The following is a 144179-nucleotide window of genomic DNA, read 5'->3' as shown; positions in this document are numbered from 1 at the left end:
GTTCCAAGCCCACAGGAGCCTATGGACTTCCTCTGTCAGCCATGGCTTCTGATTGGCCCGAATGGAGATGGTTCTGGTGACTGTAACGTCGTCCATGCACTTCCTCATGTAGGCAGTGACGGTCTCCGTGTACTCCTGGAGATCTGTGATGTTGCTGTAGGTGGCCGCCTGTCTGAACATGCTCCAGTCAGTGGTGGAAAAACAGTCCTGGAGTGCTCTGAGGACCCCTCTAGCCACACATGTATCTGTTTTGTAGCTGGTTTGGTGACTTTAACCAGCGGCCTATATGCTGGTATTAGTATAACAGTGGAGTGAGCTGAGGCCCCAAGGTGGGGGAGGAGTAGGGCTTTGTAGGCGTCTTTATGCATGGTGTAAACATTGTCCAGAGTATTGTTTCCACGTGTGGGAAAGTTGATTTGTCCATAGAGTTTTGGAAACACGCTTTTGGGGTTTGCATTATTGAAATCCCCAGCCAGGATGAGGAAAGCATCTGGGTGGGCTGTCTGCTGCTCACTGATGTGGTGATAGAGTTCATTCAGTGCTTCACTCCTGTTGTTATTGGAGCCAGAAGGGATGTATAATGCTACCAGCAATGTGGCTGTAAATTCCCTCGGCAGGTAGAATGGCCGGCACTTAATAATCATAAACTCCACCAGAGGTGAGCAGTGTTTGCAGACCACAACAGCATCATGGCACCAGGCATCACTGATGTAAACACAGAGTCCTCCACTGCGAGTCTTCCCCCCCCTCGACTAGCGCTCTGTCTGACCGGTAGCATGTTAGCCAGGCTAGCTGAATGGCACAGTCTGGGATGCTGTCGTTAAGCCATGTTTCCACAAACACAAGGACACAGCACTCACTCACAGACTTAATAGATGAGCGGAGCAGGCGGACATAATCCAGCTTGTTGTCCACCGAGCGTACGTTGGCCAGAGTGATGGTAGGGATAGCCGGCCGGTGAGGGCTAGCCGCTAGCCTAGCTTGGATACCTCTACGCTTGCCTCTCTTCTGCTTCCGCATGTTCCATTTTATGCATATGTATTGGTCTAAAAGCCTTGTTGGTGATCTTAAATTTAATGTTTTTTTTGTTTGTTTTTTACATTTATAGAATAAAGTCTAAACATATCAACTTGGAGTTTTTTTCCTTTTCAGCCAACTTAATATTTTAATTGTTTGGTCAATATTTTAATTATATTTACCAAACTAAAATAACACTAAGTTTTCTATAAAAACTACCTAAACCATATTACTAGGATGTTAAGGAGCAGTATATTACTTTTGGGAAAAGCAAATAATTGAGATGGAAAAATTGGAAACTTTAAGTTGACTTGCCTTAAAATTAAGTTGCATTAATACAAACTGCTGATTTGAAATAAATTAGATTATTAAGTACATCTGACTCCAAGCAACTGTATTAATCAAACTTGTTAACTTGACTTGAAAAAACTTAAATTATGTGTTACCAACAGAAGTAATTTTTTAAAGTTGGTCCAACAATTCTCTTTTTTCATTGTGAATTGTTTTGATAAATTTGGGTACTTTGTTTGTGAATGTGTCTATATAATAAAAAGAAAATCACATGTTGGCTTGAAGATATGAAGTTTATCTTCTCGTGTTGGAAAACTCGCATTTTTCATCCAAAATACATTGTGGATCTGAGTGACGTATTTAAATAATATTGGCTGACTTTGAGTGGTCTATCAGATATATTCCATTCAGCTAGCATGATACTGAACGTGTAACGCGGCTGTGATAAACCAGACGCTCGCGGATTAAGAATAAATTGAAGGTTTTAATAGACACAGTGAGAGAAGACAATGTACAATAACCAGGCCAGGTCAATACTGGGAAAAAATTACTTCTGTTGGTAACACATAATTTAAGTTTTTTAAACAATGTAATGAGGGCTAGACAAATCGTGGTCATGAAACAGGCAATAGTCCAAGAACTGGGAATCAGGAAAACACAGGCAGAATAATCACAGGGGATAGGCAAATCGGAGTCGAGAAACAGGCAAAGATCGAGAAACTGGGAAACAAGAGAAATGAGCAAATAAACACAAAGGGCTAGGCAAAACGGGAAGAAACCGGAAGACAAAAAGGGTCATACACGGAACCACAATCAGAAATATAAACGCTCAGTAGGCTCATGGAAATGTGGAGGCAATACTGTGCAATGAACAAAACAAACAGGGGTATAAATACAGACATATACAAAAAGGTACAGGTGATGACAATTAGAACTCAGGGGAGCCACTCCTAGGAAGTAGCTCTGGGTTGGCTGAGGGAGTGCACATCGTAGCTCATCCAAAGAAGCACAGAACTGCTTCTCTAGATGACGCTGATGGAACTCCTCAACCAACCCCGGATCCAGGATAAATCATGCGGGAACCTGGCTACGCTCCTCGGACCCATAGCCCTCCCAGTCCACAAGGTACTGCAGAGTCCCTCCTCTCCTTCTGGAGTCCAGCAACCAGTGGACAGCATACACCGGGGTACCTTCTACCGCAACCGGAGGTGGGGGTGTGGCATCATGTGTGGCCTCATCCAATGGACCTGGGACAACAGGTTTCAAGAGAAATGAATGAAGAGTTAGAAACATGGTAATTCACAGGCAGATCCAATTTGTATGTAAATTCATTGATTCGCTGGAGAATTTTGAATGGTCCTATGTATTTGGGTAATAACTTTCTACCTCCCTCAGGAATGAATTGAACACAGCTTTGAATTCTTTAATGAAATTGTCATAAGTGTCGAACTGCACAATGGGCCAAATTGCGGTAGCCCAATCTAAGGCCTTGCCCGTAAGGCCTGAAATCACAAAAGAAAGTCCAAGCATCTGTCCTTGACTGCTAAGCACCACCTGTAGCTCTGTGTAATCTGTCGTCTGCATGTCGGCACAGTATTCTGTAACGTGGCTGTGACAAACCAGACGCTCGCGGATTAAGAATAAACTCAAGGTTTTAATAGACACAGTGAGAGAAGACAGTACAATAACCAGGCCAGGTCAATACTGGGAAATCCAACAAAGTAATGAGGGCTAGACAAATTGTGGTCATGAAACGGGCAATAGTCCAAGAACCGGGAATCAGGAAAACACAGGCAGAATAAACACAAGGGCTAGGCAAATCGGAGTCGAGAAACAGGCAAAGATCGAGAAACTGGGAAGCGAGAGAAACAAGCAGATTAAAAACAAGGGCTTTGCAAAACCAGAAGAAACCAGAAGGTAAAAAGGGTCATACATGGAAACACAATCAGAAATATAAACACTCAGTAGGCTCACAGAAATGTAGAGGCAATACTGTGCAATGAACAAAACAAACAGAGGGGTATAAATACAGACATAAACAAAAAGGTACAGGTGATGACAATTAGAACTCAGGGGAGCCACTCCTAGGAAGTGGCTCCGGGTTGGCTGAGGGAGTGCACGTGGTAGTGTCAGGTGTGTGAGTGGGATTGTGGGAAGTGGAGTCCAGAGTGTTAGGCGAGCCAGGGAGCATGACAGAATGAGTCATAGACAAGTTAAATATCATGCTAGCTGAATGGAATATATCTGATAGACCATGAAAAAAGCCAGCCAATATTATTATTATTATTATTATACATACACACTTTTCATATCAGCATTCTCAAAGGCCAATGCTACACTGTGACTCGCTACTGTTAGCGCGGCAGTCCAGCTACCTTCCAGCTGGCGTAGCGTTAGCAAAAGCCAGTGCTAGCGCAGTCAAGCCAAATATTATTATTATTTCCCTGTGTAATTTATTTAGTTACTTATAAAATCAACATCAAAAACTACACACAACGGAACGACCTGGCAGCCAAAATTCTCTCAAAATCTTCCACTTTTAATGAAGGAAACCTTGCAGCCATTTTCGTTTACAAATTGTCACAGTCACTTGCTAGCTTGGAAGTTTTACATCTCCGATGTGTCTCTTTTCCAGTTTTTTGATGTCCATTGGTATGTTTTTCCCTTGTAAATATGCATGAAGAATACATAATGAAGTTTTGGTAGCCTTTCGGGTGTTCAACTCATCTTCAGTTTCAGTTTATTTATTTCGTGCTTAATCCTAGCAGTAGCACTGGCTTAGCCTTGTCTTCTCTCTCTCCTGGAGGACAAAGAAATGATTCTGCGCATGCACAGCAGAAAAGTTTTGTCATTGGATATTTGCATGAGCTCTGACATGTGACGTCGTGTTGTCTTAACAATGTGCAATCTTGTAAAAATATTGCACACTCATTCTCCATTGGGGAGAGTGGCGTAATACATGTAGGATAATTGATATGATATCAGTATTGCATGCTATCAATAAATCCACTAGAAGGGAATAGAATACATGTTTTTATTCCATGGAAAAAGTGGCCTGTATATATAACAATTCCCGATATTTCATTCTGATGATGTCGCTCCAAGTGTTTTCCCACTGACTATATGCATGTTGTCAAAATGGGGAACCAGTTCAAAATTAAAATTCTTTTGATTAACTTGCAGGGTTTTTTTTATGGATGTGGAGATATAATATAAAGAATATTACATGGGAGTGTGAAGGTATGAAGTTTATCTTCGCATGTTGAAAAATATAATCACTTGTTCACTTCACTCACTTGTGAAATATACAGTACATTCACCACTTGAGAGAGAGAGAGAGAGATATTACATGGCGGCACAAAGATATGGGCAACCAATATGGCTCCCTGGGTGCAACGTCAAGTCGTTGATAGCCAGGTATCGGAAGTTAAGTGTAGCTGATGTAAACATATTTGTTACCCGGGATTTAGTCAGATGAAAAAGAATTATCTTCAGGTCAGCATAGACAGCAGAGAAACCAGAGATCTGTATGAACCTCGGAAAAAGAATTATCCGCATCTGGGAAATTATTTCAGCAGCGAATCATCAGATGATTCTAATGATGAAATCAGTGGTGCCTTGCAAACACAAAGTCGGGAAGGCAGGAAAAAGGGTTCGGCAACTACAACCCCGATTCCAAAAAAGTTGGGACAAAGTACAAATTGTAAATAAAAATGGAATGCAATGATGTGGAAGTTTCAAAATTCCATATTTTATTCAGAATAGAACATAGATGACATATCAAATGTTTAAACTGAGAAAATGTATCATTTAAAGAGAAAAATTAGGTAATTTTAAATTTCATGACAGCAACACATCTCAAAAAAGTTGGGACAAGGCCATGTTTACCATTGTGAGACATCCCCTTTTCTCTTTACAACAATCTGTAAACATCTGGGGACTGAGGAGACAAGTTGCTCAAGTTTAGGGATAGGAATGTTAACCCATTCTTGTCTAATGTAGGATTCTAGTTGCTCAACTGTCTTAGGTCTTTTTTGTCGTATCTTCCGTTTTATGATGCGCCAAATGTTTTCTATGGGTGAAAGATCTGGACTGCAGGCTGGCCAGTTCAGTACCTGGACCCTTCTTCTACGCAGCCATGATGCTGTAATTGATGCAGTATGTGGTTTGGCATTGTCATGTTGGAAAATGCATGGTCTTCCCTGAAAGAGACGTTGTCTGGATGGGAGCATATGTTGCTCTAGAACCTGGATATACCTTTCAGCATTGATGGTGTCTTTCCAGATGTGTAAGCTGCCCATGCCACATGCACTAATGCAACCCCATACCATCAGAGGTGCAGGCTTCTGAACTGAGCGCTGATAACAACTTGGGTCGTCCTTCTCCTCTTCAGTCCGAATGACACGGCGTCCCTGATTTCCATAAAGAACTTCAAATTTTGATTCGTCTGACCACAGAACAGTTTTCCACTTTGCCACAGTCCATTTTAAATGAGCTTTGGCCCAGAGAAGACGTCTGCGCTTCTGGATCATGTTTAGATACGACTTCTTCTTTGAACTATAGAGTTTTAGCTGGCAACGGTGGATGGCACGGTGAATTGTGTTCACAGATAATGCTCTCTGGAAATATTCCTGAGCCCATTTTGTGATTTCCAATACAGAAGCATGCCTGTATGTGATGCAGTGCCATCTAAGGGCCCGAAGATCACAGGCACCCAGTATGGTTTTCCGGCCTTGACCCTTACGCACAGAGATTCTTCCAGATTCTCTGAATCTTTTGATGATATTATGCACTGTAGATGATGATATGTTCAAACTCTTTGCAATTTTACACTCTCAAACTCCTTTCTGATATTGCTCCACTATTTGTTGGCGCAGAATTAGGGGGATTGGTGATCCTCTTCCCATCTTTACTTCTGAGAGCCGCTGCCACTCCAAGATGCTCTTTTTATACCCAGTCATGTTAATGACCTATTGCCAATTGACCTAATGAGTTGCAATTTGGTCCTCCAGCTGTTCCTTTTTTGTACCTTTAACTTTTCCAGCCTCTTATTGCCCCTGTCCCAACTTTTTTGAGATGTGTTGCTGTCACGAAATTTCAAATGAGCCAATATTTGGCATGAAATTTCAAAATGTCTCACTTTGGACATTTGATATGTTGTCTATGTTCTATTGTGAATACAATATCAGTTTTTGAGATTTGTAAATTATTGCATTCCGTTTTTATTTACAATTTGTACTTTGTCCCAACTTTTTTGGAATCGGGGTTGTATGTGGTGCTGATATGGAAAATGTGCAAAACAGAAAACGGACATTGAATATGTTTTTTATAAAGAGCACAGACTTTTAGGCGATATAATACAGGCAGGGTCATTAAATTGTTTCATGGATAAACCCAGTTTGGAAACATATGTTGCACACAAGCCTGCATTGGAAATGGACTATATACAGACCATGATAACCTGTATATAGCATGTAGTATGGTAACATGGTAGCCTGATGCGAGAGAACCAGCACCAGATGGAGAATTTGCAAATCGGTAAGCAACCTCAAGCCTCAACGCCAGGCATTGCACGAATACCCCATTTGCCTGACCAAGACGCTCGGGCAGAAATATTTTAGTGAGTTAGGCCTGTTCGGGCACACCTTTGGTCAGCTTCTTTAAGCACAAAATGATTTTCGAGCGAGTACATTACAAAAAACAAGACGTATTAACCAGCATCCTCGTCTCCCCTGTGACTACCATTTTGTTTTTTTCTTCCTGATTTGTAATGGCGATTCTGATTGGCTCACTTCAGGCGTGCGTGTACATTTGTGCTTTTCATCACTATGAGTGGTTGCTGGTGCTCTCTACGTTTTCCCAGGTTGACTTCAGGACGTCCACATATATGTGCAAAAAAGCTAGTGGTAAGTACATTCAGTGAATGGAAAGACATGCTTTTGTGTCTCAAATAGTAAACCACACCCTCTACAGTAAATATATATCATTTACATAGTGAATTATCCTATATGTCTCTTTTTTGCACATAGATAAATATATCTTACCCCATTTATCATCTGACATTGGCCCATCATGCATGTGAAGTGAAGATGATTTGGGGGGAATGGATGGAGGGAGGGGCGGCACAGTGGTGTAGTGGTTAGCACTGTCGCCTCACAGAAAGAAGGTCCTGGTTCGAACCCTGTGGCCAGCGAGGGCCTTTCGGTGCGGAGTTTGCATGTTCTCCCCATGTCCGCGTGGGTTTCCTCCGGGTGCCCCGGTTTCCCCCACAGTCCAAAGACATGCAGGTTAGGTTAACTGGTGACTCTAAATTGACCGTAGGTGTGAATGTGAGTGTGAATGGTTGTCTGTGTCTATGTGTCAGCCCTGTGACCTGGCGACTTGTCCAGGGTGTACCCTGCCTTTCGCCTGTAGTCAGCTGGGATAGGCTCCAGCTTGCCTGCGACCCTGTAGAACAGGATAAAGTGGCTAGAGATGATGAGAGAGCGAGGGGATGGAGGGAGGGATGATGCAGAGGCTGCACAGGAAGCTGATGTAGATGAGGAGGACAGGTTGTTTAATTTCCTCCTAAATGCAATGGCAAACTGAATGATAAGACAGTACTGCAGTACAGACTCATGTTTTAGAATGTTTTTAGTTTTATAATTCATCTTTGCAATACTGCTAGTCATTGTTATAGGCAAAACAGAGTGTGTTTTGTGTCCAAAACTCAATATAAAAAGACGTATTGTACTCATACTGTATGCAAGTCTTACGTATATGATATTGATTTATGTTTCATGTTTTCAGGCTTGTCTTGTTCTTCTGTTGCAGAAATAAATGTTGTTTTTAAAATAATTTACTTTTGTCTAAATAACTCAATTATACCCCGAGAATACCTATCGGGGCGGCATGGTGGTGTAGTGGTTAGCGATGTCATCTCACAGCAAGAAGGTCCGGGTTCGAGCCCCGTGGCTGGCGAGGGCCTTTCTGTGCAGAGTTTGCATTTTTCTCCCCGTGTCCGCGTGGGTTTCCTCCGGGTGTTCCGGTTTCCCCCACAGTCCAAAGACATGCAGGTTAGGTTAACAGTGGTTCCCAAAGTGGGGGGCGCGCCCCCCAGGGGGGGCGCAGAGCCATTGCGAGGGGGCGTGGAGCGCGGATGGAATGAATCAATCAATAAATTACACTGCTAGCATAACATGGAGAAGTTTTTGGCGGGGGGCGCGGGGCTCCCATGTAAACGCAAATCAGAGGATGAAGCATCGCCAAATGTGCTTCCAAAGCAAGTTCATTCCAAGGCAAAGACAAGAAAATATGATGACACATATCTTGTCTTTGGCTTCACCTGTACAACGGTGGGTAATGAGGAGAGACCACAGTGTGTTGTCTGTATTAAAGTGCTAGCTTGTGACAGCTTGAAGCTGAACAAGCTAAGACGCCACTTGGAGACAAAACATCCAGAGTGCAAAGGCAAGCCAGTTGAGTTTTTCAGACAAAAACTCGTAAACTGCCGTGCTCAACAGTCCCTATTTACTAAAGCTGCATCCGTGCCGGCAAATGCTCAACTCACCTCATATAAAGTTGCCTACCGAGTGGCACAGTGTAAAAAGCTGCACACAATAGCAGAGGAATTAGTACTTCCCTGTGCTATGGACATGGTATCAACTATGCTTGATGACACTGCAGCCAGCAAACTAATAGGCCGTGGGCCGACGTAGATTATTGTGGTAAAGTGCCTCATAAATAACGTGAAGAGTATATCTCTACATGATAAAAAAGATCAATGTTTTTTTGCTATAAAATGAAAATGTTCTACTAAAAATACACTTTTGCTAGTTAGTAAATTGAACTTGAAAGTGGTCGATTTCGTTTACGGTTGCCATAGCGATGAACACGCTTTAGCCAATCAAATTGCGCCTAAGCCATCAGCTCGGTACATCCAAGATGGCAGCACCCAACTCTGGGTGTGCGTGCCATGTTATCAACTTGGACAACGAGCCCATCATATCCTTTTTGGATACCTCATGGAAAAAATTATCCGAATGTATGGATACTTGGGCAGCTCTAGATGGCCCTGAAAAATTGTTAGCAGTCAGTTTCGACAGCCTTTCACGTACCAGTGCTGGCTATCATCGCCACTGTTACCAAAAGTTTACCGACAAGAGACGACTTGAACAAGCAATAAGAAGACGAGAAAAAGGCTGCTCGCGGACAACAATACAAGATCATGAAGCTCCCATGCCTTCTCCTCCGAAACTATTAAGATCGGTATTAAAATCATCAGCCGAGAGACGCTCAAAACACGTTCTACCACACGAATGCATAATCTGTTGTAAAAACAAAACTACTCTGGACAAAACAAGTCGAAAATGGAAGAAAGAAAAGTTGGTAACGTGTGAGACCGACGCTGCAAAACTTTTGCAGGCGGCCAAACTGAAGAAAGACAAAAGAATATTAATACAGGTAAATATTTTTTGTTATCATCGAGTCATTCCATGCCTATACGTATGCAATAAGTCTTTTAAAATGAGTTCAAATATCAGTTTTAATATTGGTAAATGTGAGGAAGTGAGTTAAGAACTGACTTTGTCATATTTATAAGTGTTAGTTATTTATCAATTTTATTTCATTCTTAGCATCTTGTTTATTTCAGGTTGGAGATTTGGACCCAGTATCCATTGAGGTCAGATACCATGCCTCCTGTTATAAACATTACACACAGTGTGTTTATGCAGTAGACTCTCAAAAAGATCAGCGTCCACTGTCAAAGTCCTTCACTCGGTTCTGTACAGATGTAATTGAGAAACGACTGATAGAAAATGATGAAATTTTGAAGATCTCTTTGCTAACTGAGATATTTGTGAAAATTGCTGCAGAAACAGAAGGTATTGATATCAGTGGTTATCGACATTGTCAGCTGAAGTCAAGGCTACAGACAAAGTATTCACAGCTTGAATTTATTCAACCCAACTCAAACAGTTGTGAGATAGTATTTTGCTGTGACAAGAATACAACAGTCATCCAACTCCCTTGTACAGAGGATGAGGATGATTCAGACAGTGACATGGAGACAATCATTACTTGGTGAAGGTTCCACTACATCCTTGCATGACAATTTTGCACAGCTGTATAGGTCAGCTCTCATCATCAGAGGTGCTATTTCTTCGAGCAAGGGTGTTGAAACATGGCCACAACATGGATTTGTCTGCTTCTCAGAAAGTCATCCCAGCTGAACTATTCAATTTCCTTCTTTGGTGCTGTAATATGTCTGATGAATTTTCTATGGACAAGATTGAGCTACAAGAACCTGAAAACACGAAAAAAATACTTTCCATTGCTCAAGACCTCATCACTGTTGCAACACAAGGCAGAAGACTGATGCCTAAACATTTGGCACTTGGCATGACAATTAGACACATAACAGTGTTAGGACTGGGACTGTTTTGGCCTCTAGAGGCCGCTGTTATTTCCTTTTCGTGTCATGTTTGTTTTGGCGTCTAGAGGCCGCCACTGTTCCTGTGTTTTGTGTTTGTGTTGATTGCCTGTTTGTCTTCATTGGTGTCACCTGTTTCCCATTTATTTTGTGTATATATACTCCCTCAGTTCAGTCCCTAGTCATGGAGTCTTTATGCCAGGGGTCTTCAATCCTATCCGCAAAGGGCCGGTGTAGCTGCAGGCTTTCATTACAGCCAAATTGGAGGCTCACTTGATTGTTGATTGGAGACGAGGGTGAAATGATTAAACAAGTGAAATCAGGTGTAGCTCCTGCTTGGTTGGAATGAAAGCCTGCAGCCACACTGGCCCTTTGTGGATAGGATTGAAGACCCCTGCTTTATGCTATGCTGTTAGTGCTAGTTCCCCTCTGTCCCATGTACCTTGCCTGTGGCTTAGTATTCTTGGTTTTTGTTACTTTCTTTTGGACTTTGTGGATTTTTGTTTTGACCTTTGGATCTTCTGAGCATTTGAGTTTTTGCCTCTTCTTTTCTGAGTTGGATTTTGGACATTGAACCTTTGGATATTTTTGTATATCTTCTGAGCTTTTGGATTATCCTTTTGTTTTTTCCTTTGGATTGTAAATATTGTAAATAAACTGGTTTTGATACTCTACTTTCGCCTCACGCCTCTGCACTTGAGTCATCCCCCTGGTGGCCTAGTGGGGGTTTGCTGGATTATCACACCAGTGACCCGGGTTTGAACCCTAACAAACAGTTATGTTACTAAGTTGATATGCAAATTTTCTATATCATTTACTGTAATCAAAGTTGACAATGTTTTATATGTGTATTTCTCATTCATCAAACTTCTAAGTTATAACATTAATGTATACAATGCTCATTAGGAATTCAATGCTGAAAAATTGTTTAAATTTTTTATCAAGGTTGTTGAGCCTAATAAGGTTTACTCATATATAGAAAATAAAGTTAACTGCCTATCATTGATTTTGATAATTTATTCATGTTTACACAGGATCATCAAAACCCCAGCAACTGATTTAATTCCTTTGGCCATTGCGTGTCACATTCAGTGACCCTGGAGCATGATACTGCACTAGCTGTGAAGCAACTGAAACGCCAGATTGACCATGCTGATATTCCACAAGAATTTCACACGGAAACATTTACAACCTTAGTCTGGGACAACAATGACTTTGGTGAAGAAACACTTTCTGGTAAATTTAACCTTGAATTTAATTTAATGCTTAACATGCCACACTAAGAAAAATATTGACAGTTTAAATATATGACCATTACTTTAAAACATTATACCCAAAAGGAATTACATTTAAAAAATCTTTATACATAATCAATGATAAAAAGTAACTGGTTACTGTAATTTGGCCACTCTTTTATTATGAAACTGTTTCTTTTCAAACAGGTATTCCAATATGGTAAGAGAGTAGTATATAGTGTATTTGTTGTCTGCACTGCTTTTTTTATGCTTACTTAACTTCTTTGTCTTGGTGTATGGGATCTGCACTAATGTAGCATTATTATTCTTTCTATAATATACTCAACTAGTCCAAGCAGAACACTCCTCTTTTCTTGTCACCTAACATTTTGTTTTGAAATGCCTTATGACAAATGATATCACTCTTATATGCTCTCACTTCCTCTCTCATTCAATCACCAACCCAGTGTGTTGTTCTTTTTCTAGTTTCTTATTATAGTACTCTTTGCTCACTCAGAAAATTTCAATCATCCATATGATTATGAATTGATTAGAATTAAATGTTTTCTTAAATGATACAAATAAATGCGTATAATCCCTGTGAATTTCTTAAATATTATTATTAATCTGTTTTAAAGTGTTAAGTTAATGATCCTGAGATTTGTTGATGTTATCAATTTAGGTTGTCTTGAACTATCCTCCTGTTCCCCATGTGTGGTAACAGTGTCAAATGTCAAAAGCACTGTTGAACTATAGGCATATTTTAGAAAACATCAGTTTTGTTTTTCTGTGTAGGTAAAGGAACTACCCACAATACAAATGGAATCATCATACAGAACAGACTTCCTGCAGGTTCTGAGGTGACAGATAATCTGGAAAAAGAGGAATCAAGTAGCCGTGACAGAAAACGCACCATTGATGCACCAGTCTGTGATATTTTACCTTTTCATGGAAGCAAGAGGACTGGTCCTGTTCAGTTTAGAGGTAAGGGGACTTTGCACATTAGGAAAACATGTGCTGTATTAGTGATATAATGGTCCATACGACAGTTGTGCATTAAATGTAGTATTATTGAAAGTGGAACCTGATTCATATTCACCCGTACAAGGATAAAGTTGCCATCAAACTGTAACTGCATGTTGGTTTAATATATGTTTTCATAACATATTTCAGAACAAGATATTGACTTAGATGCCACTGTCAGTTCCCAAGTTCAGACAAACTGGAAGATGATAGATCAAGCCATATTTTTAGCTAAGCTTTGCCAGGTATACTGTCACATTATTATATCTCAGGTGTTATCACAGCTACAGTAACTACATTACCTGAGAGTGATGACGGAAAATTGTTTAATGTTAACATTGTCACACTGAAATATATTTGTTAGCTGAGAAGCTATTGTGTATTTGGAACTTTTATGGAAATGTTTACTTGTCAGTACTTTCTAACAAATTGTCTATTCTGTTTTATATTCAGTCTTTAGCTCAACCCTAATTTATTATTCTAGATGGAACCCACACTTCCTGGATGGACTGGATGCAACCAACTTTTAAGTAAGGATTCCCAGCCTCTGAGCAACATAGGTTACCTCCCTGTTGTTGATGCCAGCCCAACTGATAAGGCGACAGTCCATGCTATCCTTCTTAAGAGTTTGCATATTGCACAAAGTCTGAAGCTCCTATCAGTCGTTCTTGTCATGGACCAGGCAATCTATGCTAAGGCTCAGGAAATACGTTGGCAAGGTATTCCTGAATTTAGAGAAAAGCTTGTGATTCGACTTGGAGAATTCCATACCTCCATGGCCTTCTTGGGAGTGCTTGGGAAATGCTATGAGCATTCAGGACTAAGAGATATTGCCATTGAGTCTTGCTTAGTAGCAGAGGGATCCATCAATGGAGTTATGAATGGTCATCATTTCAACAGAAGTTTGAGATGTCATAAGATAATATCTGAAGCACTACACAGATTGAGATTGCAAGAGTATATGGAACATCAAGCAGAAAACGCTATCACAGATCTTATGCAGATGACTAGGGATGATTTTGAAAGGTTTTCAGAGGCTCTACAAGATGAAACAGTACAGAAATTCATAAATGACTTCAAGGACTACGTTGACAAACGTAGTGGAGAAAATGTCATGTATGGCTTCTGGTCATCCTATTTGGACATGATGCAACTACTTCTGTTATTCCTGAGAGCAACGAGAGAAGGAAACTGGGACCTTCACTTATCAACAGTACGGGAAATGATTCCCTGGTTCTTTTCTTATGGTAGAATAAACTATTCCCGCTACCTGCCAGTGTACTACCTAGAAATGAAAAGCCTTCCTTCTTCACATCCTTTCATCCATTCTAATCTGAAGAATGGTAGTTTTGCTGTAAAATGTCAAGACAAACATGGGTTTTCAATGACCGCATGTGACCAAGTCATAGAACATACTTACAACTGGGATTCAAAAACTAGAGGAGGACTGACAGGTATCACCTTGAACAAGGGTGCTGTTAGGAGATGGATTTTGAGCCATCAAGATTGAATAGCATGCATTGGCTGCTCTATGTCAAATGCATGCTCAGTTTCAACATCTTTACAGAAAGAGCTGAACGAATCAAGAATACGGACTGATGAACAGGCTGTGCAAGATGTAATGTACACTATTATGCATTATACCAACCCCTTCATATGTGATGATAGCAGTGAGCTCTTCAACATTTCCTCAGGGCAGATAGCATCAGAGGCTATCAGGTTAGACTTACTCTCAGCTTATGACAAAGGAGAGGCTTGCTTTCAACTGTTTGTGAAAGAACGACTGTTAAGTGATCACAAGGACCTGTATGATCCTCTTTCTTTGCCTGCAACAAAGACATTTATGGATATCAACAAGAAGAAACCCAAGTTACCTGCTACATCACTCAAGCATGATAAACAACTCTTGATTCGCCTGCTCATTGTTGCTCAAGAAAAGGGTCTGGATTTGAAAGAGGTACTGACTTATCCATTGAGCTCTGTCCCTTCAGCTGTAGCCAATTCAGATGGATCTATGGCTAAAACAACAAAATCAACGATTCTTCATGAGATTGAGAAACAAGTACCTGAATCAACTGCATTAGCAACATCTGCTCTGGCTGCTGACACAGTTCTTATCATTGATGCTTTGGCAATGATTCAGCAACAACGCAGTTTTCTGGAAACATTTGGACAGTTTGCAAAATCCCTATTTCAACAAGTTGTTGCCATGTCATTGAAATATCATGCCAGAAGAGTTGATTTTGTGGCAGATCGATATCCAGATGTTTCTAGTAAACAGCATGAACGTGAAAAAAGAGCCATACATGGGGAGTCCAGAGTTACAATTCAGAGGCCTGACCAAAAAATGCCAAAGCAAATGAAGAAATTCTTGTCATGTGGAGCTAACAAAGAAAGGTTAATTTCTTTCATTGTTCAAGAATGGGAAAACTGTGTACCTCCCTCCTTTTCTAAGGCTTGAGATATATGCCACTTGTGGTGAAGGTTGTAGAAAGTTGTCCATCTCTGAAGGAGGAATTCTGGTATCAGAAGATGCCCCAGATCTTCATTCTGATCATATGGAAGCAGACACCAGAATGTATCTTCATGCTGTACATGCAGATAACAGCTGTCCTCCACAGACTGACATTATCATCCGTACAGTTGATACAGATGTATTTATTCTTGGATTGTGGGCAGCAACAGAGCTTCAAAATCGACTCATTTTGCTGCTGACTTTGCCAAACAACACCAGACTTCTTGACATGACATTGATGAGTACATCCCTTGGAAGCGACACAGCCTCTGCATTACTTGGTCTTCATCCTTTCACAGGTTGTGACACAGTGAGTGCTTTCAAGGGCAAAGGTAAAGTAAAAGCACTGAAAACAATGATGAATGACCCAGCTTACATAAGATTGTTTACTGACTTGGGTCAGGAGTGGCTTGTTCCAGATGTTGTCAACAAGGACCTTGAAGTGTTCGTCTGTGAGCTATATGGGTGGAAGGATTGTGTGAAAGTAGATGATGTTCGCTACAATTGTTTCAGGTTTGGTTATGTATCTGACATATGTATGCCTCCAACCAAGGACGGTTTGCTCCTTCACATTAAGCGTGCTAACTACCAAGCCTGCATCTACAGAAATAGCATGAAGCAGTACATAAATTCACCTCCTTCTGAAGGAAGTGGTTGGATGGCGTCAGATTCTGGAATCAAAATAAAGTGGAGCAACATGGATATTGCACCTGCTAGTGTCTTACAGTGTGTCAGTTGCAAATGTAAAAAGTCTTTTTGTGACTCTGCCAGATGTTCTTGCAGGAAGGCTGAAACTGAATGTTCCGATCTGTGTCACTGTGAAAGTTGCAGCAATCATCATGTTACTCAGTGTGACAGTGATGATGAGTCATAAACCAAATGAGAAACATTGTGCAGAAAGTTATGTAGACTCATTTATGAATGTACAAAGGATTTAATAATGCAAATCCCTGTGTTAGGGATCAGTGTTTTGTACATCATTGAACTTTGAGCATGGTTTCATTTAAACTGGTTCAAAATTTGTAAGTGTTAATAATGTTTTATATTGCAGTGTAATTTAAAATGTAAAACATAATTAACTGTTTCAAGAAAAACAGTTGTAGTTGTTCATTATCACTGTATGTTTTGTAAATATGAGACAATTTCTTTCTATACTGATGGAGTACCTTTTCTCATAAATTTCATTTTTACACAGACGGTATTCATTTTTAAATCTATTTTATTGCATAGTGAAAGGCAGTTGTGAGGAGGACATTTTATTTTTAGAAAGAGGAAAGTCTGCTGATTAAATTGATATATAGATATTGTAGTCACCAAAAAAATGAGGCCATTGAAAAATTTAGGCACAAATACAGCTTCAGCCCACGGTCTATAAGGGCTATTCCTCTGTCCAACAACACCATCGGCAGGCGCATTTATGACATGTCAAAGGACATAGAGGAGCAGCTTAATGACAAAGTGCGTGGCAGCCGCTTTTCTCTTCAGATGGATGAAGCCACTGACAGTAACAAAGACTGTTTATTAATTACTTACGTCAGATTCATAGATGGAGATGACATGACGGAGGAATTGCTTTTCTGCAAAAAAGTTACTGGCAGAGCCACAGCAGAAGAACTGTTTAAAATCATTGACTCTTACTTGAAAGAGGCCAACCTGAAATGGGAGGACTGTGTGGGGATCTGCACTGATGGGGCGCAGGCTATGGCTGGGAAACGGGCAGGGCTGCAAGCGCATCTCCCCCAATGTGCAGTGGACGCACTGCATGATACACCGCGAAGCACTGGCATCTAAACAGCTGAGTCCCGAGCTGAATGATGTAATGACCGACGTTATTGCCACCGTCAACTACATCAAAACACGACTTGTCAAAGCCCGGATTTTTTCGGCACTGTGCGAGGAAATGGGCTCCGACCACACAGCTGTTCTGTTTCACAGCGAGTCCCAATGGCTGTCACATGGGAAGGTGCTGTCCAGGGTCTTTGAACTGCGAGATGAAATCCGCATCTTTTTGAAGGAAGAGGGCAATGATCTTGCCCACAAATTTTATTGTAACAAGTTCCTCATGAGACTTGCATACCTCAGTGACATGTTTCTGAAACTCAATGAAGTGAATTTGCAGTTGCAGGGCACAAATACACACCTCCCACATCTGGCAGATAAAATCACATCATTCACCAGAAAACTTGAGATGTGGCTGCAGCGAGTGAAGTTTGGAAATGTGGACTCATTTGAGAACCTGAAATCATTCATTGAAGACAACAAACTGCAGAACACAGTGATCCCATGCATGAAAGCACACATCTCTGCCCTTCAGAACCATTTCCAGAAATATTTCCTGATGCAGGATCCCAAAGAATATGACTGGATCCGTGACCCCTTCAGTGCAACACCACCTGCCGACTCCAGCACATCAGAGGAGGAACAGTTCATTGATGTCACCTCTGATTCAACAATGCGGCTGCAGTTTCAGTCAAAGACACTGGCTGCATTTTGGATTGGAGTGAAGAAAGATTACCCACTGCTAGGTAAGAGAGCCCTGGCCATACTTCTTCCTTTTGCCACATCCTACCTATGTGAGATAGGTTTTTCTGCTGTGGCCTCAATCAAGACAAAATACAGATCAAAGCTGGACATTGAAAATGAACTCAGAGTGGCAATCTCAAAACCGCAACCCAGATTTGAGAAGATCTGCAGCATGAAGCAGGCCCACACCAGTCACTGAAAAGATGCGAGGATTAAACACCAATCCACAGTCAGACAGATTGTGTACAAATGGAGGAAATTCAAGACCATTGTTACCCTCCCCAGGAGTGGTCAACCAACAAAGATCACTCCAAGAGCAAGGCGTGTAATAGTCTGCAAGTTCACAAAGGACCCCAGGGTAACTTCTAAGCAACTGAAGGCCTCTCTCACATTGGCTAATATTCATGTTCATGAGTCCACCATCAGGAGAACACTGAACAACAATGGTGTGCATGGCAGGGTTGCAAGGAGAAAGCCACTGCTCTCCAAAAAGAACATTGCTGCTCGTTTGCAGTTTGCTAAAGATCACGTGGACAAGCCAGAAGGCTATTGAGGTATTTCACCCACGTGACCAAGTCACGTGACGCAGCCATTTTGGACGGCACGCTTAAGTCCTTCAGTGCAAGGTGGTATGAGATGGTGGAGACCTTTGAACATTTTAACAAGAAAGTAAGCTGTGATTGTTAAATTGGATCTGTCTTTTATCACAAACACTGTACCCAGCCTTGGTATGGAGCCCTGTTTATTTATTTCTGTGTCCCGTTTCTTTCTAGCCTCTGTTATTGCTTTTTATGTCTGATGTCTGCTACATGCAACCCTAGACAAATTAACACTGCCTTGTTTCACTGCTCAGATGGGTTAACAAACACTGACCCATTTACTTTTTGCTATATATTTTATCAAAATTGTGTTAACTGATAAACTAACCTGAAATGAAATGATCACTGCAAAGTCTGGAGTACTCTATTGGCTCCCAATCCTGTCTCTTCACAGCTGCAATCCATTTGGCCCTCTTGTCTGGGTCAGTAGGAAACCGGTAGTGATGTGTCGGTCGCGAACGATCCGGTTCAAAGAGCCGGCTCTTTGAAATGAACGACGGGAGCTGGCTCTTCGGTGGGAGCCGAGTTGGGGAGCCGAATTAGTTTTTTGTCCTTAGGTGCCGAGAGAGAGAGAGAGACTTTCACAAAAAAAGTTGCTGTCCGATTGCGTCTTTGTGTTGTCTATTACCATTCAAAGGAAAAAAAGTAGCATGGTGTACGCCTACTTTTTTTGGTTGGGGGGGTTGATGTCATTCACAGCTGCGAAAATACGAAAATTGGTGTAATGCTTAAAGCTGTGGCGTGCAGGGGAGAGGAGTCTGTGAGGCACCTGAGGAGAGGAAAATCAGCTGTGTATTTTATATTGGTAATATAACACAGTTTTGCATTATGTTTGTGAGAAAATAATTTATTAATTGGTAAGTAAGTTTTATTTCTATAGCTAGAACATTGTTATACTGCTATACTTTACAAAGCTTTACAATGGCTACAAAAACTAAAAAATAAAATGGAAAACATCCTATTGATAAAATATAAATAATAATGTAATTAATTAACTAGTTAATTGCAGCAATTAAATCAAAAATAAAATCTCAGGAGCCGTTTGGGAGCCGAAAGAGCCGGCTCCTTATAGTAAGAAGAGCCAAAAGAGCCGGCTCCCGAAAAAGAGCTGAAATTCCCATCACTAGAAACCGGTAAAAGGAGCGTCCTGCACGCTGTCCTTGTCTGTTGTGGCAGCCCACAGCACAACAAGCAAACACCATGGTTATTTATAGAGTGCTTACTGACAAATTAATCTATTCTAGGTGTCTGTAACACGTTTTTTTTCAAGCTGCTTCTCCCTCTCTGTCTGCAGCATTAGTATGTAGCTTGACGTTCAAAATGGCGGACACCGGGGCGTCACGTGACCCTGTGACGTCAGGTGAAATACCTCAATTGGAAATGTGTTTTGTGGATGGATGAGACCAAAATATAACTTTTTGGTTTAAATGAGAAGCGTTATGTTTGGAGAAAGGAAAACACTGCATTCCAGCATAAGAACCTTATCCCATCTGTGAAACATGGTGGTGGTAGTATCACGTTTTGGGCCTGTTTTGCTGCATCTGGGCCAGGATGGCTTGCCATCATTGATGGAACAATGAATTCTGAATTATACCAGTGAATTCTAAAGGAAAATGTCAGGACATCTGTCCATGAACTGAATCTCAAGAGAAGGTGGGTCATGCAGCAAGGCATTGACCCTAAGCACACAAGTCGTTCTACCAAAGAATGGTTAAAGAAGAATAAAGTTAATGTTTTGGAATGGCCAAGTCAAAGTCCTGACCTTAATTCAATCGAAATGTTGTGGAAGGACTTGAAGCGAGCAGTTCATGTGAGGAAACCCACCAACATCCCAGAGTTGAAGCTGTTCTGTACAGAGGAATGGGCTAAAATTCCTCCAAGCCAGTGTGCAGGACTGATCAACAGTTACTGGAAACGTTTAGTTGCAATTATTGCTGCACAAGGGGGTTACACAAGCTACTGAAAGGTTCATATACTTTTGCCACTCACGGATATGTGAGTATCTCAATAAATAAATGACCAAGTATAATATTTTTGTCTCATTTGTTTAACTGGGTTCTCTTTATCTACTTTTAGGACTTGTCTGAAAATCTGATGTTTTAGGTCATATTTATACAGAAATATAGAAAATTCTAAAAGGTTCACAAACATTCAAGCACCACTGTATGTGGTATAAATATAGGCTAGTTGCAGCTTGAAGTTGAGTGTGTGTTTATAGTGAAGCGGACTGGAACGAAGCGCGGAGCAACTGACAACACTTGACAATCAGACAACAAAATGTGCATCTTTATTTTCATAAGGTAAACAGGTTTTTATCCAGCACTTATTTTTAATTTCATCTCATCTCGTCTTCTTCTGCTTATCCGGGGCCGGGTTGCGGAGGCAGCAGTCTGAGCATGGAAGCCCAAACTTCCCTTTCCCCAGACACCTTGTCCAGCTCCTCGGGAACAACACCGAGGCGTTCCCAGGCCAGCCGAGAGACATAGTCCCTCCAGCGTGTCCTGGGTCTTCCCTGGGGCCTCCTCCCGGGGGGACATGCCTGGAACACCTCCCCAGGAAGGCATCCAGGAGGCATCCGAAAGTGATGTCCGAGCCACCTCAGCTGATTCCTCTCGATGTGGAGGAGCAGTGGCTCTACTCCAAGCTCCTCCCGAGTGACTGTGCTTCTCACCCTATCTCTAAGGGAGCGCCCAGCCACCCTGCGAAGGAAACTCATTTTGGCCGCTTGTATCCGCGATCTTGTTCTTTCGGTCATTACCCAAAGCTCATGACCATAGGTGAGAGTTGGAACACAGATCGACCGGTAAATTGAGAGCTTCACCTTTTGGCTCAGCTCCTTCACCACGACGGACTGGTAAAGTGACCGCATCACTGCGGAGGCCGCACCGATCTGCCTGTCGATCTCGTGCTCTATCCTTCCCTCACTCGTGAACAAGATCCCGAGATACTTAAACTCCTCCACTTGAGACAGGACTTCTCCACCAACCTGGAGAGGGCAAGCCACCCTTTTCTGGTCGAGAACCATGGCCTCTGACTTGGAGGTGCTGATTCTCATCCCAGCCACTTCACACTCAACTGCAAACCACCCCAGTGCATGCTGAAGGTCCTGGTTTGAAGAAGCCAACAGGACAACATCATCTGCAAAAAGCAGAGATGAAATCCTGTGATTCCCAAACAGAATTCCTTCCAGCCCCTGGCTGTGCCTAGAAATTCTGTCCATAACATGAACAGAACCGGTGACAAAGGGCAGCCCTGCTGGAGTCCAACATGCACTGGGAACAGGTCTAACTTACTGCTGGCAATGCGAACCAGACTCCTGCTCTGTTCGTACAGGGACCGGACAGCCCTTAACAAAGAGCCCCGAACCCCATACTCCCGAAGCACCCCCCACAGAATACCATGGGGAACACGGTCGAATGCCTTTTCCAAATCCACAAAGCACATGTGGACTGGTTGGGCAAACTCCCATGAACTCTCAAGCACCCTATGAAGGGTATAGAGCTGGTCCAATGTTCTGCGACCAGGACGAAAACCGCATTGTTCCTCCTGGATCCGAGGTTCGACTATTGGCTGAATTCTCCTCTCCAGTACCCTGGAGTAAACCTTCCCTGGGAGGCTGAGAAGTGTGATTCCCCTATAATTGGAGCACACTCTCCGGTCCCCTTTCTTAAAAAGAGGGACCACCACCCCAGTCTGCCACTCACTGTCCCCAACCGCCATACGATGCTGCAGAGGCATGTCATCCAAGACAGCCCCACAACATCCAAAGACTTGAGATACTTGAGGCGGATCTCATCCACCCCCGGTGCCTTGCCACCTAGGAGCTTGCTAACCACCTCAGTGACTTCGGCTTGGGTAATAGACGAGTCCACCTCTGAGTCATCAGCCTCCGCTTCCTCAATGGAAGACGTGACAGTGGGATTGAGGAGATCCTCGAAGTATTCCTTCCACCGCCCGACAATGTCCCCAGTCGAGGTCAACAGCTCCCCACCCGCACTGTAAACAGTGTTGGCAGAGTACTGCTTCCCCCTCCTGAGGCGCCGGACGGTTTGCCAGAATTTCTTCAAGGCTGACCGATAGTCCTCCTCCATGGCCTCACCGAACTCCTCCCAGTTCCGAGTTTTTGCTTCCGCAACTGCCCGAGCTGCGGCACGCCTGGCCTGCTGATACCCATCAGCTGCCTCAGGAGTCCTGGAGGCCAACATGGCCTGATAGAAATTTTTAATTTGCTTTTTAAAAATTAACATGGGATTATTTGCGAACACATTTTACACTCATCGGGAGCTCTACTTTTTGGAAGTGCCTATATATATATATATATATATATATATATATATATATATATATATATATATATATATATAATCATAAAATCAGCTTTGAATGTCTATTCTGTTCTAGGTAATCAGCTTGCATGGCCTGAATCCCTTTTCTGTGGACGATGTTGGAATACTGTTGGCACAACATCGGGTTTGAGTCTCACATGATCTGCGTAGCCCAAGCATTCATCCTCTAGATTCCTTTCAAAGCAATCAGGCTCAAAATGGTCCTTGCAAACAAGAGAATTTCTACCAATGGAGAGTGTTTCTATAGTGTGACCTGTTCCCAAATTGTGTAGTCACTGTTTAGCAAGTCGTTTACGTTGCTTGGTTGTCAGCAATGGAACACAGAAAAAAAAGCTTTCCCTTATTATCGCATTTAATATTTTTGCAACTATAGACTTTGCACTGCTATTTTTCAATGATGTTTTGTACATTTGGGTACATTGCGGTGTCAGGAGCCGCGAGCCAATCAAGATACAGGAACCTATCAACGATACTACGTCATGCTGGCATTTAACACTGCCCACAAAATGGCAATATGGCTGCACCTATGAGTGAGTGGGAATACAAAAGAATGTTAAAGCACTGTGTAGCGAGAATAGCGTGTGGGTGGAGCACAGAGGACGGCAGGACAGAGATCAAGGTTCTCAGAAGGCTTTATTGCCGAACTTTTCAGTCTAACAATATTTAAACCAATAGGCAGAGACACGCGCACACACACACACTGTCGTCACTGCCGGGGAAGAAGCTCCCTTCCGCTCTCCCTTTCCCTCCTTAAGTAGGGCGGTTTACTGGGGAGAACACACACAAAACACAGGTTAATTACACTCAGGTGTAGCGATTCTGCCACTTACCTTCCCCAACTCTGCCCTCCTGTCACAGACCGGCGCTTGACCACGCCCCCGCTGCCACACACTGCTTTGTGCGACACAGTGTGACAGTACAAGGTAGTCAAAATGTATTTGTGCAAAATGTGTAATATTTCTAGACAATGTTTATTTTTCGCTTCTGATACCCTTGAAGACAACAATCAGTGCTGTCTGTGAACACCGTTATGAAACTTGAAACTGAGTCGGTTCTTTTAATCTGCATGCTTTTGTGTGATTATTAGCTTGTTTAATTTCTTATGAGTCAACCAGAATAGCAAGCAGAAATATTTCAATATGGAAATTAATCATTCTTGTGTGTGGTAGGGAAGGGAAAGAAATGGAAGGGGAAAAAAATGGGGTGCTAAACGGTGGCTACTTCTAGAATTGTTTATCACATAATTCCATATGTGTTCTATATGTTGCTTTGGGGTTTTGGTGTCTTCAGTGTTGTTCTGCAGTGGGGAGGGTGATCACGGTACGGGAAAATCTAGTGGGGGTGGGGGTGTCCAGTACAAACTTTTGACTGGTACAGTGTATATACTACAAATCACTGATAGTGTATGAATCACTTAAGGATTTAATTTGCACTTTAAAAAAATCTACCTCTTCCCTTTGTTTATTACATATCTAGAGCGGCGGGTACAATTATCGACAGTCCATAATTATCGACACCTTTTCAGATTTACCAATAAAAAAAAACAATTTTACAAAGGTGAGTTTCAGTTACAACAGTTATTATTGGTTAATTAATCAAGTGGAAGACCCGTGTGTATATATATATATATATATATATATATATATATATATATATATATATATAATATTTTGGTTCAAGGAATGACATGTGACCTTTGACCTGGATTTTCATGTGGTTATGTCAATTGCCTGTTGACATTTATTGGTAAATTACAAAACTAGAAATTAATACAAACAACAATGAATAATTAACAAAATGTGATCTGTTAAAATGGGAAAGTGGGTAGAAAATGGAACAAAAAGATTTTCTGACACAGGTTAAACATTATCAGTTCATTTGTTTACAAACATTAGAATTACTTCCTCATTTATGTAAGCACTGACATCGATATATTTACATAAAAGATATTTTGTACTAAATATAAGTCTATGTAAAACAAATTTTAAATCAAAACTATGTTTTTTTTAATTAATACCACATACCGATTATTTTTAAAAAATAAATAATCATCTGGATGTCCATAATTGTGGAACAGTGTTGATAACTGTGGACAAAGGTGTCGATAATTGTGGAAAGGTGTCGATAACTGTGGACAAAGGTGTCAATAACTGTGGACAAAGATGTCGATAATTGTGGAATGGTGTCGATGACTGTGGACAAAGGTGTCGATAACGGTGGAACGGTGTCGATAACTGTGGACAACGGTGCCGGTAACTGTGGAGCGTTGTCGATAATCGTGGACAAAGGTGTCGATAATTGTGGAACGGTGTCGATAACTGTGGACAAAGGTGTCGATAATTGTGGAACAGTGTCACGTGATCTGATATGCTAAGTAATCGGGAATCAACTCATTTTTTTCCAGTGGAAGTTTGAATAATTATTCATGCACAATTTACGTATTGAAAGTCTTTTCTTCTTTTGCAATAACCAAAAGATCGTTAAGGTGTCGATAATTGTAACCGCCGCTTTAGTGTTCATTGTCTATGCACTATCGTCTTTTGTTTTGTTATATTGTACAGTCTTTGTGTTGGTATCATAAAAAGAATGTTAAAGCACTGCTTTGTGTGACACAGTGTGACAATACAGGGTAGTCAAAATGCATTTGTGCAAAATGTGTAGTATTTCTAGCCAATGTTTATTTTTCACTGCTGGTACCCTTTAAGACAACAAGCAGTGCTGTCTGTCAACACCATTATGAAACATGAATCACTTTACTGAGTCGGTTCTTTTCATCTACACGCTTTTGTGCGATTATTGGCTGTTTAATCTTTTACAGATCAACCAGAATTGCAAGTAGAAATATTTCAACATGCAAATTAACCATTCTTGTGTGTGGTGAAGTCTGAACTCCATTGCGAGAGGCGACGACCATGAATCGTGTGAATGAGTCGGTTTAATTGAACGAATCGCATGGGAATAGAAAACAGGCTGACAGGCAACTGTCACTGCGGGTTTAATGACGGTAAGCTTTTCTGTTGCATTTATTATATACCGTAGTATGTGTGGTAAGAATATTATCATGTACAATTATAATGTATATTTTAAACCCGTTGATATCAAACAACAAACGCTGCAGTAGTTCAATTTAATTTATGGGAATTAAATTAAACCCTTCACACACTGCTACACTGACCTTTATGGAGCAACTGATTAGTTCATCTCACTGTGAATTTTCTAATTAATAGCTTAAAAATTGAGTCACACCGTCAGTGCAATTAATTGGATAATAGTATAGGTTTGAGGTGCATTTTGTTATTCATAGCCATGCGAGAAGAAAACTGGTTGAACAAGAAGATTATAGTTGACAGACACAATAATTTGGCTTAAATTACATTGGACATGTGTGCAACAGGTGTGGAGACAGACTCCCCCAAATCCTGCATGAACTGGTGTGTGTGTATATATATATATATATATATATATATATATATGTGTGTGTGTGTGTGTGTGTATATATATATATATATATATATATATATATATATATATATATTTATTTGCTATGATGCAAAATATTTAGGAGAGGGACTCTGGAGCTGTCAAGCAGCAATATTTCATGCTGACCTTTTCGGGAAGAGTGGGCAGTGGTCGAGTTGTAAAATCAAACCAGGGGGGATGATGAAATTGTTAGTCGCGTGTCGACCCATCGGTCGGTCCGTCGGTGGGAAACTGGTTTGCTTTTAGGAGGGTTTGCACACAACGTAGGTCTTTGGACCTTGTTCTTTTGCCAGACATACAGTATTTTGTGCTGATAAAGTGTGTAGTACACACTGTGTACCCTTTTTATTGTTGTAAAAAAAACATAATACACTGGTATTTTACTGTAAAACATGCACAGTGTGGATGTCATGTGTCATATTTAGTCAGTCTCCTGGCTGACATACCTACCACATTCTCCATATTAGGGTGAAATGCAGATGACAAATTTGAAGTGTAACTTCATAGTCATGGTAGGCTCCTTATAAATCGTTTGGTAAATAATTTACTAAAACCTCAGCAGGCAATGTAAATGAACAACTGAATCTTTTCATATCAAGTCAATAGAATTTTTATTCAAAGCTGAACATTGACTTAGAGGCAAGGCAAGTTTATTTATATAGCGCATTTCATACACAGTGGGCAGTTCAATGTGCTTTACAGAGGTAAAAGCAAAACAGTAAACAATAGAAAATAAAATTACATAAAATAAAGGGGGAAGAAGAGAGAAAGTTCAGTAAAAACATGTTGATCCTGGGATTGAGATGCTGGCCTCTTCTGCCCCTCGGACCTGCTTGATCCATCCTGGTGCCCTGTGTCTGGTCGGAGTTTTATCGCCCCACTCCTGTGAAGGACGGCCCCATGAGGACAGTTGAGGGTTATACCTGTTAAAACTGTTAATATTATAGTCAGGCTGTCTGTTGTTGCCCAAATGAGGATGGGTTCCCTTTTGAGTCTGGTTCCTCTCGAGGTTTCTTCCTCATGTTGTCTGAGGGAGTTTTTCCTTGCCACCGTCGCCACAGGCTTGCTCATTGGGGATAGATTAGGGATAAAATTAGCTCATGTTTTAAGTCGTTCAAATTCTGTAAAGCTGCTTTGCGACAATGTTTATTGTTAAAAGCGCTGTACAAATAAACTTGATTTGATTTGATTTGAAAAACAGCAGAATAAAATGGAATAAAAGTTGAATAAAGTTTAAAACGTAAAGATGATGATATTTATCAGTTAGCAAAAAGCATCTGAAAACAGCTTGGTCTTTAGTCTAGACTTGAAGCTGCCAACAGCAGGAGCATTTTTTATGTCCTCTGGCAGTTGGTTCCATAGCTGTACTGCATAGTAGCTAAAAGCTGCTTCACCACACTTTGTTTTAACAACAGGTTTTACCAGTAAATTTTGCTGCTGCGATCTGGTAGATCTGATTGGGTTAGGCTGCTGCAACATATCAGAGAGGTAATTGGGCCCTGTACCATTTAGAGATTTGTACAGCAGCAGCAATGCTTTAAAGTCAATTCTGTAGCTTACTGGAAGCCAGTGAAGGGACCTTAGAATTGGAGTAATGTGCTCTGTTCTTTTTGTTCGTGTGAGAACCCTAGCTGCTGCATTTTGAACCAGCTGAAGTCGTTTGATGGTCTTTTTTGGCAGGCCTGTGAAAAGGCCATTGCAGTAATCAACCCTACTAGAGATGAAGGCATGTATAAGTTTTTCCAGATCATTTTTTGACATAAGTCCTCTTAGTTTGGAAATGTTTTTTAGGTGATAAAATGCGGATTTAGTGATTGCTTTCATGTGACTGTCAAAGTTTAGCTCGCTGTCAATGAAAACACCAAGATTTTTAACCATATCTTTTGTTTTAATCCCCTTTGTGTCAAGAATAGTGGTAATCCTGAGTCTTTCATCTTTTTTCCCAAATAGAATTACTTCTGTTTTATCTGTGTTCAGCTGAAGAAAATTTTGTGACATCCAGTTGTTGATTTGGTCGATACACTGGTAGAGACATTCAAGGGGGGCATAATCATTAGGTGATAAAAAGAGGTAGGTAGGTAGGTAACCAATAAGCTAAAACAAGCAACAGTAAATTGTAAATCAGACTAAACTTCCTAAAAGATGTTTGAGGCATTATGCATTTTTTTTCCCTTTTTGTTATTATTGTGTTTATTCTTATGAGTAATGCAAATTATACATGTCCATACCGGTTATTATTTTAATGGAAAGAAAAGAAAAGACCAAAAAAAGTCCTCCTTTGTGGGGGAGTGAAGGTGGGCAAAGAAATGACTTTACTTCTCATGGCTTTCCTACCTCATAGAAATTTCCAAAGACTTTCATAATCATGTTTTTTGTGGTCAATTTTCTGGGCTCTTGCTTTTGGATCATATTCTACATTCACACTGCAAGGCTTAATGCTCAATTCCAATTTTTTTGTGAAATCCGATTTTTTTGTGAGGTCGTTCACATTAACAAATATATGCGACTTGTATGTGATCCTCAGTATGAACGAAAAGCGACCTAAAAGTGTTCCGCATGCACATTGCAGGATACGACGACGTCACACGCAGTGAGCATGGCCAGTGTTTACGGAAGTAAAACCGCCCGGTTGCGGTATGACTCATCCAATCTAGCTTGAATAGCTGTATCCCCCCAAATGGAAATCAGCTCCCTAACCTCTGCGTCCTTCCATTGAGAAGATTCAGAACCTTCACAGCCCGAAGCGTCCCTCGCATTGATGTCATGCGCAGGGGCGCAGATACGTTTTTTGAACTGGGGGGGACAAAGCTGCCAGCAAACCAACCCCAACCCCGATATGCCTGTCAAACTTGTTGTGGGTTACCATAGCAACCAAGCTCGAGCTCGCAACCTGTGCAGTCTGCGCAGGTCAACCAACCGAATATCAGTCTTTGTTTTATGTGAGTTGTTGCAACTATGTATCTACTGCTGTGCACCTCAATAAACTGAATGGTAATTAGTCTTTTGATTTTTCCGTGAGGTTTGCCTTATGCAAAGAAAGACAGCATAGACGTTTTTTCCTCCCTATAAGTGGGGGGGACCGAGCGAGGTGAATTTAAATCTGGGTGGGACGAGTCCCCCCCTCTATCTGCGCCCGTGATTATGCGCCATGTTGTTGTAACTTTTTTTGAGAGACCCGCCGCCTACTTCAGCACAGAATAGTGACGTTTGTGGCTTGTTGATGACGTGTAAGTCGGATGAATGCGACCTGGCGGTTCAGACTGAAGTCGCATATGAAAAGATCGGATAGGAATCGGAATTAGGACCACATATCCAAACGGCCTGGGTCGGATTTGAAAAAATCGGATCTGTGTCGTTCATATTGTCAATAAAAGATCGGATACAGGTCACATATGGGCGAAAAGATCGGATTTGAGTCACTTCAGCCTGCAGTGTGAACATAGCCTAAGAAGTGATATCTGAGCTCCATATCAATGCGCTGCCGAAGCGCGCAGAAGGTGTTAGTATGCCTGTCATTATAGTGCGGACTTTCCATAGCATAGAAAATCGCTACGTTTCAATTTGTGTAACTGAACTTGTTTCATATCACTGGTCATATAAACCTATGTAAACAGGAAAAACGCGGAAGAGTTTGGTCGCATCTAACTACAGCCCCAAAAAATACCATTGGCCATACTGAGCCTAGCTACATTGCTAACAGGAGTGACAGCGCATCTGACTGCGTCTGACTGACTGGGAGGTCGTGCAAAGCTCGGATAGGTACGGAGCAGCTCGTCTCAATTCAGATAAGAGCATATTTCATTATGGAAGTACGGTGGACTGTTCCTTTAAGGCCAACTAAAAAAGAAGTACTTAGGCTATGTTAGATAATGCTACATGTTAAATACTTCTTTTTTAGTTGGCCTTAAACAGTTCATTATCAGCATAGATGAGGAAAAATACTGTAGTTTATCATGGATTTCTTGTTTTTCAAATCAAAGTTAACATGAACCTGAGTAAGCTATCGATAGCTGGCTAGACTCCAAACTAACATTCATTATGATAGCTGTGTTGTTATCCGCCGCCCACAAATTAGGCTACATATTGGTAACTTTACAGCATGATAGTGGGCTCACAGAAAGTGTGACTGATATTCGTAACTCTTGACTTACCTCCTGAAATGTTTTTTCTTGCAATCTTAAATCCGAACTTGCTTAGGTCTTGCTGTCCACTCCGCTTGGCCATGATGCTGCAGTCCGCTGCTGTCACTGATGCCGAATGAAATCAAAAATAACGGAACCCCAACTGAATGTCACCTCCTCAAACGCTTCGCTTGCGCGTGCCCTCTCTCGCGGTAGCTTATTGTATGCTCAGTTTCAGCAAAGCTACGTGAAATAGCATTTCTAATTCCAATGTTAAATAGAAGTAATGTCCACATTTATTGATAAAATTCCTCAGGGGAAGGGAGGGGGGATGCCCGTTTTAGAGGGGGGATGATTTTGACCATTTTTTATTCCAGGGGGGATGGCATCACCCCCATCCCCCCTCAACTCGAGTACAGAGAGTGGGGAGACTTGGGACGGGGGGGACTTGGGACAGTTTGTATTCCCATAAATTAATATCAACCAGTCAGGTTATGACAGCAACTTGGCCTTGTGGTTAGTGTGTCTGCCTCTCGACTGGGAGATTGCGAGTTTTACTTGCGGTCAGGTCATACCAAAGACCATCATAAAAATGGCACCTACTACCATCTGGCAAGGCATGCTGCAATACAGATGTGAATGGGGAAGTCAAACTTTTGCGGTTACCAGAGGCCTAGCCCCCCACGGTGACCCTAGCTGTACAGGCGAGAGGCCGAGGGCTATCGAAACGGAGATTGGCGCCACATCCATAAACCCTTAAAGAGTTGGTTAGTACTGGGACAGCAGACTGCTTGGGAAGACCTGGTGTGAAAGGGACTTTGACCTTTTGACTCAGGTTTTAGATTACTTCAGGAATTAAATGGCCAGGTCATTAAATGGCCCTTTGAATAACCTACTTCCTTTGGATCCATGAAGCTGGACACTGCAGCAAGGTACAGCATGTGCAGTTCAATATTTTTGTCATCCAAAACTTCTGTTTTCTACTTTGCAATCCACTGCCAATCTATGGTGCAATGTATGCTGGTGGATTTGTTCTTTCAAAATGGTCAGATGGGGAGAGTTGGGACGGTTCATGTTACATGTATTTTCTTGTGGTTTACAAAAATAAAATTGTTTAAAAATTTTAGTTAAAAATGTGGGAGTGTACCTGCATGAAGCTTATTTTATTCCTTCTTGAGAATGGAGCTGTTTTGTCTCGTCAGGTTTTGGGTAAACTGATATTTTTCTATCGCTGTACCAGCATTGTGTGTTCATACAGTTCATATGTTACAAGTTTTGATAATAAATAAAAAATAAACATATAGGCCTAGGTATGTTATTTTTGTTCCATGTCTACCCACTATGTCCCAAGTCCCCCAACATAATGTCCTGTGTCTCCCCACAAAGAATAATGACAGAAAAAGTGAAGCCTGAAGGCCAGTATTTGTGACAAGCTGAGACACTAATGTTGTGGTCAGAGGGTACAGTAAAGACTCTCTAATGCAATTTGAGTGTGACGCTACCTGCAAAGAATTTCACACAATCTAAAAAAGCTTGTCCCGAAAATATTTTTTTTCTTCAGTACAAACTAAGTTATACATTTATGTTATGACATACATTATCAAGTCAGTAAAACATTTTAGATTTCCAAACATTGTTTTTCCAGCACAAAATTAAATTTTACAGAAAAACTGTTTGTATGTCAGTAAAAAAAACAAAAACCCAGCATATTGTATAAGAAACCACTTTTCCTACCAAAAACATAATGAAGGCTGCTGGGTTTTGGTGCAAAATTAAGAAACGAGTGTTACAGTCAAAGTGTCCAGAAGAACTGTGGCTGGTTTGCAAGATGCTCAGTAAAACCTTCAGCTCATTTCCTTATAAAACTGCACTCACTGTGTCTGAGACTACTTTTTTTTTTAGCAAAGGGTTGTCTCATACCAGATATTGACTTTGTTTCATTCATAACTGTTTACTGCGCTTTATATATATATATATATATATATATATATATATATATATATATATATATATATATATATATATATATTTTTTTTTTTTAATGTAGAAACATTAAATTTTGAAAGCATCTTTGCTCTGAAGCATTTCTTTGCATGTGCCTGCACAGTAATGTACAATAATGATCATTTTATTTCCAGACTAATACCAATTGATATTGTGATGATTAAGCCCACTTGGTGGAATTCAAGGAAAATAATCCCCATAGACTAACATCATATTTGTCTCTGTTATTTTTGTATATTGTCATATCATTGTTGTCTCTTTCTATAACTAACAGAAGTAAGAAAGCAAAAGCAGCCTAAATGCAATGACATTTTGGGAAACTAAGTAACATGCAGAAAGAGTTTCATGACTTTTGTGAAACATAGCAACTATGGACGAAAGGCTACTCACTGACCTAAAATTGCATCAAAAATCAGGCAAGTTGCTCACACGTGTTGTCTCACTCTTATGTTATTCACTGGTAATGTTCAATATGCTTTATTTGCTCAACTTTTCTTGTGCAGGTTTTCAGAAGTACCTCTTTTAGCAGCCGTGAAAAGGCCGAACCCCTATATCACTGTACTGACGTCTGGCTCCAAAGCGTGATCTGTTTTTATATCTGTCTCCCATGTTGAGTGTCTCCCTGACCACTTGGCTCTCTCTGTACTACCACACTGGAGCCTTTGGTAAAACGCCAGCACTTATGGTATTAAAATGAATGAGTGAAGCTCATAGCAAGTGTGAAAGTATTTTTTGAAGACGACAGCAGTGTTGGAACGAAGCACGATGCAGGCATGTGCTGGGGAATCAGGAATAAGGGTTCGATACAAGCTGACCCTGGTTACAGGACTGCTGGAGTGCCTGTGTTTTGGTGGGGTTGTGTTTGGATGGGCTTCTCTTGTATTTGTTCTGAAAACAGATGGATACTTTAGTGATCTGTGTGTCAATACGACTGAAGCAAATGGCACAATGGATAAAGGTGAGAATTAAAAATGTGTGTCTGCTATTGTCAAGCTTTGTTTACAATCCTGGGTATCAGGTCTTTGTCTTGTCCCATCTGTTAAAATTCTGATTTGTTAGGAATGTGTATTGACTCCTCAAAGTTGTCTAATACTAAAAACTCATTTTAAGACTAAAATATATATTTATAGAGAAACGTAACTTATAGAAATGTGACTGTCACATAATTTATCATGAGATAAAGCCCTGGTCCCACTCCAAAAATGTCATGTCTAAGCTCCTGTTAGATATTTATCACCAAAAGCACAACATATCCGAAGTGTTCATATAGGACTAGCTTGGGTAACTTAATGATTTTTTTCTGGTCTATTTCCAGGTGATCAGTCACCCAAAGCCTCCTATTTGGCCAAATGTTGTGTTGTATACAGATATACATTTGTGATCAGAAGTTTACATACAGTGCCATGAATGTTATCTTGGATATGAATGTCATGGCAAAATTTGGGCTTTCAGTAATTTCCCTGAATTGTTCTTTTTCTGTGGCAGAATGATTGTACAACATACAGCTTTAATTAAAAAAAAAAACACTAGAATTTGGTGTACAAGTTTTAATTTTCTTTGGGTTTTCGGAAATCAACACAAGGTCAAAATTATACATACAGGGTGAAAAATTTACAAACACTCACTTAGATTATTAATTCAGAGGTGCTGAAACTTCAAAAATGTCTCTTATCTTGTCAAGGCCGAGGTCTCTTAACTTCCTGTTAGTGATTATGAGTGACTACAGTTGGTAGCTTCTCTGTGGCTTCATAAAAAGGGTTTGTTTACAGCACTCGTTGGATTGACCAACACACAGTAAAATGGGAAAGTCCAAGGAGCTCAGTGCAGATCTGAGAAAGAGGATCGCAGATGTACACAGCTCCGGACTCTTGGAGCCATTTCTAAACAACTGCAATTTCCAAGATCAGTTCAAACAACTGTATCCAAGTTATTGTGAGGTGTAGTCACTTTGCAAAGCCACTTTGCTTGGCAAATCATCATACTCTGGGGCTGTTTCGCTGCCAGTGGAACTGGTGCATAAAGTGGATGGAATAATGAAGAAAGAGGACTACCTCAGAATTCTTCAGTATAAACCATCAGAAACTTGAACCCAACTTGGGAGTTACAACAGGACAATGAACCCAAACATGCATCAGAGCTGGTTGTGGAGGATAAAGCAGGCTAACATTAAGCTTAAAACAAGTTCTGACTTCAACCCTATTGAAAATATATGGACCGTGCTTATAAGTCAAGTCCATGCCAAAAAAAAACCAAAACAAAAACAAATTTAATTGAACTCTACCAATTCTACCATGAAGAGTTGTGAAATATCCAACCAGAATTCTGCCAGAAGCTTGTTCATGGTAAACAAGAATGTTTGTTCAAGGTGACTCTTGCGAAGAGACATTTTACCCAAATATTAGGTGTGCTGTATGTATATTTTTGACCCTGTATGTATAATTTTGACCCTGTGTTGATTTCAGAAAACCCAAAGAAAATTAAAACTTGTGCACCAAATTCTAGTGGGTTTTTTTTTTATTAAAGATGTATGCTGTACATTCTGCCATAGAAAAAGAACAGTTCAAAGAAATTACTGAAAGCCCAAATATTGCCATGACATTCATATCCAAGATGACATTCATGTCACTGTATGTAAACTTCTGACCACAACTGTAGGACCAGATAGGAACTTTTCATAGTTTTTGCCTGTTTGACATAGCTTCGAAATTTCTTGATGATCGGACTACTAAACAGTTGATAGTTTAAATGTGTAGTAAGATTCAAGCTGCATGTTGAATGTCAGTCTCACCAGATGCAATGCAAACCCATGGTTCCGTATGTGACATTTTCCATCAACAACTTTTTGTTATTTCTAGTCGGCTGCTGTGTCCCAATAGAGATCTTGCATGTGACGTCACAGCCGATCCAGATTGTGACAGACGCCATCGTGTCGGTCAAACGCCATATTCCGCCTTCTACTTCTACTTCTGGTTCTACTTCTGCTTTTACTTCTACCTTTTCTTCTGGAAAACCCTACTATATACAATTATACTACAACGGCTGCGGCTACAAGCTCTCCCTACCTGTGCACGTTTTTTATGTTTTTTGTGTGTATTTTTGCGTGTTGTTCGTCTGTACCAGACTTCAATATCCACTACAACCGTATGGACTTACTGGACATTGGTTTCCAGCAGAAAATGACGGTTTGTAGCGATTTCCATCGCATGCACAACATTCCGGACGAGAAAAAAAAAAACATTCCGGACGAGACCAGACTGCGAGACCAGCGAGGTCTCCATGGATTGTTATCGGAAGCAAAGCGAAGGAGGCGGCGCCGGGAGCCGAAGCAAGGCTACAGGCAGAGCCGGCCTGTTGACTAAGCTCAGAAAACAGCTACTCAAACCTCCACTGCCAAGCCTCTACCTCTCCAACGCCAGATCCATGTAAACAACACGGACGATTTGGAATTACCTTATTCTATAATCGGCTGGTCAGTGCTATACTCAATACTTAAGTGACTTACCCATCCAGTGAGGATCATTTTCTTGGTTACAAGATGCCACATCTGAGTCGCTGACAAATCCTGAATTTCTGTAAAGATAACTGTCCAGAGATTTATAAGCACGCAGTGCTTCACCACTGAACAGCGAGGGAAAGTTGATGAGGTAATCATACACGTCCGGGTATTCCGCTGGCAGTTCAAAATTCAGTCGTGAAAACTCTGTCCGGAAAGCCATAAGGGTCACAAATCTGTAGATCGTTTATTTTAGACATATATCTAGTTATCTGTTCATTAGAAAAATGAGCCGTGTAGTCCGTCGGTTGAAATTGATCCATTCTGTACACGAGTGCAGCAGTATTCAGCGGTGTTTTTGACCGACACGATGGCGGTTGTGTACTTTCCGGTCACGTGACTGCAAGATCTCTATAGGTAAGAACTGAGGTCATTCAAAATGCTCTCTAAGAAGGCGGAGTTGAACATATATAGGTGTAATACACAGACTTCTGAAAAAGATGTACTATTTGGCCAAAGTTCGTTCGACTATTTTCTGTAAACATTTATGCCACATACGGAATTTCAATTGCTGCTGTAACCGGTGTTTGGATTCTGCTAAAATTTTCAAGTTTTGCCACAAAGAAAGTGTGTTTACCTTGCTTGGATCATTGACAAGCCTAGGCAAAGTGAATTTTAGAAACATCAAGTTTACACCACCTTCTTATTTGAAGCAGAAGAGCCTTCTTGTTGCTTCATTCAGATGCCTGGATAATGTACACTAGGTCCCATTAAGTTCTCAGTCCCTGTGATTTGTTAACTTTAGGGTATTAGGAAATCAAAAAGTATAGTACTGGGGTAAGTACAGTGGCGCTTGAAAGTTTGTGAACCCTTTAGAATTTTCTATATTTCTGCATAACTATGACCTAAAACATCTTCAGATTTTCACACAAGTCCTAAAAGTAGATAAAGAGAACCCAGTTAAACAAATGAGACAAAATATATATTAAAGGGTTCATTCATTCATTCATTCATTCATTATACTTGGTCATTGTGGCAGCGGGGGCATGGTCAGGCGTCGGTCTGTGACCAGAGGGCGGAGTCAGGGAAGGTAAGTGGCAGAATCACTACACCTGATGTCAATTAACCTGTGTTTGTGTGTCTTCCCAGCGACCACGCCTGATACAAGGAGAGAGAGAGAGCAGAGGAAGAGAGCTCTCTCCCCAACCAGATGGCTGATGTGTGTGCATGTGTCTGAGTGTCTGGGAGAATGAAAACGCTGAAAAGTGTTAATAAAGAGTTTTTGGAAACTCAGTTCTGGCCTGCCGTACTTCTGTGCTCCACCCACCCATGCAAAGTTCTACAGTGGTGCTGAAACCCGGGATCGGAGCACAGAGGAGAACAGCCCCATGGAGTCCTCCCCCTTCATAGACCTGATCCACGCCCTCGCCATGGCCCAACAGAGCCAGCACCAGGCGCTGCTCGCCTTCCGAAAGGAGCAAGAACAACGGTTCGAGGCCCTGGTGCTGGTGCAACAGGAAGATCGTCAGGCGTTCCGGCACCTCCTCGCGTCGGCGGGGACCACCACCTCCACCGCCGCAGGCCCACCCCACCTCACCCTAATGAAGATGGGCCCACACAACGACCCCGAGGCCTTCCTCACACTATTTCAACAAGCAACAGAGGCCTCGGGCTGGCCGGTGGAACAATGCGCGGCGCACTTCCTCCCCCTGCTAACGGGCAAGGCGCAGCTGGCCTCGCTACAGCTCCCTGCCAACAGCCGGGTGGTCTACGCGGACCTGCGCCGGGCCGTTGCGCACCCCCGAACAACAACGCCAGCGCTTTCGAGCTTTACGCCTAGAGGAGGTCGGCCAGCCGTTTACATTTGGCCAGCAACTCTGGGACGCCTGCCGGCAGTGGCTGAGGGCTGACAACCACGACGCCAAGAGAATCATCGATCTGGTGGCACTGGAGCAGTTCATCGTCTGGCTTCCCGATGGAACAGTGGAGTGGGTCCAGTGCCATCGCCTGGCGTCGCTGGATCAGGCCATCGAGTTGTCGGAGGATCATTTGGCGGCTGTTCCCACAGCAGGACAGCAGATCTCCTCTTCTCCTCTCTCCGTCTTTCCCCCTCCCCTTCTGTGTCTCATCCTCGCCCCGTTCCCCCACCGCGAAGGTGGGGGCCGGGTCCACCCCAGCCGGCCCGCCGCACCCGCGGTGCCCTCCTGTTTCCCGCTTCCGTGTCTGTCTCTCCCCCCCCTCAGGTGAGTGAACCCCAGAGCGCCGGTGCAGAGAGAAAGCCCAGGCTAATTTAAGCCGGGGCACCTCCAGCATCAGTACTCGGTAATGGAGGTGGGTGCGGTGGTCCAGATCCCCGATGCACCAGGAACCGCCCTCGATTGGGCCAGAGTGTATCGCATACTGGTGAGTGTCCAAGGGGATACGTATCAGGCTTTGTGGACTCTGGCTGTAATCAGACCTCAATCCACCAAAGCCTGGTGCAAGGCGAGGCATTGGGGGGAGCACAATTGGTGAAGGTGTTGTGTGTGCACGGGGATGTTCACAACTACCCTTGAGTGTCGGTCCACATTCTATTTCGAGGGCAGAAATCTAGTGTAAAGGCGGCGGTTAATCCTCGCCTTACTCACTCGATAATTTTGGGGACTGATTGGCCGGGATTTCGGGAATTAAAGGTGGGGTACGAGATTTTTTTCAGGAGTATTTTTTACCATATTGCTTGAAAAGCTCCTCACACCCATGTTGCAAGCAGTACAATAGAAGGTTTGACCCAAAAACGAAATATTTTAATCCAGTCTACAGTGTAAAATAAAGGAAAAATGCCATCCAATCATATCGAGGTACCACCTCAAAATGATTGGATACTGACACGTCAATCAGACTGTAGCCCGCGACCCCAAACCTCCCCCCCACCCTCCACCCCCCACCCCCAACCCTCCACCCCCCACCCCCAACCCTCACCGCCCCACCCCCGCCCCTACCCTTGCGTGTACAGTATGCGCAGGGACCATCTACCATTCAAAGCAACGGATAGATAGCCTACCATACTAGCCCATTTTATCTAGATACTGGCCTAGATACATCTAGATACATAACACTATGGCAGAACAGACGCACACAACTGGTCAAAAACGAAAATCTGTATTCGAAAAGGCAACTGCCAGGAAACTTTATGAAGAAGGACGAGTCAAGACCAGAGTGAACATTGGCGCAGCGTTCGACCGCTGGCGGCGACTCAAACAACAAAAAGGACTTCAAACCGATGCAATGGTGGCCCTGTTTCTACTCGATAGGTAAGATAACATTATGTATTTATTACATTTTCAGATAGGACAGTGTTGTCGTTTTAACAAGTGTACACCCTGGCAGCGAGAGCATAACCAATGATACGGACCACAATGTAGGTTTTGCTAAGTTAGCATGATTTGCAAAGTTAGCTGACACGGATTGTTATACTAATGCATATAGTCGTATTACGTCCTTGATGGTAGTTTTTCCATGGTATTTATTTCATGCATACAAACGATTTGTTAGCTTAGCTGTATGTGGCACAAACGATAACTCTTATTTATTGTTTTCTTAGTTATGAAGGCATGGCACAAGCCAGTTCGACACCAATGAAGCATGGGTTTTTGAAACCACCTCCTCCTCCCGTATCCACTATTCGTTCGGATTCACTCTCAGGCTCTGACCTGTAAGTACCATTATGTTCACATAAACATGGTTTTGGCAACATGCTCTTCGATAGTAAATGTAGTGCTTTGAAAAATAGTGCTTGCTTGTGGGTATAATGTTGCACAGTTGCAGATATGTGTTTTGAGAAACGAGGGGAGGGGGAGGAGGGGTGGAGACGCGGGGGGTGGGAGCATGGCGAGGGCGGGCTTGTTTCTTTTCAAAATATGGCTTGCGGGAACCGTTATTCCAAAATCTCGTACCCCACCTTTAATAACTCATTTAGTAAAGAGTGGATCCTGCCGTAGTTCAGCAGGGGGAGGTCCCGGAGTGGCATTGGCGGGAGCAGTTGTCACAGAGCCATCTACGTCATCTTCGCGTCAGAGAGAGGAGCAGCAGGCTCCTCCTCCCTCTCTCGGGGAATCCCTTGTGGATTTCCCATTAGAGCAGTCGCGAGACAAGACTCTGCGGCATGCGTTTGACCAAGTGAGAGTAATCGACGGTCAAACGCTCCAGCCAAACGCCACCCCGTCCTTCTCCTATTTCTCCATTATGAGAGAGAGATTATATCGAGTGACGCAGGACACTCAGACTAAGGAGACGGTCTCACAACTTTTGATCCCAAAGTGCCACCGGGAATTGGTATTCCAGGCAGCTCACTTTAATCCCATGGCTGGACACTTGGGGCAGGATAAGACACTAGCCCGAATAATGGCCCAGTTCTATTGGCCAGGGATTCGCGGCGATGTCCGTAGGTGGTGTACAGCATGCCGCAAATGCCAGTTAGTAAATCCCGCGGCCATTCCAAAAGCGCCTTTGCGCCCTCTACCATTAATTGAGACCCCGTTCGAAAGAATTGGGATGGATCTTGTCGGGCCATTAGATTGGTCAACATGAGGGTATCGCTTTATTTTAGTCCTGGTCGACTATGCAACGCGATACCCGGAAGCAGTGCCTCTTTGCAATATCTCAGCACGCAGTATTGTGGAATCACTCTTCCACGTCAGCTCCCGAGTCGGAATCCCCAAAGAGATTCTGACTGATCAAGGCACTTCGTTTATGTCACCCACACTGCGCGAACTGTATGGATTATTGGGAATTAAGCCGATCCGCACCAGCGTTTATCACCCACAAATGGACGGTTTAGTCGAATGGTTCAACCGCACCCTCAAGAATATAATTTAAAAATTTGTAAGTGATGACGCATGCAATTGGGATAAATGGCTCGAACCCCTGTTATTCGCAGTGCGGGAGGTCCCACAAGCCTCCATGGGGTTCTCCCCATTCGAATTATTATATGGGCGTAAGCCACGTGGCATCCTAGATGTACTGCGGGAAAATTGGGAGGAGGGACCTTCACCGAGCAAAAACAAAATTCAATACGTTATTGACCTGCGCGCAAAACTCCACACACACACCTAACCCAGGAGAATTTGCGGCAGGCTCAAGAACGGCAAATCCACCTGTACGACAGGGGTACGCACCTTAGGGAGTTTGCACCGGGATATAAAGTACTCATACTGTTGCCCACGTCGAGCTCCAAATTGATCGCCAAGTGGCAAGGACCCTTGAGGTCACACGGCGAGTCGGGGATGTTGATTATGAGGTGAGGAGAATGGACAGGGGTGGGGCGCTACAGATTTACCACCTCAATCTGCTTAAACTCTGGAACGAGGAGGTCCCCGTGGCGTTGGTGTCGGTGGTTCCGGAGAAGGCGGAGCTGGGGCCGGAAGTTCGAAAATGAACATTGACATCGCTTACCTCTCCGGTCCCTTGTGGAGACCACCTCTCCCCGACCCAACTCATGGAGGTTGCCCAGTTGCAGACCGAATTTTCGGAAGTGTTCTTGCCCCTGCCCGGCCACACCCGCCTCATAGAACACCACATTGAGACGCCCCTGGGGGTGGTGGTGCGCAGCCGCCCTTACAGGCTACCCAAACACAAGAAAAAGGTGGTTTGGGAAGAACTCGAGGCCATGCTCGAAATGGGCATCGTCGAGGAGTCCCACAGTGATGGGAGCAGCCCAGTGGTCTTGGGTCCCAAGGCCGATGGGTCGGTCCGGTTCTGTGTGGACTATAGAAAAGTCAACGCGGTGTCTAAATTTGATGCGCACCCAATGCCTCGCATTGACAAGTTGCTGGATTGACTAGGCACGGCTTGCTTTTATTCGACACTGGATTTGACAAAGGGTTATTGGCAGATCCCCTTGACTCCATTATCCTGAGAAAAAACGGCCTTTTCCACACCGTTTGGTAGGGCTGAACAACGATCTATCGTTTTCGACCGAAAATCGCGATCTCAGACAACATGATTTTGGGATCGTCAAAGCCGTGGTTTTTGCTCCTAAACTGACCCATGTTTTGTTTCGTCAATAAATTGTCCTCATTTTTTACACTACAGACAAAAAAATTACATCTATGTGTTCAGAAGAGCCTTGTGGCACTCAATGTGAAAGAATTTTGTGAATATCTCCTTCTGTTTTAGTGTAAATCCCCGTTGTTTGGAGGGAGCACTCTGAGGAAAAACTGCCCTTTCTGTGTGTCTGTGCTCAGTGCGCGGGTGGGGGAGGGGCTGCTCGCTCATTCACACACACACATGAGGGAGGGGCTGCTCCCTCTCAGAGAGACACAGGCTTGTAGCATCAGGGCAAGTCACACATTCACACAGTTCAGTGCAGCTCCTGCAATAGCGACTGCTGCGTGCACTGCATCACTCTCACAATTTCCCACAGGGGAATTGTTGGCTCTAGTTATAATTTATAATGCTTATGTACATTCTTTTACAAAAGTGCAATATTTTGATGCTGCTGAGCCATTGATCAACCTTTTTTTATGTCTGATATGTTGTAGATGGGAAAAGTAAAAGAAGCAAAAGTTTACTTAAAAAAGATGGCTCTCTTTTTATTTTTAATTTAAGTTATTATAACTTGTTCCTCAGGCACTCAATGTTAATAAACAGACCTACATTTGAAATCTGTTGACCTCAGTTTTCATTCTTGCATTAGCTTTATGGAATTCATTGTATTAATTAATTTGCACTGAAACTCGATTTAAAGAAAAAAAAATCGTGGTTGAAATCGAAATCGCAATATCTGCCAGAAAAATCGCAATTCAAATTTTTTCTTAAAATCGTTCAGCCCTACCGCTGACTGATCTCACTAAAAAGGGGGCACCAGATCCGGTCCAGTGGACAGAGCAATGCCAGCGGGCTTTCTCTGAGGTGAAGACTGCACTGTGTGGGGGGCCACTGTTACACTCCCCTGACTTTTCCCTCCCCTTTATGTTGCAGATGGATGCGTCAGACAGAGGGCTGGGGGCTGTTTTGTCCCAGGAGGTGGAGGGGGAGGATCGCCCCATGCTGTATATCAGCAGGAAGCTGTCAGTGCATGAGGGGTACTACAGCACAATCGAGAAGGAGTGCCTAGCCATCAAGTGGGCAGTCCTCGCCCTCCGCTACTACCTGCTGGGACGCCCTTTCACCCTCTGTTCGTACCACGCGCCCCTCCAGTGGCTCCACCGCATGAATGAAGGATGCCAACGCGCGGATCACCCGTTGGTATCTGGCACTCCAGCCCTTTAACTTCAAGGTGATCCACAGGCCAGGGGCGCAGATGGTTGTGGCGGACTTCCTCTCCCGTCGGGGGGGGAGTCGGCTGCAGACCGGATGGCTGCCCGGCCTGAGTTGGGCGGTGGGGGTATGTGGCAGCGGGGGTGTGGTCAAGCATCGGTCTGTGACCGGAGGGCGGAGTCAAGGAAGGTAAGTGGCAGAATCACTACATCTGATGTCAATTAACCTGTGTTTGTGTGTCTTCCCAGTGACCATGCCCGATATAAGGAGAGAGAGAGCAGAGGAAGAGAGCTCTCTCCCCAACCAGACGGCTGATGTGTGTGTGCGTGTGTCTGTGTCTGGGAGAGTGAAAACGCTGAAAAGTATTAATAAAGAGTTTTTGGAAACTCAGTTTTGGCCTGCCGTACTTCTGTGCTCCACCCACCCGTGCAAAGTTCTACAGTCATTTATTTATTGAGGGAAATGATCCAATATTACATATCTGTGAGTGGCAAAAGTATGTGACGCCTCTAGGATTAGCAGTTAATTTGAAGGTGAAATTAGAGTCAGATGTTTTCAATCAGTGGGATGACAATCAGGTCTGAGTGGGCACCCTGTTTTATTTAAAGAACAGGGATCTATCAAAGTCTGATCTTCACAACACATGTTTGTGGAAGTGTTTCATGGCACGAACAAAAGAGATTTCTGAGGACCTCAGACAAAGCGTTGTTGATGCTCATCAAGCTGGAAAAGGTTACAAAACCATCTCTAAAGAGTTTGGACTTCACCAATCCACAGTCAGACAGATTGTGTACAAATGGAGGAAATTCAAGACCATTGTTACCCTCCCCAGGAGTGGTTGACTAACAAAGATCACTCCAAGAGCAAGGCGTGTAATAATCAGCAAGTTCACAAAGGACCCCAGGGTAACTTCTAAGCAACTGAAGGCCTCTCTCACAGTGGCTAATGTTCATTTTCATGAATCCACCATCAGGAGAACACTGAACAACAATGGTTTGCATGGCAGGGTTGCAAAGAGAAAGCCACTGTTCTCCAAAAAGAACATTGCTGCTTGACTGCAGTTTACTAAAGATCATGTGGACAAGCCAGAAGGCTATTGGAAAAATGTTTTGTGGACGAATGAGACCAAAATATAACTTTCTGGTTTAAATGAGAAGCGTTATGTTTGGAGAAAGGAAAACACTGCACTCCAGCATAAGAACCTTATCCCATCTGTGAAACGTGGTGGTAGTATCACGTTTTGGGCCTGTTTTGCTGCATCTGGGCCAGGACGGCTTGCCATCATTGATGGAACTATGAATTCTGAATTATGCCAGTGAATTCTAAAGGAAAATGTCAGGACATCTGTCCATGAACTGAATCTCAAGAGAAGGTGGGTCATGCAGCAAGACAACGACCCTAAGCACACAAGTCGTTCTACCAAATAATGGTTAAAGAAGAATAAAGTTAATGTTTTGGAATGGCCAAGTCAAAGTCCTGACCTTAATCCAATCGAAATGTTGTGGAAGGACCTGAAGCGAGCAGTTCATGTGAGGAAACCCACCAACATCCCAGAGTTGAAGCTGTTCTGTATGGAGGAATGGGCTAAAATTCCTCCAAGCCGGTGTGCAGGACTGATCAACAGTTACCGGAAACATTTAATTGCAGTTATTGCTGCACAAGGGGGTCACACCAGATACTGAAAGCAAAGGTTCATATACTTTTGCCACTCACAGATATGTAATATTGGATCATTTTCCTCAATAAATTAATGACAAAGTATAATATTTTTGTCTCATTTGTTTAACTGGGCTCTCTTTATCTACTTTTAGGACTTGTGTGAAAATCTGATGATGTTTTAGGTCATATTTATGCAGAAAATTCTAAAAGGTTCACAAACTTTCAAGCACCACTGTACAAGGATGCTTCAATTTTACCCCTTGTGCAACATAATTGTGACCAATCGCATGACCAGGGCCATAAATATTATATTGTGTTTCCCAGCTCAATGTACTCAATAATATATATTTGACAGTGCATTTTTTATTTGTATTTCTCTCTCTCTCTCTCTCTCTCTCTCTCTCACTCACACACATTTACTTTCCTAGGCTGCAGTGCTCAGGATGAGCAGTTCTCTCTTATCTTCACTGTTGCTTCCTTCATGAACAGCTTTCTCACTTTTCCCAATGGGTTCCTTTTTGACATGTTTGGAACGAGGGTAGCAAGACTTCTGGCAATGTGAGTTCATTAAAATTACACATTATGAAATGACTCCCACTTGTGTCAGGAAAACATAGTGAGAAATAGTGCTGTAGATGATTATGCAAAATAACACGTTATATGTGGAGAGCAACCATAAAGTTCATATCAAAGTTCAAATCATAATGATGTCACAATCATTCATAGCCAGGAGTCCAAGCAAGATACTCATAACTCATAGTTTGCTGTCTGGCTGTGAAGATTGTCTTGTTTGCATTTTCAATTAGTCCAATGCTTGCCAATCAGAGGCAAAACAGAATAGCCCAGGTCATGCACTCTATGCACATACTCCCCTTCAAAGCTCTCCATAACCTTACTCCTTCTTACGTCTGTGATCTTCTGACCCCTTATACTCCATCCTGCTCTCTCAGATCCTCTAGCTATAATCTCCTTGCTGTTCCTTGCACTAGACTCTCTACCCTGGGTAGCAGGTCCTTCAGCGCCATGGCCCCCAAGCTCTGGAATTCCCTTCCCCAACCTCTCCATGACTATTCTTCTTTTCCTTTCTTCAAATCTCATCTCAAAACCTTTCTGTTTCATGAACATTTCTCCACCAGTGCATAAACTCACCACTCTTTAGCAACTCCTTTTTGTGTGTGTGATTTGTTTTCTTTGACCTATGTACCGGTAAAGCAACCTTGAGTTTAAGAAAGGTGCTATATAAATGTAACCTTATTATTATTATTATTATTATTATTATTATATCAGCATAACCTCTAAGTTATGATGTGATACATCCAGAGGTGGTCACTGCCTTAAGGTGTCTAGCAGTTAGCCTCGGGTCTACTGAAAGTGTGAGATGTTTGATGGCTATACAAATGTGATGATCCCATTCTATGGCGAAGTGTGTCTGGATAGAGGTTATCAGAATTGCAATATCAACCAAAATCACCCCAAATCCAGTATATTTCAGGCTTTAATAAGTCAGGAGAAAATCTACATTTATTCTCCTTCTTTCCCTCACAGATTCCTCTATACTACAGGGACATTGCTTGTGGCATTTTCAAGTAAAGGTAAAAAGCAAAAAATGGACGCTAAATCATGACACTCCATTAACCAGCAAGGCTGGTGAAATAATTTCATTATTTTTTTCTCCCTTCAGCTCTCTCCATCTTGCTCTTCCCTGCACTTTCTTTCATTGCTGTGGGAGGCATTTTGCTACTTCTCACAAATATGCAGGTATTAAATGTAATAGATACTGTACGTGTCAGCACATTTGTATTAAAGGAGTAGTTTGGTCAAAAATTAAGTTCATGATCATTAAGATTGGCGTTTAAGGTTTGTTTCCTTAGTTTTGCACGAGGGCACCCTGCCTAATGTAGCTCATAAGTAAGGGAGGAAGTGTATTGCTATCAGTTTTGTGTTGTGCAACCTGTAGAAAGAAGGTGTTGTCCAAAAGACCTTGTGTAAAAGTGAGACGGTGACAAAATAGCAGAATACGTTTATGAAATTGTTTTTAAAAAATGTATTTATTTTTTAATTTAAAATTTTTTTTGTTTTGTTCCTATGTTTTTTTTTTTTTTTTTTTTTTTGGGGGGGGCATGGTGGTGTAGTGGTTAGCACTGTCGCCTCACAGTGAGAAGGTTCTGGGTTCGAGCCCAGTGGCCAACAGGGGCCTTTCTATGTGGAGTTTGCATGTTCTCCCCGTCATACCTGTCAACTTTGAGGTTTGAAAAAAAGGGATATTTCCCAGATTTTTAACTCAAAATAAGGGAAAATTTTGGAAAGTCATACCCTTCACCAAAAGTGGGTGTGTAGTTGAATGGGGGGCAATTTTCTATCTAGTATTTGTGATTTCCTGTACTCTGGTGCATGTTGGTGATGGCCAAGACCCAAACTCAATATGCTTATGGTTTATAGAGTGCATTTGTGAATAAACTATACATTTATTTTTATTTGCTTTCAGTGGTACGAGTTAGTTCCCAAATTAAGGGCTAAAATACGTATCTTATGTTAAAATAAGAAAGGTCATTATATAACCAGTCAATAAATTAAATTCCATTGCAGTTTATTATGGTTTTACCATAGTCATGGCCTCGGAACGAACGAACGAACGAACGAAAGATAGATAGATAGATAGATAGATAGATAGATAGATAGATAGATAGATAGATAGATAGATAGATAGATAGCGTAATAAAGAGATAAAGAGTAATATAAGATATTAAACCAAGAATGATTTAAAATGGGTAAGTTTCAGATAGAAAATAAAATAGACAATGAGTGGATAAAACAGTTAATACACCAATTAGTTTACACTAGGCTATTTATGAGGTCTTAGCCAGGACATACTTAATGTATACATGTGTAGCTTACCTTTGATTATTTGGGAGGCTTTCATTTTCCCTATGGAAAATTTCTTTGCGATGGAAGAGTCTGGGAACATTCCAGCCACGCACTTGTTGAAATCATCAAAGAAAGAGAGGCTAATGTTTTTCTTAGCTATTAGCATCGCCATCTTCACCTCAGACCTAATCAGTGTTGCCAGATACTGCTGACGTTTTCCAGCCCAAATTATGTTCAAAACCTGTCAAAATGCACTTGAAACCGCCCAACTTGGGCGGGAAACCTCCCAATCTGGCAACACTGGACCTAATCACTTGTTCAGTCTCGCCTCAGGACGTAGTTCTGTAATTACTGATGCCTGAGAGGGCGGGGGACGTGAATTCATGGCCTGACTTCCTGCTGTAAACTCCTGTCAGAGGTGAGTCATGAATTCTGGACCTACCGATTTTTTTATATTGTGAAAATACGGGACTTTTATATAATGTCAAAATACGGGATATTTTCGGGAAAATAAAAAAAACGGGAAGACAGCTGGAAATAAGTCAAAAATAAGGGATTTCCCGGGAAAAACGGGAGGGTTGACAGGTATGCTCCCTGTGCCTGTGTGGGTTTCCTCTGGGTACTCCAGTTTCCCCCACAGTCCAAAGGCATGCAGTTATGTTAACATGGGGCAGCCTTGGGCTGAAGTGCCCATGAGCAAGACACCTAACCCCCAACTGCTCCCCAGGTGCTGTAGCACAGCTGCCCACTGCTCTGGGTATATGTGTGTGTGTGTGTGTGTGTGTGTGTGTGTGTGTGTGTGTGTGTGTGCGCGCGCATGCGTGTGTGTGTTCACTGCTTCAGATGGGTTAAATGCAGAGGATGAATTTCGCTGTGCTTGAGTGTGTATGTGACAAATAAAGGCTTCTTCTTCTTTACTATACCAACACAAAGGCTGTACCATCTAACAAAACAAAAGACAATAGTGCATAGACAGTGAATACAAGATATGTGTAACGAACAAAGGGAAGAGGTACATTTTTAAAGTGCAAAATAAATCCTTAAGTGAATTATACAGTATCAGTGATTTGTAGTGTATACAGTACCAGTCAAAAGTTTGTACACCCCTACTAATTCATACAGTAGGTTTTTCTGTATTTTGATCATTTTCTACCCTGCAGAATAATACTGAAGACACCAAAACTTTGAAACAGCATATGGAACACATATGGAATTATGTGATAAACAAAAAGTATTTAAAAATGTAGTTATTTTTTGTCAGCTTGTACAGTTGTGCTCATAAGTTTACAAAACCTGACAGAATTAGTCAAATATTAGCCTTTTTTATTTTAAATATGACTGATCATGCAGAAAACATGCAGGTGAAGCCATTTATTATCACATAATTGTGTGTGCCAATTTTAAACCGTGATGATAACTGAAATCATCGAAATGGTCTTGATCAAAAGTTTGCATACCCTTGAATGTTTGGTCTGATAATATAAACAAGTTGACACACAAGTTTAAATGGCTATTAAGAGTAAATTTCCACATCAGTGACTTGTTTGTTTGTAATTACATGTAGTGTCTTCGTATAAATAGTCAATGAGTTTCTTAGCTCTTGAGAGAATGAACAAAAATGGGCTGCATGGTTGAGTTGCTGGGTGGTGTAGTGGTTAGCACTGTTGCCTCACAGCAAGAAGGTTCTGGGTTCAAGCCCAGTGGCCGACGTGGCCTTTCTGTGTGGAGTTTGCATGTTCTCCCCGTGTCTGCGAGGGTTTCCTCTGGGTGCTTTGGTTTCCCCCACAGTCCAAAGACATGCAGATTAGGTTCATTGGTGGCTCTAAATTGACCGTAGGTGTGAATGTGAGTGTCAATGGTTGCTTGTCTCTGTGTCAGCCCTGCGATTATTTGGCGACTTGTCCAGGGTGTACCCCGCCTCTCGTCCATAGTCAGCTGGGATAGGCTCCAGCTTGCCTGCGACTCTGCACAGGATAAGTGGTTACGGATAATGGATGGATGGATGGATGGATGGTTGAGTTGCTAGAAAAAACCTTTGCTGGACCAATGCCATAAAACAATATCATATTGTTTACAATATGCCAAACAGCACCGAGACAAGCCTCAAAACTTCTGGAACAAAGTCAAACTTTCTTTCTCGTAACTCAGCCATGCAGCCTATTTTTGTTCAAATACCTCTTTCTTGTGCATCTTGAAACAGCCACCCCACTTTTTTTGCACAGAAGCCTGTATTTCAGCTTGTTTTTTTTTTTTTTTGCATCCTGACCAATTTTCCTGGCAGTTGTGGCTGAAATATTTGTTGGCCTATCTGACTATGGTTTGAAGCCCTAATTTTCCACTTCTTTATTAGAGTTTGAACACAACTGATTGGCATTTTCAAATGCTTGGATATATTTTATATCCTTTTCCTGATTTATAATGTTCAACAACTTTTCTTGCAAGTCATTTGACAGCTCTTTGCTTTCCCCATTGCTCAGCATCCAGAAAAGTCAGAGTAGCCCTGGATGGAATGTGCACAGGTCTCTCAAGAGCTAAGAAAGTTACTGATCATTTATACCCAAACACTAATTATAATCAATCAATCAATCAATCAATCAATCAATCAATCAATCAAATCAATCAATCGGAAACGTGCCCTTAATAGCCATTTAAACTTGTGTGTGTATATAATCAGGCCAAACATTCAAGGGTGCATAAACTTTCAATCAGGGTCATTTGGGTGATTTCAGTTCTCATTATGATCTAAGAAGGACACACACAATTATGTGATGGTAAATGGCATCACCGGGAAAGTTTTCTGCATGATCAGTCATATTTAAAACAGAGGCCAATATTTCACAAACTCTGCCAGAGTATGTAAATAGCACGCTCCCGGGCTCACCTAACACTCAGGACTCCACTTCCCATAATCCCCCTCACACACCTGTCAATACCACGTGCACTCTATCTGCCAACCCGGAGCCACTTCCTAAGAGTGGCTCCCCCGAGTTCTAATCATCATCACCTGTACCTCTTTGTTTATAACTGTATTTATACCCCTCTGTTTTTCTCTTTGCACAGTATTGCCTCCACGTTTTCGTGAGCCTACTGAGCGGTTCTATTTCTGATTGTACTCCTGTGTATGACCCTTTTTGCCTTCCGGTTTCTTCCTGGTTCGCCTAGCCCTTGTGTTTATCTTGCCTGTGCTTTTCTGATTCCCGGTTTCTGATTGCCCATTTCCCGATTGCCTGTTTCCCAACCACGATTTGTCTAGCCCTCGTTACTGTGTTAGATTTCTTGGTATTGACCTGGCCTGGCTTTTGTACATTGTCTTCTCTCCCTGTGTTCATAAAAGCATTGAGTTTATTTTTAATCTGCGAGCGTTTGGTTTGTCACAGCCGCGTTACAGAATACTGTGCCGACATGCAGATGGCGGATTACATGGAGCTACAGGTGGCGCTTAGCAGCCAAGGACAAATGCTTGGACAACATCACCAGCGTTTAGACTAGGGTTGCCACCATTCAGAAATGAAAATAAGGGACGCCCACCACGGCTCCTTGGGGCCATGACCACCACGGGCACGACTCCCATGGGGTGGGGTGCCCGCAGCAGTGGTATGTCTTATTTTGTAGGTGTTTTTAGTAAAGAGGTGATCAAGAAAGCAATTACTCATACTTAAAGCTTGAAATGCTTTATTGCCAATGCTGTATAATGTACAAGTGGGCAACAATGAACTTTTAAAATATAATCTAAATATATTGAGAACTTAATCACTGTAAATGTAAGTGCATAACTGTTCTTGGTGTAGGGACTCTCTTTGTGAACCTTGGGGACATTTTTACTTTAGAGAGGAAAAAGGAGAACAAAAACACAACAAACATGTATGTCTGCTTATTCAAGAATGCAGAAAACAAGAAAATGCAAAACATTACTCCTTCCCTCAACAGTCCTGAGTTCATCAGGAACTGTTGTTTCTCTTGTCTGTGGAGTAGACCAGATTTAAACAGTCAACAGATTTCTCTCACTTCTTTTTCCAAGTGTACTTCTTGTTACTCCTTGCTGCACTGAGTAACTCTTTGTCTTTCAACTCTTTGTCGACATTTTTAAAAGGCCCGGGTTTTTTGAGCAGCGCTGGTGTGTGTTGTCTGTCTCTAGGCAACCGTGACAGCGCCACACGCAGTGACGCAGGCAGCCAGGCACAGACGCACAGAGCGTGACATAGAGGGGAGGGGTTTGTGTCCTGGGTAGATCCCACAATGTAGTATTTCCTGTTTTATTTTGTTCATTATTGTTAGACTTGGTGTTTATGTGTGAGACAGACATGTGTATTAGACATTTATGAAAATACGGAACAAATCGCATCCCGTATGGGTTCAATACGGGACACGCAATTTAATTGCCAAATAAAGGACGATTCCGTGTTTTACGGGACGGGTGACAACCCTAGTTTTGACTCCGTGACCCAGTCCATCCAGAATCTTATGCAGCAGCAGGGTGAGCAGCAAAAACTAATGCAGATCGTTGAAAGCATGAAAGAAATTACTACCCAACTCCAACGACTCAGCTTCCCCGGCGTGCCTATGGTCACTAACCAGGCTGCTCCCCCATTGCAGGTTCCAGTTCATTTGTTGTCAGCAAGCCGGATAAATTTGATGGCTCGTTGTAGCAACTCGGATGGGGGGGGTGGAGCACAGAAGGACGGCAGGCCAGAACTGAGTTCACAAACACGTTTATTGTAGCTTTTCAGCCTTAACTATACTTTGATATATATATATATACACACACACACACACCAGTCGTCTGGTTGGGGAGCGAACCCTTTGTGCTCTTGCTCTCTTCCTTAAATAGGGCGCGGTCACTGGTGAAGACACACAAACACATTAATCAACCTCAGGTGTAGTGATTCCGCAACTTACCTTCCCCGACTCCACCCTCCAGTCACAGACCGATGCTTGGCCATGCCCCCACTGCCACATACCCCCACTGCCCGACTCAGGCCGGGCAGCTGTCCGGCCCGCAGCCGGCTCCCCCCCTCCCCCCCACGGGAGAGGAAGTCCGCCATGACCATCTGCGCCCCCGGCCTGTGGACCACCTTGAAGTTAAAGGGTTGGAGTGCCAGATACCAACAGGACGCTTGTTGGCATCCTTCATGCAGTGGACCCACCGGAGGGGCGCGTAGTCCGAACAGAGGGTGAAAGGGCGCCCCAGCAGGTAGTAACGGAGGGCGAGGACCGCCCACTTGATGGCCAGGCACTCCTTGTCTATGGTGCTGTAGCGCCCCTCATGCACCGACAGCTTTCGACTAATATACAGCACTGGGCGATCCTCCACCTCCTGGGACAAAACAGCCCCCAGCCCTCTGTCCGATGCGTCCGTCTGCAATATAAAAGGCAGAGAAAAGTCAGGGGAGTGTAACAGTGGCCCCCCACACAGTGCAGCCTTTACCTCAGAAAAAGCCTGCTGGCATTGCTCCGTCCACTGGACCGGATCTGGTGCCCCCTTTTTAGTGAGGTCAGTCAGCAGGCTGGTGATGTCCGAATAATTAGGTATAAACCTACGATAGTAGCCAGCCAGCCCCAGGAACTGTCTCACTCCCTTTTTGGTCATGGGCCTCGGGCAGGCCACAATCGCTGCAGTCTTGTTAATTTGGGGACGCACCTGCCCATTGCCCAAGTGGAAGGCCAGATACCGTACTTCCACCCACCCAATCGCACACTTCTTCGGGTTGGCTGTGAGACCCGCCCGCCTCAGCGACCTAAGGATGGCCCTCAGGTGTTGTAGGTGCCGCGGCCAGTCATTACTATAAATAATGATGTCGTCAAGGTACGCGGCAGCATAGGTGGCGTGGGGGCGGAGGACCCTATCCATCAGCCGCTGAAACGTAGCGGGCGCCCCAAACAGCCCAAAAGGAAGTATGACGAACTGGTGTAAGCTGAACGGTGTGGAAAAGGCCGTTTTTTCTTGGGATAATGGAGTCAAGGGGATCTGCCAATAACCCTTTGTTAAATCCAGTGTCGAGTAAAAGCGAGCTGTGTCTAGCCGATCGAGCAACTCATCAATACGAGGCATTGGGTATGCGTCAAATTTAGACACCGCGTTGACTTTTCTATAGTCTACACAGAACCGGACCGACCCATCTTGGGCCTTGGGTACCAAGACCACCGGACTGCTCCAGTCACTGTGGGACTCCTCGACAATGCCCTTTTCGAGCATGGTCTCGAGTTCTTCCCGAACCACCTTTTTCTTGTGTTCGGGCATCTGTAAGGGCGGCTGCGAACTACCACCCCCGGGGGCGTCTCAATGTGGTGTTTTATGAGGTGTGTGTGGCCGGGCAGGGGCGAGAACATGTCAGAAAATTCTGTTTGCAACCGGGCGACCTCCGTGAGCTGGGTCGGTGAGAGGTGGGCTCCACAGGGGACCGGAGCAGTGGGTGATGCAAATTTTCCCTTTTGAACCTCCGGCCCCAGCTCCACCTTCTCCGGAACCACCGACACCAGCGCCATGGGGACCTCCTCACTCCAACGTTTTAACAGATTGGGGTGGTATACCTGTAACGCCCCACCCCTGTCCATTCACCTCACCTCATAGTCGACGTCCCCGACTCGCCGTGTGACCTCAAAGGGTCCTTGCCACCTGGCGAGTAATTTAGAGCTCGATGTGGGCAACAGTACGAGCACTTTATCTCCCAGTGCGAACTCCCTGAGGCGTGTACCCTTGTTGTACAGGCGGGTTTGTCGTTCTTGGGCCTGTCGCAAATTCTCCTGGGTTAGGTGGGCGAGTGTGTGGAGTTTTGCGTGCAGGTCAATAATGTATTGGATTTCATTTTTACTTTGTGAAGGTCCCTCCTCTCAATTTTCCCGCAGCACATCTAGAATGCCGTGCGGCTTACGCCCGTATAACAATTCAAATGGGGAAAACCCCGTGGAGGCTTGTGGGACCTCTCGCACTGAAAACAACAAGGGTTCGAGCCACTTATCCCAATTATGTGCGTCCTCACTTACGAATTTTTTAATTATATTTTTGAGGGTGCGATTGAACCGTTCAACTAAACTGTCCGTTTGTGGGTGATAAACGCTGGTGCGGATCGGCTTAATACCCAACAATCTATACAGTTCCTTTAGTGTACGTGACATAAATGCGGTGCCTTGGTCAGTCAGAATCTTTTTCGGGATTCCAACTCGGGAGATAACGCGGAAGAGCGCCTCCGCAATACTGCGTGCTGAGATATTGCGAAGAGGCACTGCTTCCGGGTATCGCGTTGCATAGTCCACCAGAACTAATATAAAGCGGTACCCTCGTGCTGTCCGATCTAATGGCCCGACGAGATCCATCCCAATTCTTTCGAACGGGGTTTCGATTCACGGCAGAGGGCGCAAAGGCACTTTTGGAATGGCCGCTGGATTTACTAACTGGCATTCGCGGCACGCCATACACCACCTACGGACATCGCCGCGAATCCCCAGCCAATAGAACCGGGCCATTATTCGCGCTAGTGTTTTATCCTGCCCTAAGTGTCTAGCCATGGGATTAAAGTGAGCCGCCTGGAATACCAATTCCCAGCGGCTTTTCGGAATCAAAAGCTGCGTGACTTGCTCTTTAGTTTGAGTGTCCTGCGTCACTCTGTATAATCTATCCTTCATAATCGCGATGTAGGGGAAGGACGGGGTGGCATTTGGCTGGAGCGTTTGACCATCGATTACTCTCACTTGGTCAAACGCATGCTGCAGAGTCTCGTCTCGTGACTGCTCTAATGGAAAATCTGCGAGGGATTCCCCGAGAGAGAGAGGAGGAGTCGGTGGCTCCTCACTCTGACGCAGAGCTGACGTAGATGGCTCTGTGACAGGTGCTCCCGCCAACGCGACACCGGGACCTCCCCTTATTAAACTACGGCAAGACCCACTCTTTACTAGGTGCCTCATTAATTCCCCAAATCCCGGCCAATCAGTCCCCAAAATTATAGAGTGGGTAAGGCGAGGATTAACCGCCGCCTTCACTATAAATTTTTTTCCCTCGAAAAAAAATGTGGACTGACACTAAAGGGTAGCTGTGAACATCCCTGTGCACACACAACACCTTCACCAATTGTGGTCCCCCCAATGCCTCGTCTTGCACCAGGCTTTGGTGGATTGAGGTCTGATTACAACCTGAATCCACCAACGCCTGATATGTATCCCCTTGGATACTCACCGGTATGCGATACGCTCTGGCCTGATCGAGGGCGGCTCCTGGCGCGTCGGGGATCCGAACCACTGCGCCCACCTCCATTACTGAGCACTGCTGTTGGAGGTGGCCCGGCTCCCCGCAGCTCCAGCAAACCGGCCCGGGCTTCCTAACCATTGCGAAATGTCACCAGTAACGCTGGCTCATTCCAACCACTCCCAGCCGCAAGAGTGTGAAATTCCAAAGCATAGTCAGACACTGAGCGATTACCCTGACATAATCAGGTGAGTAATTCCCCTTGAGAGCAGCCCTCATTGGCGTGATTGAAAACTGCTTTAAATTCTTTAATGAAATTGTCATAAGTGTTGGACTGGACCATGGGCCAGACTGCGGTAGCCCAATCTGTGGCAGTGGGGGCGCGGTCACTGGGGAAGACACACAAACACATTAATCAACCTCAGGTGTAGTGATTCCGCCACTTACCTTCCCCGACTCCACCCTCCGGTCACCACCAGTGCTTGGCCACGCCCCCACTGCCACACTCATCTAATCAATGTAAGGGGTTTTTGTTACAACGTTCAGTATTTTTTGCGAATTCCCCCCCGAGCTTGGACAAGGCTCGTACTTCTTTTGATTTCTCGCCTTACGGGCAAGGCCTTAGATTGGGCTACCGCAGTCTGGCCCCTGGTCCAGTCCGACACTTACAACAATTTCATTAAAGAATTTAAAGCAGTTTTCAATCACGCCAATGAGGGCTGCTCTCAAGGGGAATTACTCACCCATTTACGTCAGGGTAATCGCTCAGTGTCTGACTATGCTTTGGAATTTCGCACTCTTGCTGCTGGGAGTGGTTGGAATGAGCCGGCGTTACTGGTGACATTTCGCAATGGTTTGAAATCCAACATACTAGCGGAAATGGCATGCAAGGACGACGGCCTCTCACTAGAGAAGCTGATTTCTCTAGCCATTCGCCTAGACCAACCGAAGCACGGGAGAGGTCTGCGTAAATCCCCTATGGCTCCAGCTGCTGCACTGAGTCCTCATCGCCCGTGCCCACTGCTGACCCGGACTCATAAGGAGCCTGAATCCCCCGAACCCATGCAGTGTGACACATTCCATTCGTCTGCGGAGGAGAAGCAACGACGTCTCCATGAGGGGCTGTGTCTCTATTGTGGAGCTGAGGGTCACCGTCTACGTGACTGTCAAATCTGCTGACGCAGTACTTTGGCACCGACCCCAGGAAAACGTGTGTAGTAGGCTCTTGTAGATTGTGTGAAATTCTTTGCAGGTAGTGTCACACACAAATTGCATTAGAGAGTCTTTACTCTACCCTCTAACCACAACATTAGTGTCTCAGCTTGTCACAAATATTGGCCTTCAGGCTTCACTTTTTCTGTCATTATTCTTTGTGGGGAGACATAGGACATTGAGGAGAGACATGGGACATTATGTTGGGGGACTTGGGACATAATGGGTAGAGATGGAACAAAAATAATATACCTAGGCCTACATGTTTATTTTTTATTTATTATCAAAACTTGTAACATATGAAGTGTATGAACACAATGCTGGTACAGCGATAGAAAAATATCAGTTTACCCAAAACCTGACGAAACAAAACGGCTCCATTCTCAAGAAGGAATAAAATAAGCTTCATGCAGGTACACGCCCACATTTTTAACTAAAATTTTTAAACAATTTTATTTTTGTAAACCACAAGAAAATACATGTAACATGAACTGTCCCAACTCTCCCCATCTGACCATTTTGAAAGAACAAATTCCAAATTCACCAGCATACATTACACCATAGATTGGCAGTGGACTGCAAAGTAGAAAACAGAAGTTTTGGATGACAAAAATATTGAACTGCACATGCTGTACCTTGCTGCAGTGTCCAGTTTCATGGATCCAAAGGAAGTAGGTTACTCAAAGGGGCAACATTTAATTCCTGAAGTAATCTAAAACCTGAGTCAAAAGGTCAAAGTCCCTTTCACACCAGGTCTTCCCAGGCAGTCTGCTGTCCCAGTACTAACCAACTCTTTAAGGGTTTATGGATGTGGCGCCAATCTCCGTTTTGATAGCCCTCGGCCTCTCGCCTGTACAGCTAGGGTCACCGTGGCGGGCTAGGCCTCTGGTAACCGCAAAAGTTTGACTTCCCCATTGACATCTGTATTGCAGCGTGCCTTGCCAGATGGTAGTAGGTGCCATTTTTATGCCTCCGCCACCGTAAGGTGCAGGAGGCATTATGTTTTCGGGTTGTCCGTCTGTCTGTGCGTCCGTCCCGAAACCTTGTGAACGCGATATCTCAAAGGCTAATGAAAAGAATTTCACCAAACTTTCACCATTTGTGCGCTTTGGGACAAACATTAACTGATTAGATTTTGAAATCAAAAGGTCTAAGGCCAAGGTCACTGTGAGGTCAAATGTCTGTCCGCAAACATTGTGAACACAATATCTCCAAGGCAGATGAAAGGAATTTCACCAAACTTTTAGTACAAAATATCTTTGATAGAAATATATCGGGTGGCATGGTGATGTAGTGGTTAGCGCTGTCGCCTCACAGCAAGAAGGTCCTGGGTTCGAGCCCCGTGGCCGGTGAAGGCCTTTCTGTGTGGAGTTTGCATGTTCTCCCTGTGTCTGCGTGGGTTTCCTCCGGGTGCTCCGGTTTCCCCCACAGTCCAAAGACATGCAGGTTAGGTTAACTGGTGACTCTAAATTGACCGTAGGTGTGATTGTGAGTGTGAATGGTTGTCTGTGTCTATGTGTCAGCCCTGTGATGACCTGGCGACTTGTCCAGGGTGTACCCCGCCTTTCGCCCGTAGTCAGCTGGGATAGGCTCCAGCTTGCCTGCGACCCTGTAGAACAGGATAAAGTGGCTAGAGATAATGAGATGAGATGAGAGATAAATATATCGATGTCGGTGCTTACATAAATGAGGAAGTAATTCTCATGTTTGTAAACAAATGAACTGATAATGTTTAACCTGTATCAGAAAATCTTTTTGTTCCACTTTCTACGTATTTTCGTAGATCACATTTTGTTATTCATTGTTGTTTGTATTAATTTCTAGTTTTGTAGTTTACCAATAAATGTCAACAGGCAATTGACATTGTAACCACATGAAAATCCAGGTCAAAGGTCGCATGTCATTCCTTGAACCAAAATATAAAATGTCTACTGATATTGTAATATGTGGGAGATATTTACAATAAACTGCAAAAAAAAAAAAAAATATATATATATACATTGGGGCAAAAAAGTATTTAGTCAGTCACCAATTGTGCAAGTTCTCTCACTTAAAAAGATGAGAGAGGCCTGTAATTTTCATCATAGGTACACTTCAACTATGAGAAACAAAATGAGAAAAAAAAATCCAGAAAATCACATTGTCTGATTTTTAAAGAATTTATTTGCAAATTATGGTGGAAAATAAGTATTTGGTCAATAACAAAAGTTCATCTCAATACTTTGTTATATACTCTTTGTCAGCAATGACAGAGGTCAAGCATTTTCTGTAAGTCTTCACAAGGTTTTCACACACTCTTGCTGGTATTTTGGCCCATTCCTCCATGCAGATCTCCTCTAGAGCAGTGATGTTTTGGGGCTGTCGCTGGGCAACACGGACTTTCAACTCCCTCCAAAGATTTTCTATGGGGTTGAGATCTGGAGACTGGCTAGGCCACTCCAGGACCTTGAAATGCTTCTTACGAAGCCACTCCTTCGTTGCCCGGGCGGTGTGTTTGGGATCATTGTCATGCTGAAAGACCCAGCCACGTTTCATCTTCAATGCCCTTGCTGATGGAAGGAGGTTTTCACTCAAAATCTCACGATACATGGCCCCATTCATTCTTTCCTTTACACGGATCAGTCGTCCTGGTCCCTTTGCAGAAAAACAGCCCCAAAGCATGATGTTTCCACCCCCATGCTTCACAGTAGGTATGGTGTTCTTTGGATGCAACTCAGCATTCTTTCTCCTCCAAACACGACAAGTTGAGTTTTTACCAAAAAGTTCTATTTTGGTTTCATCTGACCATATGACATTCTCCCAATCCTCTTCTGGATCATCCAAATGCTCTCTAGCAAACTTCAGATGGGCCTGGACATGTACTGGCTTAAGCAGGGGGACACGTCTGGCACTGCAGGATTTGAGTCCCTGGCGGCGTAGTGTGTTACTGATGGTAGCCTTTGTTACTTTGGTCCCAGCTCTCTGCAGGTCATTCACTAGTTCGCCCCGTGTGGTTCTGGGATTTTTGCTCACCGTTCTTGTGATCATTTTGACCCCACGGGGTGAGAGCTTGTGTGGAGCCCCAGATCGAGGGAGATTATCAGTGGTCTTGTATGTCTTCCATTTTCTAATAATTGCTCCCACAGTTGATTTCTTCACACCGAGCTGCTTACCTATTGCAGATTCAGTCTTCCCAGCCTGGTGCAGGTCTACAATTTTGTTTCTGGTGTCCTTTGACAGCTCTTTGGTCTTGGCCATAGTGGAGTTTGGAGTGTGACTGTTTGAGGTTGTGGACAGGTGTCTTTTATACTGATAACGAGTTCAAACAGGTGCCATTAATCCAGGTAATGAGTGGAGGACAGAGGAGCCTCTTAAAGAAGTTGTTACAGGTCTGTGAGAGCCAGAAATCTTGCTTGTTTGTAGGTGACCAAATACTTATTTTACCAAGGAATTTACCAATTAATTCATTAAAAATCCTACAATGTGATTTCCTGGATTCTTTCCCCCCATTCTGTCTCTCATAGTTGAAGTGTACGTATGATGAAAATTACAGGCCTCTCTCATCTTTTTAAGTGGGAGAACTTGCACAATTGGTGGCTGACTAAATACTTTTTTGCCCCACTGTATATATATATATGAGAGAGAGAGAGAGAGAGAGAGAGAGAGAGGTACTTCCTAAAAGTGGAGTTCCCGATGAGTGTAAAATGTGTTAGTAAATAATAGCACATTATTTTTTAAAAAGCAAATTAAAAATAAGTGCTGGATAAAAACCTGTTTACCTTATGAAAATAAAGATGCACATTTTGTTGTCTGATTGTCAAGTGTTGTCCGGTGCGCCGCGCTTCGCTTCGGTCCGCTCCGCTGTAAACGCACACTCAGCTTCAAGCTGACACTAGCCTATATTTATACTATATACAGTGGTGCTTGAAAGTTTGTGAACCTTTTAGAATTTTCTATATTTCTGCATAAATATGACCGAAAACATCAGATTTTCACACAAGTCCTAAAAGTAGATAAAGAGAACCCAGTTAAACAAATGAGACAAAAATATTATACTTGGTCATTTATTTATTGAGGAAAATGATCCAATATTACATATCTGTGAGTGGCAAAAGTATATGAACCTTTGCTTTCATTATCTGGTGTGACCCCCTTGTGCAGCAATAACTGCAACTAAACGTTTCCGGTAACTGTTGATCAGTCCTGCACACCGGCTTGGAGGAATGTTAGCCCATTCCTCCGTACAGAACAGCTTCAACTCTGGGATGTTGGTGGGTTTCCTCGCATGAACTGCTCGCTTCAGGTCCTTCCACAACATTTCGATTGGATTAAGGTCAGGACTTTGACTTGGCCATTCCAAAACATTGACTTTATTCTTCTTTAACCATTCTCTGGTAGAATGACTTGTGTGCTTAGGGTCGTTGTCTTGCTGCATGACCCACCTTCTCTTGAGATTCAGTTCATGGACAGATGTCCTGAGATTTTCCTTTAGAAGTCGCTGGTATAATTCAGAATTCATTGTTCCATCAATGATGGCTGTTAGGGTTTTGCTGGGATTCGAGCCTGGTTCGCTGGTGTGATAATCCAGCAAACCCCCACTAGGCCACCAGGGGGATGACTCAAATGCAGAGGCATGAGGCAGAAGTAGAAAAAGTATCAAAAGGTATATTTACAATATATACAGTCCAAAAGAAATAATCCAAAATGCTGAGAAGATGAAGGGAAAAATAAGAAATATCCAAAGTACAAAAGTCAAAACAAAAGCCAAAAAAACAGAAAAGGCAAAAATACCAACGCTCAGAAGATCCAAAAAACAGTAAATACTAGGTCCAAAAAGTCCAAAAAAGAAAAGCAAAGTGCAAAACCAAAAAGACAAAGGCAAGGAACACGGTACAGAGGAAACTGGAGCTAAACGTAACAGCACAAAGACTCCATGACAAGAGGACTGAACTCAGGGGTATAAATACACAAACTAATTAAGGACAGGGCGGGGCAGGAAACAGGCAATAAGACAAAAACAAAACACAGAACACAGTGGTGACCTCTAGAGGCCAAAACAAACATGACCAGAAAAGGAAATAACAGCGGCCTCTCGAGGCCAAAACAGTCCCAGTCCTAACAGATGGCAAGCCGTCCTGGCCCAGATGCAGCAAAACGGGCCCAAACCATGATACTACCACCACCATGTTTCACAGATGGGATAAGGTTCTTATGCTGGAATGCAGTGTTTTCCTTTCTCTGAACCTAACACTTCTCATTTAAACCAAAATTTATATTTTGGTCTCATCCGTCCACAAAACATTTTTCCAATAGCCTTCTGGCTTGTCCACGTGATCTTTAGCAAACTGCAGACGAGCAGCAATGTTCTTTTTGGAGAGCAGTGGCTTTCTCCTTGCAACCCTGCCATGCACACCATTGTTGTTCAGTGTTCTCCTGATGGTGGACTCATGAACATTAGCCAATGTGAGAGAGGCCTTCAGTTGCTTAGAAGTTACCCTGGGGTCCTTTGCGATCTTGCCGACTATTACACACCTTGCTCTTGGAGTTATCTTTGTTGGTCAACCACTCCTGGGGAGGGTAACGATGGTCTTGAATTTCCTCCATTTGTACACAATCTGTCTGACTGTGGATTGGTGGAGTCCAAATTCTTTAGAAATGGTTTTGTGACCTTTTCCAGCCTGATGAGCATCAACAATGCTTTTTTTTTGAGGTCTTCAGAAATCTCCTTTGTTCGTGCCATGATACACTTCCACAAACGTGTTGTGAAGCTCAGACTTTGATAGATCCCTGTTCTTTAAATAAAACAGGGTGCCCACTCACACCTGATTGTTATCCCATTCATTGTCAACATCTGACTCTAATTTCACCTTCAAATTAACTGCTAATCCTAGAGGTTCACATACTTTTGCCACTCACAGATATGTAATATTGGATCATTTTCCTCAATAAATAAATGACCAAGTATAATATTTTTGTCTCATCTGTTTAACTGGGTTCTCTTTATCTACTTTTAGGACTTGTGTGAAAATCTGATGATGTTTTAGGTCATAGTTGTGCAGAAATATAGAAAATTCTAAAAGGTTCACAAACTTTCAAGCACTACTTTTAACTATTGTGGCACATTGCATGTCTATACCTGTATTCACATGCATAATAAATAAATAAATAAATAGGCTTTATAGCTTGTATGGACACACACATATACATAAACACGCACACACACTGCATTTCCATATATAAGAGGCTCAGGCCTCAACATTAACTTTTGACACCTTTAATGGCCTCAAAAAAATTTGCCCCCTTTGAATTTCCTTTTGCCCTAAAATTTTGCGGTATTTCGGCAAGTTTTCAACTACACGGTTCAAGGCAATACTGGTATGTTTTCTAGGGGTATAATTGAGTTATTTAGACAAAAGTACATATTTAAAAAAACCATTTATTCAAAAAAACATTTATTTCTGCAACAGAAGAACAAGACAAGCCTGAAAACATGAAATGTAAATCAATATCACATATGTAAGATTTGCATATGGTATGAGTACATAATACGTCTTTTTATATCAAGCTTTGGACACAAAACACACTTTGTTTTGCCTATAACATGACTAGCAGTATTGCAAAGATGAATTATAAAACTAAAAACATTCTAAAACACGAGTCTGTCCTGCAGTACTGTCTTATCATTCAGTTTGCCATTGCATTTAGGAGGAAATTAAACAACCTGTCCTCATCTACATCGGCTTCCTGTGCAGCCTCTGCATCATCCCTCCCTCCATCCCCTCGCTCTCTCATCATCTCTAGCTGCTTTATCCTGTTCTACAGGGTCACAGGCAAGCTGGAGCCTATCCCAGCTGACTACAGGCGAAAGGCGGGGTACACCCTGGACAAGTCGCCAGGTCATCACAGGGCTGACACATAGACACAGACAACCATTCACACTCACATTCACACCTACGGTCAATTTAGAGTCACCAGTTAACCTAACCTGCATGTCTTTGGACTGTGGGGGAAACCGGAGCACCCGGAGGAAACCCACGTGGACACGGGGAGAACATGCAAACTCCGCACAGAAAGGCCCTCGCTGGCCACAAGGTTCGAACCAGGACCTTCTTGCTGTGAGGCGACAGTGCTAACCACTACACCACTGTGCCGCCCCTCCCTCCATCCATTCCCCCCAAATCATCTTCACTTCACATGCATGATGGGCCAATGTCAAATGATAAATGGGGTAAGATATATTTATCTATGGGATAATTCACTATGCAAATTATATATATTTACTGTAGAGGGTGTGGTTTACTATTTTAGACACAAAAGCATGTCTTTCCATTCACTGAATGTACTTACCACTAGCTTTTTTGCACATATATGTGGACGTCCTGAAGTCAACCTGGGAAAACGTAGAGGGCACCAGCAACCACTCATAGTGATGAAAAGCACAAATGCGCATGCACGCCTGAAGTGAGCCAATCAGAATCGCCGTTACAAATCAGGAAGAAAAAAACAGAATGGCAGTCACAGGGGAGACGAGGATGCTGGTTAATACGTCTTGTTTTTTGTAATGTACTCGCTCGAAAATCATTTTGTGCTTAAAGAAGCTGACCAAAGGTGTGCCCGAACAGGCCTAACTCACTAAAATATTTCTGCCTGAGTGTCTTGGTCAGGCAAATGGGGTATTCGTGCAATGCCTGGCGTTGAGGCTTGAAGTTGCTTACCGATTTGCAAGTTCTCCATCTGGTGCTGGTTCTCTCGCATCAGGCTACCATGTTAACATACTACATGCTACATACAGGGCGGCACGGTGGTGTAGTGGTTAGCGCTGTCGCCTCACAGCAAGAAGGTCCTGGGTTTGAGCCCCGTGACCGGCAAGGGCCTTTCTGTGTGGAGTTTGCATGTCCTCCCTGTGTCCGCGTGGGTTTCCTCCGGGTGCTCCGGTTTCCCCCACAGTCCAAAGACATGCAGGTTAGGTTAACTGGTGACTCTAAATTGACCGTAGGTGTGAATGTGAGTGTGAATGGTTGTCTGTGTCTATGTGTCAGCCCTGTGATGACCTGGCGACTTGTCCAGGGTGTACCCCGCCTTTCGCCCATAGTCAGCTGGGATAGGCTCCAGCTTGCCTGCGACCCTGTAGAAGGATAAAGCGGCTAGAGATAATGAGATGAGATGCTACATACAGGTTATCATGGTCTGTATATAGTCCATTTCCAATGCAGGCTTGTGTGCAACATATGTTTCCAAACCGGGTTTATCCATGAAACTATTTAATGACCGTGCCTGTATTATATCGCCTAAAAGTCTGTGCTCTTTATAAAAAACATATTCAATGTCCGTTTTCTGTTTTGCACACTTTCTATATCAGCACCACATAGCTGCCGAACCCTTTTTCCTGCCTTCCCGATTTTGTGTTTGCAAGGCACCACTGATTTCATCATTAGAATCATCTGATGATTCGCTTCTGAAATCATTTCCCAGATGCGGATAATCTTTTTTCCGTGGTTCATACAGATCTCTGGTTTCTCTGCTGTCTATGCTGACTTGAAGATAATTCTTTTTCATCTGACTAAATCCCAGGGAACAAATATGTTTACATCAGCTACACTTAACTTCCGATACCTGGCTATCAACGACTTGAAGTTGCACCCAGGGAGCCATATTGGTTGCCCATATCTTTGTGCCGCCATGTAATCTCTCTCTCTCTCTCTCTCTCTCTATCTGTCTCTCAAGTGGCGAATGTATATTTCACAAGTGAGTGAAGTGAGCAAGTGATTATATTTTTCAACATGCGAAGATAAACTTAATATCTTCACATTCCTGTGTAATATTCTTTATATCTCCACATCCATAAAAAAACGGCAAGTTAATCAAAAGAATTTTAATTTTGAACTGGTTCCCCGTTTTGACAACATGCATATAGTCAGTGGGAAAACACTGGGAGCAATGTCATCATAATGAAATATCGGGAATTGTTATACATACAGGCCACTTTGTCCATGGAATATAAACATGCATTCTATTCCCTTCTAGTGGGTTTATTGATAGCATGCAATACTGATATATAGATTATCCTACATGTATTACGCCACTCTCCCCAATGGAGAATGAGTGTGCAATATTTTTACAATATTGCACATTGTTAAGACAACACGACGTCACATGTCAGAGCTCATGCAAATATCCAATGACAAAACTTTTCTGCTGTGCATGTGCAGAATAATTTCTTTGTCCTCCAGGAGAGAGAGAAGACGAGGCTAATCCAGTGCTACTGCTAGGATTAAGCACAAAATAAATAAACTGAAAACTGAAACTGAATATGCGTTGAACACCCGAAAGGCTACCAAAACTTCATTATATATTCTTCATGCATATTTACAAGGGAAAAACATACCAATGGACATCAAAAAACTGGAAAAGAGACACATCAGAGATGTAAAACTTCCATGCTAGCAAGTGACTGTGACAATTTGTAAACAAAAATGCCTGCAAGGTTTCCTTCATTAAAAGTGGAAGATTTTGAGAGAATTTTGGCTGCCAGGTTGCTCCGTTGTGTGTAGTTGTCGATGTTGATTTTAAAAGTAACTAAATAAATTACACAGGGAAAATAATAATAATTTTCAGCTTGACTGCGCTAGCATTGGCTTTCACTAACGCTACACCAGCTGGAAGGTAACTGGACTGCCGCGCTAACAGTACCGAGTTGTGGGTAAGCTAGCATTGGCCTTTGAGAATGCTGATATGAAGAGTATGTATGTTTAATAATAATAATATTGGCTGGCTTTTTTCATGGCCTATCAGATATATTCCATTCAGCTAGCATGATAATGAACTTGTCTTTGACTCGTTCTGTCACGCTCCCAGGCTCACCTAACACTCTGGACTCCACTTCCCACAATCCCACTCACACACCTGACACTAGCACGTGCACTCCCTCAGTCAACCCGGAGCCACTTCCTAGGAGTGGCTCCCCTGAGTTCTAATCACCTATACCTTTTTGTTTATGTCTGTATTTATACCATGGGCGATTGCTCTAAGACAACGAGGGAGGCTCAGCCTCCTCTAAAAATAACGAACATCGTGTAGGATGAATTGCGCTAGGCTTATGTTATAGCCGACCTTATAACATTGCTATTTCAGATCCAGAATCATAGAAATATATGTGCTCAACCCAACTACAGTGCGAAATCATTCCGTTATAACTTTCCCCAGTTCGTCTAATGTGTGCGTGAGTTTTTCTCCCTCGTGACAGCGCGATGCAGCCCAGCCTCAGTGGATTTCAACGGTATTTGGGAGCTATGCGCTTGTCAATCTCAAAATGCAAGATGGTTATTGGACAAATACTGTGAAAATGCCTGCCCACGGACTCCGAGCCTCACAGTGGGAGGGACATGGCAGTTTCCGCAAGGAGACTGGTGATCGGTGAAAGCGGCCGGATATTTTCTTTGATTGACAGCTCGTTTCAAATATAGACAGACAGCGGTGAATTTCAGTTCAGTCCCATGCGGATTCGCAAGTGCTGTGGTGTATCGTAAGAGATCGGCTTACATTTCGATTTCATTCATTACATACGGTTTCTACCAGCTTTTTTAGTTTGTATATATTTTCATTGTAAATAAAGTGTAAATATAGTGTTGTCAAGTTTGCTATATAGTTCCAGAAATTTCGTTTGAGTGACTGAACTTGAACTTGAGGGGGCTAGTCAGCCAGCAAGAAAGCTGCGCACGGATGCCAAGCATTGTTGATTTAATTTTGGCGAAGCCATTTGCTAGTCTTCCTTTCGAGGAAAAAATTAAAATTAAAGAGCAGGGTAGACCAACGCCTCAAATTGACTTGGTGAAAAAGGTAGGGAATAATACTCGTTTCTTTTCAGCTCTCCTGGTACGAGAAAGTGAATTGGCTAACAGCAAGTGACCCACATCAAGAACAGTAAATAGGCTACTTTAGTAATATGTCATGGATGGACCAAAAATATAGAATCTATTTAAAATGTTTATGCTGAGTATATTATATTGGAATATATATTTTTCTGGATATGAATTAAACACAGCTACAATTTGGAAAACATTTTTAAACAAAAACACAGCCGAGAACATTTCACACTACAGACCTGGATTAAAAGTGAAGGGTTATCAAAATTGTCAATAAAATATTTCTCAGTCAAAATAAGTAAAATATAGGGAAAGTGTAATTGAATGAAATGTGTGGCACCCAGCTCTATGTTTGGCTCCCCAAGGTCAGTGCTTGTGCCTATTCCAGAACACTCTGCTGTTACTGCTGAGGTTCCTGACAAAGAGCTGCTTTCAATAATGATCAATTTTTAAACAACATGCCACAATTTTAAAATATAAAATGTTAAAATATACCCCCCGCCCCCCAACACCACCATCATGTATATTGGACAGTAGGCTAATGGGCCAAAAGAACCTGTTATTTCACAGTTTGTGACCCTGCCAACAATCAGCCAGATCAGAGGCAAGAGTATGGGCAAAATTGATGTGTTTTTTCTTTTTTCTTTTAAAATCTGGAAATATCGTAACCGACCAGCCTCCCCTGTTTGAAAGACTACCAGCCGCCACTGATTTATACCCCTCTGTTTGTTTTGTTCATTGCACAGTATTGCCTCCACATTTCCGTGAGCCTACTGAGCATTTATATTTCTGATTGTGTTTCCATGTATGACCCTTTTTGCCTTCCAGTTTCTTCCCATTTTGCCTAGCCCTTGTGTTTATCTGCTCATTTCTCTCACTTCCCGGTTTCTCGATCTTCGCCTGTTTCTCGACTCCGATTTGCCTAGCCCTTGTGTTTATTCTGCCTGTTTTTCTGATTCTTGGTTCTTGGACTGTTGCCCGTTTCATGACCACCATTTGTCTAGCCCTCATTACTTTGTTGGATTTCCCGGTATTGACCTGGCCTGGTTATTGTACATTGTCTTCTCTCACTGTGTTTATTAAAACCTTGAATTTATTCTTAATCCGCGAGCATCTGGTTTGTCACAGCCGTGTTACAGAATACTGTGCCGACATGCAGACAGCAGATTACACGGAGCTACAGGTGGTGCTTAGCAGTCAAGGACAGATGCTTGGACAACATCACCAGCGTTTCAATTCCGTGGCCCAGTCCATCCAGAAGCTTATTCAGCAGCAGGGTCAGCAGCAAAAACAGTTAGTACAGATTGCTGAAAGCATGAAAGAAATCACAACCTGACTCCAACGACTCAGCCTCCCTAGCGCGCTCAGGGTCACTAACGAGGCTGCTCCCTACCCACGGCAGGTACCTGTTCATTTGTTGTCAGCAAGCTGGATAAATTTGATGGCTCACCTAATCAGTGTAAGGGGTTTTTGTTACAATGTTCTATATTTTTTTCGAATTTCCCCCAGGGCTCAGACAAGGCTCGCATTTCTTTTGTGATTTTGTGCCTTACAGGCAAGGCCTTAGATTGGGCTACCGCAGTTTGGCCCATTGTCCAGTTTGACACTTACGACAATTTAATTAAAGAATTGAACACAGCTTTGAGTCATGCCAATAAGGGTCGATCTCAAGGGGAATTACTCACCCGTTTATGTCAGGGTAATTGCTCAGTGCCGGACTATGCCTTGGAATTTCGCACTCTTGCGGCTGGGAGTGGTTGGAATGAGCCGGCGTTACTGGTAACATTTCGCAATGGTTTGAAACCTGACATACTAGCGGAGCTGGCATGCAAGGACGACGGTCTTTCCCTAGAGAGGCTGATTTCCCTTGCCATTCTCCTGGACCAACTAAAGCATGGGAGAGGTCTGCATAGCTCCCCTGTGGCTCCAGTTGCTGCACTGGCTCCTCATCGCCTGTGTCCACCGCTGACCCGGACTCCTATGGAGCCAGAACCCCCCGAGCCCATGCAATGTGACTCCTTCCATTTGTCTGCAGAGGAGAGGCAACAATGTCTCCATGAAGGACTGTGTCTTCATTGCGGAGCTGCAGGTCACCTCCTACATGACTGTCAAATCTGCTGACGCAGCACTTTGGCACCAACCTCGGGAAAGCTGGTGAGTGCACCCACTAAGGGGTTGGTCTTCAAGTCCTTCCTCCTGCCTGTGACAGTTAACTGCCCTCAGTCTGTTTGTGTGTTTTCAGCATTAGTTGATTAATTGATTCAGGAGGCCTTACAACAGGGTTTCATCCGTCCTTCTACTTCCCCTGTAGCTACAGGCTTCTTTTTTGTCAACAAGAAAGATGGGGGACTTCGGCCCTGCATTGACTATCGTGGGTTAAATCAAATCACAAAACCTTATTCCTACCCGCTGCCCTTAGTTCCCGTTGCGCTTGAACAACTTTGCGGAGCATTAATATTTACAAAACTCAACTTAAGAGGCGCATAAAACCTAGTCCATATAAAGAAAGGTGATGAATGGAAAACAGCATTTCTTACCACTAGGGGGCACTATGAGTATTTGGTAATGCTCTTTGGGTTGCGCAATGCCCCATCCATATTCCAGGCTTTTGTAAATGATATACTCCGGGATCTCATCTCATTATCTCTAGCCGCTTTATCCTTCTACAGGGTTGCAGGCAAGCTGGAGCCTATCCCAGCTGACTACGGGCGAAAGGCGGGATACACCCTGGACAAGTCGCCAGGTCATCACAGGGCTGACACATAGACACAGACAACCATTCACATTCACACCTGCGGTCAATTTAGTGTCACCAGTTAACCTAACCTGCATATCTTTGGACTGTGGGGGAAACCGGAGCACCCGGAGGAAACCCACGTGGACACGGGGAGAACATGCAAACTCCGCACAGAAAGGCCCTCGCCGGCCACGGGGCTCGAACCCGGACCTTCTTGCTGTGAGGCGACAGCGCTAACTGTACTCCGGGATATGCTTGGCAAATATGTGATTGCCTACATCGACGATATTTTGATCTACTCCCCTAATCTTGAAACTCATATTTGTCATGTCCATTCTGTCCTTATGCGTCTGCTTGAGAATCAGCTGTATGTTAAAGGAGAGAAATGTGAATTTCATCTCCGTTCTACTTCCTTCCTAGGTTATGTCATCAGTCTGGAAGGTGTTGTTATGGATGATCAGAAAGTGAAAGCCGTAATGAATTAGCCCATCCCTATGTCCATAAAGGAGCTCCAACAATTTCTTGGGTTTGCTAATTTTTACCGTCATGTCATTTGCAACTTCAGTAGTCCAGCAGCTCCCCTTACCACCTTATTGAAAGGACTGGCCAAGAGACTCTCGTGGAACTCCTAGGCACAGGAGGCGTTTGAATCCCTCAAGGTAGCCTTCACCTCTGCCCCCATTCTGAAGCATCCTGATCCCACTCAGCCTTTCGTGGTGGAGGTGGACACCTCCGAGGTAGGCACTGGGGCGGTGCTGTCCCAGCGCGTAGGTGACTCCTGTAAACTACATCCAATCGCCTTCTACTCCCATAAACTGACCCCTGCTGAACGTAATTATGGTTTTGGGGATAGAGAATTGCTGGCCATGAACCTAGCTTTCGAAGAGTGGTGCCATTGGCTAGAGGGAGCTACGCATCCCTTCCTCGTGTTAACAGATCATAAAAACCTAGAATATTTATGGTCAGCTAAACAGCTCAACCCCCGTCAGGCTCGGTGGTCTCTCTTCTTTTCCTAGTTTGATTTTTCCATCTCTTATCGCCCCGGATCCCATAATACTAAAGCAGATGCCCTGTCTCGCATATATCCCAGTCCTGAATCCTCCACGGAGGCAGTCAATGTACTACCCCCGTCAGTTGTAGTCACCTCCATTAGATGGGAAATAGATGAAGAGATCGACTGAGAACTATCTGCCCCTGAATCTTGTCCCGTTGGAAGTAAATATGTACCCACTCAATGCAGGGATAAGCTGATTACATGGGCCTACTCCTCCCTGTCGTCTGGCCATCCGGGAGAGACACGTATGCACTAATTATTGTCTGGCAGATATTGGTGGGAGAATACGTTATCAGATATCCATAGGTTTGTCTCCTTTTGCACTACCTGTTCTAAATGCAAAACACCCAAAACTCTCCCTGCTGGTAAACTCATGCTCTTGCCTGTCCCTTCCCGTCCATGGTCACATGTAGCGGTAGACTTTGTCACTGACCTGCCCCCCCTCACAGAATTACATGGTCATCCTGACCATTGTTGATAGGTTCTCACATGGAGTTAGATTTATTCCCTTTGCTAGCCTACCCACTGCCTTTCAGACAGCTGAAACCCTTTCTAATTTTGTGTTCCATATGTTTGGTATCTCAGAGGGATCAGTGTCTGATCGAGGGCCCCAATTTCCCTTCACAAGTATGGTCTGCCTTCTTTGAGAGGCTGGGAGTTAACGTCAGCCTCACCTCTGGTTACCATCCCCAGTCTAATGGTCAATGTGAGAGGGTTAACCAAGAACTGGGAAAGTTTTTGAGACTGTACTGTCATGAGAACCAAGCCGACTGGTTCGACTATTTGCCCTGGGCCATAATAGCCCAAAACTCATTAATTAGCTCTGCTACAGGTCTCACACCCTTTCAATGCATGCTGGGTTACCAACCCTCCTTAATGCCATGGTCTGCCATGCCCTCTAACAACCCGGCCGTGGACAGTTGGATGCAATGGAGCGAGCAGGTCTGAGAACAGACCCACCAGTGGATCGAGGACGCCCTCTGCCGACACAAGAGGCTGGTGGCTCGCCATAGAGGAGACACCCCTACCTACCACCCTGGGGACCGAGTGTGGCTGTCGACCCAGGACTTCAGGTTTCCTAAGGGAGGTAGAAAATTATTACCCAAATACATAGGTCCGTTTAAAATTCTCCAGCGAATTAATGAAGTTACATACAAATTGGATCTGCCTGTACGTTACCGCATTTCTAACTCTTTTCATGTATCTCTCTTGAAACCTGTTGTCTCAGGTCCACTGGACAAGGCCACACCCAATGTCATGCCCCCACCTCCGGTGGATGTAGAAGGTACTCCAGTGTATGCTGTCCACCGGTTGCTGGACTCCAGAAGGAGAGGAGAGACCCTGCAGTACCTTGTGGAGTGGGAGGGCTATGGGCCTGAGGAGCGTAGCTGGGTTCCTGCACGAGATATCCTGGATCCAGGGCTGGTGAAGGAGTTCCATCAGCGTCATCCAGAGAAGCCTATGCCTCGGCCTAGGGGCTGTCCCAGGCGCCATGGGTCCAGCCCTCCCAGCAGTCTGCGCAGCAATGGTCGCAGAGGTTGTCTGCGGCGATGACCCTCTGTCCAGCACCGTGGCAGCTCTGATGGCTCACTCAGGAGTGTTCCCGGCAGCCTGGTGGGTGGTCCTCGGCCTCCTTGGACTCCTTGGGGGGTGGTACTGTCACGCTCCTGGGCTCACCTAACACTCAGGACTCCACTTTCCACAATCCCCCTCACACACGTCACTACCACATGCACTCCATCTGCGAACCCAGAGCCACTTCCTAGGAGTGGCTCCCCTGAGTTCTAATCATCATCACCTGTACCTCTTTGTTTATAACTGTATTTATATTCCTCTGTTTGTTTTTTCCTTTGCCCAGTATTGCCTCCACATTTTTGTGAACCTACTGAGCATTTCTATTTCTGATTGCATTCCTGTGTATGACCCTTTTTGCCTTCCGGTTTCTTCCTGTTTCGCCTAGCCCTTGTGTTTGTTTGCTCATCTCTCTCACTTCCTGGTTTCTCGATCCCCGCCTGTTTATCGACTCCGATTTGTCTAGCCCCTGTGTTTATCTTGCCTGTGCTTTTCTGATTCCCGGTTCTTGGACTATTGCCCGTTTCCCGACCACGATTTGTCTAGCCCTCGTTACTGTGTTAGATTTCTCAGTATTGACCTGGCCTGGCTTTTGAACATTGTCTTCTCTCCCTGTGTTTATAAAAACATTGAGTTTATTTTTAATCCACGAGCATCCGGTTTGTCACAGCCGTGTTACAGTAAATTTATGAGTACAACTGTATTTGTGTGTGTGTGTGTGTGTGTATTTAACAATTATTCCACAAAAATCAAGGAGTACATGAGCTGATAGCCAACGAGGCACGTAGCACCGAGTTGGCTATAAGCCATGCACAATGAGGTTGAGTGGAATAACTGTTTTATTCTATCCACATTCACTGGATCTTGAGAAGGAGTATTTTTTATTTTTTCCAAATTTGATAAATAAAAACTTTATACAAAACATCCAACAAAATGAACAGCACAGTGGTGTAGTGGGTAGCACTGTCGCCTCACAGCAAGAAGGTCCTGGGTTCAAGCCCAGTGGCCAGCGAGGGCCTTTCTGTGTGGTGTTTGCATGTTCTCCTCATGTCTGTGTGGGTTTCCTCTGGGTGCTCCGGTTTCCCCCACAGTCCAAAGACATGCAGGTTAGGTTAACTGGTGACTCTAAATTGACTGTAGGTGTGAGTGTGAATGGTTATTTGATTCTCTGTGTCAGCCCTGTGATGATCTAGCGACTTGTCCAGGGTGTATCCCACCTCTCGCCCGTAGTCAGCTGGGATAGGCTCCAGCTTGCCTGTGACCCTGCACAGGATAAGCGGTTACGGATAATGGATGGATCCGACAGTCATTTCCGCTTCATAAACCGATGAAATGACAGTAGCAATTTGTGAAAAAATGCTATTATAATAATTATTGAAAAAAATGTTCTTACCATCAAATGCTTTTATTCCATATTTTGTTTTTTTTTTGTCTTGTTTGGGTTTTTGTTTTCGAGTAGAGTTTTTATTTCATCCTCAGTTGGTTCAGCAACACGTGCTGCCATTTTGTTTTTCTCTACTCATGGTATATGAGCTGATATCCTAGTAGTAGAGTAGCTAATCAGACTGTGCGATTGCTCATATCCAGTGAATGTGGATAGAATAAATACAAATATATCTGCATGTATTATGTCATCCAAATCATTGCTAGCTTACAACTTTTTGCCACACCCCCTCCCTCAGTCTGATACTTGCTGAGTGTGATACCAAACTGTGCTGAGGAAGAAAAGTGATTCTGACTTCAAGATGGCCATTACTGCTGTCTTCAGCTATGTGATATCAGAAACCATATACAGTACGTCTCTGAGATTACCATGACAACTCGTAGTAATTTCAGGCATATGTACAGTGCAGGGTGGCACGGTGGTGTAGTGGTTAGCGCTGTCGCCTCACAGCAAGAAGGTCCTGGGTTCGAGCCCTGGGGCCGGCGAGGGCCTTTCTGTGCGGAGTTTGCATGTTCTCCCCGTGTCCGTGTGGGTTTCCTCCGGGTGCTCCGGTTTCCCCCACAGTCCAAAGACATGCAGGTTAGGTTAACTGGTGACTCTAAATTGACCGTAGGTGTGAATGTGAGTGTGAATGGTTGTCTGTGTCTATGTGTCAGCCCTGTGATGACCTGGCGACTTGTCCAGGGTGTACCCCACCTTTCGCCCGTAGTCAGCTGGGATAGGCTCCAGCTTGCCTGCGACCCTGTAGAAGGATAAAGCGGCTAGAGATAATGAGATGAGATGTACAGTGCAGTTTCTGCATGGAGGTTGCGCAATACTAAGCTGTAAATTAAAAGCTTATCTTACTTATTAGCAGCATTAGTGTAATGATTTAAGGGCAAAACTATGGAGGAAAAATTTGGATGCTGAACCTGAATTGGTTGACATTTTAGGATGAGGGACATTGTGCACAAATTTTAGCTAAACTCTGTCTTTAAATGTAACTAATATGGATAAGGATTAAAATATGGGAAGTGCTGTTAAAGGAAAATAATCAACAAAGCAGTAGGCTATTTCCACCCTGAAGTAAATTATTTTTCTAAAACAGCACATGCATATGAAATATTTTATTCCTCTTTTACTGCAGCAAATTGCCATTTATTAAAGGGCCCATGGCATGGTGGTTTGTTGATGCTTTAAACGGGCTCGTGGAGGCTTCCGGATGTTATCTCCGCAGCCTTTCTCGAAATGAACCCTCGGAACGTAGATATAGCCTCCTGGGAGAAAGCCCCATTTCAGCGCTTTTCCCAGTGCGTCGTTTTGCTAATGAGAAGCAGGAGGCGGGGAAGGGTAGACGGTGGGGGCGTGTCATGGGGGGAGGGGGAGGGGCTGCCGTCTGCCTCCCAAGCCGACCGAGAGTGCTCCTCGTCGGGCACGGCCAGGCGGGCGAATGCCCTGGTCCGTCCACCCTGTCTAAAAAAATGGTACAACTCAAGCCCATGGTAAAACTGGGACTTTTTCGGGTTTTTTTCAGTCTGAGGCCCATGGTAAAACTGAGCAGTTTTAAATACCGCGCGCTGACGTCATTAAGGTGCGACGCGAGGAAATAAAATAAATTTAACAAATGTTTGGGTTTTTACTGAACAAACAAACAAATAAAATGAACGAGTGACTTAAAAAAAAGAATGTGGGTGTCTTTGTAAAAACTGTTTTGATTGGCTATTATAACAGAGGTAGCGCAGAGTACCTGGCTAACTGCAGGAAGCGGTTAGCTGCACAGCTAATGTAGCCATTGCAAATGCACCGATTTTAAAACACGGCAAAACGACTTAACAGTTATACACTTACTTGTTCGGTGTTTGTGGCTGATGCGGCAGGGATGCTTAGTACGGACCCAGGCTTCAGTGACAGTTGATGTGCAAAACCTGCCCTGTACTGTTCCAAGTTGTGGAAAAATTCCTCAGGAAAATGCTTCTGACAAACATACACCGTCTTAGGTAGACTCGACGGTGTATTATTGAAGTAAATAAAATTAAGCCACTGCGTCTTCAGGGGCTCTCCCGTCGGCAATAAAAACAGACTCCTTTCTGTGTTGTCACATCCATGTACAGTGCAATTTCCATGTTGTGTCTTCTATGGGCTCCTCACTACAAAATGTAGTCATGTGTTCTGCGCATGCGCAGTAGGCTTGGTAGGACAAACAGCAACTTTTGAGTTGGGCGGGCAATCCATACGGTGGGTGGGAATCCGGGGGGGGGGGCATGGGGATCATCTCCCTTGCTGACGTCGGCAAGGGAAGAGCTTCTCAACGCGCCGTTTTGACGCGCCATTCTCAAATGTTGGGCATAGTTTGGTTTACACATTATGAAATTTCTAGCCACTGGGGTGACTTAAGAAGGTCAGAGGAACTCATTTTAACGTTAAAAAACCTCAGAAAGTGAAAATTTCATGCCATGGGACCTTTAATTATTTAAAGAGCAGCACATCATAATTTTTATTTTTTAGTTTTAGGGAGTTTAATTTTGTGGAACAACCACAAAACAGGTTAGTTCCTGTTATGTCTTGTGTTATACAGTAGCAGCTATTTAACAATTATTCCACGAAATCAAGTCGGCTATAAGCCATGTATGATGAGATTGAGTGGAATAATTGTTTTATTATATCCACATTCACTGGATTTTGAGAAACAGAGCATTTTTTTTCTTTGCAAATTTGATAAATAAAAACTTAATACTGTCAGGGTGCAGACAGTTACGGATGCAGGCGCAGGGGAGAGCGGTTGAAGCAAACTGGAAATGAAGCCAAATCAGAGGACGAGAATTGTGGTCAGAGAAATGGGCAGGGATCAGTTGATCGGCAGACAGAACAGCGTGGGCTAGGCGAGAAGATGAGGTCGAGGATAATGTAAACAAAATCGAGATAAGAGGACAGGCAGAAAGTAAACGGCTCAGTACGACAGGAGAGAAACACTGAGCAATACTTTGCAACTAGGGTGAGTGAGAGAGGGGTTTAAGTAGCGGCGCTAATTGACAAGGAAATGAGACAGGTGTAATTAATATGCAGGAGACAGGGGGAGCTGTGATTCTTGGAAGTTGTAGTTTAGAGTGGCCATGTTTGGAGGCTGTTTCAAGCTGGCGCTCTCAATGCTGTTATTGACTGACATACAAAAAATCATTTCCACTTAGAATGTAAACAAACTGGCAAAATTACAGTAGCAATTTGTGAAAAATATGATGATAATTCTTGCAAAAAAGATACGTTCTTACCATCAAATACTTTTATTCCATATTTTATTGCTTTTTTGTATTTTTGGGGGGTTTTGTTTTCGAGTAGTTTGTATTTCATCCTTGGTTGGTTCAGCAATACACTCCGCCATTTTGTTTTTCTCTACTCACGATATATAAGCTGATATCCTAGTCATAGAGTAGCCAACCAGAGTGCGCGATTGCTCATATCCAGTGAATGTGAATAGAATAAAAACCATTGCTCCCTCATTAGTGTTGTGCATGAATGCGTTCAAAAGAACGCGTTCACTGAACACGCTCGTTTTTCCATGAACTTTGAACTGAACGCAACAACTCTGTAATGAAAGAACTTGAACATGAATTCGTTCAAATTATGCGACATGCAGGCCCGCCGACAGGGGGGGACAAACGGGTATGTTGTCCCGGGCCCAGGAATGGGGAGGGCCCAGAACTGGGCTCTCATGAAGTTGCGATTATTTTATTTCATTTCAAAATGTGTTGATTTGGGGGAGAAATGTGCTATATTTGCATTCAATAAATGATTTCTAGATCTTTTGCCTTTATTGTCTTTGAAAAAGGCGTCAAGAACCCCCTACCACCCCTAATGCAAAAATGGTTTGGTCTGACTCTTTGATTAAGGGGAAAAAAACGACATCGTTCGATCACAATCAGCGTGCATGCCATTTGCCAACATGCACAAGTCAGGAGCACAGAAAAGAAAAGAAAAGAAAAGAGAAAAAGAAAGGAAGAAACCAAGAGACTCAGGGGCTCACTGCATAAATATTTTAAAAAAGATTCGGATGATGCAGCAGGTACTAGCAAAGGCAGTGGGGCAGCTGAGCCAGGTAAGACACAGCCAACTTTTTCCAGCCCCGTAAAGTAACCCCAACCAAGGCATGCGCGGCACGCAATTCATGTTACAAACGAGGGGAGAGCAAGTCACACTGAACACCATATCAAACGCACAGGGCATTGAATCATTTCATAACCACAACGGCTTAATAACATTGTGTTTCATATATCTGATTGAAGCTAAGAATATTCACATTAGCCCGCAATCATATCCCGCCGTTTCTCGAGCGGTGTGTTCTTCTCTGCTTTTCACACTGGACAGTACGCACGCACGCACAACAAAAGTCTGGCGCGTTGCATTTCGCACCTGAATAGTTGCAGACTAAGGAAATGTTAAAATGTTAAAATTGTAAAAATGTTGAAATGCTGAAATGAAATGGTTGTTGACCGGTTGAATGGTTTTTGAATACCTGTCATTTAAGGGTTGGAGTGAGTAGAGACTGGGATAAGAGAGGTGTGTGTGTGTGTGTGGGTTGGCCCGGGGGGGGGCCCATTCAGAGCATTTTGTCCCGGGCCCAGCCAAAGCTGTCAGCGGCCCTGGCGACATGAACGACAAACATGAAGACGAACGAAACATGAAACCTGATGAATCGAGTGGCACGTCTACTTGCAAGATATTTTACGTTCTACTACTTCACTGTCAGTCTGATGTTGTTGTCACTCACTGCCCTGAGGTGCCGCGTGTGTGCAATGCATCATGGATAACATAGTGTGAAGCCGGAGATAGTGGATGGCTCTATGATTTGGCTCCATACTACGTTACCCATGATGCAGCAGAGCAGAGTAGGCGTAACCCAGCGTTCCCTAGCTACAGGCAGCAGACAGCGCGCACACCACAGCCGGCGCACACTCACAGCAACATGGCCAGTGAAAGTTCAAGTAGCGGCACAGAGAACACAGATGAGATGGATTCTCCTCATGGTTATTTACAGCAATTTTACACAATTTCACACAAAGACTCAGACGGTAAAAACCTTAGATTGGGAGATGCCAACTTTGAAAAGCAGTTACTGTTAAATGCCAACAAAAACTCTTTGGACTGAACTAGGCCTACTCCGTGAACTGCGTCTTACTTACTGCATCATTTCAATGTGTGTGTGCTAGCAGTTCATCTTGGTGTGTGTGTGTGTGTGTTAGCAGTTTGTGTTTAACAGTTCATCTCTGACATCTGTTACATAGTCCCTCTTTCCTAAACACCACAAATGAAGGATATATTTTATACATTTCTTTCATCATTTAGTCACCGTGTTATTTCATCTTTAAAATATGTTCATACTGTTTCTGCAACTTAAATGAGGTGTTGCACTTTAAAGCATAGAAGATGGAAACAGTTGGGCCTGAAATATTGTCAGACTTTTGAGTACAATGCCAAATAATTTTAGAAATTTGATTATTGTGTGCAAAGTGTGCATACACAGATGTGTACTGAAGAATGAGGCTATCTGAAGTTTTCCTGTTTTGTATTTTGAGAAATAAAAAGCCCTTGAGCCTTGAGCATGCATCCCTCTGTCTGATCAATATGGTTGATATGGTCAATGCTGTTGATATGGATCTTAAAATAGCACCCCTTCAGTGTATATGCATATTGGCAGTCATCTTTTTAGAAACACACACATTTATGAGGAAGTCTAGTGCCGCTTTTCCACTACAAACGCGGCTGAGTCGGGCTGAGCGGGGCTGTTGGAGTTGCATTTCGACTACAACCGCGCTGAACCGTGCTGGCTGGAAGTGGGTGGACACATTGGGTGGAGTTAGCGAAAGTGGGTGGACGTCACGTGATGTCGTTAAGCAGCGCAAACAGTGACATCAGTGAGCTTTTAAGCGGTAGTCTCATGACCCGAATAGTAAACAATAAACATGGAGTCGTTAGTGTTGCTGGTCTTGGTGCTGTGGCTTGTTGTCACCGACAACGCGGACAGATACTGGCAAGAGCGTATAGATGAGGCGAGGCGCATAAGGCTCCAGAAATTCTCGTAATTCGTAATTCTTCTTCTTCCGGGTTTGCGGTGTTTACAGATCCCAGCGCGCTCGCGGGGCGTGTGTGGGCATGTGAGGACACTCCTCACCAATCAGTGCACAGGGGAGTGTCTGCTCACGCCCCAGCCTCACTCGACTCGGTTTGGCTCGCTTCAGCCCCACTCCAAAATGGTGCGAGTTTTAGGGGCTAAGCAGGGCTGAAACGAGCTGAGTCGTGCTGGTTTTTGGTAGTCGAAACGCGAGCCGTGTTGGGCTGAAGTGAGCTGAAAAAGGGTAGTGGAAAAGGGCCATAGTTGTCGTTTATTAGAAGTTACTGTTAGTTGAAACTGAAAGCATTTATTTGAAGTCACGTGTAACGTTTTGGTGCAGTGGTTGAGTCAGTGAAGAAATCAAAATATTTTGTCCTTTTTCCATATATAGTATGTACAATAACTTCCATTTTGTGTGACAGAATTGTTAGGGTATTCAAACCTGGCTCGTTGGTGTGATAATCCAGCAAACCCCCACTAGGCCACCAGGGGGATGACTCAAATGCAGAGGCGTGAGGCGGAAGTAGAAAAAGTATCAAAAGATTTATTTATACTATATACACTATATACAATCCAGGGCAAAACAAAAAAAACCAAAGAGTATAATCCAAAAGAAAAGCAAAGTGCAAAACAAAGAACACAGTACAGAGGAAACTGATAAACATAACAGCACAAAGACTCCGTGACAAGAGGACTGAACTCAGGGGGTATAAATACACAAACTAAATTGAACACAGGTGAAGATAATCAGGACTAAACAGGCAATTAACACAACACAAAACACAGGAACAGTGGCGGCCTCTAGAGGCCAAAATAAACATGACACGAAAAGGAAATAACAGCGGCCTCTAGAGGCCAAAACAGTCCTAGTCCTAACAAGAATATAATATCTATAATATGTGAGTAGTTTTGAGCTAGAATGTAGCATATGATTTTAGTCTTTATTTTCATATCCCGCCTAAAAGTAAAATGAACTGAACTTTGAACTAGTTCAGAATTAAAACTGTGAACTATGAACATGACCAGTTCATTTTTAACATGTTTGAACTGAACTTGAACTAGTTCAAAAAAAGTGTGAACTTGCACAACACTGTCCCTCACCAGCTTCTGTTTATTTTCTCTCTCTTGAGGTTAATAAGACAATAAAACCCCACAATTTTGTATGTTACAGAGAAACTAGAAAGCACAAAGTCTTCTATTCTGAAGGCATTCATGTGGTAGAAAACTTAAACCTCTCCTTACAGAAAGCTTCACCACATTAATGATTAGATGGGTCTTTTTGTTAGTGAGCTACTAGTCTCATATTCTACCTCATACTTTACACTGTGTGCCCTTATTTATATAAAAAAATGCTTTATTTCTTTAAATTTACCTCACCAGGTGGGAAACCTTTGTGCCACTCATCGCTCGACTGTCATTACTCTTTATAACGGTGCTTTTGACTCCTCGTCTGTAATTTTCCTCATTCTCAAAGTAAGTACCAGACTGAATTGCTAAACATTTCACAGATCAACTTTAAAAAACACAATTATCATTATATTCTCAATGTTTGTCATTTGTCTGTTTGCATTGTATTTTTTTATTATTATTTTGACTATTTAATGATGTGTTACCTGTGAGTGAATTTCATAAACATCTACAATTTTTTGTTTCACGAAGATCCTGTATGAGAAAGGGATTTCTCTTCAGACCTCTTTCCTCTTCCTGTCTGCCTGTGATATCATTCATGTACTGCGAACTCTCTTCCTTTTACCCAAATCACACATCCCTTCTCCAATCCCTGAGAGTTACACTTATGGGTAAAAATCTCTAACTTATTTTTCAAATAACCTCTAAGCAACATTTAGATTGTTTATGCCTACAAACTGCTTTTTATTTTGGCCCATGGTACAGGGTAAGCTGTTGGAAATCAAAGAGTTACACTGCTGAAGAATATGAGATCAAGCAGAAATTGAAGTACACACCAAATAAAGCAGGACAAGACAGAAGCAGAGACAGTGAATCACTAAAGACGGATGACTCCTCTCAAGTAAAGGACATCTTAAGCAAAGGTATTGTTCACTGTTTCAGTCCTTGAGGGACAATCTTACTTTTTTTTTGTTTGAAAATGGAAGGCCTTTTTCACAAGACATCTTTTTTGAGACAACCTACTTACCTACTATTTTCTTGTTCTCTCTCTCTCTCTCTCTCTCTCTCTCTCTCTCTCACTCTCTCACTTTATCATAAATCTCACTCTTGCACTCCCTCTTTCTCCAGACAAAAGCTTTAAGAGCTGTGTTCGGTCCTGGTTCTTTCTCTGGCATCTGATATGGCTTTCAGTTATGCAGCTGCGTCATTATCTTTTCATTGGAACACTGAACCCAATGTTGAACCGACTGGCAAACCAAGACCCAGCCATTGGTAAATAGCCCTAAAGCTATTTAGTATAAATACGGAGGTAATTATAGAAAATCGCACATGCTGATTATCGAGAAATAGTCTGAATTTCTCGACCAATCACCTCGAGCGACTCGGCAAAATGGCGGCCAATCTCTTCGTCACAGTAAGTGAGGAAGAATTACAAATGATGAAAGAAAATGCCGTTCCTAAAAGCACTAAAGATGCTACAAAGTTTGGTCTAAAACTATTCAAAGGTAAGGTGGAATTGTGATTTATTTTATTTGTTTCAAAACAAAGGATTTGATTTGGCATAGATAAGTCTGTGCCTTTATTACATTTGTATGCCAATTTTGAAGTTTGAAATAAATGAGTTTTTTTTAAATACTTTTTTAAAATAATCACCTGTGTATTTATACTAAAACAGTTATCTGCCTCAGGCTCAGTGAATATCAGTGAATAGTAACCTCGACTTCGTCTCAATTATTATTCACCGACTTTCATTTACCTTCGGCGAAGAATTGTAAAAGAACACTATTTTGTATTTAAACTATGCTATATCAACACTTTCAGAAAATAAAGTCCATTATTGTACCTTTAAGGGTACACCGGCGTGTCACTGCAGCAGTACCAACTAAGGTACTTATTTGCTTATTTGTACCCTTTATATACTGATTGTGTTAGGACTAGGACTGTTTTGGCCTCTAGAGGCCGCTGTTATTTCCTTTTCATGTCGTGTTTATTTTGGCCTCTAGAGGCCGCCACTGTTCCTGTGTTTTGTGTTTGTGTTAATTGCCTAATTATCTTCACCTGTGTCCTTAATTAGTTTGTCTATTTATACCCCTGAGTTCAGTCCTCTTGTCACGGAGTCTTTGTGCTGTTATGTTTATCTCCAGTTTCCTTTGTACTGTGTTTTTTGATCTTCTTAGCTTTTGAATTTTTGCACTTTGCTTTTCTTTTGGATAATACTCTTTGGGTTTTTTTTTTTGTCTTTTGTTTTGCCCTGTATATAGTGTATATAGTTTAAATAAACCTTTTGATTCTTTTTCTACTTCCGCCTCACGCCTCTGCATTTGAGTCATCCCCCTGGTGGCCTAGTGGGGGTTTGCTGGATTATCACACCAACGAACCAGGTTTGAATCCCAGCAAAACCCTAACAGAAAGACTCCGTCATGACCGACTCAGCAGAGGCTGCTTCAACTGTCTACCCGGCCAACCTTCAGGGAATTATGGCAGCTTTGACACGCTTCGGAGCGACCATGGACGCTCATGGACGTACGCTCACCAGCCAACGTGAGGCCCTCGCTCGCCACGAGGAACTGCTTCAGCAAATTGGGAAAACCCTGGCACAGCTGACATCTCTGCCTGCATCTCCTGCTCCTGATCCAGTTCCTGCTCCTGATCCAGCTCCCACTCCTGCTCCAGTGCCTCCTGCAATGCTGCCTTCTTCACCTCGCGAACCCAGCCTTCCTGCACCACAGAGGTATGACGGCAAGCACAGTGAGTGCCGAGAGTTCCTTACCCAGTGTCAACTCACCTTTGAGCTTCAGCCTACCACCTACACTACGGATCGCCGCAAGATTGCCTTTGTGATCACCTTATTAGCTGGTAAGGCGCGAGCCTGGGCTACTGCTATCTGGCAAAGACAGGGACCTGAGTGCTTTGATTTCCAGCTGTTTTCTGAAGAGATGCTTCGGGTCTTCGATCAGGCAGACATCAGTACCGACGCAGCCCGAAAGCTCATGTCCATCCGGCAAGGAGGAAGCGTCGCAGATTACGCCATCTCGTTCCGAACACTCGCAGCAGTAAGTGGATGGAACGAGACTGCCCTGGTGTCAGCCTTCCACCATGGTCTGTCTGACCCCATCAAGGATGGTCTGGCCTCTATTGGATGCCCAAGTGACCTCGAAACCCTCATCTCGCATGCTATTCGTCTGGACAACAGGATGAGAGAACGCCACCAAGCCTTGAGCCCCCCCAGCCTCCCTACCTCTACCTGGAGACCGTCTACCTCCTTCAGTGACTGTCCAGAACCCATGCAAGTGGGTCGTACTCGCCTCTCCGCATCTGAGAGGGAGCGCAGAAGGAGGGACAAGTGCTGCATCTACTGTGGCAAGCCTGGTCACTTCCGAGCATCATGTCCCGAACTCTTGGGAAAAGGACCGCCCCGTCCAGCCGAGGGAGGGTTGTGACGGGGCCTACCCTCTCTCCCGGACTCCCTGGCCAAGGAATCTACATCCCGGTCTCCATCTCCTGGGGTGAGTCTGTCCACTCTTGTCAAGCTTTGATAGACTCAGGGGCGGCTGGGAACTTTATGGATATTCACTTCGCCCAAAGCATCAATATTCCGACTGCACCTCTTGAAGTCCCACTGTCTGTGTCTGCCCTCGATGGCCAAGCGTTAGGTGATGGAAGAGTCACCCAAGTTACTTCTCCTGTTTTCCTCCAGTCTCAAGGTCACAAGGAAGAAATATCCCTGCACCTGATTCCTTCACCTGAGTTCCCAGTTATTCTAGGCCTTCCTTGGCTTACTCGCCACAACCCTCGCATAGACTGGGTAACAAGCCAGGTTGTGGAATGGGGCCCTGCATGCCATGCCTCTTGTCTGCTCTCTAGCTCTCCTGTGTCTCCTGCCGAGCCCCCTGATCTCACCGAGTTATCTCAAGTTCCCACAGAGTACTGGGATCTCAAGGAGGTATTCAGCAAGAGCAGGGCCGCCGTTCTTCCTCCGCACCGGGCCTACGACTGTGCCATCGACTTGCTCCCTGGGACTACCCCTCCTCGTGGCAGACTGTTTTCACTCTCTCAGCCAGAACGCAAGGCCATGGAGGAATACCTCAAAGATGCCCTGGTCTCTGGGTTTATTCGACCCTCCACTTCACCTGCTGGAGCCGGCTTCTTCTTTGTCGGCAAGAAGGATGGGGGGCTCCGACCATGTATTGATTACAGGGGCCTGAATAAGATCACTGTGCGCAACCGATATCCCCTTCCGCTGATGTCCACAGCTTTCGACCTGCTCCAAGGCGCCACCGTCTTCACCAAGTTGGACCTACGGAACGCATACCACCTCATCCGTATCCGACAGGGAGACGAGTGGAAGACTGCCTTTAACACCCCGTCTGGGCACTACGAATACCAGGTGATGCCCTTCGGACTCACCAACGCACCAGCTGTTTTTCAGGCCCTAATCAACGACGTCTTAAGGGACATGATTAACCTATACGTTTTTGTCTACCTCGACGACATCCTTATCTTTTCCAAGACCGTGCAGGAGCACCGCCACCATGTCCGCCAGGTTCTCCAGAGGCTGCTACAGAACAATCTGTTCGCCAAGGCCCAGAAATGCGAATTTCATGTTCCCAAGGTCTCCTTTCTGGGATTTATTGTACGGACAGGCCAACTCCAAATGGACCCTGCCAAGACCCTGGCCGTCCGGGATTGGCCTACTCCCAAGTCCGTTAAGGAGGTTCAGCGGTTCTTAGGATTCGCTAACTTCTACCGCAAGTTCATCAGGAACTTCAGTTCTGTGGCAGCACCCATGTCAGACCTCACCAAAGGGACAGGTGGATCTTATGGCTGGTCTCCTCAGGCAGAAAAGGCGTTCAAAGACCTCAAGGACCGCTTCTGCACGGCACCCATTCTGGTTCTCCCGGACACCTCCCAACCATTCATCGTGGAGGTGGACGCCTCGGACAGTGGTGTCGGCGCGGTGCTCTCTCAACGTTCGGAAGGAAAGCTGCACCCCTGCGCTTACTTCTCCCACCGCCTGAGTCCTGCTGAGTCCCGGTACGATGTGGGGGATCGAGAACTGCTAGCGGTCAAACTGGCCCTTGAGGAGTGGAGGCACTGGCTGGAGGGAGCACAACATCCATTCCTGGTTTGGACTGACCACAAGAACCTGGAGTACCTCCAGCAAGCCAAGAGACTGAACCCTCGACAGGCTAGGTGGGCCCTGTTTTTCAGTCGGTTTGACTTCACCCTCTCATACCGCCCCGGCTCCAAGAACACCAAACCTGACGCACTGTCCAGACTGTTCTCTGCCACTAACAGGGAGAATGAAGTCGGGCCTATTATCCCTGTGTCCCGGATTGTGGCCCCTGTTCGCTGGGGTATTGAGGAGGCTGTCCGACGAGCCCAACGCCAGGACCCCGGTCCTGGGACGGGGCCACCAGGCCTCTTGTACGTCCCACATCAAGCCCGGGCCAAGGTTCTCCAGTGGGGTCACTCTTCCCCTCTCACCGCCCACCCGGGAGCTCGGAGGACCCTGGACTTCCTGAAAAGACGCTTCTGGTGGCCTAACATGGAGAAGGAAGTAAGGTCATTTGTCCTGTCCTGTGAGGTTTGCACCAGAACCAAGAACCCACGACAGCGTCCCCAGGGTCTCCTGCATCCTCTGACCATTCCCCGGCGTCCCTGGTCCCACGTGGCAGTCGACTTTATCACGGGTCTCCCTGAGTCACAAGGTAACACGGTCATTTTGGTCTTAGTTGACAGATTCTCCAAGGCCTGCCGCTTCATACCACTGTGCAAACTCCCCTCTGCTCTTGAAACTGCGAAACTTTTGTTTAATCATGTCTTCCGAGTCTTTGGTCTTCCACAGGACATCGTCTCAGACCGAGGGCCCCAGTTCTCCTCCCGAGTGTGGCACGGGTTCTGCAAGGTCATCGGAGCCACTGCCAGCCTCTCCTCTGGGTTTCACCCACAGTCCAATGGTCAGACGGAGAGGCTCAACCAGGACCTGGAAACCACCCTGCGAGGCCTGGCTATGGATAACCCGACATCGTGGAGCACCTGGCTGCCATGGGCGGAGTACGCCCACAACACCCTGCAGTCATCGGCCACCAAGCTGTCGCCATTCCAGTGCCAATTCGGGTTCCAGCCACCTCTGTTCCCGGACCAGGAGGAGGACGCGGGGGTGCCCTCGGTCAACCAATATGTGAGACGGTGTCGCAAGACCTGGAGCAAGGTCAGGAAGACCCTCATACAGACCTCCAGAACCAACCAGACTCAGGCCAACCGCCATAGAAGACCTGCACACGCTTTCCGCCCTGGGCAGCGTGTTTGGCTGTCCACTAAGGACCTTCCACTGCGGGTGGAGAACCGCAAGCTTGCTCCTCGCTACATTGGCCCCTTCAAGGTGGTGCGCAGGGTGAACCCTGTCTCCTACCGGCTCCAGTTGCCCCGGACTCTGAGGATCAACCCCACTTTCCATGTTTCCCTGTTACGGCCCGTACTGACGTCTACGTATGCCCCTGCCCCTAGGAACCCCCCACCCCCCCGCATCTTCCAGGGGCAGACTGTGTTCACTGTGAATCGCCTGCTTGACTCCCGCCGGGTCCGCGGCGGGTTGCAATATCTGGTGGACTGGGAGGGCTATGGTCCTGAGGAGCGCTGCTGGGTTCCTGCTCGGGATGTCCTTGATAAAGAACTATGCCGGGACTTCCATTCGGCCCATCCGGATCGCCCTGGGAACGTCAGGAGACGCTCCTAGAGGGGGGGGTCCTGTTAGGACTAGGACTGTTTTGGCCTCTAGAGGCCGCTGTTATTTCCTTTTCATGTCGTGTTTATTTTGGCCTCTAGAGGCCGCCACTGTTCCTGTGTTTTGTGTTTGTGTTAATTGCCTAATTATCTTCACCTGTGTCCTTAATTAGTTTGTCTATTTATACCCCTGAGTTCAGTCCTCTTGTCACGGAGTCTTTGTGCTGTTATGTTTATCTCCAGTTTCCTTTGTACTGTGTTTTTTGATCTTCTTAGCTTTTGAATTTTTGCACTTTGCTTTTCTTTTGGATAATACTCTTTGGGTTTTTTTTTTTGTCTTTTGTTTTGCCCTGTATATAGTGTATATAGTTTAAATAAACCTTTTGATTCTTTTTCTACTTCCGCCTCACGCCTCTGCATTTGAGTCATCCCCCTGGTGGCCTAGTGGGGGTTTGCTGGATTATCACACCAACGAACCAGGTTTGAATCCCAGCAAAACCCTAACAGATTGGGAACATGTATGTACCTTTTTGACCCTAAAAAAGTACAAATGATTACCTTGAGGTCCAATAATGAGCCCTAGGGGGTACATTAGTATAGATTGTACCTTGGGAGACAGAAATGGACTCCAACTGTACCCTTATTTCTGACAGTGCAAGCACTGTTGAATTTTCCACTCTGATTGGTCAAAATGTGCTAAATTTCTGTAATTGCAGCTCTGACATTAGTGCCAGCTGTAATTCAAATCACAAGTGTATATTAATGCATTCATTCACAGGGATGTATAATGTAAGCCTAGTAATAAATGGATTAAAAATGTTAGTATTTTCCAAAGAAAGGCATGTATATGTTGTTGATAGGGTGTTTTCTGGAAGATGTTTGTCACATTTCTGGAAGGAGTCTCCAGTGTCAGTCAGAGATAAAGCTATAACTTTCTGTTTTCATCCCTGCAAAAGTCTAAAGACGGAGCAGTTTTTACTTTCTCAGTAACAAAGAGCATACTTTTTGTTTTCTTAGTTTTAAGAGAAAGTTAGAGAATTTGATGTTTATAGCTCCTGTAACGGCGGCACGGTGGTGTAGTGGTTAGCGCTGTCGCCTCACAGCAAGAAGGTCCGGGTTCGAGCCCCGTGGCCGGCGAGGGCCTTTCTGTGTGGAGTTTGCATGTTCTCCCCGTGTCCGCGTGGGTTTCCTCCGGGTGCTCCGGTTTCCCCCACAGTCCAAAGACATGCAGGTTAGGTTAACTGGTGACTCTAAATTGACCGTAGGTGTGAATGTGAGTGTGAATGGTTGTCTGTGTCTATGTGTCAGCCCTGTGATGACCTGGCGACTTGTCCAGGGTGTACCCCGCCTTTCGCCCGTAGTCAGCTGGGATAGGCTCCAGCTTGCTTGCGACCCTGTAGAACAGGATAAAGTGGCTACAGATAATGAGATGAGATGAGCTCCTGTAACATTAATAATAACTGATGACTGACAGTATATTGTGGACTTTCCACAACATTAAATGTAACTATAAATTAAAAATATAGTGTGGTGCTCTGTAATACAAAAAAAAAAGTTTCCATACATCGTTGATGTAGCTTATGGACTCAGATTATGCTTTTAGTGGTTTAAATTAGGTGGAATAAGTGCTTTACTTTCCTGCCTAGTCTTATCATTTATACCATGATCTTAACTTAAAATGTAATATAATTTTTTCTATATATAGCTCTTTCTCATTCTTACTTTATCCCAGACATGACACATAAGCAACATAAGAATTGCATAAATGACTGTCTAATACACACCTTTTGCCTTCCATAAGTGTTACCATTGCAACGTACCGTTGTTTTGCTTTAATCAGCAAAACTAATATCCATACAAACAACAGTGTCGGTGAAACGAGGGACAGTCGGTGATGAGCCAGCAGTTAGTACAACACAATACACTTGCCTTGTTCTTTTTTTTTTTTCTAATTTCCCTTGTCGCTGTAATAAGTACAGTAGGATCTTGGTGCACATTTAGAACATTGTAGTAGATTACAAATAGAAATTTAGTTCACAGCATATAGAGAGTGATTAAAGTGTGATTTAAAAGGATTTCTGTTGAATTATGCTCCACTCAATGCCAAAATGGTACAAGTGCTGCATTTTTAATGCTGTTTTTTAATTTTAATGAACTTCCAGTCATCTAGCTAGAGTTTATACATTTCTGAGCAAATCATTTAAATAGGTTTACAGTGGAATGGAAATGGTAGCCAGGCTGTTTTTGTTTTGCTGCACCTACTCCAGGGTAATACTTCAGCAGAGAGACCAAAATTATGAAATTAAGTTTGCCTTAGCTTGTCAGCTCAGTGATATTGCTAAAGTATTGAATCCAAGGCAAAATGTACTGAAAATCATATTTAAAAATCATCACCCCAATTATAGCAGTGTCGCTTCAGAGAAATCTTGGTTTGAATTTTAAGAAATGAAAGTTCAGCTTTTTCTGACGTAATTCTGTTACTGACTTTTCTTTCCTTGTAAAAGATTTTGCGTTCAAAGTTAAAGCTAGACAGCCTTTCAATTTCATAAAATCTGTGAAATTTAGTTCCCTCTGAAATTTGGCCATTGTGATATATGTTTATTTCTGTAATATCTCACAAAAAAACAGGCCATTCTGTGGCTGGGAAGTTATTCCCGAGCAAATAATGTGCATGAAATCACTTGTTTTGCGCAGTCAAGCAGACAGAGGAAATCTGTGTGCATGCGCAGGTTTACCTTCGTCTTCTTTTGGGTTTTACAGCAGCTGGCATCCACAGTGTTGCATTACTGCCATCTACAGGTTTAGCTTTGACCGTGCACTGACCGTTACATTGTTCTGTCTCTAAACAAACACCTGATCACACAGAGGTGCTCGCTGACTGCCGATATTTATTAGCTTGGTCCTGTGTTTCCTTTCCTTCGCAACATAACATCTTTTCCTTCTCACTTTTCATTACTCTAGTCGGTCTTTCACATTTCATTCACTCACTCACGTCCTCCATCTTTCTCTCCTTTTTCAAATTTGTATCCCACAATGCCTTGTGCGAACAGGGAAAGCTTATCACATGATGCATTATGTAGTATCTTGAATTGGGTCATGGTGAAGCAGGAAAAAATAGCGGGGAATTTAGGGCCACATGGCCTTAAATTCATTAATTGTTCTATTTAAAAAACCTAATAAAATTGGAAGTCTGTGATTTGAATTCAGTAGCTTTCAGTCCACTAAACAAAAATAATTGGGTGTCAGGGAAAATTCTTTATATGACCCACACTTGAAAAATCTGAAAGGCAGTCAACCTTTAAACATAGCCAAATTTTCTATGCTTTTTTAGGATCAAAAGATGCCCCATACAGTGTGAAATTTTTTTAATACCATTATTTTGAGTAGTGCAACTAAAGCGTTACCACATTTTGCTGTGAATGTAATTCTTTTACTGAAGAACTACCCTCCAGCACTAAATAGACTGTCAAAACAGAGTATCCATATCTGGTATAATATTTTAACAAACTATATTGCATAGTGGTTCAAGTTTTTCTGTACTGAGTCTCGCAGGTATATTTTTTATTTTGAATACAGGTAACTGCTATTTCCTGGTATTCCCAGTATGGCATTAAACATACATTTTGATTTAAACATCTATTTCCCCCCGACACACAGTTAGCTGGTATACCAATGCATTTGCCTTCACTCAGATGACTGGGATTCTCTGGGCTCCTTGGAATGGCTTGTTAATGGACAGACACAAAGGGAAGGCATTGAAGCCAGGTCAGTATACAGTATAAAACAGAATTTGTTAAAATATGATATTATACTGAGATACAAGAGAATCCCTGAAATATCTCTCTTTCTCTTTTCACCCATGCTTTGAAGGAGAGACGGAGAAAGAAGCTGACTTGCGCTCATCTGTCCTGTCCCTCTTCCTCACCTCTGTGCTGTGTCTTCTCTTCTCTGTGTGTACAACCATATCTGTTCTTCCTCTGCAGTACGCCACGTTCATCCTGCACGTCCTGACTCGATCCTTCCTGTACGGCGGGAATGCTGCTTTCATCAGCATTGCGTAGGTGAACCAGTCTGAAAATTAGTATTGGAGGTGATTGAATGAGGTGAAAGTTTGAATCGGTTATGAATTGTGACAGGTTTCCTGCCCAACACTTTGGAAAGCTGTATGGTCTCATACTGTCCCTCTCAGCTTTGGTGTCATTGCTGCAGTATCCTTGTGTTGCCTTGGTCAAAGTGTTCAGAGGGGATCCTTTCTATGTAGGTCTTATTTGCTCATCGTGACCACCAAAATGTTATAAACATGCCAGAATATAGTTATAAGTATAGTTGAACACCCACATTCAGTCTGTACTTCACTGTTGTTCTAGGTGAACCTTATTTTGACCCTTCTGACACTGCTGACTTTCGTCCATCCTCTAGACATCTTCCTTCACTGCAGAAACCTGGCCATGCAGAGAGAAAATGCACAGAGCATGCTGGTTCTTCAACAAGAGAATCGACACAGTAGTACCAGATAGTTATCATGATAAAAAATTACATTTCATGTGACTCTTTTCTTTATTTTAGTTAAGCATCTATAGTAGCTCTGCTCATGGAAATTTAAGACCAGAAATTTATGGAAATTTCTGCTGCACCCAATCAGATATTGTTAGAACCTGCGTCTGTCCTAGTTCAGATGCGTCGACATAAGAGCGCTCTGGAGCAGGGCTAAAACGAACCACACGAATGAAATCAATCTGGTTTATTCAAGCACTGCTCAGTGATACATAGAAAAAGCAGGGTTTATATACATCAGAAGCTTGCGTGACAAGACAAGGTGAAACTCGCCAGATAAGGAGTCGTTTTTGTTATACATGAAAGAGCAGACCATACACCCCCTAGAACAAGAGGAACCAGGAAGGTGGTTTCAGCGAAACTAGAAGGTACAGAGAAAACAAAAGAGTCTGTTCTCGCGATTATGCACGTTTACCAGGGTGTGAAAGGGTCATAAAGCTCAGGACAGCTATGCACGAGAACACACACAATCTTACAATCCCCTCTTTTATACTTTGTTTACAGAGTATAACTACAGTTTAGACTCTAACGTATTGACAGACATAACAAGACTGATTAGTATGTTGTTTAGCAGTCCAATTGGCAAATCGCCAAAAAACGTTGTCCTCGTGGCTGGCTTGAGCGGGATTCCCTGCTCCAAGCGCTAAGACCAATACCAGAAGGAAAGTCATACTGGTCACTGACTTTGTTCTTTCTGTGTCCACAGGATGTAGATAGTTGAAGGTAGCCCAGGCTCACGTGTCTTCCAGATTCCTCAGTTCAGAAGTCTGCGGGACGCACCGACCATCCCCTCTTTGTAGATCAGCCGAAACCGGATCACTCCGGATGCTGGAAAGGGGATCCCTGAAAAGGCCGTCAGCTATTGTCACAGCAACTTTCTGAAACACAAAAACCTGTTAAGCATCAACAATATAGATTTCTATTACATTGGAGCCTTCTTTATTCGACTGGCATGAATCCACTGTGGAAAAAGGTCAGTTAGTACAGCCGTTCGAGTTACAGCGAGCACATCCGTGGGTTCACTGTAGGGTGGTTCCTCTAGAGGAGTGCCTAATTTAGCGAATTTCTTTACCAACACTTTATCCCCTACCTCAAAGGGGTGAGTGGGTGCCTCAGGAATGGGAGGCTTTTTGGAATTTAGTCTCGTCCAGTACTCATCCAACACCCGCATGAGACCCACGGCGTACTCACTGAGATGTACATCAAGATCACTCGTTCCTATAGCCTGCATACCTCTGCGCCAGGGTGTAGGAAAAGGCCGGCCCATCACGAGCTCGTACGGAGACAGGTTGTCGAGGGCCACTTGAGCGGTCATTCGCATGTCAGCGAGAACTAAAGGCAAAATTTGTACCCAGTTTTTAGTGCCGGTTTCTTGCATGGCTTTACGCAGCTTACCCTTGATTGTTCTGTTTGCGCGCTCCACAATGCCGGAGGACTGCGGATGGTACGGGATGTGGAAACGCCAATGGATCTTTAAGTCTTTACACAGTTCTTGTGTCACCTTAGAGGTGAACGGCGTACCTTTGTCAGAGTCTATCCCTACCGGGAGACCATAACGCGGAATGATTTCTTGCGTCAATTTGTTTACCGCCGTGCGAGCGTCTTCTTTCCCGCAAGGGAAAGCCTCCACCCATCGTGAAAATTTGTCGACCATGACCAAGAGATACTTAAAGGGGCCCTGTTTTGGCATGTGAGTAAAGTCAATCTGCCATTCCTGGAACGGCGTGTCAGGTATGGGAAGGTGCTGATGTACCGCGCCTGGTTTAGATGGATTATTCTGGGCGCACGTTAAACATCTGTCTAGAATGTGATGTACATCGGTGTGTATTTTGTCGATGCAAAATATTTTGGATAGATCCTCCACTACCCCTCTTCGGCCGCGGTGAGTGGGACCATGAAACTCGCGGACGAGAAAGGGAGTACAGTGACGAGGTAAACAAAGACGGCCCTGAGCATCGATCCGAACGCCGTCAGACGGCTGCGCGCCGCATGAGTCCCAGAAATGGTTGTCTGAGGCCGAAGCGGAGGCCTGGAGGGAGATCAAGTCAATGTCTGGAAGAACGGCACTAATCATACGGCTGGATGAGACCAGGGAGAGAGTAAGCGAAGGCGGAAAAACACCGGAGGCAGCCGCGGCTTTGGCAATGCGATCGGCGAGAGAGTTTCCCCTGATCTCAAAAGAGTCCCCAATACAATGAGCACGAGTCTTAACAATGGCTAAAGAGCGCGGGAGAAGACACGCTGTAATAAGATCAGTAACAAGCGAAGAATGAGAAATGGGCTTACCGTCTGCAGTGGTGAACCCACGCGAAGCCCAAATCCGACCAAAGTCGTGAGCAACGCCGAAAGCGTAACGTGAGTCAGTGTAGATAGTGACGTCTGTGTCCTGAGCAATAACACATGCACGGGTTAGAGCGTATAGTTCGGCAGCCTGAGCCGAGGAGAAAGGAAGAGAAAAAGCTTCAACAGTTTCATCAGGAAGGCGGCACACAGAATAACCACACACGAAAACGCCGTCAGAGGGGCGTGAACACGAGCCATCCACAAACAGCGAATCACCTGAAAGTAAGGGGGTGGAACGTAAGTCGGGGCGGATACTTGTCTCAAAAAGAATGTCAGAAATGCAGTCGTGTGTTTCAGAAGAAAGAAAATCATCCTGTGAATTGAGGAGGCGCTGAAGCGCGTGCGCGAGAGAATCAAAGGAGGAGGAGGGCTTAACAGTAAGGTTTTCGGTGGCCAAAAGAATAGACTCGTATCCAGAGCGACGCTGCGCAGATAAATGCTGGGTACTGAGGTTCTTTAAAACGTGCACTACATCATGTGAGGTGTGGAGAACGAGCGGGTGAGATAAGACCAGCCGTTCAGCGTCCGTGACCATGACAGCACATGCAGCCACCGCCCTGAGGCAAGCAGGGAGACCCTGAGCCACAGAATCGAGAGTTTTAGAGAGGAACGCACAAGGCCGCATACCCCCCCCGTGCTCCTGCGCCAAAACCCCAGACGCAGTTCCCTGCTGGTTGCACACATATAAATGAAACGGCAAACGGTAATTCGGAAGTCCGAGAGCAGGAGCCGAGCATAAAGCCTGTTTCAAGGCCCTGAAGGCCGACAACATCTCGTCAGACCATACCAAGGGCTGAGTCAAAGGGTCCGAGTGCAGAATTGCAGAGCGCAGACACTTGTCATAGGTGGAACAGTCAGGAATCCACTGGCGGCAGTAATTGATAAGTCCCAGAAAAGCCATGAGGGCGTGTTTGGTGGCAGGCACCTGAGTGTCTAGGATGACCTGCACACGCTCGGGGCTGAGCCTGCGGGAGCCCTGGGAGAGATCGTGACCCAGATATCGAACAGTGGGGAGGCAGAACTGAAGCTTAGTTCGTGAGACCTTGAAACCTTCTTGCGCCAGAAGAGAGAGGAGAGCGAGTGTAGCTGTAGCGCAAATGTCCTTATCCTCCGCCGTTACCAGAAGATCATCCGCATACTGGAGCACGGAGGAGCCCGAGGGGAGGCACAAACCGGCCAAGGCGTCCCTCACTACGGCTGTAAAAACCGCAGGAGAATCAACATACCCTTGGGGTAACCTAGTCCAGGTGTACTGCTTTCCCCTGTGCGTAAAAGCGAACAGGGGCTGTGTGTCGTGGCCCACAGGGACGCTGAAAAAGGCAGAACAGAGATCAATTACAGAGAAAAAAGCATGTTCACACGGAATCGAGGCCATAAGAGAGGGAACGTCTGGAACTAATGGGGCGACTGGGATAATTAACTCATTAATCTTACGCAAGTCCTGGGTGAAACGCCACGTGCCGTTGGGCTTCTGCACCGGATTCACTGGGGTGTTATAAGGGCTAACACAGGGAACGACCACACCTTGCTCTAGGAGAGAACATAAAACATCATCAATGCCAGACAGTTTAGCGGGGGAAAGGGGGTACTGTTTCACATATACTGGCGAAGAGTGTTTAATGACCGCCTCGTAAGGGGTACAGTTAACAAAGCCCACCTCGTCCTTATGTTCCGCCCAAAGAGAAGCTGGGAGATCAGAAAGAGAGGGTGTGAGGCAGGTAACGGCACAAGCAGCATTGAGAAGGTTATGGGGGAGAGAAAGAGAGGTGAGGGCAATCAGGCATGCAAACAAAGGAGTGAGAAAACTTCAGTAAAGGATCAAGGGCACAAGTAACAGAAAGGGGGGGCGTGCAACTGGAATGGAAAGGAACCCCTTCTATTCCCACAGAGCTTACAGACCGTGTAGATAAAGGACCCGCATATTCCCTCCCCACCGAAGACATCGTGGCCCCAGTGTCAAGTAAGAAAGAATACTCAGTCCCTGCTAGGCATAACACAATGGTAGGGAGATCTTCGTTAAGGGGGGAGCTGAATGAAAGATTTAACATAACAACGGTCGGGGTTTCATCGCTCTGAGGGCAGCCCTATGGGCGGGAAAAATCTCTCTGCCCTGTGGGGCTTGAACCGGCGCGCATGACGGGTTTCTCGCGTTCCTGCTCATCTCGCTGTTTCGCATGACATTCTCTTATCCAGTGCCCCTCTTTTCCACAATAGTGGCACTTTCCATTTCTCCTCCCTCCCCCGCCGCGCGGTCCCGTTCGGCGACCCCTCTCCTGTCGTCCCTCCGCTCGTCCGCCCGGCACGACGGATAAACATGCTTTATTCGTCTTACAGTCTAGGAGACCATCGCTCTCCAGCGTGCGTACTCGCTCCCCGGCCTGACGGAGGACCAGATTATTCCGGTCACTCCAGTGATGTTTTAATACGCTCTGTATTTCGGGGCGACAATTAGACAAAAAGGTGGACAAGAACATTGGGTTCGGGTTTGCCAAATTGAGTTCAAGACCTCCCAAATGTTGCCAAACTTCCCCAAAGCGCTTCCAGAAAGCCGACGTCAGTTCGGAACGCTCCTGTTTGCAGTTAGTGACCTGTGACAGGTCTCTATTTGCTTGTTTTAAGGCGAGCAGGTATCGCGTCAACTGCTCGCGAAGCTGCTGCAGCGCGTCCGGCGTGTCTTTCCAAAAGAAGGTAGACACGGTGCGCTGGCGAGGGCGACCGTTTTCCCCTTCATACTCTTCCTTAATATTTTCAGCTTGATCATTGACGGGGGCGAGAACCTGAACGTTTTCTAACAGGGCTGTTTCAGCTTGATCATTGACGGGGGTGAGAACCTGAACGTTTTCTAACAGGGCTGTCTCATCATATGCGCCTCCTAATTTATTTTGCAGAATAAACCGGTAATCAGCTCCCGTAAGCTGACAATTACGAGATATATTTTAGGAATCGTTTTTGCAGCTGACGGCGATTTACCAGTAATTTTTCCAGCCTTACTATAAGGTGGAGGTTTACTATCTAACGAGGCTGGAGGAGCAGAATGAGATTTGGATTTTCCTAGCGCCGCCTCCTCCGTTTCCTTGGTGACGGGTGCAGCCCGAGGCTTCGGGATGGATTTCAGGACTGAACGGGGAGTATAAGCCTGTTTAAAATTATCCCAAATCTTCTTCATATCATACCATTTGGCATATCCTTCCCGCATATACGGGCGATCCCAGCCGGGGTCCCCTAATCCCTCATAAATCATGCGATAGGCCGATGCAAGATAACCAGGATCGAAAGTACCTTGGCGAGGATATGAAGGAATTTGAGGGTTGGCCTCGGTCCAACCTGCCAAATTATCGAGCCAAGGAGAAACATAATAAGCAAAACCGCACCTAGTCATCCATTCGGCCGGGGTTTCCCCTGGCGCAGGCTTAGGGAACGAGTTTCCCATCGTACAATGACAACAGACGGATCTGAAGAGGAACAGACGGAAATGTGTCGTAAATTTGTATAGCGCGCTCTTCCTGGACTCGAACCAGGGAAAACTAAATCGAAACTACTGCCAACCAGGTAGTCAATTAAACATGTCTTACCTGATTGAGAGTATCACGTCGGGGTCACCAAATTGTTAGAACCTGCGTCTGTCCTAGTTCAGATGCGTCGACATAAGAGCGCTCTGGAGCAGGGCTAAAACGAACCACACGAATGAAATCAATCTGGTTTATTCAAGCACTGCTCAGTGATACATAGAAAAAGCAGGGTTTATATACATCAGAAGCTTGCGTGACAAGACAAGGTGAAACTCGCCAGATAAGGAGTCGTTTTTGTTATACATGAAAGAGCAGACCATACACCCCCTAGAACAAGAGGAACCAGGAAGGTGGTTTCAGCGAAACTAGAAGGTACAGAGAAAACAAAAGAGTCTGTTCTCGCGATTATGCACGTTTACCAGGGTGTGAAAGGGTCATAAAGCTCAGGACAGCTATGCACGAGAACACACACAATCTTACAGATATATTCAGTCATGTGCAAATAGATAATAATGATATTTGCATCACAACAATTGATATTTGATGTATTGCTACAATTCCAAATCTGATAACTTATATTATGCAAGTGACAATCAAACAAAAATAAACAACAAAACCAACAACAAATACAACAGAACAGGGTTAGAGATGACACGGATCCAATACCAGTGTAAAACGGTGTATCTAATATCAGAGAAAACCTATCGGATATCAGATCCTGTAACAAATGGCAAAAACTGGAATTGGAGTTGGAAAAAAATAGCTTTTTGGAACAGGAAATGCTTACATATAAAGACACTTGACTGTTATTTCTTTTGTTAGGATTGGTTTTACTTTTCTGTACTAGATTATATTTGTTATTTGACTGTTGCTGATTTTATGTGGAGAGGTTTAACTCTGTTGTACTTTACTTAAAAAAACATGTTAATGATTAGTAGTTTGGAACAAAGCAAGATTGGATGGGAATTGGTATTGGCTGATACTCGAGGTTTCCAAACTGAGATTGGAAAAGAGAAAGTAGTATCATGCTATTTCTAAACAGAGCAGAACAGAAGGAGTTGAATAGGATAGAATAAGAATGGCAGCCCATATAGAACGGTATAGAATAAAATATAATTAGTACAGAATATGATAGAATATTCTCTGTACTGTATATGATTGCTAGGATAGAAAAGAACTGTAAAATTGAACAGAAAATACAACGGTGTCGAATGTAATAAGAATAATTATTTCTTGATGAGGGATTTGGTTTTTCTTTTTTTTCCTGAATAAATTTATTTCAATTAAAGGTTGGAGTTTTCTCAATTTTTCAGTGTGAGATAAAGCGACTTCACCAAAAGGTGGATTTTATTCTATCACCTTTTTACTAATCTTTACAAGGGGTGCCAACAATTGTGGAGGTCAGGATAAATATGTCACATTTGGATCCACTGATCTTCATCCTGATCTGAACCCATCCAGGACACAGGACATTCACACGCACCTGATTTATAACACACTTGCTTTCTTGTTTCCTGAACCAGCTCAGTCATGCATGCTCATTATGTTGTTTTGCATCTTTTAAATATGTAGCACAGAATGTTATTACCTCCGCCAAGGAGGTTATGTTTTCGGTAGCGTTGGTTGGTTTGTTTGTTGGTTTGTCTGTTAGCAACATTACGGAAAGAGTTATGAACGGATTGCTCTGAAAATTTTTCCAGAGGTGTGACTGGGCACAAGTAACAATCCATTAAATTTTGGCGGTGATCCGGATCACCTTCTGGATCCCGGATTTTTTTAAAGGATTCTTGGCGGAGGTCTGCGCTTTCTGAGTGCTTTTCTAGTTTCCCATTGCGTCTCTCATTTTGACATTTTGTTTTCTCTGTATTTAATCTGGTTTTTCCCTTTATTGCACTTTTTGTCTCATGCACAGTTTCAGGCTTCCTCCGCTTCCAACACTTAACATACTGATAATGACCTGATGAGCACTTCAAGAGCTGGGCGAGATCAGGTGACATGGGGTTTCAGCTATACTCATTGCTAACACATGCATAAAATCATGCACATAGTCATGCAGTCTCTATAGACAAACATACTGAAAGACCACAGTGATTTTAAATGTGGCACTGTCTGCCCTGGTCAACTGTAAGTGCTATTATTGTGAAATGGAAGCATCTGGGAGCAACAACAACTCCGTCTTGGCACAGTAGACCATGCAAACTTACGGAGTGGGGCCAGTTTGCCAGCATCAGCATTGTCACGTTTTATATTAATCAATACATATTTGAAGGTGTCAGCACACTGAAGTCTGCCTGCGACACCTGGGGGCTGACCATAAGCAAATCCAAGCTGGAGGTAATGCATGTACAGTGCAATCACTCCCCCTCTGTCATGATCGACAACCATCCACTAAAGCGTGCACACATGTTTACGTGCCTTGGTGGCAACATGCCAAATGATGCAACTCTCGACCCCAAGATCCAGCATTGAGTGTCTCGTGCCGCAGCAGCTTTTAGTGCTTTGCATACTAGGTGCTGGAACAGGAGAGGCCTTAGTCTGTCAACTAAGCTGACCGTTTACAAGGCAATAGTCCTCCCATCTCTCCTCTATGGTTCCAAAACATGGCCAACCTTAGTCCACCACATCAGCCATCTGGAAGTTTTCCACCAGAGATCGCTCCGACAGATAATGAACATCAAGTGGTGGCAGCATAAGACCAATGCTGAGGTCCTCCACCGTGCTGATTCTACTACCATCGAGACCATGCTTCGAAACAACAGACTACGCTGGCTCGGCTATGTGGCATGAATGGATGACTCTAGAACACCAAAGCAACTGCTGTTCGGTGAACTTAAGCAGGGCAAGCACGATAAGGGTCATCCACGTAAGTGTTGGAAAGACTGTGCCAAGGAGGACCTGAGGCTCTTTGGCATAAATGCCGACTGGTACCAGATTGCACTGAACTGCAGCACCTGGCAGACCACTCTCTCATCGGGAAAGGAGCTCTGCGAGGCCCACCTCCAGATGAAGTCAGCCGAAAGACATGAGCGTCAACAACTGAGGGCATCCAAGGGTCCCCCATCGTTATAATATGACGGGGACCATAAGTAAGTAAGTATTTGATTGGGCATAGGTTTTTACACCAGATACCCTTCCTGATGCAACTCTCCCCAATCTATCCGGGCTTGGGATTAGCACTAAGCATGCATTGGCTTGTGCAACCCCAGTGGCTGGGTATTTTACCTAATCTTACTAGGTTTCCATTTCTGGTTGAGCGTATGCTGTGTGCATTCTGACTGCTGCTTCTCACCGGAGCTTTTTATTTTTCTTTGTTCCCCCCCCCTTTGTTTTTCTTTTTGTGTTTGTGTAGCTTGATGTTTGTTCTTTGTCTGAATGTTCTTTGTTTGGGTGTTTTGTCTGCCGGTTGTGGCATAGCTCTGGACCTGGGTTTGGGTGTCGGTTTCCTTTGGGCCTTGGAACACCAAGGGTGGTGCCAGTGCTCCTCGCTATGGACTGCAGTGAGCTTGTTGCTCTTTTGGCATCGGGGTTGTCCAGCACTCTGTGTGGCAGTGCTTCTGTGCTTGGTGTGGTGTGGGACATGCCTTTGTGCGCCTTTTTGTGGGACTGTGGGTAGCTACGCCACTGGAATTACATCCTGACCCTCTTTTGGTGGACTTTTTTTTTTTGTAATTGTAAAGCGACCTTAAGTGTGAAAAAGGTGTTATATACAACCCCGATTCCAAAAAAGTTTGGACAAAGTACAAATTGCAAATAAAAATGGAATGCAATAATTTACAAATCTCAAAAACTGATATTGTATTCACAATAGAACATAGACAACATATCAAATGTCGAAAGTGAGACATTTTGAAATTTCATGCCAAATATTGGCTCATTTGAAATTGCATGACAGCAACACATCTCAAAAAAGTTGGGACGGGGCAATAAGAGGCTGGACAAGTTAAAGGTACAAAAAAGGAACAGCTGGAGGACCAAATTGCAACTCCTTACAGTGGTGCTTGAAAGTTTGTGAACCCTTTAGAATTTTCAATACGTCTGCATAAATATGACCTAAAACACCATCAGATTTTCACACAAGTGCTAAAAGTAGATAAAGAGAACCCAGTTAAACAAATGAGACAAAAATATTACACTTGGTCATTTATTTATTGAATGAAAACGATCCAATATTGCATATCTGTGAGTAGCAAAAGTATGTGAACCTTTGTTTTCAATATCTGGTGTGACCCCCTTGTGCAGCAATAACTGCAACTAAATGTTTCCAGTAACTGTTGATCAGTCCTGCACACCAGCTTGGAGGAATTTTAGCCCATTCCTCCATAAAGAACAGCTTAAACTCTGGGATGTTGGTGGGTTTCCTCACATGAACTGCTCACTTCAGGTCCTTCCATAACATTTCGATTGGATTAAGGTCAGGACTTTGACTTGGCCATTCCAAAACATTAACTTTATTCTTCTTTAACCATTCTTTGGTAGAACAACTTGTGTGCTTAGGGTCATTGTCTTGCTGCATGACCCACCTTCTCTTGAGATTCAGTTCATGGACAGATGTCCTGACATTTTCCTTTAGGATTCGCTGGTATAATTCAGAATTCATTGTTCCATCAATGACGGCAAGCCGTCCTGGCCAAGATGCAGCAAAACAGGCCCAAACCATGATACTACCACCACCATGTTTCACAGATGGGATAAGGTTCTTATGCTGGAATGCAGTGTTTTCCTTTCTCCAAACATAATGCTTCACATTTAAACCAAAAAGTCCTATTTTGGTCTCATCCATCCACAAAATATTTTTCCAATAGCCTTCTGACTTGTCCACATGATCTTTAGCAAACTGCAGATGAGCAGTAACGTTCTTTTTGGAGAGCAGTGGCTTTCTCCTTGCAACCCTGCCATGCAGGCCATTATTGTTCAGTGTTCTTCTGATGGTGGACTCATGAACATTAACATTAGCCAATGTGAGAGAGGCCTTCAGTTGCTTAGAAGTTACCCTGGGGTCCTTTGTGACCTCGCCGACTATTACGCGCCTTGCTCTTGGAGTGATCTTTGTTGGTCGACCACTCTTGGGGAGGGTAACAATGATCTTGAATTTCCTCCATTTGTACACAATCTGTCTGACTGTGGATTGGTGGAGTCCAAGCTCTTTAGAGATGGTTTTGTAACCTTTTCCAGCCTGATGAGCATCAACAATGCTTTTTTTGAGGTCCTCAGAAATCTCCTTTGTTCGTGCCATGATACACTTCCACAAACATGTGTTGTGAAGTTTCAGACTTTGATAGATCCCTGTTCTTTAAATAAAACAGGGTGCCCACTCACACCTGATTGTCATCCCACTGATTGAAAACACCTGACTCTTATTTCACCTTCAAATTAACAGCTAATCCTAGAGGTTCACATATTTTTGCCACTCACAGATATGTAATATTGGATCATTTTCCTCAATAAATAAATGATCAAGTATAATATTTTTGTCTCATTTGTTTAACTGGGCTCTCTTTATCTACTTTTAGGACTTGTGTGAAAATCTGATGATGTTTTAGCTCATATTTATGCAGAAATATAGAAAATTCTAAAGGGTTCACAAACTTTCAAGCACCACTGTAGGTCAATTGGCAATAGGTCATTAACATGACAGGGTATAAAAAGAGCATCTTGGAGTAGCAGCGGCTCTCAGAAGTAAAGATGGGAAGAGGATCACCAATCCCCCTAATTCTGTGCCAACAAATAGTGGAGCAATATCAGAAAGGAGTTTGACAGTGTAAAATTGCAAAGAGTTTGAACATATCATCATCTACAGTGCATAATATTATCAAAAGATTCAGAGACTCTGGAAGAATCTCTGTGCGTAAGGGTCAAGGCCGGAAAACCATACTGGGTGCCCGTGATCTTCGGGCCCTTAGACGGCACTGCATCACATACAGGCATGCTTCTGTATTGGAAATCACAAAATGGGCTCAGGAATATTTCCAGAGAACATTATCTGTGAACACAATTCACCGTGCCATCCGCCGTTGCCAGCTAAAACTCTATAGTTCAAAGAAGAAGCCGTATCTAAACATGATCCAGAAGCGCAGACGTCTTCTCTGGGCCAAGGCTCATTTAAAATGGACTGTGGCAAAGTGGAAAACTGTTCTGTGGTCAGACGAATCAAAATTTTAAGTGCTTTATGGAAATCAGGGACGCCGTGTCATTCGGACTCATACATGTCAACCTATACGGAATGTCCGTATTTTATACGGATTTGATTCAATAAACGTAGTATACGGGCGTATAAATAAAGTTATACGGATTCTTTAAAAAAACTTCAATATTTATTTAGAGCTATAATCAATTCCCACGATGATAAAAGAGCGCATAACATTTACAAACGTACTGTACACCACAGACAGCCAGTAAAGAGTCTTATGAAATTGCGCGATATCTTGTGGTAGCGAGACTTTGTTCCACTTTTGATCATGCGCACACCGCATTGCGAGAATCCCGCCAACCGTGAAGTCATAGACATATAAACATAAACGCTGCCTTCTGCGTAGAATCATACGTCATCCTCGCTGCCATATTGGATGTGGCAAAGTGGAGATTCTTCAACCATCTCTGGTATAGCGTCTAGACAGTAGCCGAGAATAAAGATGCCTCATTCATGTGCTGCGTTTAACTGTACCAACAGGTTTACCGTCCAAACGAGATCACATGGGATTACCTTTCACAGGTGAGACTGGAAAAATACTTTTCATTGTATTTGGTCATTATAACGTAATTTTACAAACAGATTTTCCTGACTTTGTGGCTAATATGAAGTCTCGTGCATAATAGCCGCTCGGTGAAACCTGTCTCCAAACAACGAAGTATTTCCTTCGTAACTACGCTGATAACACTTTGTGTTTTTGTCAAACATTGGAGCTTTGTATTCATTCTGAAGGTTTATTGTTATTAATATTGAATAAAAAGTAACTGGGATATATCATTGTTAATTATCATTCAAATTTTAGGTAAATTATTTTAATTTGCATCTTATACGGATTTTATAAGGGAAATACGGATTTTGGAGGTTGGTTATACAGGTTTGATTGACCAAAGGTTGACATGTATGCGGACTAAAGAGGAGAAGGACGAACCAAGTTGTTATCAGCGCTCAGTTGAGAAGCCTGCATCTCTTATGGTATGGGGTTGCTTTAGTGCGTGTGGCATGGGCAGCTTACACATCTGGAAAGACACCATCAATGCTGAAAGGTATATCCAGGTTCTAGAGCAACATATGCTCCCATCCAGACAACGTCTCTTTCAGGGAAGACCTTGCATTTTCCAACATGACAATGCCAAACCATTTACTGCATCAATTACAGCATCATGGCTGCGTAGAAGAAGGGTCTGGGTACTGAACTGGCCAGCCTGCAGTCCAGATCTTTCACCCATAGAAAACATTTGGCGCATCATAAAACGGAAGATACGACAAAAAAGACCTAAGACAGTTGAGCAACTAGAATCCTACATTAGACAAGAATGAGTTAACATTCCTATCCCTAAACTTGAGCAACTTGTCTCCTCAGTCCCCAGACGTTTACAGACTGTTGTAAAGAGAAAAGGGGATGTCTCACAGTGGTAAACATGGCCTTGTCCCAACTTTTTTGAGATGTGTTGTTGTCATGAAATTTAAAATCACCTAATTTTTCTCTTTAAATGATACATTTTCTCAGTTTAAACATTTGATATGTCATCTATGTTCTATTCTGAATAAAATATGGAATTTTGAAACGTCCACATCATTGCATTCCGTTTTTATTTACAATTTGTACTTTGTCCCAACTTTTTTGGAATCAGGGTTGTAAGTTGAATATTTATTATTATTATCTGCATGTATTTGGACTGTGGGAACCCACACAGACATGGGGAGAACATGCAAACTCCACACAGAAAGGCCCCCATTGGCTGTGAGGTTCAAACCCAAAACCTTGCTGTGAGGCAACACTGCTGACCACTGCACGATCATGCCACCCAATCAATACCTATATTTATGTTTTGTAAATAAAATATGCATTCAACCTCCTATTTGAAGTTCTACGTAAACAGCACTTCTCTTGAATTTATTCTCATTCATATTTAATGTATCATCCTTCATGGGTGGTAGTTTGTCAGTGATCGACAGATAGGATGCTGTTAACGCATATGGAGTTCTACAGAATAAGGGACCTGAGAAAATAAATAAACAGAACGAGGCATTTGAATAATATTACATGGTCTGTACAAGAACAACAGCGATCACAAAGAGAGAAGGTAAATTCTGATAAAGAGCATACAAGATAATCCAAATGAAGTTATTACACAGTTTTTAGGTTGTGCTGGAGATGGGTACATCCCATCTATCCTCTTACTGTACTGGGTAACTGTCATTATGGTCAAATTAGTCACTTCATTTGAAAGTTAAATGATCTACATAAGCAGTATATTTTGTGCTATTCCAAGACCAAATATATAATATATATGCTTAAATATGTTGTGCGAGTTAAATTAAAAAAAAAAAAAACTGTCTATAATAATATTTACAGACACTGATGTGAACACAATAAGACTTTAATAAATATATTAAAGGTGAAATGTGCGATGTGAGCCAGTTTTCTGCATTCTTCAAAACTGCCAGAGAATTATGTGTTTAACTATATAATCATATAAATTGTTGTAACTGACTCTTAAATTAGATGTTTTCTAATTTATATGGAATCTTTCAGTTTCATTACATTGAATTTGAAACAAAAACAATAGAAAATCAGGGCATTATGAGATATACTACAGGTATGAGGTTATCTTCTTTGAGACAAGTAATGTCTCTCTTCATAGCAGGTTTAACAGATTTATCGGTCTTTCTTGTTTGCTTGTGGGTTTAGCGAGACATCATCCGCACAAATTCTGCAGAGAAAAATAACAGGAATGTATTCACCACATGAAAAGGTTTGAAGAAAGTTTTTTAGAAATCAAAATCTTAGAAGTGTAAATTTCTAGAATTATAAATACATGCTAAGTTTTATAGTAAATTATTTACACACATAAAAATAAAGCTTATAAAAGTACCTGCTCTGACCATATATAGTTCTGTGCAAAAGTCTTAGGCACATGTAAAGAAATGCTGTCGACCAAAAATGGCTTAAAAATAATGAAATTAAATGTTTCGACACTAAAAAATACTATAAACAGTAATCAGTAAGCCATAATAAATGAAACAAAGTCAGTTTTTGGTGTGAGACGACCCTTTGCTTTTTTTAAAAAAAGTAATCTCAGCTACAATGAGTGCAGTTTTATGCGGAAATGAGCTGTAGGTTTTACTGAGCATCTTACAGAACCAGCCACAGTTCTTCTGGACACTTTGACTGTCACACTCGCGTCTTCATTTTTCACCAAAACCCAGCAGCCTTCATTATGGGTTTTTTTAATCTGAAAAGTGCTCTCTTATAAATATGCTGCTCAGATACAAACTTTTTTTTCTGTAACATTTAATTTTGTGCTGGAAAACGAACGTTTGGACTCTAAAATGTTTTTGTACCGACTCGATAATGTAGAAGTCATAAAACAGAAATCTATAACAAAGTTTGTATGAAAAAAATAAGGTGCCTAAGACTTTTGTACAGCCCTGTAACTCAACACCTCTCTAAAACATGGCATTGTAAAATTAATTCTGTTAAACAAATTGTTTAAATATTAAAACACATACATGAATGAAGAATAATATAGTGAGTAATAAAGTTGTGTTTTTGTGAGGACATTCTTTTCACAATCTCTTTGATTTCTCCTGTCTCTCACCCTCAAAATCGACTAAGCCATCTCCATTCAGGTCGACGTCTCTGAGGATCTCATCAATCTCTTTTTGGTTCAGCTGCTGACCCATTAGTTTCTTCATGGCCTCCCTCAACTCTGCCAGACTAATCTGACCATCACCATTAGAATCAAACTGAGACAGAGAGAATTAACAAATTAAAGGTACCAATATACCAATTTGAACGTGTGTTTTATTTGCATCACCCTTGTTTAATTAACTTGTAACAACACACCAATTCACCAACCTCTCTAAAAGCATCTCTCAGTTCCTTGACTCCAATCATATCTGCTGTCTCAGCCAACATTTTAGGCCCCATTAGTTCCACAAAATCATCAAAGTCCACTCGGCCTCCACCTAAACAACAATAGCACAGCAGCACAGGTTTTCCTGCATTTAAATATTCATGAAACAGTTCATTCTGAGTATCGAGACTGTCTCTGTGGTTTAGTGCAGGGGTTCTCACCCTTTTCTGCTTTAAACCCCACCTTTTCATACTTATAACAAGTCGGGGCCCATTACAAAAGGTCCCCAATTTCTCTGCATGTTTTAAATTTATTTTAACTTTATTCTATTTTATTCTGCTAGGTTTTTTTTTTCTCTTTCTTTTTCTCCTTTTTCTTTTTGGCATTTTAATATTTTATTTCTACTATTGTTTAATTCTTATTATTTTCTTTTAATTCTTTTAATTCTTTTAATTAATTATTTTAGAATAAAGATAAAATTATTTTATGTAATTTTATTTACTGTTTTTGTTTTTACTTCTGTAAAGCACATTGAACTGCCATTGTGTATGAAATGTGCTATATAAATAAACTTGCCTTGCCTTGCCTTGCCTTGCCCAATTATTTTGGCTCATCTATTGAGGTATTTCACCTGACGTCACAGGGTCACGTGACGCCCCAGTGTCCGCCATTTTGAATGTCAAGCTAGCTAATGTCAACAACAGTAGCTGGTATGTTACTGTAGCAATGTTTACGTTCAGTCATTTGGATGACTGTTAAAACCTTTCAGTATCAAGTTTTTCCTTTACTAGATTTACTAGTTTACTGAGCTAGCGCGCGCCGGCCGCCGGCAGGCTAGCGCGCGCTAGCTCCCAGCTTGCCCGAGCGCGCTAGCTCAGTAAACTAGTAAATCCAGTAAAGGAAAAACTTGAGACTGAAAGGTTTTAACAGTCATCCAAATGACTGAACGTAAACATTGCTACAGTAACATACCAGCTATGATGTTGTTGACATTAGCTAGTGCTAACAGCTAGTTGCTAATACACTGCTACAACTACACCGACCCTAATAATACAGTTCTTAGTCATTGCCTGGTAACAGCAAATTTATAACGGGCCATGTCTCAACAGACTAAGAAGTTATTTCAATGACATTTAATAACATTTTGTTTATCCTGAGGACCGAAAGTAAATGAAAATGTGAACAAACCTTAGCTGTAATAAGATGGCGACCACCGGCTCCAGGGACGACCCGCTGATGTAGGCATGTTACCCAGCCTGACACAAAATATTTGTAGGCATCCAAACTCTTATACGCTTTCAGATCAATACCTGTGTATGGCGATAGGTTTTTAACGACATAGGTATACAGATCATGTGGGCCGAAGTCAGGTAAAGACGAGGGCTTGGTGTACTTCCGTACGTCAGTGAACAATCCTGGTGGAAGCAGGTAAACGTCGTTCTCTAAGCCTGCTAACCTCAATTTTTGCAAATACCTCTCCCTCTGCTCACCCTGTAAATGCCCTACGTCACTGGATAGTGAAGGTGTTTTCTGCATCTCGCTCCTTTTTCTTTTATGTTTTTCGTTTGTCGCCTTCCTCGCATTCAAACTGATTCGAGCCGTGCCATCCAAAATGGCAGTATCACATGACTTGGTCACGTGGGTGAAATACCTCAATTCTATTAGAATCTAATAATTTATTGTAAAGTGTATTAATGGGATGCAAGATCACTCCCTGTTACAGATTGGAGCCCAGGAATTAAATAAATGCAATAAAAACAAACTGTTTTTAATTGTAGGTATTGTATTTAAAACTGTATGGATGTGCCAGAAGCCAACATAAAACCCTGCATGCAGGGCATTCTCAGCCAAAAGGAATTAATGATCCAAAAGTGGAGTCTGGTCCATTAACACACGAACTTATTGCCATGTTTGTGTACAGCAAACAAGCAAGTTATTCAAACCAAGAAGTACACTCAAAAGAAATGGATATAGAAACCACTCAATGGGATTAGATCCTTACACACTAACAAAGAAGGATTTTTCCTATGAGTTGGAAAATTATCCATCCGTTGAGTTCCCCGACATCTCAAACTACCTGGTGTTGCAGACATCGTTCTACACGGACACACAAATGAAAATCTGGAAGAGCATGGAGGAGTACAACTTTTTATATGTGACTGAGATAAAGATCTAGGGATCAGGACACTACAAGATAGATGGCGGTAGATGGATCTAAGTGCAGGAAGAGTGTTTATTAGCAGGCGTGATATTTACAAAAGCAAAACAGGAATCAGAATATTTAAACAGTGTTATAAACGGGCGGCATGGTGGTGTAGTGGTTAGCGCTGTCGCCTCACAGCAAGAAGGTCCTGGGTTCGAGCCCCGGGGCTGGCGAGGGCCTTTCTGTGTGGAGTTTGCATGTTCTCCCCGTGTCCGCGTGGGTTTCCTCCGGGTGCTCCGGTTTCCCCCACAGTCCAAAGACATGCAGGTTAGGTTAACTGGTGACTCTAAATTGACCGTAGGTGTGAATGTGAGTGTGAATGGTTGTCTGTGTCTATGTGTCAGCCCTGTGATGACCTGGCGACTTGTCCAGGGTGTACCCCGCCTTTCGCCCGTAGTCAGCTGGGATGGGCTCCAGCTTGCCTGCGACCATGTAGAAGGATAAAGCGGCTAGAGATAATGAGATGAGATGAGATGAGTGTTATAAACATGCTTAGAAACAAGCGTGACAGTGATTATGATAATGCTTCGCAAAGCCTCGATGGAAACAGCTTCCGTATCTGTACGTGCTGATTGCACTCAAATCAGTATCAGGTGTTTCCCATAATGGCCAGGTCCCAAGAGCATGCACAATGCGCTCTGTGAGCGCATGCAGCCGCTTGAACTGTGCCAGGGTCAAGCATGCAAAAGTGTGACCGTCAAGTCTTCACCTACTGTGACCACAACTTTTAGCTCATGTGTATATTGCCACCAAAATGCCTCATTTTTATCGATAACCTATCGCAAAGCATCGCGAGCTGTACTGTGACTGTAGCTTAACGAGATGGATGTGACGTTGGATGCAACCCAGCAATTGTCCTCTACTATGAGTAAAAAATTGACTTCAACTTGGAAAAAAAAATCACGGCCCACTAGATGGCGCTTCGTGGCCCACTAATGGGCTGCAGCCCAGTGGTTGAGAAACACTGGTTTAGTGCATAAAAGCATGAAAGGTGACTCCTTTGAGAGTAGTTCTATCTGTGGTTCAAGTAACTGGGTTATATTAATTTGTTGGTTCTGTTATATATAGAGGATATTACACGGTGGCATGAAGATATTAAGTTTATCTTCGAGTGGTGAATATATTCATGAGTGAGCAAAGTGAATGAGTGAAAATATTTTCAACACAAGAAGATAAACTTCATATTTTCGCACCGCCGTGTAATGTTCTTTATATTATATGGACACAAAAATATGCAAGTTAATCAAAATAATTTTACTTTTGAACCGGTTCACCATTTTCACAATGTGCATCTAGTCACCGGGAAAATGCTGAGAGTGACATCATCGGAGTGAAATATCAGAAATTATGTCACACACCCCCACGATGTGTTTCATATGAAAAATGTGAGTAGGTGTGTCCAAACTTTTGACTAGTACTGTATAATATGGTTTATTAATATACATACAGAACACTTTTTCCATGGAAAAACTCATGTATTCTATTTCCTTCGAGTGGGTTTCATTCATTTGGTTCAACAGCATGCAATATTGTTAGCATATCGCTTATCCTACGTGTATTACATCCCTCTACCCAATGGAGAATGAGCGTTGAATATGGTTTATGATATTGCATGGTTGTTAAGACAACATGACGTTACACATCGAAGATGTAAAACTTCCGTGCCAGCAAGCGACTGTGATAATTTGTAAACAATCATGGCCACTAGGTTTGCTTTGTTAAATACAGAAGATTTTGAGAGAATTTTGAAAGAGAAAGACGCGTTGAACACCCGAAAGGAATGTATAATAATAATAATAATAATAATAATAATAATAATAATAATAATGGTTGGCTTTTTTTCATGGTATATCAGATATATTCCAATCAGCTACCACGATATTGAACTCGTCTTTGACTCTGTTAATATCATGGTAGCTGAATGGAATATACCTGATATACCACAAAAAAAGCCAGACAATACTCTTTAAATATGTCACTCAGATCCACAATTTATTTCGTATGAAAAATGTGAGTTTTTCAACACGAGAAGATAAACTTCATATCTTCAAGCCAATGTGTGATTTTCTTTTTATTATATAGACACATTCACAAACAAAACGTACCCAAATTTATCAAAACAATTCATCGATTTCATCACAAGTGACATATAGAGATTTGTCATGGTTTTGGTTCTCCATGTCCTGGATGGAGCTCGTATGAAAAATACGGGTAGCATATTTCCCGGTAAAACACTCGTGTCCATATAATATACATATGTTTTTTGTAGTAACATCTCATGCATAGGAACTTGTATAGCAGAAGACTTTAATCTAAGGCTGATCTCATCTCATTATCTCTAGCCGCTTTATCCTGTTCTACAGGGTCGCAGGCAAGCTGGAGCCTATCCCAGCTGACTATGGGCGAAAGGCGGGGTACACCCTGGACAAGTCGCCAGGTCATCACAGGGCTGACACATAGACACAGACAACCATTCACACTCACATTCACACCTATGGTCAATTTAGAGTCACCAGTTAACCTAACCTGCATGTCTTTGGACTGTGGGGGAAACTGGAGCACCCGGAGGAAACCCACGTGGACACAGGAAGAACATGCAAACTCCACACAGAAAGGCCCTCGCCGGCCACGGGGCTCAAACCCAGACCTTCTTGCTGTGAGGCGACAGCGCTAACCACTACACCACCGTGCCGCCCCTCTAAGGCTGATAATAAATGTAATTTAAAAAGTTTTCTTTTTTGTTTTTTTAAGAAAGTATAATTATTTATGGTGAATTTTTCTGTAATGCGATGATTATGTAACATTGATGGAATCAGTCTCCAGTATGCAGCACTTTGTAGAAATCAGTACATTTTCCAGCAGAGGAAGATCTTCAAGACAGAGAACATTGTTCTGCATTTTACTTACTGAAGTCATGAGAAAGAAAAAAAGTCTAGTGAGGGAATGACCATATACAGATGCTATAATGCAAGTGATAACAGGAATTAACTTGTCTTGTGGACATTCCACAACATGAAATGTAACTCATGTCATTCATTCATCATATTGTTGGCAAGTTGCTGTGGTATAAGAGGGAGAAAACAATTATGTGCTCTTTAAAGAAAATAATCCAACACTGAGTGCCATCACACCACCTCTGTGTTGATTATTTTCTGATAACCATGTTTTATTTCTTGAGGGTTTGGCTCTGTGTTACATCATGCATGCAATTCTACGTACAAATCTGCTGACTGAGCTCAATCAGTTCCATCTCTGTAGGCATGTAGCCCATTGTCCTCATGCACTCGCCCAAATCTTTACAGCTGATGAAGCCATCTTTATCCCTGTCAAACTCCTTGAAGGCTTCCTTCAGCTCTAAGAAAGAAAAAGTTGTGAGTTTTGTTTAATTGGGTTGAGAATGTCTGAAGGAATTGTTTAAACAGTGTGCATCTGGAACATACTGAAGGGTAGAACTGATTGAGAGAGTGTGTGTGAAAGAGGAGAGAGGACGGAGAGATGGCAAGGACAAAAAGGCAGAAAATGGAGCTTTGGTCAGGTTGGTTAAGGGACATACAGTATGATGCTGATTGTTAAGACTTCATCTATTATGATGTGGGTTACAGGAGGGAAGTGAAATATTATAAATTCAAATGAATGATTGTACCTTCAATTTCTTCTTGCCTTAGATCTCTGTCCTGTAGTGCCAATAACCGATTATGAGCAAACACAAAGACAAACAGTAATTTAGGACAGACAGAACCACAACCAAAACTTATAGAAATGTACACATTCATGGACACTCTGTGAAAAATGATGTTGGGAAACATGGTGGATCATTATACATGAACTATCTGTGACTGAGATGGAGGGCTGCTAGGTTTGGGAATAGAATTGCTGTTTTGTCCCTTCTTATATACAATGTCTTGCAAAAGTATTCATCCCCCTTGCCATTTGTCCTGTTTTATTGCTTTACAAGCTGGAATTAAAATGGATTTTGGAGCATTAGCACTATTTGATTTACACAACATGCCTACCACTTTAAAGGTAAAAATTGTTGTTTTATTGTGACACAAACAATAATTAAGATGACAAAACAGAAACCTGGAGTGTGCATAGGTATTCACCCCCCCCCCCCAAAAAAAAGTCAATACTTTGTAGAACCACCTTTTGCTGCAATTACAGCTGCAGGTCTCTTGGGGTATGTCTCTATTAGCTTAGCACATCTAGCCATTAGGATTTTTGCCCATTCCTCAAGGCAAAACTGCTCCAACTCCTTCAAGTTAGATTGGTTGCATTGGTGTACACCAATCTTCAAGATATGCCCCAGATTCTCAGTTGGATTGAGGTCTGGGCTTTGATTAGGCCATTCCAAGACATTTAAATGTTTCCTTTTAAACCACTGCAGCATAGCTTTAGAAGTATGTTTGGGGTCATTGTCCTGTTGGAACGTGAATCTTCGTCCCAGTCTCAAACCTCTGGCTGACTCAAACAGGTTTTCCTCCAGAATTGCCCTGTATTTAGTGCTATCCATCTTTCCTTCAGTCCTGACCAGCTTTCCTGTCCCTGCAGATGAAAGACATCCCCACAGCATGATGCTGCCACCACCATGCTTCACTGTAGGAATGGTGTTCTCAAGGTGATGGGAAGTGTTGGGTTTGCGCTACACATGGTAACAAACAAGTCAGCATGGGCAAAAATTGTGGACTCCGCTCTCCCGCCAGCTAAAAGCCAGCAGAAAAGAAATGGAAAATATGAAAGCGAATCAGCCAGAAAGCATGCCAGAAAAGTGACAGAAACCAAAGAGTTGTCCACAAGAATTTTCGTGAAGAGACAGATCAACTGTTGGAATCAACTAAAGGATGAAACAGGCACAAAATCTGATGAAGAATTTGCAGTGCTCATCTTGCATTGGTGAGTCTGAGTAGGAGTTTTGAGAACTAACCTAATGTTTTGATCTTACAGAGGGAGAAACAATAACACAAAAGCAGTAACAGAGAAAAGATATATTTGTCTTTTGTTTCACAGATATACGTATTCACGAATGCCAACCACAAATTACATCCCTGTGACTCAAAACTCTCCGAGGTCGATGCAGAGTTATGATGTTTTCCGCACGTTGTCATTTTGGTGTGACGCAGTTCCATAATTATGTTAATTAGTTAAAACTCCTTGCATTCGGCTATTTCCATAGGGCCATACTGTTTACCTCAAGAGGGAAGATATTCAGTCCCAAAATGGAGAAAAGTGACCTTAGCACATCAAAATGATCACACCTCATCCACACGATATTGTTCTTGTGAGACATAGGAGAATGCTGTGCACAGTAAAACATGTTGAAAATTTCAGATTATTTTGCAGTCAGTCCCTTTAAAAAGAATTTCATGGATATTATGTTCAGGCAACCCTGGATATCAACACCAAACTCCATCCAATCTGTGAAGCAGGGTGTAGGGTGTGCAATAGGGCTATTCTGAGAATAGTATAGGGACAGTTTTAAAATGGCCTACTTTTTAACCAGTGTCAAAGTTTGTAGTATAAATGGTGTTACCATCCACTGAGAAAAAATATCTATGTAATTAAAGCCCCATTCATTAATTTGTTGAATCATTCTTTCCAGTTTTTGTTTGTTTTCAATATTTGTGTCTACTCAAGTCTGTTAATCAACTGTGGAAACACAGCAAGTCATAACTAGTGCTAAATTGAGAAAAAATTAACCCCATTATCTAGCCAGCACAAAATTACTAGCTAGATAATTTTGAACACAGGTTCTGATATTTCATGAGATCACATACAGAGCTCATATGGAGCATTTACCAAACACTAACTACCATCCACAAAGAACAACAACCATTTATTTATTTATTGTTAATATTTTACTCATCTATCTATCTATCTATCTATCTATCTATCTATCTATCTATCTATCTATCTATCTATCTATCTATCTATCTATCTATCTATTCTAAATCTACTTCACTTTTTAATTCTTAGTTGTCCAACAAAACAAAATGCAATTCTTTATTGATTATTATGTCTTATCTGATAATCAGAACAAATTTTAGGAGTCGGTCGTTCAGCAATCAAATAATCCAAAACCAGTCTTTTTTCTCTCTCACAGCTGATTTAAAATGTAATATTATGGACTTTGTTTTGGCTGTGAGTGAGTGTAACCTCCTGGCTGAACCTCTGCAGGTTTGGGATGATTATTATTATGAATTGGTGAGGATGCAGCTGGCAGATTACAACCAGGCAACTAATGGAGCACAAGTGAAGCCTATCAACATGTTCAAATACAAACCAGCATGCTTATATAATGCACAGATACATGAGTATTTGAAAAAACACACACTTCTGAGTGTAATTTCAATGCAATTTAACACTAAAAAAGATAAAGAGGTACTCCATGAGAGAGAGAGAAAGAGAGAGAGAGAGAGCGCAGAATAATATTTATTATAATTTTAGGAGAGTGAATGGCTCTACTGCCATGATCTGGCGACTTGTCCAGGCTGTATCCTGCCTCTCACCCATAGTCAGCTGGGACAGGCTCCAGCTTGCCTGCGATCCTGCACAGGATAAGCGCTTACAGATAATGGATGGATGGATGGATGGATGAGTGGGTGTAGTGCACTAACCACTCTAAAAAGGACAGTGGGATTCTCATGCAGCTGAGCATATTGATCTAGTATGAAATATTAAAGGGCAGATCTTTTGTTTCTTCTAAATATTTAATCTGGTAAGTGCACAGATAGTCTGGGAACAGCTGGTATTACATAAGTCACTGTCAATAGTAATCATGTTCAAACGTTCAGTAACATATAATCAACTAAAAGACTATCAGATTGCATAGACTGAGACCTGTTATTTATTTTGTCATACATATATGCAGTGGCATAGGGAAATAGAGGCAGCTGTCATTATGGCTGAGTTCAGACAAACTGCCAAAAATATGTTCTCTGTTTATGAAATATGTATCATACTTTGACACATAGGTAAAATAATATGATAATATACAATTGTAAAGTAAGCAAAGATTGAAATAAACATCTATTATTCTGCCCACATTCACTGGATATGAGCAGTCGTGCGCTCTGACTGGCTACTCTACTAGGCTATCAGGTCATATACTGTGAGTAGAGAAAAACAAAATGGTGGAGTGTGTTGCTGAATCAACTGAGGACAAAATAAAAACTCTCCTCGAAAACAAAACCCCAAAAATTGTTATCAAATATTTAAAAGAAACAGAAATAGCTAAAAGAATATCATCCCCCCATCTCCTGTTCCACACTCCAGCCCAATCAGTGGCGGTAATGCACCTTTAACTTGGTTGGCCAACTGCCAAAAAACCCTGAAGAAGAAGAAGAAGAAGAAGAAAAAGAAGAAACCCCCAAAATACAAAAAAAAAGTAACAAAATATTGAACAAAAGCATTTCATGGGAAGAACGTATCTTTTTTTATTTTTCAATAATTATTATCGCATTTTTCACAAATTGCTACTGTCATTTCACTGGTTTGTTTACATAAGAAGCGGAAATATTTTGTCCGACATTTTGTATAAAATTTTTATTTATTGAATTTGCAAAAAAATTATAATAAAAATGCTCTGTTTCTCAAAATCCAGTGAATGTGGATAGAATAAAACAATTATTCCACTCAATCTCATCGTACATGGCTTATAGCCAACTTGGTGCTATGCGCCTCGTCGGCTATCAGCTCATGTACGACTCGATTTCATGGAATAACTGTTAAATATTAGTGCAATATATTGCAAATATATCAATAGTATTATTCTTATGATCATGAGGTGGAAATGATCCTAATAATTATCCTGATAATCAAGGTTAACCACATAATTACTGCAAATTTCTCAGTTTAACAATATGTGCTCCAACCACCGTGACCACCTGCCAGTCTGGAAAATAACACTTGATACAGCACAGCAAATATTTTGGTATGATGGTGTTAAAGAATCCAAAACATTAATCAATAGAAAGTTACAGTATAAATCACTAGAAGGCTCCTGTCATTGTGTATGCTGTGATACACTGTAGTGTACTTGTTCAACCACCAGCTGGCAGATTAAGACCAGACCATCAACAGCCCAATGACATTCACACCACATATCAGATGCCAACATATCTGATGAAGCGCTTTGGACATAAGTGCTTGTGGTTTCTGGCCAAAGGGGCAAAGTGCATTCTTCAGTGTAAGGATTTTCAGTCCTTTCACAAGAGCAACTTAAACCAGAAACTACAATCTGCCTTTACTTCCAATGAAAACGAGAAGAAACACCATTATAATCAATGAGTCATTGAAATTGAACATAGCTCATTCAGCCCTTTGGTTTTTACACCATATGGAGAAAGTAGGATTGAAACAGAGTATTTTCTAACAGAGCTTTCTTCAAAACTAAGTGAGAAGAAAGATCTTGAAATGAGTGTTTTAGTACATTGGCTGAGAACCAAAGTGTCCTTCTACCTCACTTGATCAGCAGTCCTCTGTATCCAAGGCTCCAGATCTATTACACCTAGAATCAATGTGGAAATTTGCAATGCAGTTGGTCAAATGACCCACTAGGATGGCATGGACTGGTTATGAAGGATGATTTTTAATATTAGACTGTTTTCCAACAAACTGATTATGTATATTTATATGTACTGTTTTAGTATTTTTGTAAGACTCAGTTGAGTGTATAATGAAGTTTGATTTTAATTTACACCACATAAGGTGGTGCTGAAAACAAAGCTTGGTTGCATATGTTACCACAGCCCATCTACAGAGAGCCTATCTATTTCCTATTAATACTGAACTGAAATGGGCTGCAATTCACCTAAATGGCACACGAGATAGTACTCAGTGAATGGTAGTGAATGGAGCGAAAGGGCTAAAATAATTGTTTACACCTGCTTCTAGACAAAAAAGTAGTTTTATTTTAGTTTTTGCAAATAGAGTATTGATTATATATAAGAATTGAAATGAAAAAATACTAATGTCCTTTCTTTTTTCTTACAGGAAAGGCAAATTTGCCCATAAAACACTATCATTCTGCTAATGCAGGGGTCATCAAACTACGGCCCGCGGGCCGACTCCGGCCCGCCACCCCCCTTTGACCGGCCCCCCAGCCCCTCTGCCCCCCACCACTTGAACCGGCCCTATGAGGCAATCCCCAAAAGTGGTCATGGCCTATTTTTTTAAATTGCTTTTTGGCAAATAATAATATGTCTGCATCTTGCAATGAACTATTCATATTTTCCGAATTTTCGTCATATGCTCGTGATCAAGCAGTGACAGGCAGCGCACGCGCAGAGAACTGTCAGTGTTCAGGATAGCAAAATGGCTAGCGGTAAGCGAAAAGTTGACAGAGAGTGCAGAGTTTTTAAAGAACAGTGGACCACCGATTATTTTTTCGTTCAGTGTAATGACCGTGCAGTTTGTCTTGTATGTTACCGTAAGAAAGTGTGTCAGTTTTCAAAGAATATAATCTGCGTCGTCACTACAAAACCTGCCACAAAGAGTATGCTAGTTTGCGAGGGCAAACAAGAGAAGACAGGATTCGGAGGATGAAATGAGGACTGGCTGCACAACAAAATGTATTCCTTCGCCAAACCCAGATCAATCAGGCTGCTGTCTGAGCTAGCTATAAGGTAGCTCACCTACTAGCTACCCATGGAAAGCCGTTTACTGATGGGGACTTTGTTAAAGTATGCATGCTTGCTGTGGCCGAGGAGGTGTGTCCCGACAAGAAGGATGCGCTCAACGCGGTGAGTCTCTCCGCACCTACTATGACCAGGCGAACCGAAGATTTGGGGGACAACATGTATGACCAGCTGAATGAGAAAGTGTCAGAATTCGAGTTTTTTGCTTTGGCCATGGATGAGAGCAATGACTTGCAGGACACAGCACAACTGCTGTGATCTATTGATCTATTGCTCATATTATTATAATTTCACTGGTTTTTTAAAATGTATTTATTTTATAGGCCTATTTATTTGACCTTTATTAAGTGCTGCACACAATTATTATTAATATTATTAATAATATCAACAGGCCTACCTACAATTTATAATTTTCCACTCACCTTTGCCAGTGTCAATCACCTCAACTAGGCAGATGTTTCTTACCTTGACAACTTTGATGTTATTTTTATTAGAAAATAAATAAATGGAATATCTGTGGTATTTCAAATTAAAACAAAGTGTGAAGACTCGATTACTACTTTTGCAAACCACTAGTAAAGATAAACAAATATGTGCCAGGAATCAAGTGTTGATATAGTAGTGTGGATATAGTAGTGGGGATGGCCGTGCCAGGATAGTAATCTCTACAACACAATGAGGCCTGCTGGTGGTCATATTTGTCTGGGTCATACAATTCTATGTGATATAGCTGACCCGACCCCGGCTCCCCATCACAGTCAGGAATGACAATGTGGCCCCCAGAGAAAAAAGTTTGGTGATCCCTGTGCTAATGTATTAGATTAGATTAGATAGAACTTTATTGATCCCTTTGGGTGGGTTCCCTCAGGGAGATTAAAATTCCAGTAGCATCATTACAGGATAAACAGAGAATAGAAATAGAGATAAACTTCTAGATAAATTAAATTAAATTATGTATTTGCATATACAAATATAAAAAAGAATAAGAATAAGATATGGGGGGGGGGGGGGGGGGGGGGGGGGACGGAAGAGGAATGTCCAGAATGTTCAGTAGTCCTGTTTGGATTATTCAGTAGTCCTGTTTGGAATATCCAGAATGTCCAGTAGTTCTGTTTGGATTGTTCAGTAGTCATGTTTGGAATGTCCAGAATGGATAATGATATACATGATAATGTATATCATGATGGTCACATTTTGATGATGTAAGAAGTGCATTTTCTGGGTATTTTACTACAATTTAAAAATGGACCTGTATCTATTGTCTCTGCCCCTTATATTGAAAACATAATGAAAATTGGCAGACTTTTTTTTTTTTAGCCCCATGAATGTTACATTTTTGGGCTACAGCTCCATAGGCCCCTATTCATTCTAGACTATCCTGTGAGCACCCCTACACAACTGAAGGTCTGAGAGTGGGAGTTCTCCCCTGTTAGAAATTTTCTGATGTAACACTCTCACTCTCATTGAAAACTCCGAACACACTTCACATCAGATACCAGTACCATATTTCTGGAACACTACAACATTGTACATGTTTTTCATGTATGCAGTTTTTATGCAGACAAAAACACACAATCACTTATTTCATAAGATATTTCTTGACAACACCTGCCTGATAATGCTTAATTAAAAACTTTAAGTGGGAATGCTGAACATTCCAGACAGGACGACTGGACATTCTGGACATTCCAAACATGACTAATGAACATTCTGGACATTCCAAACATGACTAATGAACATTCTGGACAGTCCAAAAATGACTACTGAACATTCCAAAGAGGACTATTGTACATTCTGGATATTCCAAACAGGACTACTGAAACAATCCAAACAGGACTACTGAACAATCCTAACAGGTCAACTGGACATTCTGGACATTCCAAACATGACTACTGAACAATCCAAACTGGACTACTGAAAAATCCAAACAGGACTACTGGACATTCTGGACATTTCAAACATGACTACTGAACAGTGGCGGCTGGTAGTCTTTCAAACAGGGGAGGCTGGTTGGTTATGATATTTCCAGATTTTAAAAGAAAAAAGAAAAAACACATCAATTTTGCCCATACTCTTGCCTCTGATCTGGCTGATTGTTGGCAGGGTCACAAACTGAAATAACAGGTTCTTTTGGCCCATTAGCCTACTGTCCAATATACATGATGGTGGTGTTGGGGGGGGGTATATTTTAACATTTTATATTTTAAAATTGTGGCATGTTGTTTAAAAATTGATCATTATTGAAAGCAGCTCTTTGTCAGGAACCTCAGCAGTAACAGCAGAGTGTTCTGGAATAGGCACAAGCACTGACCTTGGGGAGCCAAACATAGAGCTGGGTGCCACACATTTCATTCAATGACACTTTCCCTATATTTTACTTATTTTGACTGAGAAATGTTTTATTGACAATTTTGATAACCCTTCACTTTTAATCCAGGTCTGTAGTGTGAAATGTTCTCGGCTGTGTTTTTGTTTAAAAATGTTTTCTAATTTGTAGCTGTGTTTAATTCATATCCAGAAAAATATATATTCCAATATAATATACTCAGCATAAACATTTTAAATAGATTCTATATTTTTGGTCCATCCATGACATATTACTAAAGTAGCCTATTTACTGTTGTTGATGTGGGTCACTTGCTGTTAGCCAATTCACTTTCTTGTACCAGGAAAGCTGAAAGGAATGAGTATTATTCCCTATCTTTTTCACCAAGTCAATTTGAGGCGTTGGTCTACCCTGCTCTTTAATTTTAATTTTTTCCTCGAAAGGAAGACTGGCAAATAGCTTCGCCAAAATTAAATCAGCAATGCTTGGCATCCGTGCGCAGCTTTCTTGATAGCTGACTAGCCCCCTCAAGTTCAAATTCAGTCACTCAAACGAAATTTCTGGAACTAAGATAGCAAACTTGACAACACTATATTTACACTTTATTTACAATGAAAATATATATATAAACTAAAAAAAGCTGGTAGAAACCGTATGTAATGAATGAAATCGAAATGTAAGCCGATCTCTTACAATACACCACAGCACTTGCGAATCCGCATGGGACTGAACTGAGATTCACCACTGCCTGTCTATTTGAAACGAGCTGTCAGTCAAAGAAAATATCCGGCCACTTTCACCAATCACCAGTCTCCTCGCGGAAAGCTTTGCCATGTCCCTCCCACTGTGAGGCTGGGAGTCCGTGGGCGGGCGTTTTCGCAGTATTTGTCCAATAACCGTCTTGCATTTTGAGATTGAAAAGTGCATAGCTCCCAAATGCCATTGAAATCCACTGAGGCTGGGAGTCCGTGGGAGTCTGTGGGTGGGCGTTTTTGCAGTATTTGTCCAATAATCGTCTTACATTTTGATATTGAAAAGCGCATAGCTCCCAAATGCCATTGAAGTCCACTGAGGCTGGGCTGCATCGCATTGTCACAAGGGGGAAAAACTCACGCACACATTAGGCGAACTGGGGAAAGTTATAATGGAATGATTTCGCACTGTAGTTGGGTTGAGCACATATATTTCTATGATTCTGGATCTGAAATAGCAATGTTATAAGGTCGGCTATAACATAAGCCTAGCGCAATTCATCCTACATGATGTTCATCATTTTTAGAGGAGGCTGAGCCTCCCTTGTTGTCTTAGAGCAATCACCCGTGCTACTGAACAATCCAAACAGGACAACTGAACAATCCAAACAGCATGACTGGACATTCCAAACAGGACTACTGAACATTCCAAACAGGACTACTGGACATTCTGGACATTCCAAATAGAACTACTGAACAATCCAAACAGGACTACTAATCATTTCAAAGAAAACTAGTAACATTTCAAACATGACCACTGGATATTCCAAACAGGATTGTTGGATATTATACAAATGAATGTAGGATATTCAAAACAGTTCTATTGAATACTCCAGGTAAGAGTACTGGATCTTCCAAATGGGACAATTGGACATTCCAAAGAGGATACTGGGCAATGCTAATATGATTAGTTGCCTACCACCTACAACACACACACACACACACACACACACACACACACACACACACACACAAAGATTGTGTATCAGATTATGTATAAATTAGTAAACTTCATGTCTACTAATGGGCGGCATGGTGGTGTAGTGGTTAGCACTGTCACCTCACAGCAAAAAGGTTCTGGGTTCGAGCCCAGGGGCTGACAAGGGCCTTTCTGTGAGGAGTTTGTATGTTCTCCCTGTGTCTGCGTGGGTTTCCTCCGGGTGCTCTGGTTTCACCCACCGTCCAAAGACATGCAGGTTAGGTTAATTGGTGGCTCTAAATTGACCATAGATGTGAATGTGAGTGTGAATGGTTGTTTGTCTCTATGTGTCAGCCCTGTGATGATCTGGTGACTTGTCCAGGGTGTACCCCGCCTTTCGCCCGTAGTCAGCTGGGATAGGCTCCAGCTTGTCTGTAACCCTGTACAGGATAAGCGGTTACTGATAATGGATGGATGGATGGCATTTTTATGACTCAGTAATCAATTTATTTGAAGAGAGTGCTCATATTTTTGAAGGTAATATCTTTTTCAAATATCAAGTCTTGTTTTATTCACAATATTGGAAGTTAGTATATTTGAGAAGTGAAATATGTGTAAGCAAATGAGGCAAACTGCAAATGGTATAAATAATGATTTATTCTGCCAAACCGATTAGGGTTACAAGCAGAAATCTGCTCAGTGAATGAAAGATCTGCCCGACAATTCTGGCTCCCATCCTACAAACAATAAGATTTAGGGCATCTCATTTTGTTACTAATGCCTTGTGTAAATCAATCTCTCTCTCTCTCTCTCTCTCTCTCTCTCTGGTGTGTGTGTGTGTGTGTGTGTGTGTGTGAGTATATTATCTTGGATTTGGGTCATAGTCCATACACAGGTTCTTTGCCAGTGGATTACACTGAAGCTCAAATGGCTGAACGATGAGCAGGAGAGAAAATGAGGGGGAAGTGAAAAGCTTTACTCACTGGTAGTAATGGATGAGTTGATTAGGTGTCAGTTAAAAACTGACCAGTGCTGTAAAGTGACAGCATTGTTTTGTCACTGTTGACTGGAATACATTGCATTTTTTTTTTTTACATTGCATGTATTACCTTATGCCATCGCCTCCCTGTTTTCAAATCATCCCTGTTAGAGCTGCACTTTGAATTACTGACCTTCACCTATAATACGGACTTTTCATGTACTTGGTCTGTGTACCGTGACTGTGGTTGCCACAGATCAATTTAGTCTAATTTTAATTGTATGATTTTTCTCTTTTATTGAGGTTTTTCACCCACGTGACCAAGTCATGTGAGGCTGCCATTTTGGACGGCACGGCTCGAATCAGTTTGAATGTGAGGAAGGCGACAAACGAAAAACATAAAAGAAAAAGGAGCGAGATGCAGAAAACACCTTCACTATCCAGCGACGTAGGGCATTTACAGGGTGAGCAGAGGGAGAGGTATTTGCAGAAATTGAGGTTAGCAGGCTTAGAGAACGACGTTTACCTGCTTCCACCAGGATTGTTCACTGACGTACGGAAGTACACGAAGCCCTTGTCTTTACCTGACTTCGGCCCACATGATCTGTATACCTATGTCGTTAAAAACCCATCGCCATACACAGGTATTGATCTGAAAGCGTATAAGAGTTTGGATACCTACAAATATTTTGTGTCAGGCTGGGTAACATGCCTACATCAGTGGGTCGTCCCTGGAGCCGGTGGTCGCCATCTTATTACAGCTAAGGTTTGTTCACATTTTCATTTACTTTCGGTCCTCAGGATAAACAAAATGTTATTAAATGTCATTGAAATAACTTCTTAGTCTGTTGAGACATGGCCCGTTATAAATTTGCTGTTACCAGGCAATGACCAAGAACTGTATTATTAGGGTCGGTGTCTGTGTTGTAGCAGTGTACTAGCAACTAGCTGTTAGCACTAGCTAATGTCAACAACAACATAGCTAGTATGTTACTGTAGCAATGTTTACGTTCAGTCATTTGGATGACTGTTAAAACCTTTCAGTCTCAAGTTTTTCCTTTACTGTATTTACTAGTTTACTGTAATTATGATCCGGCAGCTATTTACACCGGATCCAGTGTAAATAGCTGCCGGACCGCGCTCCGGCTTGCTCCCCCTCAAATTAAGCAGCGCGCTCCGGCTTGCTCCCGGACCACTCCGGGAGCAAGCCGGAGCGCGCTGCTTAATTTGAGGGGGAGCAAGCTGGAGCACGCTCTGGAACCTCAGCCGGAGCACTCCGGGAGCAAGCCGGAGCGCGCTCCGGAACCTCGGCCGGAGCACTCCGGGAGCAAGCCGGAGCGCGTTCCGGAACCTCGGCCGGACCACTCCGGGAGCAAGCCGGAGCGCGCTGCTTAATTTGAGGGGGAGCAAGCCGGAGCGCGCTCTGGAACCTCGGCCGGAGCACTCCGGGAGCAAGCCGGCGTGTGCTCCGGAACCTCGGCCAGACCACTCCGGGAGCAAGCCGGAGCGCGCTGCTTAATTTGAGGGGGAGCAAGCCGGAGCGCGCTCCGGAACCTCGGCCGGAGCACTCCGGGAGCAAGCCGGAGCGCGCTCCGGAACCTCGGCCGGAGCACTCCGGGAGCAAGCCGGAGCATGCTGCTTAATTTGAGGGGGAGCAAGCCGGAGCACGCTCCAGCAGCTATTTACACTGGATCCGGTGTAAATAGCTGCCGGATCATAATTACAGTAAACTAGTAAATACAGTAAAGGAAAAACTTGAGACTGAAAGGTTTTAACAGTCATCCAAATGACTGAACGTAAACATTGCTACAGTAACATACCAGCTATGATGTTGTTGACATTAGCTAGCTTGACCTTCAAAATGGCGGACACCGGGGCGTCAAGTGACCCTGTGACGTCAGGTGAAATACCTCAATACCTTCGGGGAAACGCCTTGCATGGGTCGCCTGTTCGCGTTCTCCCCTTTGGGCTGACTTACTTTATGTTTATTTTTATGTTTATTTCTTTTTTATGTTTATTTTGTAACAGTCCAATAAAGTTGGTAAAATAAAATAAAAAATAAAATAATGGATATTATGTTGAGAGACGGCCAGGGAGCAAAATTACAGGTCCAGCATAAGAGCCAGCCTTCTAATCTTTCTTATCAGTTGGGTACATGTGTAAAATCCAGCAAGTATGATGACTAATGCTGTAATCCTGACCCATCAGTAAAATTCACTTGCCTTTAACACCAGCAAAATCATTTGAGCGTTTAAATCTATCACAGACAAACCAAAATGGACAGACAAACACACATGCCTTCTTTACAGTCTAAATGGAGAGCATTAAGACATAAAACAGTTTTCAGTTCTGTGCACACACATAAGAATGCTTGCTGGAAATTTAGGCTTAGAGGTAAACAGCCTGGAAATTATTTTAGATTGTAATAAATATGCTGATGTCAATTCCTCAGTCATTCATTTACTAATGAATTAATTCATGCATTCAGTTTACATTAAGCAATTCAGGGCTGAAGCCTATGCCAGAAACACTGGGTGCATGCGGTCTATTCCAGGACACACACACACACACACTTCTATCTTTGTGGGGACCCTCACTGACATAATACATTCCTTAGCCTCTTACCCTAACCTTAACCATTACAACTAACTGCCTAACCCCAACCCTAACCCAAATCTAATTCTAACCTGAACCCTAAAACTAAGTCTTAACTCTCAAACAGCCCTTTGAAGAAGTGAGGACCAGCCAAAATATCCTCACTTCCCTAAAATGTCCTCACTCTGTTGGTAAAAAACGTGTTCCAGTCCTCAATACGCAGCAAGTACAAGTACACACACACACACACTGCTATGGGCAATTTTGACTAGCCTGTCCACCTATTATTCTTTTATTCATTCATCTTTAGTAACTTCTTTATCCTGTTCAGGTTTATGGATCTGATGCCTATCCCAGTGAATACTGGGCACAAGGTGGGAATACATTGTTAGATGGGACGTGATCCCATAGTGGGGCACTATGCACACCCACACCCATACTGAGGGGCAACTTAGAGTCACCAATCCACCTAGCATGATTTTTGGAGGTGGGAGGAAACCAGAGAGAAAACTCACATGAATACAAGGACAACATGGGAAACTCTGCACTGACAGTAACCGAGCTCAGGATTGGCAGCAATGCTTAGTGTCGTTTATGCTAAAATTAATTGATTGAAAAAAAAATTACACAAATTAGTTGTTTTATTTGGGGGAGCTATGGCCTAATGGTTAGAGAAGCAGCTTTGGGACCAAAAGGTCACTGGTTCGATTTCCTGGACCAACGGGAATGGCTGAAGTGCCCTTGAGCAAGGCACCTAACACCCCTCCCCAACTGCTCCCTAGGCTGCTCTGGGTATGCTGTACGTCGCTTTGGATAAGAGAGTCTGTTAAATGAATGTAATGTATTTTTAGAAGTTCCAACTCGGCTACAGTACCAGTCAAAAGTTTGGACACCTAACTCAGTGGGGTTTTTTCATGTCTTAAAGTCATGGTGGATGTCGTTTCTCTTTACTTAGTCGAGCGGTTCTTGACATAATATGGATTACTACAGTTGTGGAATAGGGCTATTTACTGTATTTTTATTATTTACTATTTACTATTGATCTCAAACTCATTAATAAGACAAGAAATTGCACTCATTAACTTTTGACAAGGCACAGCTATTAATTGAAAAGCATTCCAGGTGACTACCTCATGAAGCTGGTTAAAGGTAGACTGCCTTTCAGATTTTTCAAGTTTAAATCATAAAAAGAATTTTCCTTGACACCCAATTATTTTTGTTTAGTGGACTGAAAGCTACTGAATTCGAATCACAGACTTCCAATTTTATTCTTTTTTTTTAAGTAAATAGGACAATTAATGAATTTAGGGTCATGTGGCCCTAAATTCTCCGCTATTTTTCCTGCTTCAGTATGACCCAATTCAAGATACTATGTCATGCATCACATGGTGGGCTTTCCCCGTTCGCACAAGGCATTGTGGGATACAAATTTGAAACAGGAGAGGAAAATGGAGGACATGAATATGCGAATAAAACGTGAAAGACCGACTACAGTAACGGAAAGCAAGAAGAAAAGACATTATGTTGCGAAGGAAAGGAAACGCAGCACCAAACTAATAAATATCGGTGGTCAGCGAGCACCTTGGTGTGATTAGCTGTTTGTTTAGTGACAAAATTATGTAACTGTCAGTGCACAGTCAAAGGTAAACCCACGCATGCGCACACGGACTTCCTCTGTCTGCTTGACTGCGCAAAGCGAGTGATTTCATGCACATTATTTGTTCGGGAATCCCCTCAAATTAAATAACTTCCCAGCCACAGAATGGCCTGATAGTTTGTGAGATATTACAGAAATATATCACAATACATATATCACAATGATCAAATTTCAGAGGTGTCAGTAGAGGCATTGAGACCAATAGTGCTAAATGAACTACAAACATGGCTGCCCAAGACTACGATGCCCATGAGTCACAGCACCCCCTGTCACCGGAGTATTGAACTCAGCTGTTGCTCATTCACAATCAGCAACCATGCTACTTAAGCCTCTCCTTCACACACCTTCAGTGCGAAGTATCGTACTGTGTTTTCCAGTCCATACCAAGCCTTTATATCTCTGCCTGCCTCTTGTTGTTTTGACTTTCACTATCTTCTTTTGTTTACGCTACCTGTCTTTCCTACGTTGCACTATTCGCCAATCGACCGACCCTTGCCTGCCCTTTGACCATGACTCTCGTCTCATGATTTGGCTTCTATATTGTTTGCTCCCCACTCACTTCTGCAAATACATCAGTAAGTGCCTGCACCCTGACAAGAGGGAACTAAATTACACCGATTTTATAAAATCGAAAGGCAGTCTCACTTTAAGATAATGCCAGTAGTGTCCAGTGTCATCAAGGTAAACAGTGGCTACTTTGAAGAATCTAAAATATGAAACATATTTTGTTTTTAACACTTTTTTGTTTACTGCATAATTCCATATATGTTCCAGATGTTATTTCATACTTTTGATGTCTTCACTCTTGTTCTACAAATGTAGAAAATAATCAAAATATTTTCTACATTTGTAGAAATGAATGAGTAGGGGTGTACAAACTCACTTATGAATGGATAGGGGTGTAGAAACTTGGTACTGGTATCGTACTGGTACTGTATTTCAGTGGGAGTTGTTACTGTCTACCTACAGGTACGGGGAAGCTATTGACAGCTAAAAGGTGATGATTACATCCAGTGTTTGAAGCTGGCAGCACATATGGAGCAAGCATAAGAAAGCTGCACACTGGGTATGAAGCCAGAAACAACAAATGCTCTCTCCATATGCTCAGCCCTGCCTGTCATTAGGCTTTCTCTCTCTCTCTCTCTCTCTCGCTCTCTCTCTCTCTCTCTCTCTCATTTTCATATCACAGATTCTCCCAAGAGGGGAAGCTCCAGCCTCATTCTTCATGTTGACTTGCACACAGACCTTCCCAGTGAACCAGCAAATACACAGTCCCTCTCTATTTCAGCCTTTTTCTCTGCACTGAATCAATGTTCATATAACCTTCATCTCACTGTTGTGACTTGAGAGCAAATGCTCTTTAAGCTTTTACAGTTTCTCACCATAAGCTAAAAAAGACAATTGAACTACAATTTCTAGATGTTCATATAACATGGATTCACCACAACACTGAAGTGGCATTGAGGCATAAGAATAAATGCATAATGAATAGTATTTTTCAGTGTAATTTTTGAGTTGTCATCATTACATTGCACCAGGAATAAAACACAACAGGCCAATTCAATCCTCAATCCTCTATCGCCTTCAATCCTCATCCAGATCTTGCCCATGAGGAACTTGAGTCGCTATGGGTTGAGTTACTCTTTCCGAAGTCAAAACCAATCCTGACTGGTGTGTGTTATAGGCCTCCAAATAAAAAGAACTTTTATGAACTTCTTGAAGATTCCATTGCACAGTGCAACAGATTTATGGCTCTAGAGACTGTTTGATCAAGGGATTTAGGAACTTTTGCAGGATGTTTGATTTGTTTCAGGTATATAGGTAGGCAACTATAGACCAGTCTCCATCCTCTTTGTGGTGTCAAAGGTTCTACAGAGAGTAATTTATAATCAGTTATACGAGTATCTCCAACAAAAGAATTTGTTATATGAATATCAATCTGGTTTTAGACCGTCTTTCTCTACTGATACCTGTCTCATCCACTTGAGTGATTATATTAAGAAGCAGATGGACTCAGGAAATTACACTGGAATGGTCTTATTGGATTTGCAAAAGGCCTTCGACACTGTCGATCATGAGATCTTACTGATGAAACTACAAGCTATTGGTCTGAATGGTGTATCCATTAAGTGGTTTCAGTCATATTTGACAGGCCGGTCTCAGATAGTCAGTGTCAATGGTGGTGTTCATTCTACTCCTAGAGATATTGTCTGTGGGGTTCTGCAAGGCTTGATTTTGGGGCCCTACTTTTCTTGATCTATGTTAATGACATTGTTACGACCCTGGTGCCAGGGGTCGTGTGTGGTTGTGTGTGGGTGTGTGTGTGTGTGTCTCTCTCTCTCTCCCTCTCTCCCTCAGGTAGATGCCCCTTCCTCCTATACGCAGCTGTTCCCACTCACCTCGTTGAGGGGCCATGTTAAAAGAGAGAGGGAGACGCCTCTCGAGAGAGTGTGTGAGCTGGTGGGCTGTGGCGGTGATAGTTGGGAGAGAGAGTTGTGAGCTACATCTAGAGAGAGTGTTCTGCTCCTTTCAGGGGAAAGGAGTGTGCATAATCCCTGATCTGTTTGGTTGTGGTTCATTTGTTGTAGTTTTGGTGAGAAAACCTGGCTCTTGTGTTTGTTTTTCTTTGTTTGGAGATCAGTGACTTTAGTTGGTTTTTTTTCTATTTTGCAAATAAAAACGGTTTCCGTTTCGGCCCTGAGTCCGCCTCCTTGTCCTCTTTTTCCTCCTGGGTCTTTTTGGTTTATCTCTGTTGCTTTCCCCCATCCCCTATTTGCCACAGGGAATGTAACAGACATGCAGAGAGCTGTGTCTTGTAAGTTTTTGTTGTATGCCGATGATTCAGCTTTATTGGTTTCAAGCAGATCAGTGGAGTACATTGAAAATCAATTGAGTGGGGAATTGGAAAAGATTAATGAATGGTTGGTTCTCAATAAACTTTCATTGCATTTTGGCAAAACTGAATCGATTTTGTTTGGCACCAAGAGAAAAATTAGTAAAAGGTCTCAACTAAACATTACATGTAATGGAGCTGAAATAGCAGCCAAAGAGTCTGTCAACTACTTGGGATGTGCCCTGGACCAAATTCTTAATGGAGAAATTACGGGCAAGAAAATTGTACAGCTTGCGAATTCTTGCCTAAAATTCCTCTACAGACAAGCACGCTTTCTCAGTCAAAGTGCATGGTACACTTTATCTACAGCTTTAGTGCAGTGTCACTTTGACTATGCCTCCTGTCCCTGTTCTTTTTTTTTTTTGCTTGCCCAGGAAATCAAAATACAGCCTTCAGATTTGTCAAAATAAGCTGATACGCTTCATCTTTGGTTTGAATCCACCTCTCCGTATCTGACTTTAGAAAGGTTGGGTGGTTACCTGTTGAGCAAAGGGTGTGGGATTCTGGTGAAACTCATCTGTTTAAAGTCCTGAATGGCCTTTCACTTTCATACTTGCAGCATGACATAACTAGAGTGACAGATATCCATCCTCATGACACTAGGTTTAGTCGATACTATCTGGCAATACCCAAGTCTGGCAGCCATGGTCAAAAAACTTTTGTGTTCAATGCCATTAAGTTGTGAAATGATCTGCCAAACAGCATTTGGTCAGTCCAGTCTCTCTCTCATTTTAAGCACAAAGTAAATAGGCATTTATTTCACTGCCTTCAGACAGCAGAGAGTGGGTAGTTTTAAATTATTCTGGCCAGTTTAATTTAGCTGGTCTGTAGTTCGCCTTTTGCATGTTCTGCGATAAGGTTATTGATGTGATCCTTCTGTGGTGCTCAGCGACATGGTGCTACTCTTGGGTGCATTATAATGCTATTATATCTTGCCTTTTATATCCATGTTTAGCTAGCAATCTAGATTTTTTATGCTGTTAATTTTTTTTATTCTACTTAATGCCATTTGTACAAATTTAGTATTGATAATATACTCAATTCCATGATTAAACAGTCAATATAGTGCCATTTTGAAACTTTTCTTAGGACCACAATGGAAATAAGTGTTTTACAGTTTGTTGTATTATCCTTGGTTTTAGTTTCATGTATTTAGTTTAATTGTACATTAGTATATTGCCCTACTTGCATGTAATTTTACCTTAATAAATCTATCTATCTATCTATCTATCTATCTATCTATCTATCTATCTATCTATCTATCTATCTATCTATCTATCTATCTATGCTGTTATAGGAATATAATAAACAACAGGGTGGTGTGATGGCATTTCCACCCCAAAGTTAATTATTTTTCAATAGCAGCATGCCCTGCTGTGTTTTATACCTTTTTAATACCACAGCAATTTACATTATTTAACAATTACATTCTTATATTTATTAGCTAACATCACATGCCTTTTCATTTATATTTAATAATTTATATTTAGATTTAATGTTGTGGAATGTCTGTGAAACAAGTTAGTTTACTTATTAATTATATTATAGCAACTAAAAACATTCAGCAGAGCTGTGATATAATATTAATTATGTTAATTAATGGCCAAATGGTTAGAGAAACAGCTTTGGGACTAAAAGGGTGCTGGTTCAATTCCCTGAACCAGCAGAATTGGTTCAAGTACCCTTGAGCAAAGCACCTGACCCCCAACTGCTCTGGCAGGAGTGGTGGCGTACCTTGTGTCTGATTAGCCAAAGCAAAACTGATGATTGATTATGAGTTTGGGTAAGGACCTGGCCAGTCATGTCATTTTGAGCCAAACAGGCTAAATGTCACTCAGTTAAACACAGAAACTGTATCCAGTGCAGACATCATTGCAGGAAATAAGCCATCTAAACCTGAGGCATCTGATACTTTCAAATGGTGTAATACATACCACATTCTGAAGACATTTCCAATTTGCTTAAGCCAATACGCTTATAAGCTAGTCACCAATAAAAGTCTCTTATAAGCTAATGTGCTGCTACAGATCACCATGAGGCTCAGAAAAGTACATATGACAACCAGGGCAAAAGTTACAGAAAATATTTAGCTTTTAAAAGCTGATGTGTCACATGTTTTATGCACAACGTTTTTGCAGCGTTTGCACTCTCAGACTACAATAAGAAAGATCTATGAGTAAACTGAGTGAAAATGACCAAAAACCATGTAGATGCCTATGACTCACAGCCCAAAATGACTAAGAATCACAAGGGGGAAAAAACTTAATTTATGTGTCAGAGGAAGACAAACACAATACCTCCTGTACAAAAATGGTCTTAGAGAATGCCATGACCCTGTTTTTTTTTTTTTTTTAATACCTGACCAAAAACAGATGCCACCATAGGTCTGAGTTTCCTTCGCTCGTTCTCGTCATTACATAGGTCTTCTTCTGGCTCGGTGGGTGTCTTCAAGCTAAGGGTCTTCATTTTGGAAGTGTGTTTGAAGCTCCTACCTGAGGAAGTGCTCCATCTCCTCAGGTTCTCGACCTTATTTTTAATCAATCCCTGCATGGGGACAAACCAGGGAAGCAAAAATCATCTGGAAATAAAAGTCCTAATACTCAAAATCATTAATTAAATTAAACATTAATGGATCCAGAATCTCACTTAAACTTAAACAGAATCTCAACTAAAACTTACACAGTGATATTACAACTTCAAATTGAACTATGGGAAGCCTTGTAAAATTGTATGATTTTAAAAGGAATGAAAAAGGAATTAGTAGGAATGCAACTGTCAACAACATGAATTTCCCAGTTTGTAAAAAAAAAAAATGCCCAGGAATTTGCAAAGTGTATGGACATTTTATTTAAGAACACTGACTAAAATTAATCACTTGTGATTATTACATTACAGGCATTTAGCAGCCACTCTTATCCACATTGATGTACAACATACCCAGAACAGCCCAGGGAGCAGTTAGGGGTTAGGTGCTTTGTTCAAGGGCACTTTAGCTATTCCTGCTGGCCCAGAAAATTGAACCAGCAACCTTTTGGTCCCACAGCTGCTTCTCTAACCATTACGCCATGGCGAGTAATACATAGCACTTTAATGCCAGAAACATAATCTCAGATTTAGAGTTCAGATGCCTTGAAGCTTCAAAAAATCTTTCTTAAAAAACTTCAAATAATATCTGTTCATTCCAGTTATTCATTTGAGACTATTTTGTAATCAAAGAGTTTGAGGGCACCAAACTTCCAAACCATTTTTATCTATTTTAATCAAATGTTGAAGTATCTTTAGTGTTATTTCATAATCACAAAGTGAAAATTTTACATTTATTCTCTAAAGAAAATCTACAAGATCAAATAATATAAATATAAAGAAAAGACAAAACACTCACCTTTTTTACAATCTTATCCTGTGGGACATCGATTGTGTCCATGCTTCCTGCTTCTTTTGAGATTGTTACTTACATTAGCATTAATATCCAACCCTCAATCCAGCTGTCTTTCTGTCCCTGTCTCACGTTGTCCCTGTTTTCCACATTCTGCTTCAGAAAGCAGCTTTAGAAAGCATTTCTGTCTCTTAATCACTTGCCCCTCCTCTTTCTCTCTTTATTCTCATTTTACATTTCCAGCATACACAGTTTGCACTTGGTGGTCAAATCACCACACAACTGAATCACTTCTCTGGAGTAATAATTTTAACATTTCCACAATTATTAAAATACAAAAATATAAACATGGCACCTTGTGCTACTTTATTCCCATCAAACACCCATTTTTGTTGTACTAATTCTCCAACTTACAGTGGCCATGAATATCCACAGCATCCACAATGATCAAATGGGTGTCTACATTTAATTAACCAGCATAAAAAAAGACCAACCTCTTTTTTGTTGCAAAAAAAAAACCCCTCCTTTAAATAAGGAGTACAGAAACATCCATTTGAGGATTATAAATAAATAAAGTGAATGCATATTTTTTCCTCTGGTTGTCTGAATGTTGTTCCAGTGACACATTTATGCAGCTTTAATACCACTAAGAGCATCTGACTTATATGAAGAGTGCAGTGTTTTCACTCTCTTTAATCTCAAATCATTCTAGAGCAGCACTGCGCTGAACTATAGGATCTGATTTTAGACCCATTGTCAGGATCTGTCGATATCTACACTACCGTTTAAAAGTTTGGGGTCACTTTGAAATGTCCTTATTTTTGAAAGAAAAGCACTGTTCTTTTCAATGAAGATCACTTTAAACTAATCAGAAATCCACTCTATACATTGCTAATGTGGTAAATGACTATTCTAGCTGCAAATGTCTGGTTTTTGGTGCAATATCTCCATAGGTGTATAGAGGCCCATTTCCAGCAACTATCACTCCAGTGTTCTAATGGTACAGTGTGTTTGCTCATTGCCTCAGAAGGCTAATGGATGATTAGAAAACCCTTGTACAATCATGTTAGCACAGCTGAAAACAGTTTAGCTATAAAACTGACCTTCCTTTGAGCAGATTGAGTTTCTGGAGCATCACATTTGTGGGGTCGATTAAATGCTCAAAATGGCCAGAAAAATGTCTTGACTATATTTTCTATTCATTTTACAACTTATGGTGGTAAATAAAAGTGTGACTTTTCATGGAAAACACAAAATTGTCTGGGTGACCCCAAACTTTTGAACGGTAGTGTATTACAGTATCTGTACAATGTAATTCACATATTAGCATGATAATATTACAACATTCACAAATATATTTCAATGCCTTAAAAATAGCATGACCTTAACTGGGTCGTTAAGGGCATTTGTTAGCAACAGCCTTTATCAAATCGTTAAAATGTTGGTGGTTGTGAAAATCAAAAAGCATACTCCTATAAAAATCTGACCTGCTAATGAACACCAGAGTTTCCAATTCCTTTACTTTATGCTAATCAAGAAAGTCTTTCATGTTTCTCCTCTTTGTAAACAATGTGGTGAGGTTTGAAACACCTTAGTAGATGTCATTCCACTCTTCAAGGTGCATCCCACATTTATCCATCCATCCATAATCTGTAACCACTTATCCTGTACAAGGTCGCAGGCAAGCTGGAGCCTATCCCAGCTGACTACGGGCGAAAGGCGGGGTACACCCTGGACAAGTTACCAGATCACTGCAGGGCTGACACATAGAGACAAACAACCATTCACACTCACATTCACACCTACAGTCAATTTAGAGCCACCAGTTAACCTAACCTGCATGTCTTTGGACTGTGGGGGAAACCAGAGCACCCGGAGGAAACCCACGTGGACACGCGGACATGCAAACTCCGCACAGAAAGGCCCTCGCCGGCCACGGGGCTTGAACCCAGACCTTCTTGCTGTGAGGCGACAGCGCTAACCACTACACCATCGTGCCGCCCCCTCACCAACATGTCCATTGAAATCTGCTCCTATCAGCATGCGTTCCTCTCTCGGTATACTTTCTACCACTTCATCCATCTTTTCCCAGAAAGACCCTTTCTCTTCATTCTCACATCCAACCTGTGGGGTGTACGCACACACAACATTGATTACCACTCCTTGAATCTCCAACTTCATGCCTATCACTCTATCTGACACCCTCTTCACATCAATCACACTGTTGACCAATTCTCCCCTCAAAACAATACCAACACCATTTCTCTTTCCATCGACTCCATAATAAAACAACTTGCATCCACCTCCAATGTTCTTGGCCTTGCTTCCTTTCCACCTCATCTCCTGCACACACAAAATGTCCAACTTCCTTCTTTCCATCATACCTGCTAATTCTCTCACTCTGCCAGTCAGTGTTCCCACAGTGTTCCTACCCTCAATTCTAAGCTCCTTCCCTTCCACCTTTCATGCTCTCTCCTAACATGCCTCCCCCCTCTCTTTTTCCTTCTCCATTTTGGTGCAACAGTAGCATACTTTCCACCGGCACCCTGTTGACCAACAGTACCGGAGGCGGCCATTGTTAACCCGGGCCTCGACCGATCCAGTACGGTATTTCTCTTTTCAATCCACATGTTAGATTTGGCACAGTTTTATGCCGGATGCCCTTCCTGACACAACCTTCTCCAATTTATCTGGGTTTGGGACCGGCACTGTGCTTATGCACCCTCAGTGGCTGGATTGGAGGACGGCCCCATATGGACAGTTAAAATACACACATGGAAGATGGCTCTGGACAATTACAGTAATGCTATGATGGCTACAATTGCCATGATAACTTTAGGACTGCAGTTGTCATGCACAGTTTTGCACTCAAGTGTTAGGACTGGGGACTGTCTTGGCCTCTAGAGGCCGCTGTTATTGCTTTTCTTGTCATGTTTGTTTTGGCCTCTAGAGGCCGCCACTGTTTCTGTGTTTTATGTTTGTTGTTTTCCATGTGTCTTGTGCCCCACCTAGTCCTCCTTAGTGTCACCTGTGTCCTATTTTAGTTTGTGTATAAATACCTCTTCAGTTTGGTCCCTAGTCACGGAATCTTTGTGCTGTAATGCTTTTCGTTAGAACCTCTGTCCTGTGCCCTTGCTTTTGCCCTTGTGTTTTTGGCCTTTTGTTTTCTTGTTGGATTTTTCACTTAACCTTTGGTATCTTTTGAGCGTTTACATTTTTGCCTTTTTCTTATTTGGTCTTTGAACTTTTGGATTTTTTTTTGATCGATCTTCTGAGTGTTTTGCATTTTGGATAATACTTTTTGTTTTTGCCCTGGATTGTAAATAGTGTGTATTTTGTAAATAAACAAACTGTTTTTTGCTACTTTCTACTTCTGCCTCACGCCTCTGCACTTGAGTCATTCCCCTGGTGGCTTAGTGGGGGTTTGCTGGATTATCACACCAGCAACCTGGGTTCAAATCCCAACAAAACCCTAACATCAAGTCTCCATTAATGAACAGTTGATAACTTCAACAAAAGAAGAAGAAGCCTTTATTTGTCACATGCACACTTAAGCACACAGTGAAATTCATCCTCTGCATTTAACCCATCTGAAGCAGTGAACACATGCACACACACTCGGAGCGCTGGGCAGCCATACTACAGCGCCCGGGGAGCAGTTGAGGGTTAGATACCTTGCTCAAGGGCACTTCAACCCATGGCCGTCGCATGTTAATTTAACCACATGTCTTTGGACTGTGGGGGAAACCAGAGCACCCTGAGGAAACCCACACAGACACGGGGAGAACATGCAAACTCCACACAGAAAGGCCCCCGTTGGCCACTGGGCTCAAACCCAGAACCTTCTTGCTGTGAGGTGACAGTGCTAACCACTGTGCCACCCAACAGATTCCATGTTAAAACTATAATGAATTTCCTGGTTACACAGTTGAACTTTGTGACTCTATAGGACACAGTTATAGAAGTCAGTTATTTATAATCACGCTATCTGTTATCACCCAGATGAGGATGGGTTTCTGTTTGAGTCTGGTTCCTATCGAGGTTTCTTCCTCATGTCATCTGAGGGAGTTTTTCCTTGTCACCGTTGCCACAGGCTTGCTCATCAGGGATAAATCAATTTATTAGGCATAAAATTAGCTCATATGTTTAAAGTCTTTAAAGTCTTGAATTTTCTGTAAAGCTGCTTTGAGATAATGTCTGTCATTAAAAGCATGTGCCAATGGGGGCGTGACCGAGCATCAGTCTGTGAATGGAGGCCGGAGTCAGAGAACGTGAGTGGTCGTGTATTATAACACCTGTTGTCAATTAATGTGTGTTTGTGTGTCTCCTCCAGTGACCACGCCCTATAAAAAGAGAGTGAGAAGGGGAGGTCAGCCCACCATTCGCATTTGGGCAACAACTCCAGGACGCCTGCCAGCGGTGGATGAGGGCAGACGACCGCAACGCTGAGGGAGTGATCGACCTGGTGACACCAGAGCAATTCGTCGCACGACTTCAAGAAGGAACGGCGGAGTGGGTCCAGTGTCATCGCCCGGCATCGCTGGACCAAGCTATCGAGCTGGCAGAGGACCACATGGCGGCAGTTCCGATGGCAGGAAGGCTTGTCTCCTCTTCCTCTTTCTCTTCTTTCTCTCCATCTCCCGCTGCTTCCCGTCCTCATCCCATTCGGGGCCGGCTGGGGAATGGGACAAGGGCGGGAAGCAGAGGGAAAGGGAGAGAAAGAAGAGAGAGGGGAAGAGGAGACACACCTTCCTGCCATCGGAACTGCTGCCATGTGGTCTTCTGCCAGCTCGATAGCTTGGGCCAGCTATGCCGGGCGATGACATTGGACCCACTCCGCTGTTCCTTCCAGAAGTCGCGCAATGAATTGCTCCAGTGTTACCAGGTCGATCACTCCCTCAACGTCGCGGTCATCTGCCCTCAGCCACTGCCGGCAGGCGTCCCGGAGTTGTTGCCTGAATGCGAATGGTCAGCTGACCTCCTCCAAGCGCAGCGAGTGGAAGCGCTGCCGTTGTTGCTCTGGGGAGCGGCCAACACGCTGGAGGATGGCTCATCGGAGGTCCGTGTACATGAGCCGGCTGTCGGTGGGGAGCTGCAGCGTAGCCAGCTGCGCCTCGCCTGTCAGCAGGGGGAGGAGGTGCACCACACTCTGGTCGACCGGCCAACCCCATACCTCAGCTGCTTGCTCGAAGAGCGCAAGGAAGGCTTCCGGATAGTCGTGTGGACCCATCTTCATTAGGGTGAGGTGGGGAGGGTCCGCTGCGGTGGCGGTTGTGGGCCCCGCCGACATGAGCAGGTGCCAGAATGCCTGGCGGTCTTCCTGTTGGGCCAGCACCAAGGCTTCGAACTGTTGTTCTTGCTCCTTTCGGAAGGCGACCAGTGCTTGGTGCTGATTCTGCTGGGCTGTGGCAAGGGCATGGATCAGGTCCTTGAATGGCGAGGACTCTATGGGGCTGTTCCCTTCTGCACTCGTCCTGGGTTTCGGCACCACTGTAGAGAGACCCTGATGTGGGTGGAGCACAGAAGCATGGCAGGCGGTTATTTGCATTCTTAATTATTTTCTTTATTGCTGCTTTTCAGCACACAACTCAAACTCTCTCACTCACACACACACACACACACACACACACCGCTGCCACAAAGCGCTATGCAAATAAACTTGACTTGACTTACTACTTGAGTACTCATTTTATGAGATTCTTTTTTACTTATATCCAAATCATAATTTTGGTGTGTACTTTTATTTCTACTTGAGTCATTATAAGTTTACTAAAGCATATGAGGAATTTTTAATAATATTCAATGAACTATCTAATAAAAATTGTCCTATAAAGAAATAAAGTAATATACATAAATATACAAATAGTCCGTGGGTCACCAAGGGGCTACAAAATGCCTGCAAAAAGAAAAACATATTATACAGACAATTCTTAAAGGATCGAACTATAGAAGCAGAGGAAAAATATAAAAAATATTAAAATAAATTAACTAATATTATGAGGATATGTAAGAAAGACTATTATAATAAATTAGTGGAGAAAAATAAAAACAATATTAAAGGTATATGGACTGTACTAAATGGTATTGTGAGAAATGGATCCAAAACTACAAATTACCCGGAGTACTACACTGAAAATGATAAGATCATAAAAAATATGGAGGATGTGGTGAATGGTTTTAACCAATTCTTTGTAAATGTGGGACCAGATTTAGCGGCAAAAATAAAGGAACCCGAGACAACACAGTGTGGGGACATAGAAGATATGGGGGACAGAAATCCAAGTACAATTTTTCTAACTGCAACTGATGAGGAAGAAATTATCCAAATTATAAGAAAATGTAAAAACAAAACCTCTGCAGACTGGAATGATATAGACATGTTAACAGTAAAGACAGTTATTGAGGGAATTGTGAAACCACTCACCCACATCTGCAATTTATCTTTTCAATCAGGTACATTTCCAGACAAAATGAAAATTGCAAAAGTGATACCATTGTTTAAAACCGGAGATAGACACCATTTCACAAACTACAGGCCTGTTTCTTTACTCCCCCAATTCTCCAAAGTACTCGAAAAACCTTTTTCAGATAGACTGGACAAATTCATTGAAAAACACAACCTCCTTACAGACAGTCAATATGGATTCAGAACGGACAGATCAACATCGATGGCACTAATGGAACTAATAGAGGAAATCACAAACTGTATAGACAATAAAAAAATAGCAATTGGAGTATTTGTGGACCTAAAAAAAGCATTCGATACCATAGATTATAGTATATTATTAAGTAAACTAGATAAGTGTGGTGTTAGGGGAGTTGGGTGGAGCTGGCTGTCGAGCTATCTAAGAAACAGGCAACAGTTTGTGCAGATAGGTGACCATAAATCTGATTTCATGAACATTACATGTGGGGTACCACAGGGGTCAATATTAGGTCCGAAATTATTTATATTATATATTAATGACATATGTAGAATTTCGCGAGTACTGAAATTTGTTTTGTTTGCAGACGACACCAATATTTTTTGTTCTGGTGAGAATTTGCAGCAGACTTTGGAGACAATCACAACTGAAATAAATAAACTAAAACTATGGATTGACAAAAATAAATTATCATTAAATCTAAGCAAAACAAAGATCATGTTGTTTGGGAGACACAAAATAGATTGTAATGTAGAATTGATAATAGACAATACTAAGATAGAAATGGTACAGGAAATCAAATTTCTTGGTGTGATTTTGGATCATAAAGTCTGCTGGAAACCTCATGTAGGATACATACGAGCAAAACTGGCAAAGTGCTCGGCAATTCTGTGGAAAACAACATATTCTTGATTGCAAATCTTTGCATACTCTATATTACTCATTATTTTTGCCATATCTGACTTACTGTGTCGAAGTCTGGGGAAACACCTACAAAACCACTCTGCAGTTGATATGTACAATACAGAAAAGAGCAATAAGGACAATAAACAAAACAGGATACAGAGATCACACAAACTCACTATTCATAAAATCACACATGTTGAAATTTATGGATCTGGTCAAATTCAGAACAGCACAAATAATGTATAAAGCGAGAAATAATCTATTGCCAAAAA

The 144179-nt window shown here is 42.8% G+C and overlaps 2 protein-coding genes across 2 annotated transcripts; one reads left to right on the top strand and one right to left on the bottom strand.

The window, feature by feature from the left end:
• Positions 1-33081: 33081 nt before the first annotated feature.
• slc43a3a (solute carrier family 43 member 3a) lies at positions 33082-93653 on the top strand. Its single transcript, XM_060926358.1, has 12 exons — positions 33082-33524; positions 45383-45512; positions 46500-46546; positions 46636-46712; positions 82318-82410; positions 82597-82736; positions 82831-82988; positions 83194-83337; positions 92449-92556; positions 92662-92848; positions 92928-93048; positions 93159-93653. Exons 1-12 carry the CDS (start codon positions 33332-33334, stop codon positions 93306-93308), a joined length of 1548 nt encoding a protein of 515 aa, XP_060782341.1. The 5' UTR covers positions 33082-33331; the 3' UTR covers positions 93309-93653.
• A 14419-nt stretch (positions 93654-108072) lies between these two features.
• cabp2a (calcium binding protein 2a) lies at positions 108073-115220 on the bottom strand. Its single transcript, XM_060925002.1, has 5 exons — positions 115091-115220; positions 114667-114801; positions 109247-109356; positions 108987-109134; positions 108073-108098 (listed from the first exon to the last, which is right to left on the bottom strand). The coding sequence occupies exons 1-5, from the start codon at positions 115218-115220 to the stop codon at positions 108073-108075; spliced, it is 549 nt and encodes a 182-aa protein (XP_060780985.1).
• Between the last annotated feature and the right edge of the window lie 28959 nt (positions 115221-144179).

This window comes from Neoarius graeffei, chromosome 7 (genome assembly GCF_027579695.1).
Source record: "Neoarius graeffei isolate fNeoGra1 chromosome 7, fNeoGra1.pri, whole genome shotgun sequence".
In the NCBI taxonomy this organism is placed as follows: Eukaryota; Metazoa; Chordata; class Actinopteri; order Siluriformes; family Ariidae; genus Neoarius; species Neoarius graeffei.
Note: the sequence above shows the minus strand (reverse complement) of the source record. Positions and strands in the feature narration are given on the sequence as shown.

Coding starts and splice junctions, on each gene's coding strand:
- slc43a3a (XM_060926358.1), top strand. CDS start 33,332: ATGCAGGCATGTGCTGGGGAATCAGGAATAAGGGTTCGATACAAGCTG. Junction 82,411..82,596: donor TAATTTTCCTCATTCTCAAA/GTAAGTACCAGA, acceptor TGTTTCACGAAG/ATCCTGTATGAGAAAGGGAT. Junction 92,849..92,927: donor GCTGCTTTCATCAGCATTGC/GTAGGTGAACCA, acceptor GAATTGTGACAG/GTTTCCTGCCCAACACTTTG.
- cabp2a (XM_060925002.1), bottom strand. CDS start 115,220: ATGAATGTGTACATTTCTATAAGTTTTGGTTGTGGTTCTGTCTGTCCT. Junction 114,802..115,090: donor AAGGCAAGAAGAAATTGAAG/GTACAATCATTC, acceptor TTTCTTTCTTAG/AGCTGAAGGAAGCCTTCAAG. Junction 109,135..109,246: donor TGAGAGATGCTTTTAGAGAG/GTTGGTGAATTG, acceptor TCTCTGTCTCAG/TTTGATTCTAATGGTGATGG.